Genomic DNA, 139,815 nt, shown 5'->3' on the forward strand with positions numbered 1-139,815 from the left:
TGTGCAGTCTTATATGCTTGCCAATACACCATATTACTGTCATACTGTCAACGTCAATAAAGGCTTTAAAAATAAACATTTGATTTTTCTTAAAAAAAATCACGACGAAAAAATGTGCCCATAATGGTTGTATAATGATATGCAATGAACCAACTCTTAATAAGGCTCGAACCGCTTTTTAATACAGTAGGGTTTCCGTCCTACACCCTTGCCACGGAATAATAAATTATGTACCGTCGCTATTCAGTCATGCCTTAGAATTTTCTGCGGGAATTGATTTCGTTCGTTCATTCGTTCAATGATTCCGATTAAATGTGCCTGGCATTACTCTGAAATTTCAATCACATTCAACGTTTATATAACGTATTTCAGACTTCAAATAAAACATTTTTAAGTCTGAGATTCAATTTATTCTGTTTAAGAAGAAGAAAAGATTTATTTTTGTTGGCAACTAAGTTCCCAAGTGTTTTTTAAGTTTTTGTTTTGCATATAAATTGACAAATAATTAAATCAATAATGTAAACTTTCCTATTGTTTTCCCGAAGTTTAACAAGATCTTCAATATTTCTTTGTTAGAACTTACCCGATTTCGGCTCGAATGAGACACCAGTGCCTTCCATGAAATCCAATTTGATTGTAGCCGTAGACATATTTTCAGCATCTTTTTACGCTGATGATGTTTTTGCTTGTTTGCCGGGGCTAGGGTATTAATTACTATTACATCGCACTCCAGTGTAGAGTACAAGGTACATCTGTAGGGCCAAAATAAGGTATATGTTCGAGGTCAATTTATATATGTTTGAAGTTGAGGTATGTACGGTAACCACGAGAGACTCTTTTATATATGCTATCCATTCCACGTCTCATCATCATCATCAGCTTCTACAGCCTCACGACCGGTCGGACCGGTTAATCGGTCAGGTCACAACCTGACCGATTAAATAAAGGAAATGTCAAATATGATCAATATCCCTATTTGAACAACCTAGTTTAAAGCTCTCGAAAGTAACAATAAAGGAATATATTGTTTTGGAACGACTTGCAGAATGGATGTTATGTCAACCATTTATATGGATAGAAATTTTACAATTAATAAAGATATCAATAATAATTTACTATGAAAGTAAAAAGCAATATCTAAATGTTCTGAAAATGTCCTACTGCAGTGCTAAGGCGTCCTCTGCTTTGAGGAGAGAGTTTGGACTTAATTGTACACCATTGAAATTAGGCACAAGATGCTTTCCTTCATTGCCAAACATAAGATGGATTGTATACACAAATTGCTCATATGCAAATTAGTGGTTCGTTGAACCCAGTTTAAAGCAGCAAACATCGGTTACTACATTGGGCCGTATTTACTACGATAAATATTTAATAAAAAAAAATAATTAACATTTCTTGCATAAACGTATCGGGATACGTTTATGTAAAAAACTACTCCAGTAATTACATATTTTTATAACTAGCAACACATTAAAACCAACTGAATTTTTGGCATTGGCAAAACTATATCATAATATATTGCGGTCTGGCATTTTGTTATTGGTAAAATTACTAGCAAAGCAATAGATTTCAATATAGAGATAGTGCTGCGATGAAATCACGTTGTTTCAATATGAAATCGAAATATTTGGTATAGCACGAGTGCTTTTATAAATGTGATGTTATGCAATCATTTTAATATATCTGTAATAAATAATAATAAATAAAAATAGGACAACATTACATACATTAATCTGATCCTAATGTAAGTAGCTGAACCACTTGTGTTATGGAAAACTAGTGAACTTTTTCTACATCGACTCGGCCGGGAATCGAACCCAGGACCTCGGTGACGTATCCATTAAAACCGATGGACACGCTACTCTACCACGGAGGTCGTCAAATATCTATACAAATAGACATGTTTTGACAGTGTAGGTTATATTTATTTGCAACAATACCATCACAAAATACTAACTTGCCCTTAACTACGAACATGCAGGTACAATAGGATAGAACTTTACCTTAACACCTAGATTGTGATATGAAAATTAATTTGCATATTCTCCAGTCGCCTAAGTGCGTTCAACATGAATTTACACGTGACCTACATAGAGTGAGGGTCTCTCGCTAAGCGAGGTGTGACAGGTGCGCTGGGACCTCGCGCAAACACCGCCTTTCTCTTACCAACCCCTGTTTTAAGTAATTGAATTCATATCGTGTTATATTATACGTAGATGTTAATAAATATTACTTTTATAAAAACATTGTTTGGTATTCACAGTTATGATATTAAAGAAAAGTTCTTTATTCAAATTTATTTTTTATCATTACATAGTATAAAACAAAATCGCTTACCGATGTCTGTCCCTATGTATGCTTAGATCTTGAAAATAATGCAGCGGATTTTGATGCGGTTTTATATATATTATATCCTTCGAGAGGAAGGTTTTTGTATAGATATACCTACAACATGAGCGATATAGAAAACAAACACTGATAATTTATGTAATAAAAGTGTGTAATGTAATGTCGTAAATAAACGAATTTAGTAGTACATGTAGTATCAGTGTTGAACCGCTAGTCCCTAGTTTCAATAATAGAAAAATGCCACCACTCCATTTAAGCATAAGGTTAGAGCTAATTCCTAGACGCCGTTTAGGTTATACAGTCCAAAACATAACACACATATCCCCTTACTATAGCAAAGCAGCAATGCTTTGTAGTATTGTGTTTCGATTTGAAGGATGATTGAGCCAGAACTACAAAGACCCTTATATACATAACATCTTAGTTCCCAAGATTGTCTTTATTGCTGATATAAGGAATGATTAATATACTGTGCCAATTGTTTTGGGTTGTTTGGTGACAACTAACCATCAAGGGGACTTGTTATCAGTATGCCTAATATAAGTAAAATGAAGGAAGTACTATTACAAACATACAAAACAAAGTCATTTTAATCTTGAAGAGACCTCTTTCTGTTTGTACTCGTGTATTGTGTTTCATTACATTATCTCGCGACGGAGAGTGATTGTAACTTGTCGAAACTCGACGTGGCGTCCACTTGTTTTTCTCAAGCTGTATGCTTATTGAACTTAATCCTTGATCTCTATTACAAGTGGCACAAGGATTAAAATACAGTTAATATTGTTTTCGTTTTCGAATACTGTGCACATGACCTTCTGAAGTTTCTCTAGTTTGAATACTAAAGGATGTTTTGGCTTTTGTAAGGATCGTATAACGTAGTGTTCAATCGTTAGTAAGACTTTGAAATTGATTTTCTATTGTTTTCAAGTACAATTTTACGACTCATCGCAAAATCGAACTGAGAATTTCGGCTAAGCTACATTCAGTTCTCAGACATATTCCTTAGCCAAAACATATTTGTCAATCAAAAGATACAAGAAAAAAAAGACCTATAATATTAATTTATGAAAATCTATATTTCTCAGTCTGTGGCGGTGAGTCCCAGGTGCCACTCGCAAAGTGCTCTTATCCAGGTCAACTAGGTATAGGTTCGAGTATGTAATGAAAATCTATACGTTTTATTTCTAATATAAATAACTGAGATATACAACTAAGAACATTTCCATAGAAATCAGATATCACAAACAGTGGATTTCGTTCAGCAAAACGACAAAGGAATGCTTACAAAGACGAAGTTTTTCATTTTCTAATATTTCTAACATAATGGCGTTCAAGTTTGAATTTTCTGTTGAAACGCGACGTGATAATTATGAAGAGCACTTAAATATCTTACGACAGTCCGGACAATACCGGTTTTACCCAACTGCGATGGCACCAAAGAGGGTTAACGTTTGAGGGTAATCCACTTAGAGCCGTTTCAATCGATTTTAATAAACGAGGTTATATTCAATTTGCAGGAACGTCCCCAGTGTTGCCTTTGTGACATCACTAAAACTATGTTATTCATAGTTTGCTATATTGGAATTTTTACTAAAAATGCGTTTCAATGAAACTTCTATTGTGCGATATAAAAAATATATTTTTTTATAACATAGGTGGCAAACGAGCAGGAGGCTCACCTGATGGAAAGTTGTAGTCCAAAAAGTGGTAGTCCACCGCCTATGGACATCTGCAACACCAAGGCTTGCAGGTGCGTTGCGGCCTTTAAGAAAGGAGTACGCTCTTTTCTTGAAGGTTCCCATGTCGTATCGGTTCGGAAAAACCGCCGGCGAAAGCTGGTTCCACAATATACCGTTTATGATATTATATAACAATATGATTTGTATGGTAAGTCCTAATACAATATTTTATTTAATTCCGTTGTATTATATTCGACAAGGATCAAATCAGTATGAGCAGTGGTAAAATAAAGTCTGTGGTGGTATGTGTATTGGTGATCGTACAGACGTAGCTACGATATTCACATAATAATAGGTTGGGGAAAAAGTTTCTTCGTATTTTATATGAAAATTCAAAAAGTTTTTTTTTTATAGTTTATTTACATTTGACTAAAGTATGTATGTGCCATTTTGTTCTATAACTTTTTGCCATCTTGTTGGTAGTGACATGATCCCATTGCTGTAAAAATTTTGGGGCTTCTGATCGAAAAACTGCGACAAGTGGTTTTGGCAGTCCTCTCGTGATGTTAACCTGACACTGCCTAAGGAATTCTGCAGAGACCGAAACAGATGAAAATCTGAAGGTGCAAGGTCAGAACTATACGGCGGATGCATTAATACCTCCCAGCCAAACTCTCGTAATTTTTGTTGAGTGGCTAAAGATGTGTGAGGTCTAGCGTTGTCATGGTGAAAAACCACACCCCTTCTGTTGATCAATTCTGGCCGCTTTCTCTCAATTTCTTGCTTCAATCTCATCAATTGTTCGCAATACAGTTCTGAATCGATGGTCCTGCCGGGCGGTAACAGCTCATAATGAATGATGCCCTTCCAATCCCACCATACACACAGCATTACCTTGTTGCGAGTTAATCCGGGTTTTGCCACAGTCTGTGAAGCTTGACCGGCCTTTGACCACGATCTTTTTCGCACGTTCTTGTCATATGTGATCCACTTTTCATCACCAGTTATCAGCTTCTTCAAAAATGGTTCGGTTTCATTACTTCGTAATAAAGAATCACAAATGAGTACACGGTTCATTAGGTTTATTTCAGTGAGTTCATGAGGCACCCATATATCGAGCTTTTTTGTGTACCCAGCTTTATTCAAATGAGTCAAAACCGTTTTGTGGTCAATTGCCAGTTCTTCAGCTACATCGTAACTACTAATATGCCGATCTTGCTCCACTTTTTCAAAAATAGCATCAATTTTGTCCGTAACAGGGCGACCAGAGCGAGATGCATCTTTGATATCAAAATTTCCGGCTTGAAAACGCTTAAACCAAACTTGCGCTACTCTCACAGATACTGCATTAGGTCCATAAACATCACAAATTTTTTTTCGCGGCTTGAGTTGCATTTTTACCTTTTTTGTAGTAAAATTTTAAAATGTATCGAATTTCTTCTTTAGATTCACTCATTTTAACAACAACAAAAACAAATGAAAATCACACAAATTCCTAATTTGAATTTGGAAGTGCCTTCTTTAAAATTAAAACTTTTTAATGATACCAAAACCAGCCAGATACAAATGGTATAGCCAAAGAGATTTTATTACAGTAAACATAAAAATACTTAGCAGATTCTTCTTACCTGCCTAGTGCCTCCAGACGACTTAAAAATTAAACCTTTTCCAGGCAGGAATTATTTATACCACTTTTACATTTGTAGACTTTGTTTGTATTAAAATCTTCTCGATTACAATTTATTTATGGATAAATTTCAATAATAAAAGTGTAACGATACATACTTACATTAAATTTATTTTATACAGGTATGTGAAATAAGGACTAAAAGAGTTAAAACGGTTACAGTTCTGAAAAGACCGTTTTGTTGACCTTAATATTAAAAAGATTAAGTTAAGCTTATTTTCCTCTGCACCATGAAAACAAAAAGACACACAAATCACTTCCGGAAAAATTTATCATACTTCATAATTATTTCTAAAAAAATTTATCAATTCTATATAAAATTATAATCGAATTATATATTAGGTTGGGGAAAAAGTCTTTTCGCATATAGTATGTATGAACTTGTTCATACATACTATATGCGAAATACTATAATTTTATATAGAATTGATAAATTTTTTTAGAAATTATTATGAAGTATGATAATTTTTTCCGGAAGTGATTTGTGTGTCTTTTTGTTTTAATGGTGCAGAGGAAAATAAGCTTAACTTAATCTTTTTAATATTAAGGTCAAGTCTACAAATGTAAAAGTGGTATAAATAATTCCTGCCTGGAAAAGGTTTAATTTTTAAGTCGTCTGGAGGCACTAGGCAGGTAAGAAGAATCTGCTAAGTATTTTTATGTTTACTATTATTTCAAATGCATACAAAACTTCCCTGTTAAAATAATAGACGGTGTATCCGTCATATAATTCAATTTTTATTTTAAATGTTGAAAAAGAGAAACTACTGAGCTTCTTGCCATTCTTCTCGGTAGAATCTACATTATGAAACGGTGGGAACTTCACTTAATATAGTTTGATTCAAAAGTGCCTTAAAATATATTTAGATTTTGATATTATAATATTAAAGGTTATGGGTTCGAATACTCGGTCAAGCGAATAAAATTTACTAGATATTTTTGTCCAGGAATTAATCTCAGTCTTTCCTACATCCGAACTTTTTTCCGATTGTGTCGACTTAGAATGGGTATGGAAGCCTGACTATCAGCCTAAAATTACTATTTATTCTTCTTTATTATTCGATACGCCAATTCGAGGTCCCGGGTTCGATTACTGGCCAAGTCTGTGTAGATTATCATTTAGTTTTCTATATTGTCTTGGGTCTGGGTGGTTGTATCGTCGTTACTTCTGATTTTCCATAACACAAGTGCTTTAGCTACTTACATTTGAATCAGAGTAATGTATGTGATGTTGTCTCATATTTATTTATTATTTATATATTATCATTATTTAAATTGTGAATCAAACATTCAGATTTACATCAGAAACGGTATTTGATGCTGAAAATCGCTACTTTATTGAGAACTTGTTCAGTGCAGTTTGAGATGCGCATTGTGGTGAAATTCAATTCTCCCCAAAGAAATTCAATTCTGTTTTCAAATTTCTCGACAATCTGGTCCGCATAAAATGTCAAACAAAATAGCTGTACTACACGATCATAAGAACCTGCAAAATCAACAAAATCTTTATTTAAATTGACGACCTTGATGGACGAGTGAGTGTATACTCCGATTTTCATGGTTTCACGCCACTCCAAGGTGAAAGATTCGATTCAGAAAAAGTTGGTGCTTCTGACTTTCCATAACACAAGTGCTTCAGCTACTTACATTGGGATCAGAGTAATGTGATCTTGTCCAATATTTATTTCAGTTCGGTCTTTCAATATCATATATGATGATCCTTATCTGATGTACTCATCTTATTAGGTATTTTTGTAAACTCATTAATATGACTTAGTAAAAAAGAATGTAAATAAATATATTTTTATGCTTACAGTTGTGTATTTTATTACAACCAGTAGCTTTCCAATGTGTTTTATTTAAAACTTGAGATGAGATGGCCCAGTGGTTAGAACGCGTGCATCGTAACCGATGATTGCGTTCAAATCCTGGCAAGCACCACTATATATATGTGCTTAATTTATAATTCATATCGTGCTCGGCGTTGAAGGAAAACATCGAAAGGAAACCTGCATGTGTCTAATTCCATCGAAATTCTGCCACATGTGAATTCCACCAGCCCGCATTGGAACAGCGTGGTGGAATACGTTCCAAACCCTCTCTTAATGGAAGAGGAGGCCTTATCTCAGCAGTGGGAAATGTACATGCTTTTACTTTTTTTTATTTAAAACTAGTTTCAATATATCAATATGAATTTCATCAAACTAACTAATAATATTTCCCTATCACGTTTAATACAATCAATCTCATGGTGTGCTTTAGTATTAGAACATATAGATATTCTCTCATAAAGGTATGTTATTATCTTGTATATTTGTATTAATGATTCTGTAAAGTATTTGTTATTAAATAAGCCATTTTGTCGTTTCTTCATATCTACATAATTCATTAGCGAGAGTGTTTACTTTTTGTTTAAGAATATCGAGGAAGTGAGTCCGTTCCGTATTGCCATTTATTATTATTATTATCAATAAAGACTAATGTGTAACTAACTAAAATATAAAATATTCCAATATCATTTTATTTTTATATTTTCAAATTTAAATAAAAATGATTTGTAGTCATCTTAAACCATTTTTAAGATATATTTTTTATTGGAAATATTGAATATTGAATTTGGTAAAATGTTCTATAATTCTCTGAAGTGAGGGACTGATTATAAAATTGAGCTTAATGAGAATTTACATTCGATTCTGTCACAACGAATTTTTCATTTTCACAAATAATTTGAATTTGAAAGAAATTGCTTATATTGCGCTAATGCTTTAATGGAACTCGAGTTATTTTTTTTAACCTTAAAACGTTATATTAATGACATAATTATATATATTAATACATCGTTACAAACAAAACAGATTGCATTTTTTTAATTTTAAGCACCAATTTGAACAATCTTATATTCTACCGTCCGAAAATATAATTACATATTTATATTTTTATATATAGAAAAAAAAATTACGTCATGTTCAATTAACACTAAACAACTAAATATTCGTGTATTATGTCTAATTACTTTTTTGTTCCATTTGCTGTCGAAACGCTTGGCCCTTGGAGTAGTGGTGCAAAAAGCTTCATCAAAAGTATAACACCTCGCCTCATTGCCTCCACTGGTTACAGGAGGGCTGGTTCGTTTTTTGCCCAGAGGATCGGAATTGCAATTCAACGGGGAAATGCTGCTAGCATTCTTGCCACCATTCCACGCGGTCAAGATTTATACAGTAACTAGTTTTACTTCATATTTTGTATATATTTAAGAATTTAATGTTATTAATTCTTATGTTGATAAATACTAATTAACACTTTAAGTTTTTTAATGTTTAAGAGTCGAGAATTGTAAAAGACATTTCAAATATTTATACCGAAAATATAAGGCTCTATTTTGGAAGTTCTAATTTTAAAATTTATACTCATGTAATTATGCAGACTATTTATTTGAACGCTCTAATCTCCGAAACTGACAATGGGATTTAATTTTTTCTATATATTCGGCCCAATGTTTGAAAAATTTAATTTGAATCAAGTAAATGATCAGTAAGGAAAGAGATTTTTTCAAAAATTACATTACATACGCTTACTACTTGAGATATTGAAGCTACACTTTAATAGAATCGTAGCTATATATTGATCTATGTGAGACATCCACTTTATTTAGAAGCGTAAGTTGTATTAATCAAATTAATAACTGTCGCCTCTTACAAAGCGTCATCGTCGCTCATACATCAATGCTAAGCCCCAGACAGGCTGACAATTGTGAGCGCCATGTTTATTGTAATTCATAAAGTGTTATTATATAAATTCAATACTATATTTACACGATTATATATAGAAAAAAAAAAGAAAAATGAAGGTATTTCAATTAATTTATGAAGATTGTTTATATAAGTTTTGTGATATAATACTATAAAGGTATATATAAATAACAGTTACGGAGTTTATTTCTTTATATTGTTTTGTTGAAATCATTAACTTTTTAATGGTTTCAACATTACAATCGAACGCCCTCAGTATCTACAGAATGACAGACAAAATCAAAATCAAAATAAACTTTATTCAAGCGGGCTTTTACAAGCACTTTTGAATCGTCAATTAACAATTAAGTGAAGCTACTACCGGTTCGGAAAGTATATTCTACCGAGAAGAACCGGCAAGAAACTCAGTAGTTACTCTTTTTCAACATTTAAAATATACAAAGTCATGTTAGTTAATACAATACGACGTTCATGTGAATTATATTATTAATAAAATTATTTAAAACTAGTAGTAGTAGTTGGTTGTTTATATTAGGCAAAAGGAGTAGCCAGTATTATTATTAGTTTCATGATTTGGTCGTGAAAGAGCGACATACAAACAAACAGAGTTACTTTCACATTTATATAGAACATAGATAAACGTCACTGGTTTGAATTTCGAATTAAGTCAATGTATTCAATTCTTCTGGAAAGTCATTTGCAATAGCAGTCCGGACACCGTATATGATATATGGTCTTGCGCCTGATTTCTGGACCGAATGTCCGGTATTTGGGATCCGTAACTTCCGTACCCTAAACCCTGTTTGAGTTATGCATGACCCAGTTACACTTACCAACTATTTAATAGACAACATCCAAAACGGACAACTAATGCTTATAGAATATTACTAAATTATTACATCGAACGGAAAGTTTTGATAGTTAACGTCTGTAAATAAGGGTCGATGTTTATTTATAGTGTGTTTTTAGTAAAGTCAGTAATTCTGAAGATAGAATAAATAACGTAAATAATCAAGTAAATAATATCTGTTGAAGACATAATCATTACAGATATTCTACGTTAATTGTACAGAAAATGACAGAATTTATTACTTTTAGTAAAAGGCGCAGGCAGTCTTGAGGCTAGTATGTCGCGTACATACTTATATTGTGGAAAAAATTTAAACTGAAACTTAAAGTTGAATGTTATATACAAAGACATATTTAAATATTTGTTGTAACTTGTCAAGATTTTAATTTGTGCTCATTGCCAAGTCACTATAATTATAATATAAAGAAAACTATTGATACAATTACTAAATGTTGATTTATAGCTACATAATATTTTGAATCGGACTTGGCTTCTATGAGATCTCAAAACTTTTTACGATGGAAAGACTGCAGCGAGAGGCTTGGCATTTTTTTTATATTTAATGTTTTTGGTGGGATAAAATATATTTGATTTGAATACATATACATACATATAGAGAACCAAGTGTTTTTACTCATCTTGGAAAATATGGACAGAATGTATGATAAAGGTAAAATAAATAACAATGAGAAACAAAATAGTTTTCCCCAGCTCACCCATTAAACACTTATCTTAAGATTAGTTTTAAGCCATATTTACTAAAATTCATCGTTCATAATGTTATTTCGGAGTTCTTTTATATTATTTTCCGTGGCTTTATTGTGCGGGTAGTGTGTACATTAGTTTTCATGGGTACGCCACTCCGATCCCGGGTTCGATTCCCGGCCGAGTCGATGCAGAAAAGTTCATTAGTTTTCTACATTGTCCTGGGTCTGGGTGTTTGTAGTACCGTCGTTACTTCTGATTTTCCATAACACAAGTACTTTAGTCACTTAAATTGGGACCAAAATAATGTACGTGATGTTGTCCTATATTTTTTTATTTATATTTATATGATTTCTGTCATTTACATCAACTAGAAATAAATTAATAGGCAATCATTTGAAACGTTAAATGGCCTATGACCCAATTCCGATTGAGTAAAGATTTGCAAAGGATTTCAGGGAAATGTAATTGACTGTTTTAACGAGCTGTTTACAATCAAACATTGCTCTTTATTTGCTTCATTTTGATCCGGAAATTGAAAATTATTTAAAGTAGCTACGATTTAAAATTGATCGTAATTATTCTCAATATGTAAAGTTATTCAGAAATTATGACCACATGGCGAGTGTATTTGAATAATATATATGTTATTTTCATTAAAAATATTTACATAAACAATCATGTTTTTAAATGCAAGAGGACATTTAAACATCATCATCATCATTATCATAAGCAACCCATGTTTGTCCACTGCTGGACATAGGCCTCCCCAAATGCACGCCCCTGTGGTTTTTTTCCTGAGGCAGATTTGTGATTGAGAGACGATTTACGCAAGACGACTCAGGCAAAGCCACAAAGACCACTGTGACATTTATATATAAAAGCTTATTATCGTATACAATTAGGGATGCCACTCATAGGTTTATATAGTACTACTTGATACTCGTGGCTTCGCTCGTGTTTTAAGGGTTGGGTTGTCATGTGTTAGGCAAGAACAGTACCCTATGTCCTTTCTTGGACCTCAAGTTTGCTTCATACCAAATTTCATCAAATTCAGTTCTGCGGTTGCTAGACAGATAGCGACAGATAAACAGAAAGACAAAGCTCATTTCACATTTATAATATTAGTATAGATTAAACTAATTTACATGTTTATTATTCACTAAACTTTAGATTTTTCGCGACCACAGAAGGTCTAGTTCCCTTGTGTTGTTTGAAAATAAAATACCTACTTAAAATTTAAATCCTTTGTTCATTTCGTAAAACCATTTCGTGGAACTCGATGAGGTAACTTTTTTCGTGAAAGAATTTTTAGAATTCCAAAGCAATTTGGAAGGAAATTCAAAACTTCGTATTGGATTATGATGAACTTTTTGAGGTAACGGAATATCCAGAATTTTCAAAGAACGAGTCTAAACTCTCATTAATTTCTCTTTGAAAAATGTTTGGCGAGTCCCAACAACGCAAACATATAATTTTAGTAAGAATACGATCTTTATTTATTTTTACAAAAAAATACATTTAGATTTTTATAATTTAAATACCAGTAAAAATAGAGTATAAGAGTCACATGGGTAAATAATTGACAGCTACTTACGACCAATATCGATTACAAAATTCCTTATTAAATATCATTGTTAAGTTATTTTTACAAACGGGGGTCCTTTTGACTGGGGTCTCTTGAACTCTTTTTAGAAAAAAAAAGTTAAAAAAAAGTTAAATTCTAATTTGAATTAGGCATTCCATCGTTCCATCGACTGTTATATGTTTTATTTTCTGTTTCTCAACACTAGCCCGTCAAAAAGTCCAAGCCAACTTGAACAGGGTATACTTATAGTATGAACTACCTTTGATTTAGATTTCAAGTAACAATAATTTCATATGACGTAATTGTAGCCTTATAATAATTAAAATTTCCCCCGCATAGCCCACGCCCACTTCGTCGACAAACGGAAGTTGTATTAGGAATTTCCGGCGAGTCAATTTCCATAACGCTAGTCTATATTTCGAAGAATTTTAATTTTTAATGACTTTTCAAGAACTCGAAAGTTTTAAACCAAATTAAAAAAAACATGTACTGTAAAAAAATCTCAATATAAAATGTCCGTTAGAAAAATATGACAAAAACCAATTTAAGAGACATTAGTAAATAGATTAATAGTATTCCCAGTCATACTTCAGGGGATCACTGGATGCTACAAATTCAATAAATCGTTTGAAAGCTTCAAAGGGTTTTATCAATACTGTAGAGATTTACATATTTTAACTTGTTCGAGGATAACTAATCCATTATTCGACTAAAAACAAATGATTGACGTTTTAAATAAATTCAAACAGTAAACCGAATTGACTTTCACAAAGAACGTGGAATAGTTCTGTCGCGACGACTTAAAATTAAGAAAAAATAAAACAAGTGAATGATATATTATTTATATTATTTTGAAATAAAACTAGTTTTAACGGATTTAAATCGCGTATATTATTATTTTTTTATCATCCCGACGTTACGAGCACTTTACAGCGTTCGTGTAATTTCTTAATTGGTATCTTGAAATCGTTGGCGGTAGTTGTAAATAATATTTCTTTTGTACTTAAAATAGACAAATGTCACCTCAGTCTACCCGTGACCACGAACGCTGTAAAGTGCTCGAAACGTCGGGATGATAAAAATAATGAATATACGCGATTTAAATCCTTGAAAACTAGTTTTATTTCAATGTGCAATAATCGCGAAAATGTAAGACAACATCATATTATTTTTTCGATTTATTTATCGCACCTAATAATCAGCTTTTAAAGTTTAAATAATGCAGTACAGCCGTAAAAAATATCGGTTTATCTGATGGATACATATAATACATACATAACACACACTTATATAACAGAGCTGAAAATTTTATCGAATGTAATATCTGCAGCTACTGATACGGTTCCAAAAGCACCACTGAATGCTGCTGTTGGATATTTGCTTAGTACCTACTTATCTCGTGCTCGGTAAAGGACATATTGTGAGGTAAAATGCTCGAATTAGATGAAAACATGTATATGCTTACAACACGAATTGGATCAACGTGGTAAAATCGGCTCTACAACCTTCAGAATAAAATGAGGTCCTAGTCCGGTCGCTCATTATCATTTATTGGGGAAGGTTTTATGGGTTTATGTTTGTGTGTGTGTTGCGCTTCTAATCTATGGCATTAAGCAAAACCGCAATCGGAATGTATTATTATTATTATTTTAAAAGAATAGTATTAATGCTCCAAGTTAATTAAGGAATTACTAATATTCCAATATATCCTTCTTTTCAAGCTTTTCACTTGTGTTTGGAGTCTGGACACTAATAAATGTGCCCGAGGGGTCAGGATCGATGCTGTGAGTTATTACATTGCTAGGCGGTCAGTAAATCATTGCGCTATTCACGCTTAGACCGTATATGTAAATAAGTATTACAAGTACGTATACATAATTTATACTAAGTATAATGATTGTTGCTTTTTCTCTTAAATAAAATTAATTCATCTTCTAAAAGATAGTGCAAAAAGCTTCATCAAATGTATACATATAAATGTACACCTCACCTTATTGCCTCCACTGGTGATTCGTTTTTTGCCCACAGGATCGGAATTGCGATTCAACGGGGTAATGCTACTAGCATTCTTGCCACCATTCCACGCGTTCAATATTTATACAGTAACTATTTTTAAATTAATGTTATCAATTCTTAAGTAAATTAATTTAACGCCTAAAATAAAAAATAATTGTAAAAACACTTTGTAAATTTCGCAAGCTAACCTATTATTATTTTCTTCATAGTTTCAATTACGAATATTATAATTTTCTATATACCATAAAAAAATATACATATTGCTGAAATGAATGCATGTATAAGATGGAGCATGTGTTCATTTATTCTACTAATAGGACGCCGGTATACGAATATGTACATACATAACAACCTTTTTTCCCTGATTTTTGGTTAATTTAAAAATACTATTTTTATTAAAATAAAATAATATGTATAATAATGATCCTAATGATGTTTAATCATGAAAATAAATGAACATATTCATAATTTAAAAAAAAGTATGTATATTGGTAATTCCTCCTATCTCCTCCAATTTGTAATTAATTTTTGTAATATGAAAACGTGAAAATTTCCTGTATTTAACAAAGAGAGAAGGGTCGAGGTTATGAAATATAAAACAACACAAATAAAACACAGTTAACGTTGTATTATTTATTTTCGTTCGTGTTCCAGCCGCCCGGTACATCGAGCGGCGTATACTCGTTACGTTAAGTATACGTAGTAACGCTACTTTACCAAATTTTTGGAAATACTGATATTATCTGAGGGTCAATGACCCGCAACGCAAACAAACCGCGGTCGCAACGTTGAGAGACGAACATACATGCCCACAGTACATACTCTATAACGAACATTTATTTACCATATAAACATTCATGACACAAATCATAAAAGAAACTATTTACACTATGCGATTAATTTTTACATATACATTGGTTATTGCTCTATTTCAGAAGAGATTTCGGTTGATGAAACTTCATTCGAAGTGACATTGATTTTTTTTTTTAATTTATCTAAATGAACACTGAAGGTAAAGGAAGGAATGCTTTGGCACCATCTGTCAATACTATTGTGTGATAAGAGATCTCATAGGAATCTAATAATAATTAGTTCATTCATTTTAGTGCTACCCTAAACAATATTATCTATATATTTGCTAGACCCCGATCACTTTAATGAGAGCTTGTATAATTAATTCAATTTTTAGTTTGTTAAAATACAATTGACCGCGTAACATTTGATAGCCTATTATTTTGACGAGAACAATATGCAGCCCGGTTAAATAATCAATAGACCTAAAGTAGCCATCGTAGATTAAGGACGGAACTCCTTGAATCGGATCTAAATTCCTTTGGTTGCTGGATAAGTTCAACGGACTGCATTATTAATTTAAAATTTAATTATGTATGCAAATACATTTTATATTTACAATAAAACGTTATTTGTGCGTAATAAATAAATTGAACACTAGTAACACAGTACAGTGAGAAAAATAAAAGACATTTATATCAGTGGCGCTTCAGCTTTTCTTCCCTTCGAATGACGATATGAATGTTTATCAGTCATTGGCTAACAATATATTTAATCGTATAATAATTTCAATTAAAAAAAAACAATACGTGATAACAAAAAGAATTAAATTATAATTTATTCGCATCTCATTAAAGCGACCGGGTATATTTACATAAATTCACAACATATATTTTTATCTACATAAATATGGCAGTGAGCCGTCTCTCAATGTGGCCGCCGCGTCGAAGCCAACTGAAGCCGTGCGCCGTAGTCACTACACACTACTGCCGCTACTGCGGCTGGCTACACACTGTCGAGCGACACTTCAAGTCATATTTACATCTATGCTGTATGTACGGATCGTACTATTGAATATAACATTAGTTACATTAAGTATAATTAAATTAGTTCACTTCATATCGTTAGTACTAGACGCGAGCGATACGCGATCTCTCCGAACACGTCGACTCGATAATAGTCACCGGGTCGCTGAAAGTCTTATAAAAGCCTTTTATATAGTATTTATATTTTCTCTTAAAGACAAAACTCTTTCGACGTCACTATCAATACGGATCGCACCTATTTAATAGGCTATACACGAAACAAAAGCTAATATGAATGTATGTAAAAGCGATGTAGATATGTTATGTAAATTTTAAACATTTTCCATAAATTATTATTATTCATTAATTACATATCATATAGAAAAGTTTAATATTAGTTCTCTTAAACGTTATGGCATATAAAGTTTAAAAATCGTTGTTGCAGCTATATATTAGTTGTTTAAAGTGTTTCCAATAATACGACCCGATATATTCGTCCATGACGTCACAAATGGAATTAATGTATGCATCTAATGATAATCTAAATTTAATTAATGTACGTATTGCAATATTTATACTGTTTCGTTTATGTTATATTTATAGGAGATTGGAAGATGAATGACTTAGCTGCGAATAGTAAGACACTAATTCCATTAGCGACATCCCTGTACATACGCGTAGGCTATACATCCATATAATGTGTTAGATTTTTATAAATTCACTTCTAAAATCATATTGTCATAGATTTTCAACCTTCAGAAAAGATTATTATTTAGAAATATCCGTGCATGAATTCTCTACCACGATCTACACGAGTCGCATACAAGTTGCAACGATCTAATAACTACGAATAAATTCTCTTTTTTCCATTTATTTAAGTTTAATCAATACATAAGCACATTAACAGGTCAATACAATAAAGTCCAACGTTTCTTATTTATTTTATTTAGAAATATATTACGTTAATATTAATTCAACATACAGCCTGGTGAGAGATCCTCCCCGTTGTAAATTAGTGAGAGTAGAATAAGAATTCATGAGCGAACATCCGGTTTATATAAAAGGCGAGGTCCAACACAAGTCCTAGTATTATCACAAACAAGAAACAGGTAAAACGGTAAAGTATCAAAAACGTTGTGTCCCATATCAGTCGTGTTCTTTGTGCAATGCTATTTTTATAATAAACATTTATAACAAAACTTCTCTTGAAGTGTTGCTCAAAAGCCATTTGTAACCAAACAGCCTCCGACAGACATATAAATTAGTGTTATTAATACAATATGCTCTCTATATAAAATGGACCAATCATGGCAGTGACAAATTCAATCAGTGCTGTCATTGGTCGATTTCTACCACCCTTATATGTCTAGCAGATGCTAGTTTTAAGAACTGAGATATTATCTTCGAATTTCAAAGTTAAGTGCTCTGCTGAACCAACTTAGCTTGCAAATCATTTTGTCACGGAATATTAAGATTTTCTTAAGTAAATGACATTTGAAATATACGTTTTAACATATATTTTTATAAAATTATAATTTAGCTTAACCTTTATTAGACAATAGTTATATTAAATCAATTTGAAATTCGTCAATAATAACTCCGATCTTGAGATTGCGACCGATCTCATATGATAAAAAAATCCATTCCTTCATAGAATTAGCGACTCGTAAAAATGCTTTACTAAATTCTATGTTAGTTTAATATACCGTTATACATATATTTAAGTTAATAATGAACAAGGATTATTTTGAATATTCGAAATTTTCATAACAGCAACGCTAGACCTTCTAACTTGTCACGTAATCGCTCGTTCTACGACGGATGTCCATCGAGTGGTACCAACTACGAGCTACTGATATGGTCTCAGTCTCAAGACGGTCCGCGTCTGATCTATGATACTCTCCCTACTCGACCTACTGACTTGTGTCTACTGTCGACACACACGAGTCACGGTGCCAATGAGTGAAATCTTTCGCATGATAGTGTTTCTCGTGAGCCGATGGCGTGTCGATTGTGTACGCAAGCCTCTGATATGTGGGACGATGTGTGTAGCGCTTCGGGCCGTCCGCCGAGGCCCGCCCGCATGGTACAAAATCGGAGCGTACCTACATATACGTATTCAATTATATACAATGTACAATATAATACGATAAACACTATTGCGTCTAGGGGCGGAGCACCGGCGGCCGGCGAGGCGTCGCCTCGCGCGTCAGAAGGTAAACATTCTCACAATAATATACATCGTAACTCGCTCTATATATAACAAACATTTCACGAGCGCGCAACACGCCCGTCGAACAACATAATATACAGCAGAATCGTAGCACTCTTTCGATTCAATAAAAAAATTGACTAGAAAATCTCAATTCGCTATGAGCACTATGTGTGCGTGGATGTCGAGGAGAAGATATCAGCGGCGCGCCACGCCTCCGCCTCCTCCTCCGCGTCGTACTGCTGCAGAAAAGGGTTGGTAGAGCTGTAGCGCGGGCTCGGCGCGCCCGAGTTCAGCGTCACCGCCAGCCCCGCCGACGTGCCCGGAATAGCAGAGCGTGGCGACTCGCGCGAGCTTCCCTCCCGGGGCGTGCCTTCGCGGGATGGTCCCTCGCGCGGTGTTCCCTCGCGCGACCCACCCTCGCGCATTTCCCTCGAAACGAACTCCCTCGGCGTTGTCGCCCTTGGAGTCGGGTCTCGTGGAGTACTGCGAGGCGACTCGCGAGGAGAGGCTCGAGGAGAGTGTCTCGGGGACGCACGAGGCGAGCTCGCCCGCTCCGGCTGCCGCAGTATCGACGAAACGGATCCGCCGTGCTTGATAGTGTCAGCTGGACTGTGACTCCCGGAACTGCTACTGGGCGAACCGGGGGACGATACTGTCACCTGACGGGAGCGAGGAGGAGCGGGCAGAGGGCCTCGAAGAGGCGACTGCGGACGATATTGGCCGGCCCTGACTGATGAGAGAACCTGAAAGCGGAATTAATAATAAAATGATGGTATCATTGATATAATGAAATAAATATTACGACATACATACATGTGCGGGCGGCGAGCGGTCGGCCACGGGCCGAGCCGAGAGAGCTGGCGGCGGAGATGCTGCTGATGCTCCCGCTTGATGCCGATATGGACTGACTGAGGGCGGAACTCGGCCTACCAGATATAACAAGACGAATTATGTTATGCACTCACTACATAAACACAACTAAAAGTAAACTCCACACATCAAAATAATAATCGAATGGATACAGTAAAGCGGAAATAATGACTTTAAGCGCAATAAGTAACTCATGAATTGATTGTGGCCAATAATAAAAATTATATATTTATATGTATGTATATATATATAATAATATATAAAACTGAGTGATGTTTAAAGCTATGTATAATAAACAGTTCGACACGGGTCATCATCGTAGCAAAGAGTCACAATACCTAAATCCTACACTAGCATACAAATACTACTAAATATTTGAACCTTGGGGGAGGGTGGCTGAGGCCACTGGCGACGCACTGACTCTGTTTCCACGCGGCCCGGTTGCTGGCTCGCCGCGCCGAACTGTCTACAAACATACATGCGTTAAGGTACCGCTTAGTTTAATCACAACAACGACAACAACATCGACATGCAACAAATAACACAATGCATAAGCATAGATAAACTATTATTATGAGTATAATTGTGTGGTTTTGATTTTAAATGCCTGGTATGTCAAATCTGCTTTGATAGTTATTGGTCATGTAATGTATTAGTGGGAATAAAAGAGTTAAAGTAGTCTTAATTGAACGTGAGAATTTTTGTTATGTTTATTTTGTCATTCTTAGGTTGAATGCAAAAATATATCGTCAATTGTAGAACTACAAAGAAGTGTTAGAAAAAAAGCAGCTGATTATGACATTTAGAATAGATAATAGAAAGAAAAACATTTATAGTGATATTTTTTTTATAGTTTAAAAAATATAAAATATCCAAGCTAATTTATAAAAAGATGAAAGAAGCAGTGACACGGACGACGACATTACCTGAACGTTTCGGAGGTGGCCAAATCTGCAAGAGGCATTGAAGGACGTGAATCGGGCGCTGATAGTCCATCTCCGCTGGTGGTTGTGACTGCAGCATTAGAGGTGGGGCCATCGCCACTGCCAAATGCTGAGGTGACATTTTATTGCGGTCTTGGGCAGCCACTACCAAGGCCAAATGGTCAAGAAGGAAGACCAAGGTAGCGCGGGCAGCACGAGGCAGACATTCAACTATAGATGCCATTAAACGAGCATTGCCTTCTTTGTCATCTGGGAGACAGACACCTGCGAAGAAACTATTTGGTCAGAATGGATTCTACTTCCACTACTAATCTCTAAATATACACATACAACATATTATGTGTTTTCAAACATTCATAATTATTAGTTACATTACAAAATGATGATCGAAGAAAAGGTCAAATCCACGATGAACTACAACGAGCTTATTAAAAAAGGTAGATAACGAACCTAAAGCATCCAAGGTCATTTGATATAAGCAACGGCTAAACAGTGGCTGCGGTAGCTCCGTTAAATAATCCTTCAATACGCCAGTGATAACATTGATATCAGGGACTGAGTCTGGAGTCAGTTCTACACCACGAGCGTTGCGCTCAAAAGCTTCTCTCAGTATACGTTTTTTGTTTGCGGAACCGCACAATCGATAGAGTCCTGTAAACAGAGTTATTACAATTTATATATAAACGATTTACATATATTTCTCAATTTAATTAATAATAAACTAGAAGTTTTATAACAAATATACTTATACAGTTTTGAAATGCAACGAGGCCAAAATCATACCTATAATATCCAAGCCACGTCTTTCTATCTCTTCCACACACCGTCTCACGACTAACGGCACCGGTGGTGCATGTGGTGGTCGTAGCTCCCGTGCCACCACAGTCTCCAGCTCCGCACCGAACAGTGGCGGTGGCGCTAGGCGTGGTGCTGCAGGCCGGCGCCGAAACAGCTCGTGTGGCTCTGTATGACGAACTCGCATATAGAGAGTACCCCGGGGCTCCATCTAGTAAAATAAAAAGATATCATTAATAGTTTTGATATAAAGACATACTTACTTGTTAAAATCGGTTTAGCACAATTAATAAGCGTTATCTTACTTTTATCGCAAGTTGGTGTGATGGTGAACGAGTTAGTAAATCAGGCAGTGTGACAGCTCCTCGGAAGCACAATTTATGCCTGTGTTGTGGATCCCAGGAGTACACCAACACATCAAGCTGACGGTTGTCGACAAGTTCCAACTCGAACGACTCGTCCCAATCAAATTGAAGCTCACCAGTTCGTACCTAACGAAATAAAAAAAGTATATAAATATATTTTCGTATTATCAAATTCAATTGTTTAATGTGTCATGATTTTAATTATTACTGTAAATAAATTATTTAATAACAATAACCTACCACTGTACGTGCTTTATGAACGCGGTCGCACTCTAATACACAATACAGATCACGGGGTGCCACTGGAGGTTGTGGTGGAGCTAGAGGTCCAGATGGCGGTGATCCAGGTGAAGATCCAGATGGTGCTGGACGCAACCCTCGACCGGCGAGCAGGTGAACCCACAACATTCCAGATACGCCTCCAGATATGCGTGATAATCCGGTCATCGATGTAGAAAGACCTCCTGCGCCTGGTTTGTCTACTTTATACTTTAGGAACTCTGTGAAAACAGTAATAATTATATCCATATATTTTTTACTTGATTAGACAATATTGTTATTATTTTCTATGAAAATATTAATAATTATTTTAATTCATATCATAAATTTATCACCATTAGGATTGATATCTAGATGACGCTGATGCCTTGAGCCTGGTGTCGGTACAGGGCTGGGATTAGGGCAGTTAAATTTAGATCCCAATTCAAGCAATTGTCTGACGCGTCGAGCTGATGGTGATCCACCGGCTGTAGGGCCGAGCTGCTGGGATGATAGTGAGCGCGCTGGTAAGTGACGAGGTCTTTCGATGCGACGTGCGGCCAGACCGAGCGATGAACCAAAGCGGCTGCCGCTTTCCATCTGGAATTCGGATTTGAAAAAGGTTCAAGCTTCAAACCTACTTGAACAAGCATTTAGATTATTGTTGCTTTGTATAGTAAAAGTAAATAAATTTGAAGTCCTGTCAGATTGTTTCCAAAATTTAATATACACAATATTTTAATATCCCTTACTGTATCAATAATAATACTTAATTCAAATTAAACTTCAATACTTGTAATATCTGTGTATTGGTGATTAAAATTATTTGATTGTGGCACGTTGAAATTCTTTGAATGCTATATTATAATATTCTTCCAACAAATTCTCAGTTAATCTTTAACATACGAAATACCAGTAGAGAGGGTGTAGTCCAAATGAATATTACTTTCATTTTAATATTTATACGATCTTACATTTTTAAGAGCATCATGTATGTTTTCAGCTGAGTAGTGTGTAGGCAGTCTTGGACGAAGCGTTTCATACAGCGCACTTGTAGATGGGGCCCGAGACAACCACGCGCGATATTCGTCAGAAGTGAACACTGAGGGAGAAGAAGGCAATCGACCTGCACATAATATTTGAAACATCGAAATTTTGAGAGAAAAAAAGAAAATAACTAAACATTCTACAAAAACAAAATACTTATTCTGTAATAACTCACGTTTCAAAATATGACAATAATTTTTTGGAATCACTAGAATTGCCAATAACGTATTTATTTTCACATGGAAAAAGAATTTAACTTTATAAACATAACTTTATCCATAATCAATTGAAAACAAAAACTTTTCAAAATCGAAAGTGATACATACATGATATGTATGAAGTACATACATTTATAAAACTGACAATAATATAAAAATAGTTCTATCATTAAATGTACCTCTGGAAGAGCGTAAGTCTAATCTCGAAGATAAAGGCTCAGGCTCATCTTGTAGAACACTTCCTGCGCGTCGTGACAGACCCAATCTATATAAAAATACAGATTATTATTTTTTTAAATTAATATGCATATAGTAATTGTCTTAATATTGAACCTCACCGTTGACCAGTTCCTCTAACGTCTCTCGGTAATGAGTTAAACTTCGATCCAATATCTCTTCCCAGAGTACTACTTCTGTATCCACTTAATCCAGAATAATACGGAGTTCTTGTTGGAGCAGTAGCTTCTGTATCAGACGAGTAATCCAAACTGCGATTCCTTCTAGTAGTTCCAAATTTACTGCCGTAAGATGGTAGTCCCAATCCTGTAGTTCCATAACCTGCTCCAAGAGTCGAGCTCAATCCAGTTCCCGATAATCCAGTCCCAAGTCCTGAACCTGTCAAGCCTGAACCTACCAAGCTAGAACCTGTTAAACCACTTAGGCCAGTGGATGATAATCCAGATGGTAGACCAGGTCCTCCTAAGCCAGTTCCTCCTAAACCAGTACCTGTAAGACTAGACGGTAGACCAGAACCAGTCATGCCAACTCCACCATAACGCTGTCCATATCTAGACAAGCTGGAAGCTGTAAAGATAAAATCAAATTTCGTTATATTATTCTCAACTTACATCAAAATATTGTATTATTTCAATAACATTACCAGGTCCCGCAGCAGATGCCTTCAAACTAGATCGAAGTAACGAATGACGTCCGAAATCAGAATGTGTTTCCGCCCTTGGCAACTGTTGTTCGGAACCCGATCGCGGCACTCTGCCTCCGAAACGAGTACTATAATATAAACATTTACATTATACAAAGTTAATAAACAATTCAAAGTAAAATGATAGTATATATAGTGATACATACCTTCCACTTTCGGGATAAAATGAGTGTACCTTTTCCGCTAGACTCTCTAATGTATTTGGATACGATCGTTCATAGGGAACAAAGTGTGTTGCAGATGATTTCGGCTGTTCCGTTATAACAGGTGGCGGTGGACGATAACTGTTGGCAATAAATATGCAATAATTTAACAAAGATATAACAAAATTTCTATAATTTGCAATCACATGCAAAACAGTTGATGAAAACTCTAAGAAAACTTTATGATAAGAAAATATGTTACCTCCACGTTGAATGATCAGATGGTGGTCGTGAATTATAATACAGGTCTAGCGGAGTTGAATCAGGTGACAATGCTCCGAGCTGCATACGACTTCGCTCTTCTCTGCCATCACCAACGGGTCGCACTGAACTTCCAGGTCCTCCCGTTGAACGCAGAGTACCGTGTCTAGAGAATGAGGCATTAAATTGAACTCATTGTAGTTAATTCTAATATTAACTTAAAACTGAAAAAATAATAGTTTATTACCCCCAAAGAGTCTTTAGTCTTGACTGTAATTGTAAGTTCATTTACTTTAAATAATTAATTAAAATATTTTCTTGCACAACATTTAATACACAACAATTATTGAGAACATTAGTGAAACGAAAAGTATATGTGTATATATAAATATATACTTTAGTAATTGATAATCATAATGTTGTATTTATAATTCAATAGAATCAGATCAAGATTATTATTCTATTTACTTTTAAAAGTAAAGTAAATACTATTTGTGAAATTTATCGAAATATAGGTACATTATCATAATCGAATTTTTCTACCTACTCATTTGATTGATAATCGAGTAAGTAATAATTCCAGTTGCATTTATAATTTAAAAAGGTAAATTACTGTGAATAAAGTCCGTCGACCCTATCTCGATCTCTGTCATCATCATCCCGGCAGTCACGTTTCAACACCACAACTGGTGGCGGTTTGTGCTCAGGGCGTGGTAACGATGGTGACCCAGGACCAGATTTCCCTGGGAATTAAGCATAAAATCGTTATTTTTCCGTGTAATTCGAAACTTCTCCCTTTACGTTGCAAGTTTAAAATGTAAAACTTCTCTCGTTGCATTGTAGGTTCAAAAATTAATTGTTTAAGATAAAACTCAATTTTAAATATATGATTTGTAATTAATGTACCCCATACCTTTTCTTTGTCTAGTACATAGTAACAGTCGCCGTGGTATCGACATAATAATCACTACATCGTCAAGTGACATTCGCCTGACATCAACTAAGTTGACGGCCAGGATCTCATCCCCAACCTTCAGGCACCCACTGTTGTATACTGCCGATTCCAAAGCTATTCTGGATATAAATACTCCATCCGTCCTTGCACCGCCATCTCCCTCTCTGATGTAAAGGCCCAAGGTTTGACCAGGGCGCTTGACGATCTCCACTAGTTGAACTATGTGGCGTGCGTCCTAAAAAAATGTCATGCTTACAAAAAATTAAGCATTTTTTTCAATTAAGCCTAGAATATAACACAGATAATCTTTAAATGTAGCATATATTCATATAATTTTAGAATTTTGCTATTTGGGCAAATTCTGAGAACGCCTATGTTGTGAATTTTTAAACCTTCTGTCATTACTCTTAAAAGTAAGAAATAATTTTAAAGTGATCCCATAGGCTAAAATATATTTATTAACACTATCTATTCAAAATTCTTTGTTAATCAAATTAATCCCATTAGCAGTCCTTAATATGTAGTTTCTAAGCAAAATAAACGTTAACAGCTATCCAATTGATCAGAATAATGTACACAAGTGACAAATATGTGAATTATCGCGGTCGAGTGTTTGACCGTTTGTCGTAAGCATTCTCCGCTAGGCAATGCAAAGTCACAAATAGACGCAATAGTCGAAACGACCGCAGAATGCGGCAGGACTCCCACAATGCATAGCAAGGGACAAGAACTGAGAGTGCACATCCCAACAATGCTAGTCTAGATTGCGTTCGCATTCCCACCGATCTAGGCCAGGAACAATAGGGCTGTCTGGAGTGAGCTCTTCAACGTTCTGCTCGGTTACGAGCTGAGTATTCAGGTCAATGGAGCAGGCAAAATTACCTGTTTTAAAACGAAATTAAATGGTAATCCAGAATATGTAAATATCGATGAATAATTTACCCTACAAAGGATATTGACTTGGCGTCACTATGATGTGAAGAGAAGGTTGGTTTCCCTTTGAAAATATCATCATACATCAGAATCTCATGAGCTATCACAATTTTCAATAAATAACATCAAGAGATACATCAAATATATAAATGTTGAGACACTTACTTGCAGAGAAAAGAACTTCTTAGCTGCTTCTATATTATTTCTGCCAACTTGTCTCAATTCAAGAATCCGTACTATCATCTCACCGCGTCGCTCCACTGCCTGTAAAATATTAAATAACATTACTACAAAACTCGTGCAAAATGAGATTTATAAAACAAATACTAGATACCAGTTTATTGAATAAATTTCATATAACTTGCTACGCGAGCAAAATACGTAACGGTGGAGGAAAAACGGGAGGAAAATCAATACGAAATAGAAATTCTAATCTTGAGAAGTCTGAGCCATCGTTTAAGGAGCAAATATACGTAATACGTATAATATATGCGTTATAAATACCTCGAGCGCCGCGGCCGTAGTGGCGTCGTGATCATTTTCAACCATTTCAATTTGCCTGAATATTTCATTGCTGACACCCGATACCTGAAATAGTTCATTGAATCTGATGATGGATACATAGATAGACACGTAGTTATCGAACTCATCGCATATAAAATTATACTGAAATGCTGAAATAATAATTTTTATTTTTAATATTAGCATTTCAAACTAAAAAAAACATTATGCTACGAATGAAACGATTTTATTAAAAATTATCTGATGGTACATCTATTATACAGGTATCATCATGTGATCTACCTCTACTCTCTTCTAGTCGATGTATATCGATTAGAATACTTTATACATCATAAATAAATTATTTTACATCAATACAATCAACTTCAATGACGATAGATGAGTGACCACTTACTATCAAATAACCGATTTAGAAACTACATAATGAAAAAAAAATAAAATTGGGGCACAAAGGTGTCCAAACCTTTCTGAAATCCGGCTGCAGCACGCAGGGCGGCGCATGATTGGCGCGCGAAGGCTGCGCCGGGCCGGGCGGCGCGCGGCCCGGCGAAGCGGTCAGGTCCGGCGCCGCGCGGCCATTCTCCTATAACAAAGCAAACTCAGTCGTTTTAGCCAAGATTTATTAGACGATATGTAAACATTTTTGCTTTTTGTATAATGTCAAAGCACTCAGCTAACAGGAAAATACTCGTACAATAACTAATGTGGAATAAAAAATATTTTTGCGTGATTAGAATAGTATTTTTTAATTTCACCTCATGTTGATGCAGAACATGAAATAAAATATAATACATAAAACCGAAACGGAATATAAAAGAGACAATTTAGACAAAACAAAGCTGGCCACTAAAAGCTACCGGCCAAACAAAAAAAATCAGAAGCGCTCACGACATGTGGAAAGCGTTTGTGATTTTTATTTTTTTCATATGCAAAAATTAAAATACCACGTGTAATAGTTATATTCAACAATTATAAGATCCTTCATTAATATTTTAATTGCTAACGGCGGAAACGCGCTCAGGTCGACAGCGCACTTCATTATTTTAGTTTCATTTATTTCTCTTTATTCTAGTTCACTATTCGTTGCGAGATGCATGTAAATGGAAAACACAATAAACGCATGAAAGGATCGTTTTCCAGAACCGTAACCCGAAACTGGGTTAAAGTTCATAGATTAATTTCATAACGTTTTCGTAACCTTTCCGATCAAAATTGTTATCACACTTATTTTATATATTTATACATTTACCAGGCTTTTAAAAAATGAGAAAAATTAATATAAATTGTTAGAATCGAGTCAAGAATCCTCAAAAAAAACATTAATTAAAATAATTAATAAAAAAATTATATACAAGTCAATGCTTAATAAACTAGACGTTTTAACGCAAAACAATTTTGTATATTCCCAACCCGTTAAGATCGTGTATCTGTGGAACATTATTCGGCGGTCGATCGAGGGAGGCGGGCGGTCCCTGACCTACTTCTCTCTCGTACGCACGAGGTCACTGTACTGCAGCTGCAAGATCCCGAATGCCGCAGAGGTGACTGGACGATCTCGAGCCACCGAGTGCTTTTATCTAGCGACGCTCTACTTTCGTTAACTTATTGTTAAAATGCTTAAAGACACAAAGATTAAAGACATTTAAAAACGCGAAATTCAAATAAATAATACAACCTTTTTAAACAAAAATATTTTTTCGTTTAATAAAGATATTTTCAAATCTTTCGTTTTTTTTCCTCATAATAAGCAATTTATATAGAACTAAATTCGATGAATAGAATAAAATCATATCATTAGAGGAATCATTTTTAAATAATATCAAAATCGAATTGAAATCAACATCGTCATTACGCTAACACGATCATGTAAAGTGGTATTAAGCATCATGAAGAAATATTCTTTATGCATAAATATAAGCAAACTTTGAGAATGACGCACTTTGAAATCCGTTCTAATTTCAAATTACATAACATATTTACTTATTTCAAAAATAGAATACATGCTAATCAAAGGCCTATTATTATGATTAGAATTTTTTTTTAAATATATCGATTCTACTTCTGGTATGTATTTCTTCGTTCTGATTGGTTTAAATCTTTTCAACCTAATTAATGTTTATGTTTCTTCTTTAAAAGTTGTATTAAGTATTTTATTTTAATTTGTACTCAATTATTGTTAAATTATCCGTTGTCTGTGTGTAACATAAAATACAATTAATAAACTTGATAATAAATAAATGCTAATATTAACTTGACATTTAACTAATTTGGTATCAGTAGTACTACTATTTATAAAGTTAGATCCAGTTAGTCAGACACTCTAAATAAAGCAAGTTTTAGGTCAACTTTGGACTAAATTATACAATCAGACCAAATCTATTATTGGATGGCTAAAAATATCTTCTGACAAGATCTATCGTTTCGTTTTAGTTTCTAGTCTCGTTCTAGAATTTCAATACTCTTTGAAAACCCATTTTTGGGCGAAACGATAAAAGTTAAAATTAAAGGATTCAAGGATCATTTAACAAATGTATATCTATCTCTTTTTCACTTCATTACTTTCATACATAACTCTAAATCTCTGATACTCTCTATCTCTCTTTCTCTCTCTTCCACGAAAGGTCGATTATACAGACAAATCAATTTATTCCAAATTTGATTTTACAATTATGTCCAAAATTAAGTTGTTTCATAAATCTTACTTAACGAATGAAAAATATGAATAATTACTCCAAAACAATATGAAGCAAACAAAGGATATCTACAACGCTATAATTTTCAAACAAAACAAAATAAAAGAAAATGCAATGTCATGATTCGTATCGGTATTGTTGATTCATTCCGTCCGAGAATAAAAAGAGGGTAACTGAAAAATGCGATTTCCGTACCATCAGACGTGACATTTCACCCACTTTCCCAACAATTACATACACGACAGAACCACTCTTTACCTGCGTCTAGGACATTCCTAAACGCTACGTTTGATTTCACTGTAAAATAATTTCTATCCCAACTGAATAAGATCTATATTAGATTGAGTAATAATAATTAATATCTAGATGGAATCCACGTAGTGAACATTACAATGGCTGGGGTGAAGAATAATAAGCTGTCAAGCACCAAATGATATTTCCATTTCATTAGCTTTGGCTCAATTTTTTTGATTCTGTATGCACATAAGATACGATTTATTAATAAATAAGTTAATTCTGACTTAACATAACATATGTACTTAAATGTTATTAAATGTGCATGTCTCCAATTATTTGCAAAAGCAGTAATTGTATCAAAATGACGCTGACTACTTGCCATTGTGATATTTAAAATATACAACATAAAGGTCATAATTCAAATATAAATTTACAAGCTATCATTTGTTAGTATGATTTATGTACAGTGAAATAAAGCAGTGTTATTTGCAGACCTTCAAAGAAATATATATCATTATACACTGCTATTGTAATTTCTGTTAACTGTAAGCGATTTAAAAGAAACTAGTATAATTTATTTTCATGATAAATTAAGAAACAAATATATTTATTTCGTTCATAATTCGAATTGGCTAAGCTTAGGATTATAAATGTTCTGCGAAAACAGTTATATCGGTGTATGAAATCGGTAAAAACTTAACAAGGCGTTTGAATTAAAAATACACGAGACAATCCAAGACAGGGCTGTTAAAAAGACGCTCCGAGCTCGAATCGATGAGCGGCGTACGCCTGATCGATACGCCGTACTACTTGCCTGAATGGATTGCGCGCGCCGCCCGCCTTACGTAATGCGCAGCTAGCACCTGTTGCATTACTACCCAGTTATAACCCTGCTATACTAAAAAACCCCGCCCATCCACTACGACGTTTATTTAACACTCGCTCCGAATTTAGGCGGGTAACCAGTGTCAATGCACCGCAGCAACCTTCGGCGCTGCACTCAAGGGTGCATAGTAGTGGCTAGTGGAGGCATGATAATGATCTTCGTTACTGGTATTGGAAGGCTATAATGATGCATTTTTATTGATTTGTAACATCACTTTAGTGTATTATTTTAGACATAATGATACTAGTTTTAATTTTGTACATACAATATTCAGATTTATTTTATTTTAGTAATAACTCGTCTTTTTTTTCTTATCTATTATATTTTAGAATCGAGATTATAAATAACAATTTTTATTTCATTACAATTAATTCATTCACGGATATTGTTTAAAGTTGTCTTTTATTTTTTGAGTGCTAAATATTATAAAATATGTATAACATAATAATTTTCATAACATGGACCTGATAGAAATTTTAACTGTTACTTACATCACCAATTCCTTAGGGAACTAAAATGATACACCTTGTGCCTGCGGTTATACTGGCTCATTTATGCTTTAAACCAGACTAAAACAATCCGCAGTACTGCTGCTTGTCAGAAGCATATATGACGATTGAGTGGTACCTATCCAGACGGGCTTGCACAAAGCCCGTACCATAAAGGGGAATGAAAAAATCATTATATTTAAATTATTTATATGTTCGCCTTAACAGGTAACAGAAAGGTTGGTTATTTTCATAGAATTAGAATTTCGACCCCAGAAATATCACCAGCGTTCTTGTCAACATTTCCCTCACCATTATAAATTATTTTTCATGAAATATAATCGAATGAAGGCTATTTTAGTGAAATTAAATGCAAACAGCAAATCGAGATACGTTGTAATTTTCAATGACATTAGACATATGATTATACAGTATCGTGAGTGTGTAATCACGCCGTCAGAATTCCCGTTCAAAAAGGAATATAGCATTTTAGTCTATGCTATGTATTCATTTTTGTTTATTTTTCACCATGATGAAAGGAATAAATGTACCTACTTCCAACGTCTCGAAATGGTTTCAATTACAATATAAACGCAGGGACTTATGTATGAGCATTGATTTGAAATATAATGTATGTGTGTTATTTTAATTTACAAAACCTAAATTAGAAATGACATAAAGCTCTCCGAATTTATTTTGCCGGTCCTCTGGTGCTGTAACCAAAGGGGTGGTAAATTTTGACATTTAATTAGACGGTTTAACACTTCTATTAAATAAAGATTTTGATTTTGAATTATCTTTAATGCCTCATTGCCCTTCATCATTCTCGTGCTCTCAACTCAATTTTATTTGGGGTCTACGCAGTATGTCTTCTCCTTCCATACTTCCAAGTAACATTCACCACATTACCATAAGTAACATTAGTTTTTACCTTTTTGCCTCAATTAGTTATATATCTTGAATACCTCAATGGGATATCTAAAGGTCCGTAGCTCCTCTCTCATAGTTTAATGGAATAGGAATCCGACACGATCGAAAAGAAATCATGCGCTAAGCTTTCGACATTTGGCTTTTTTAGGCACGAGATTGCAATACTGCCAAATTCCTAAATTCCGAATATTACTCATGAAAATTCGAACTTGATAATCGCTCATGATTGAAAGCCGAAATCACTGCCTACTAGAACCAAGGCAGTCAAATAAAGAAAAACGCTATTATACACACATGTAAGTTAAGTAATATAAAATTAATTCAACGGAAACTTAAAATAATATTAACCGTATTAAATAAAACCTCGTACTTTTCATTTTCTCTAAAAAGTGACGCAACGCAAGAAATTCTCTTAAGACGTCTCACGTCTTTCAATGGTCTTTACTCGGGTACTTGTGTATGTTGCACAGTTGTATAGCGTGTGTATGAAATTATACGGAGGGGAACGAAGCCTCGTCAAGGCTACACCGTCTAGACGTAGCTCTAAGTCATTATTACTACATCTGCTGCATACATTTTATATTGACGACGAAATTGAAAACGGTGAAAACAAATGGACAAGTGAACTATATTTGCCAACTCCTGCGGCTATCATTTCGATCCTCGCTTTGAGGATGTCTTGTGTACAATGATATCATACACAAAGCTCTTTTTGATTCAGAGTTTCAGATATTTTCGTGTAATAAAAATCGACATTATGCAACATCAAATTCTACCTAATATAATAAAGTGAACTTTTGAAACTGGTAACTTCAGATTATAAAACAAAAGGCATTAAGTGTGAGGAACAGTATATAAAAGATTACAAATTCTCGTTACTGAGAAACAACTCATCTTTTATATACGTTTATGATAAATAATTAATGATATTAATTTGAGAGCTCCTTTATCGTTTCGAACTACCGGTGATGTATTTAATCTGAGCTGGCAACTATTGTAAATAATAGACAAAAATTTTATATACTTAAGTACATGGATTACCAAAAAAAAGGATTCATATAACACAAAATACTCTTTGATATTAAAGATTAGATGTTTGGTTGTTCATACTTGTTACTTAAGATTTTTTGTTATTAATATTCATATAACTCACAACGTCGTACCAAAAGGTATGAATTTTCATTAAGTTCAATCAATAAGCAATACATCGGGTCACTTTAATATCAACGATAACATAGCTGTCGTGTTCCACTTTTGCTGAATAATTTGAAAAGATCATTTATTCAATGTAGGAGTGAAATGATGAAAAAGCAAAATGAATGGAGATTCCTTGACACAATAAACAAGGTTCCAGCCGTCTAGACAGGCGCCGGCACTAACCATTAGATGGCATCTGACACGCTGACGTACTGGATTGTCCTTCAATAAAGAACTTTTGAAGCGTATTCTGTTCTTTGGGTGACTTTGTACCCTATATTCATATATTATATTTATTGGTAGTGTAAAACAACCACTCTTCACCCCTACTGTCATCCCATAAAATATTTTTATTACATTGTTGTTTGTGACATAGATTCTACTATCGTAAATTCTACAAGACATCGCTCGTTAACTTTTTGGATAAAAACATCAACGATTTTTATTTAATTACATTTAACCTATTTCTATTACAAAAACATTTAATCGATTTCTCATTGCTTTGAGAACCTTTTATATGTTATCTATGTGTAACATAGTCGGATATAACATCATAATAACATGAATGAAATCAATGTCAGCAATTATTTCAATATGATGATGCGTTATGATCTGAATATTCTTATTTTTAACTTACAGAAAAATGAAAAAAATAATTTTTAAGTTTGTAAAATTTTCATTGAGAAGTAACGTTATTGTTACAATTTGTTAAATATAAGTATTTCTATAGAACGTTGTAATAAAATTTAATAAAGTTAAATAATATTATACACACGATTGCGTGAACACATCGAATTTCCGTAGTAACTTGGCATCTTATGGCATGTTATGCTTTTCAAAGTAATTCGAGTGTAAAGCTTTTAGGGAGGTATGTTAGTTTCGGTAACACTAACATTAATATTGGGTCAATGTCAAGGTAACACGTTACCTTTGGTAAACAGGAAAATGGAGACGCTTTTATAGACAATTCATGAAGATACAGTTTATATTATGGTGGCAAAATATCATACATTTTATAGAACTTATTATTGTTTGGTTAATCTTTATTTCTACATATCGTCGCGTAACACTTCTTCGATCTAGTTGCTTATTTCATTTTTATAGGCAATCAAAACCGTAATCCTATCACAACATTTTGAAACTGACGTCCTTATCAGTTCTGATACAAAAAAAGACATTTCAAAATTAGAATCATAATTTTTTAAGCATTTAATTATTTTACATAGTAACCAGTTTTCGATCGTGGTTTCGCCATCTTTAGAAGGTTGCCGATACTAGGTACCAAAATGCCCTCTTTGTCATGAGTCGGTATGCAAAATATAGCATAGAGGCATTTAAATTATTGGTAACGATTATAAAAATTATAACAAAACGAGCTTGCCAAGGTAGTTCGAAACTTACCTACCCCTTTAATAAATCCTCTGAAGTGCAAGTTGAAATTTTGTACGAAAACTCGGAGCAGGGTTGACCTGACCTGTAACTTTGTCTGAGCTTCATATAGGCTTCATATTACAGTTTTAGTTGTACATATATTTTTATTGCATATATGTAGGTAGAATAGCAAATGAGCCACTGGATAGATCGATCGATACCAACCTTGGTAACTAAGATGTTTCATCACTTGCACCGTATATTGACTTAGTCATACTTAACATCGAAACATAATAACACTTTGTGTTTGTGTGTTGCATTTGTTTTTCTTTGGTTGGTAGTATCTAACAAGAAAAGCTTGTAAATAGTCCAAGAAACTAGTGACTTTTTTATATTAATAAACTATAAAGTTGGATGAGGCCTTTGCCAACTGGCTCACAGATCTACAGATACCAAGGTACAGATATTACTTTGAATAGTTTATGTAGTTAGAGTCTTCATATTTTTTTAAGTTTTAATTTATTGTAACCTATTAAGAGACCTGAATAAAAGGCTATTATTATAACACAAGTGGCCCACCCCGGTTTCGCAGGGTTGCAATGCTGATACTAAATATACTACAGATTTTTTCTTGTTTTGTTTACTATATTGTCGACCTATGTATTATATATATTAAATTCTCCCTTTCGAAGCACTCTCTTTATGGAATAAAACGCATCAAAATTGCGTAATTTTAAAGATCTAAGCATACATAGGGACAGCCAGCGGTAAGTGACTTTGTTTTATACTATGTAATGATAATACATTTGTTGGCAATCGTAAATATCTCATACACAATGAATGTATGAGGGGGTAGCGATGCCTCCACTCTAGCACCCTGCTTTGCCAACCGAATATTCTATCATTCGGTAGGTTTCAAATGGGTGCAGTAAATGTGTGCGTAATTTTGGAAGATTTAAATAGAATAAGAGCCAATATATTCGATTACAGTAACTCCATTTTAACTCCATCTGTATTCTAAGATACTCAAGCCACTGACAGAAACTTAAAACGATTGTAAAATATTAGTAAGTTTTTCAATGTAAAATAAATGTCAATTGAAGGCAAAATCTGTTCATAAACAAAATATATATGTATATATAAATTTAAATTTACTGTTTTGAAGTCGTTTACTAGAAACACTATCGATCTATGAATAATAAACAATCAAATATGAAATTTATTTTATTTTTTTGTAGAAAATTTTGAAATACTGCTTTAACTACAATTTTATTGTCTAGCATGCAAAAGGAATGGAGCGTTTTGGTATTTATTATATAATTAACTTTAAAGCAGGTTATTACTTTAGAGCTGATATAAACTATTATAGCGGCATGAAACGGCTAGGTACAGAACTGGCTGCCGGTCTAGCCTAGGCTGTTTTCTAAAGTAGCAGAGGTAATGTAGGTTACATTAGAGTTGAGATAAGCATTCGCTTTACCTACTCATTAGAGAGAACGCTTTGCTGCGAGAACTTTTTGTTTTACATTTGAAAATAAAAATGAACGAGATTCTTCTATTTTATGTAAAACTAGCTAAGGGTGCAATGACTCTTTAATTTTGTAAGCATTTATCCAATACGAGTCGCCTGCCCATTGTACGTTGATGATGCAATGGTAAAAACTTCACGCGTCCATAACAACTGTATGAATTTTCAACTCATCTGGATTCGTGAACGCATAGAATATGAACAAAAATAATTAATTTTTATACATAAAACAAACGTGCCAATTTCGAATGTTAAAAAAAAAAACAGTTTTTACCGTGATATGTTTTTATTTATAATGTGTGGGCGATCTGGCAAAATTAGTGGCGGATATTATTTTAAGTAATGGAAGCTTAATATAATATATTTATAGGATATTTAATAACATGCGTAGCGCTCTATTGACCTACACTGGGCAGATAAAAGTGTGCAATTTCAATGTGTGTGAAATAATCTATTCTAGTACGTCTACTACTAGGTAAATCGCAAAGAGTAGTGAAAAGGTAATTTGTTAGCAGAAAACGCTTAAAATTGTTTTGATATTTGCTTTGATAAGGATTTATACTGAAATGAAATTAAATTCTATGTTAGAAGTAATTGTATTTTTCAGCGTAAAACAAACGTTAAAATAACCTCGCTATCTAATTAACAAAGAAAAAACCACGTTATATTATTTGTATAGTTAATCTACATACATAAATGTTCTAGATCTAGGTACATAAATGTGTGTATGACATAATATATGACATGTGAGTGTCTTTATTTATACTTCACATACTTTCAAGTCAATTAATAAGATTTTTTGCTGTTATTTTTTTTTTTAGTTTTAGTAGTTAGTAGCAACCTGAAAATTCTTGGTACTTGATTTTTGTTACCCCCTCATTTTCAGTTGGTGTTAATGTACGAAGTCTTCGTTTGATCTCTTGAATAACTCACTCGGGAAAAAATACTTCCGAAGTAATTAATTTGAATACTTAAAATTGTTTCCTCTTTAAAGTTGAAATACGAATCGAATATTTCGACCTCGAGTCTCGCGTTCAAGTTGCTCTGCCAAATAACGCTAGGCGTTCGAGAAACTGCCTCGACGAAGTTTCTAATACGATGCATGCACTCGATCAATATCTGATCTCTAACATACGGGAAGAGTACAGATACAAACCTATTTATGAAACTATTTTGGGATGTTCCCTAAATGTTTAGATATGTACTTTTAATGAATAAATAAATAAACCATCTCACTGTTATTCGTTTAGCTACAAAAGCATCTATTTTTCTAAATAAAACTTACAGTTCATATATATATGAAATAAAATGTTGGACTCGATCCATTTATTAGTAAAATAATTAACTTTGATCATACTCTCAAACAAACGTGTACCTAAATTTTTTATGTTTATAATTTGGTGGTTTGACTTTCCAAATACAAAGTCTTCTTAAATCTATACAATATGATTGTATTACTTAGGGTAGGAGGATGCTTTTGTTTACTTTTAATTATTATTAAGCTTTTTTTTTTGGCGGACGAGCATATGGGCCACCTGATGTTAAGTGGTCACCATCACCCATAGACAATGACGCTGTTAGAAATATTAACTATTCCTTACATCGTCAATGCGTCACTAACCTTGGGAACAAAGATGTGCTGTGCCTGCAGTTACACTGGCTCACTCACCCTTCAAACCGGAACATAACAATACTGAGTACTGTTGTTTGGCGGTTGAATAACTGGTGAGACAAATCAAATCAAAATAAACTTTATTAAAATAGGCTTTTACAAGCACTTTTGAATCGTCATTTTACAACCAAGTGAAGCTACCACCGGTAGTGGGTGGTATCTACCCAGACGGGCTTGCACAAAGCAGTACCACCAAGTAAGTTACTGTAAATGTTAGCAAATTATAATTTGAAATCTATTTAAAATACTACATCACTATTAAAAAAACATTAAAATATTATTGTAAACATTCCACGAACTTTATAATTTCAAACTAATAACTTTATTCTGGGAATACCACATTAGTTACACATCTAAAACCGTGTGAGTCAGCGAACAGCAATCGCAATTTCGCATTGTTTCTGGTTAAGAGATGAGTCAACCCTTGCAGGTTTAATTGAAAAATAATATCCAAGTATAATTAAAATTTATACAGTAAAGCAAAGCATCACTTTGTGACAGAGTTTATCTTTATAGCCTTCAATAACATACCAATATAACTTGTTTGTTGTGTATTGTTTTTAATTTTACGCAAAACCTATGCTTATGTAATTTACATTGATAAATATAACATTACATAAATGTATCTTTATTTAAGTTTACGTATTGTTTGTAAAATACATCGTTTTTATGGTATAGGTAGGCGAACGATCAAATAGAGCATCTAATAATATTTGGTTAACAACGCCCATAGACAATGGCGCTGTAAGAAATATTAACCATTTAGTATATCACATCATGTGCAGCCTTGAGAACTAAGATGTATGATTTTGTCCTTTGTGAATGTAAATGCACTGGCTCACTTCCCTTACCTTCAAACCGGAACACAACAACGCTATATACTGCTGTCTGATGGTAAATATATATTATACGTAATAGTATTTATTCGTATATAATTTCCATATATGTATAGAGGCAAATCATATCTACAACAACAGAACAAAACTCGCTATAGGCGTCATTCTTAAAATTGACTATTCATTAACCTATTTTTTAAATTCACTTCAACGATATTTTTAAATTAATAAGTAAAACGTTGCTTATCAATATCGACATTGTACCATTTCAACTTTAACATACTCCTGGAAATTAATAATAATAATTTATTTGTTATATAACGATACAAGAAAAACTATCTTGCATGATTCCTATTCCGTAATGTAAGTAATTATAAGTACAAGACTTTTATATAAAAGAGTCTGCAGTGCCACGTTACTGTCGTGTAAAGAAATATGTATAATTTTTTTTTTTAAAATATCACCGACTTCATAGTGATCACTAAAAAAGTAATAAAATAATTTGATCAGATTTGATATTTGTCGAATTGAGAACACTCCTTTTTTTGAAGTCGCTTAAAAAGATATTGAATCGTTTTCGACCGCTGTGACAACTGTAATTATGCCCAAGAGATTTCAGTCAACATCCTGCAACAAATAATATTAACAGATGAACTTGTTACGACGTAGGCCAAGATGTCCTAGTGGGTAGAACGCGTGCATCTTAACCGATGATTGCGAGTTCAAACCGAAGCAAGCACCATTGAATTTTCATGTGTTTAATTTGTGTTTATAATTCATCGTGAGGAAACCTGCGTGTGTCTAATTTCATGGAAATCTGCCACATGTGTAATCCACCAACCCACATTGGAACAGCGTGGTGGAATATCTTCCAAACTTTCTCTTCAAAGGGAGGGGGAGGCCTAAGCCCAGCAGTGGGACATTAACAGGCTATTGTTGTTGTTGTTGTTATGACTCGGGTTGAAGTTGAGTGACTGACTCAACTTCCATAAAATGGCATAAAAAGTCGTTTAAGAAGTACATAAGAAAGAATAGGTTCAATTGAGTTGATTATCTATATACAAAAACCACTCAGCGTAACTAGCATCGTACCTGTTATTTAAAAATATTCATATTTACTCTTGGTACTGAATGGTACGTTTACGTTTATTTTATTCTTTCTTTCGAGTCTAATGTAACGACAATCGTAGCTTGGGCGTTCTTTATCCAAAGTCAAATCTATTCGTCGAAAGTTTCAGGCAAAAATTAATCTTATGGCGATATGAATGGCTTTACGTTGCGTGTTTTTGATTATTGTATTACTACGTCTGGTTATTGTGAAATATCAGAAAAAAAGTAAAAAATTAGATTACTGGAGTACTACTGGTTAATTATTGTTGATTAATGAAACTTAATTCCTACCATAAAAATGTACAGAACACAATAAATGTACTTAAGACGATCATTCATAAAATCTTAAGATATATCTTAAGACCAAGGCACTGAATGTTCCAATATGCTGTTTTGAAACTACACATAATTAAGTATAATAACAATACGTAAAATAAATTGTCTTGTTTCCTTAACATAGCATTATTTAAAAAAAACTAATTTTGATAAATTACACATATAATCTTGATGAAGAACGTTACATGTCTTACAAGTTACAAACTAAAGTCATATCGCATTTAAGGCGGTCGCCAAAAAGCACTTTGGGTGCGTCACGTGACCGCCATTAAGAACTTCATGCATTAATATCAGACTTAAGGTATTTTCTACCGGAAATGAGAAGGCCGATGCCTTTAAAGAGTTTTTAAAAATATTGAAAATGCTTCCTTTAAATAATAAAAGAAAATATAAAATTAAAGATTTTTTTGGAAAGATTTATGTTAATATAAAATTATCAATAACATCTATTCCAATGCAGTTTTTTTAAATATGGTGTAAGTATTCAACTTGAAAATATATTTGTTTTAGTAGTTTATTGTAATATATTTGTAACAATTAATGTAAAACATGCAAATTGTACAAAATCTAAATTTAAAACTTCAGCGCACAAATAATAAAAAAAGGTGTTTTAAATTTGTATTTTTAAAAATAAATTCCCCTTTAAAAATGTTAATGTTCAATGCATTACGTTACTGTGGTTGGAACAACGAACCTACGCGTTTTGTTTCTGACACAAGCTCGAAATCGTTTTCAAATGGCTAAAATATAATAAAATCATTATTAAATAATGCATACTCTATGTGTATAGATTTAAGTGAATTTAATTATCTTACTCGTAAATATCTACATTCCGAATCCTTTGTAGATTTATATACAACAATACATTGAAAATGACGATACAAAAATGTGCATTTTTGTATCTGCTACATTCTAGAATATTTGAACAAAGTATAACATATTGAATAAAATTTGTTTTCACAGTTTCTACTCTCCCTGAATTAACAAGATCTATAACAATATAATTATACATTTAAGGTAAAAAATCCTGAGATGCCGTATATAAAACTCAGGTTGAGTAAATAAAAGTATTGTTTGAATTTTCTATCGTAAATGCTCAGTATCAGTCCGGAGGCTGGAAGTTACATTTTTGTGCAATTACTTGCTTCGGAAAACACGTAAAATCATTGTTTCTGCGCCTAAACTAGTACCATTCGTGTTGGATTTTCCCTCCTAACGAATTATGAGAGAGAGGAAATAATTACACTTGCATTTTCGCACACATTGGACATGAATATGTCCTGCGTAGTTAGATGATCCCCCTTGAGATCGGTCGCTATAGCTGAAACCGGACTACATCATGGATTAAATCTATAAGACGAAGATATTCTGTTTCATATAGAAGCGGCTTACCTGCTTAATATTTTAGGGAGTGACTTGTAAATCAATACTCTGTCTTTGTCTTTCGAATATTAAATCAATGAATAAGAGATTACTGTTTAACTATACGCAACAATAAACAACGTTCGCAAGGCCGCAAATGCTATACAAAGCATTTTGTAAGCAGCTCGTAGTGAAATCTTTATTTCTAACTGTGATGAAAATTTTCTAACTCCCCGATCTCCTAATAACTTCCTGTCAATCTCTGACATCCTCTCGGAAAATGGTTATTCAAATAGATTTGCGATGCAAAATCAACTTAATTGTGTAGTAAATAAAGTACTATTTGCGTTGTAGGCTGTCGTAGCTCATTAGGGCCGCCTACAGCGTCGGTTCGAGACGTCAGCCCCGCCTACTTAAAGTTTCCTTGCCTTAATGAAAATCGCTGGTCCACGTCCAAAACACTTTTAATCGATTTTAAATTGACAGTGAGGGAAATATTTAAGAATCACATGACTGTACAACTGTGACTACACAAAAAAAAAATTTAAAACCTGCGTTTTGTCAAGAGATGTCGATGGAAAAAAAATATTCAATATGCTTAAATTGTAAAGAAAGATTGATACAAAATATTATTATGTCACAATATATAAATGGTCATTTATTAGAATGGATGACAAACCCTCAAATACCATCAAATATACATATTAAAACAAAGGAAATTCAAGAATGATGCATATTCAAATTGTTTTTTCTATTTATTTGTGATAGAAAACATGAATGAGCCGATTGAATGTAAGCATATAAACATTTGTAATGTAAGAAATATTAAAAATTTCTACATCATTTTTCAATCAAATATAATAAGTCATTTTGCAAATATTTTTTTTGAAATATCAATAATCATTGTTAATTAATATACGTTTACAAGCCATATAAATAGAAAAAAAAAGTATATGTAAAGTTTATATTAAATTAGTGAGTTCCTTTCAGTATTCAATTTTTACTTTCAGTACTTAAACGACATATACGTGTTTTATTATTGTATGATTCGTTCTCTATAATTGGAATGATAAATCATGCTGGCGTAGGGCGCCATAACATTATTACGTAATTACAGGATAAGCGAAACGCTGACATTAAGCGCTGTCATCTTCCTTATAAACTCAGTATCCTTATAAAATTGACCTCGAGGCGTGCACTTAACAAGGTAACTTATATTAATATTATTTATATAATTTTATAAATAGTAACAAGTAATATAATGAACTTTAAATATGTGTGTTACACTTAAAGTTTTTACAAAATATTAATAAAGGACAGTAAGCTATACAAGTTCAAATTTATTTATTTCGTATAGAAGTCAAAATAACTGATAATTACGGTTTTAAAAAGACACTTAAAAATATCCGACAACAGAAACTCAAATATTTTCTATACAAGTGAATATGAAGTTAGAAATCTATCTGTTTTTTTACATCCTGCCCAATTTCCAACAACTTATTATATATTTGCAAATAAATTTTTTTTTCTAAAATAAACACTTTTTCACCATAAAACAACAACAACAACGGTTTTTATTTCTGTATTATTAAAGACTTCTAAAGTTATCGAGTCATATACTTTGTAATAACTTTCCATATTTTCCGCCCATATTAACATACCAACTTGTCAAAATCTTATACTGTGACAAAATAAATACGCATGCCATTGCTTTACCAAAAAAATATTCATTTTAATATATTTATTTATATATAATTGCAATTAAATGAAAAGAATGATACAGTCAACTATAATCTTTTGATAAACTTAAGAATAAAATTAAACAACATCTGGAAATGAGATGATCGCTTCCAACCTATTTCAAATAATAAAAATATATTTATTGTTATTGGTCATGTAATCCGTACCTAGTCCTAAAATGAAATTAAAAAGAAAATCCCGCTGAGATTCTTTCGCCGGTTGTTCTCAGACAGGTGTGAATTTCCGAACCGGTGATAGATTTTTGACTAAATAAGCAAGTGTAACACTTCTATTTTGAAAAACGATTTTTGTCTTTGAAAATACAAAAGCATCGCGAGTTTTATCTAAGCCCGAGTGACGACTGACCGCATGGACCACAGAAAAGTTAATTAGTTCTTGTATAAAATACCACACTTACATATCTATAAGAATATTCTTTATTTTTTTACATGAATACAAACTTTATAATTATATTTACTATTAAACTTAAATCAGAAAAGAGTCACGAAAAACGTTTCAACTTCGAAACGAGATATTAAAAGATATTTCCGACTTAAGTGTTTATCTTCCGTTATGAGGGTAGAAGGAAAACGATTGACGTCAGTTTGAATTTTTAAATACTCTTCAAAGCGATGTTTTGAGATTTTCCATTACCAGGATTGAGATGCAAATGCATTAATAATAATCTAAAGTTGAAACGATATTTTCAAGGATTTCATCTTGTTCTCTAAATATTTGTTCAGTTATTTTTACAACCTATGATTTTTTTAAGGTGATTATAAGCTTGATTTGTGGTTTTAATTTATTTCGAAGCGGTGGAATATCGTGAGTGTGCCTGTGTGTGGCTACCATAAATGTTTTCAGAGAACTGCAATAAAGCGGACGTGAGTAAGTTTATCAACAAAGAGAGGTTTTGCCCAGCCATGAGACATTTACAGGCTGGGAAAGATTATAAGCTTTTTGTACTGATTTTTTCAAATTATTTAAATTTCATTAGGGACCTTCAACGATTCTTTTTAAAGTTACGCACTGAATTTCCGTGCGTTTTATATTACATAACATGCTCGAATATTAATTTGCAGAAAAAAAAATCATTATTTCACAAATAAAAAAACACTAATATAATATTCAGTAAAATGTCTTTCGTTATTAAGGTAAATATTCAAATCAGTTACGGAATGTTAATATCACAAAGTGACACGCCCAAACGCTCGAACGCTTGATAAAAGCTGAACAGGTACAGACTACGTACACAGCGAGATAAAACAAAACGCTCATCTTAGTATAGACGCACCCCTCTCCCGATTGCCTCCTTTTGCCTTTCTCTGTGCAATGCCTAATGAGAAGCGTAGACCTAAAATTTGGCGCCAACTCGAACTCTAAAGAGCACTAGAGTGAAGAGCGAACGATTCAAAAGTGGAGCACCCGAACCTTCTAAGAATGAAACTCTATCATCAAAGCGATAAAGCGCTTAAAGCCATAAACATATAACATTTTAAAGCGGGGCTGAACAACGCCGTCGAATTTTCGAAGAACATTTAAAAAAATCGCTATTATTCTCTTACTTTGAAATAGTAATCCTTTGGATTTCATGTTAAATATAATTTGGTTATGGAAATATGATATTGCTACATCTAAATGTTATTACCCTACGTCTATTATGATACTAAAACCCATCAAGCCTTATCGATGAATCAAATCAGTGACCTTTGAAAATATAAGAACAAATACAATTACATGCAATTATCAGACCATTAGCATCGAACGACAAGCAATGTTCACAAAATTATTTACTATATTTAGTCAATTGTATTTCGATTTTATTTCATTATATTATTTTAATAAACATAATAAGTTTTATCTTTAAGTGCGGATGTACACAATATATTCAATATTTATTATTAATGTCCAGCAACTATGTTGTTTCTACCCCAGGTCATCTTCATATTAATAATTACAAAGCAACTAGATTTTTATCTAATGCATTAAAGTAATATTAATATACAAAACTTTATGCTTTGTTTAGAAATGAAATATGATTTTATATTGGGATCTATCGTATTCAGTTTAGATGGCTGGAGTTCACAGCATGATAGGCGCTTTATACAAAGGTTAAATGGCACAAAAGCTAGTGCCACCCTCAAATAGCTATTAACAGCGTGAACGTGTATTAATCTATTTTAAAAATTGCCAAAAAATATATAGATATTTAATATAATTATGCATTCAATAGCAAAGTGCACATTTGTTTTAAAATTACCAATCAAAGTTCGTAGCTCGCCGCTACGGTATTTACGTAGCTGTCTACGAAAATCGTAATACTTAAACGAAACCAGTTTACTATCGTACCATATTAAATTTTAATCCATTACTTGATTATTGTTTCGTCATTATATGATATGAAATATCGAAATAATAAAATTTATGTAGGTTTAGAGTAGTTATATGCTTTAATTTCATATATTATAAACTATATAACATACACAGTAATATTAACATTTTGGTAATTCATTATTTAACTTTTCGTGTTAATTAATAATAATGCATCAATACAAATTAAAACTGTAAGAGGTCTTGAAAAGATATATTTGTATACTTTCATGTTTATTGACCAGCAGACCTAGACTGTGTGGTGTCAGACATTGAAAAATATTTATTGCGTATATATTTGTATGTAAGACGTACACATATATATACTTTGTATGTTTGGGCGTTTATTACTAAATCTTTATCAAACAATTAGACGGTTTGTTATAATTAGACATAAACTCAACCAATATAATAAAAATTAACATACATAGGGTACGTTTTTAAATTAGTAGCGTTATGAAATTTCAAATGTTTCTTACACTTTCATTTAAATGGATTTTATATAAATACAAAAGTATATTAAAAAATAGAGACGATTTATATATTCGTTTAAAGGATAATTAACAATAAATTTAAATTTAGTTGCGTGCATACACTAGTATGTACAACAAACGGGCATGGAAACTTGTAATGAGAATGGAAGTAAGTGCTCCGCGGCTCTGCGGTTACTGTACATGTCTCAAAACTTAGACATGTAGTTTTCGTCAGCTTTAACTTAACCGCTAAACATTTAATATGCGTTTATTAAGACCTATATTATATACTTGTGTTTACACTGTTCGAAGCGAGTTAGCGCAGTGGATTGAACGTTTAGATTGAAAACGAAAGTCGCGAGTTCAAAACACTTTACATATTTACGATTACTTATATTTTTAAGCTTGATTGTCAGTATGTACTTCTAAACAAGATAAGTAGGGATGGAAAAAATTGAAATTAGATATTTTCTTAATACTCAGTTAAGTTATTGCTTATATACAACAACAACCACAACAACAACAGCCTGTAAAAATCTCACTGCTGGGCTAAAGGCCTCTTCTCCCTTTGAGGAGAAGGTTTGGAACATATTCCACCACGCTGTTCCAATGCGGGTTGGTGGAATACACATGTGGCAGAATTTCTATGAAATTTGTCACATGCAGGTTTCCTCACGATGTTTTCCTTCACCGCAGAGCACGAGATGAATTATAAAGACAAATTAAGCACATGAAACAGCGGTGCTTGCCTGGGTTTGAACCCGCAATCATCGGTTAAGATGCACGCGTTCGAACCACTGGGCCATCTCGACTCATTGCTTATATATATATATTGCTTATATAGCTTGATTTTATTAAGTATAAAATTTTAATCAATAAAATACGTTTAGTCTGATAGACTATACTTAAAAAGTATACAGTTATAGTTCCTCTGGGGCGTCGATAGCGAATTATGCGAATCAATGTTTAAACTTCTGTACAGGACAGATGTTACACCATTTATGAAAATTAATCACCCAAGAGGGTGAAATCGGGGATGAAAGTTTGTTACATTGTTAGAAATATTTAAATTTATCTTTTGTCGTCTGTGTTATAGGTAAAAGTCAATCATTACAGAGTTTTTGGAAATCAAGCCCATAAGGGTGAAACAATAAATAAGTGATTTTTAAGTCTAGATATCCATATAATATTATATATTATAGTATAAGACAGACTAAAATTCAACATTCAAATAGTCAGAAATTATGAAGATTAAATGAAATATTTTAAACGTGCGTACATATATTTATAATTTAATTGACATCATTGGAAAAACATATTTTGCTATCAATAATAATATGTAAGCTTTATTTTGACTTGACATTTTAGTATTTATGGCAGTTTCCATAAATTAATGAACTTCCAATGATTGACTTTCCAATATGGACACGAAATGAGATGTTCCATGTAATCTTATAGTTGCAGACATTTTAGTTTTTTTTAGGAGGCCTTCGGTCTTAGGTAATGGAATAATATAAAAATCTTTAAAACTTCAAAAATTGGGAGAGTTTCTCAACTTCTGAGTATCGTATCCGTATCCAATAAAGATTTTGACATGTTAAAAAAAAACAGTATATGCGATGACGTGAGTCTATTTGGCTTCTTTTACCCGTTGTGTAATGTTTCGTATAACAATATAAACCGGCTAGACACAAAAGTCATTGTTTAATAATACTGAATAGCAATGGTAGAAATCTAAGCAGTAGTTACAGCCCTCGATTTTATCGCTAAACGGCATACAAAGCTATGTTCCTGACATAAAGAGTGAGAAAGCAAGAACTCACTATGCGCTAGTAACACCTTAGACCACACTATAACGGCGAAGCATAGACTTCATATGAAATTGTTAAACGACATTAAAACAAGAGCTGAGATGACCCAGTGGTTAGAACGCGTGCATCTTAATCGATAATTTCGGGTTCAAACTCAGGCAAGCACCACTATGTATATGTGCTTAATTTGTCTTTATAATTCATGTCGGGCTCAGCGGTAAAGGAAAACATCGTGAGGAAACCTGCATGTGTCTAATTTCAATGAAATTCTGCCACATGTGCATTCCACCAATCCGCATTGGAACAGCGTGGTGAAATATGTTCCAAGCCCTCTCCTTAATGAAAGAGGAGGCCTTAGCCCGGCAGTGGGAAATTTACAGGCTGTTACTTTACTTTTTACATTAAAACAATATTCAAAGAATACCTTGAAATTTAAATCAGACTTACCTTAAATGAATATCTATACAACGATAACTTTTTCTTTAAAAAAAAATATTATACGAATTTTACGAAGAAACAAGACCTTCTGATAATTTTTGTTGTAGAAGACCCTTTCATCTTTTGTATGGAACAAACAAGTTTAACCTTCTTTGTTGTTTTTAGTACCATGGAATAAAAAAACAAGTATTACGAATATATTTCGAATAATTCCATTGTAATTCGTTCTAAGCAAATTTATTTAAATAAGAATCTTTTGTGCTGTTGATAAAAAAACATCTATTTTTAATGTATTCGACATTTTCAATCTTGTTTTGATTTTCTTTAAAATAATGTAAATAGCGGTAAATATACAAGTCAATGTGTTCAGTTTTACGAAGTCAGCGAGACGTCGCCACTCACCATCTTGAACTTCTTACTAGCCTTAGGAACATGTAAATTGTCACTTAAAGCACAATTTACGGCAAACTAGGTCGGCTGTAATATATAACCTTTTAGAATCGAGCTATAAATTTAAATTTGTTCTAATATAAGCATATTATACATGCAAATTCTTATTATAATTTTGATATTTGATCAATTATGTCTATTCTTAATTTAAATTCCTCACCATGACCAAATGCTTTATCAGATTTATAAGTTAAATATAATGCACATTAGTGCCTTCGCGTATCGACATGTATAGATATTATAACGATAATAGCAGTACTTCACTAGACCAAAGTATTTCTGTGACCATTAAACACCGACTAAGACCTTTCAGTGCACTTTATTACATTTCAAAGTGTCTATCCGAACAAAATCTTTTATATGATGTTGTCATAGAGTACATTGAATGACGTCAGACGTGGGCGAAAGCTTAATTTAATGCGCGGCGTGCGAGCTATCTGTGATGTAGAAAATCCATGGGTTCATGTTTAATAAAGAGATTAACATGTTTTATGAATGATACTCTTTTCAACTTTTATTCAGTGGCATGTTATGTTTGAGTTAATATGCCTTTATGTCGCGTTAGTTTTGTGGTCACTTGTACGGTTACAATCAAAAAAATTATCTTTTTGGAATATTGACTTTGATTGGTAAGAACGGACGAGTTTTGAGGTTAGTTATTACACAACCCTCCCTTGATCTTTCTACGGTCACGTAAGACTGCCTTTATAAGAGACTATGGAAGTAAGGGATTACAGCATGTATATCTTTATGCGAATGCAATTTATTACTACTTGTATGTTATAGTCGATAAAAATCTCCGTATCTGAGCTTAAATCAGAAATATATTATAACTATACTTAAAATTAGAATTCTGTTATGACCTTTGACCTTGTGATCTAGTTGTATCACTACATAGAATAAAACAAAGTCCCCGGCCACGTCTATCTGTGTATGTTCGAAATATACTCCAAAACTACTGAATGGATTTTCACTAATAGATAGAGGCATTTGTAGGGAATGTTTAGGTTTAATTTATTAAGATTTTTGTGTGAATAAGTTGAAATAGAACGACAATTGTTAAACATGTCGGAAAAAAGCAACAAAAAATATAAAAAAGGGGTAAAAATATTTAAAAAAAAATATTGTAAATATTGTAAATATCCCGTGCGAAGCCAGGACGGGCCGCTAGTTAATTATATATTAAATAATATATAAAGCTCTATAATGTAATATGTATCAATCGAAGGCGTATGTGTGGGTTCAAGACTTGAAAATATTCACTCAAACATAAAATATTATAAGTAACTCACAACAAAGAAAACACTTATTTACATAAGAATTAATTACACTGTAGTTTTAATTATCATTGTAAACAAACGAAATTAAAAATAACTACTATATTAATCAATATAGTAGTTATTTTAATAATAAAAATAAAATTAGTAGGTACTATAATTAAAATTAAACAGTTATATTTATACAGCATGCTTCACTCACGGTGAATAGGTCCTGTATAGTGGAGCCCTGTGTAGGGGAGGCCGTTTCCCCTCGATTAAATCCATATGGATTGCAAGCGGTATGTTCCGTGATTATTCTAACGTTTTTTAAATATATTTTCGGTAATGTTTCAACATTTATTTTTTGTATGATGCTTTAACAACTCAAGAGTGAGAGTGAAATCTGATAAATAATCAAATTAAAAATATTACAGACATTTCAAATTCTTATTTTTATACGAATTATTTGTTTGTAAATATGAAAACATTTTAAGATTTTATTTTAAGAGCTGAGATGGCCCAGTGGTTAGTACGCGTGCATCTTAACCGACGATTTCGGGTTCAAATCCAGGCAAGCACCACTATATATATGTGCTTCATTGTATTTATAATTCATCTCGTGCTGGGCGGTGAAGCAAAACATCGTGAGGAAACCTGCATGTGTCTAATTTCATCTAAATTCTGCCACATGTGCATTCCACCATCCCGCATTGGAACAGCGTGGTGGAATGTGTTCCAAACTCTCTCCTCAATAGGAGAGGAGGCCTTAGCCCAGCAGTGGGAAATTTACGGGCTGTTACTTTACTTTAAGATTTTATTGGGACATGACATTGCACTTTGCAGAATAGTTAAATCTTATTTGGCGACTCGAGTAAGCGTATTACACAATTTCTGTAATAAGTCCTTTCTTCCACTAAACAGTGAAGCCTTAGTTCATAATCGACAGTTAATCTACTTAGATACTCAAGTGTTGGTTTTATTCAACTCTTTCATGTATTGCTTTAACTTATATACGATTTGGATAAATATAAGAAGCGTTCGGTAGGCAAAATTTAGCGACATAAGTGGTCACTGATGCTCAGATACATTGCAAGAAGGAAAAACGATCACATCGTCAATGCGTCACTTACCACAATGTATCTTCAATAAGCAAAAGAATTGTAAATTCTATTCATTACCGGCATACTACCTAGTAACTCATTCATCATTCACATATGTCCAGTATGAAAATGAGCTCCAAGGTTTTTAATATCTATTTAATTTTAGAAAAATAGGAAGTAAATTTAATTTTTGTATTCAGTCGATTGAAATACAATTTTCATGTAAGTCACATTGATTATTTTGTAAATAAGGGCTTCTAATGTACTTGTAAGATCAACATAGCCGAAGACAATATCTTCATAATTTTATATAAATTTCAAGATCTTTTAAAATCTACACCAAATTTGTAAGACACTAATAACACTTATTAAAAAATTAAAATTATTATAAGTAATCGATCTATGTATAACACTGTTTAAGATTTTTTTAAAAACGATTATTAGCGTTTCCCTATAAAAAAATTGACTAGTAAATTGCATAACCCATTCGTATTAACCACTGGCTTCATGGTGCATTTATGATAATTCTAGAAAGACAACCTATTTCCTCGAAAAGACTCAATATTTTATACACATACATAAATATTTTCTTTATAATATACTATACTACCTCATTCTAAATAAAGAACATAATTGTAAATTTAAATTATACATGAAAATGAATCGTCAATGTCGCGAAATAACCTCAAAAAAGTCTATTTGTCTAAGATTTATAAATAAAAACAAACAAAACCATACACTTTATGAATAAGACGATAGAAAAAATGGAAAAGTTCAAATCATGGGTCAATCATACGTTACTAATTCAACAAGCGGGCCGTGATTACACTACGATTTCCCAGTCTCGAACCACCCCCCTTTTCGTAACTAAGGCACTTTGTTCCGACACGAATGAATTATTACAGTTCATGGTGTCACTTTTTAAGGTTCTTTACTCGAAAAGGCTTTTATTTTAAGATTATCCTTATTTGTTAAATCGTATGTGATAGATTACACTTTACATCTACCTATATATCTATCTATCTATATATACATATGTAACAGTCAGAGTCGGATTTAAAGGTCTGGAGGCCCCCGGGCCACAAAGCAGCGACCCTAAACAAAAAGAAGCGTGAACAACCTAATAATTATATTATCATGAATTAATTACTTTTTCATTTCAATCACTAAGCTATGATTAATTTACTTGTATCGTTAACTTTTAAAATATTAAATAATAACATTATTATAATTTGACTATATCTCGGTATTTGTTTACTTGCTGAAAAATGTGGCCCCCACTAATGTGGAGGCCCCAGGGCAGTTGCCCCGGTTGCCCTCCCCTAAATGCGGCCCTGGTAACAGTGAGGATTAAAAGAGATAGATATAGATATTTTCGAAGCTATAGGTCTAATTGACTTGATTTTTAGCATTCCTATCGTGACGTAGACACTTACTAATAAAAGGACTTTCGGAAATTACAACTTCAAGGGCCTTTGTTTGAATTTTACCCTCACGAACTCGGGACCGACCGCAAGTATATAGTTACAAGCTTTGAAAAAGATGAAAGCCGAATATGGGAATTATCAATATATAAAAACAACTGCAGGCTGGATAACTTAACTCCTATATCTTTTAGACATATACCTAAAATTGAGAATATAATCTAATACGTAAGCAATAATTTCCACTTGACAGCAAAAGCTACGTAAGTGCAACGGTCAAAGACTAAATGCAGGATATAAATTGATTTTTAAATTTATATTATTTAATCAAATGAATTGCCCTTTATGTATTGTACACGACATTTAAAAAAAGTTTATATTTTGGAGTACACTTATGTCGCTTACTTCATATAACCAATGACAATGAGTGCAAAGAAGGTCAATCTTCTTCTATAACATAAACTTACATATTTGAGGCATGCTGGGCTACTGACCAAAGTACTATCAATTCTTGAGGATTGAGCAAACACCGAAAAGTATATATAACATAATTGTAGTATCATATGTAATAGTGCAACGTTTGATAAGCGCTGGTTTTTTGTTTCATTAATCAACGAACATCTGGCTAAAATAATAAATAATAAAAGTAAAAGTAGTAGTAAAGTAACAACAGCCTGTAAATTTCCCACTGCCGGGCTAAGGTCTCCTCTCCCATTAAGGAAAGGGGTTTGGAACATATTCTACCACGCTGTTCCAATGCGGGTTGGTGGAATGCACATGTTGCAGAATTTCAATGAAATTAGACACATGCAAGTTTCCTCACGATGTTTTCCTTCACCGCCGAGCATGAGATGAAAATATATAAACATAATTTAAATACATATATATGGTGGTGCTTGACTGGGTTTGAGCCCGAAATCATCGGTTAAGATGCACGCGTTCTAACCACTGGGCCATCTCAGCTCAAATAATAAAAATATACCTATATTCTGAAATGTTAAAATGAATAATTATTTTTATAACTTTAGCTACCACACAAATGATGTAACGAAAAACAAATAATTATGTAATTCCCTAAAGCTATTTAAGATTAACTTTAGATTATGAAATAATTTTACAAACAATGTACAAATATAAACATGTTTCGTCGTCGAACGTCGGTCTTGTATAATTAATTATATTTTCAAAGACTTATAAAATGATGTTGTTGTATTTTAGAAAACAATAGTATTCTTACCATATTTTAAATTATAAATGACTCTAACATTCCTCTACTATACAAATAGTAAAAGAATTTTTCATTCTTTTGAAACGAGTTGAATCGATTCAGTTTTTTCATCTTTTGTTGATATAAAAGAAATGAGGGCATATAACAGTCATTTAACCGTGACCTACTTTTGTAATAATAAAAAATCAGAATAAGTATACATTATTGTATATTTAATCATAACTTTAACATATAAAGAAAGTATTTAAAACACCGCGACGGCATGGCAATCATAAAAAAATGCACATAATATTTATAGATTTTTTTTATCTATTAGCTTTATCTACTTTTTCCATGGTCAAGACATTTATTCAAATTACTTTAAAAAAAAAAACATTTCTTTCATGTTTGACATGTTTTATAACAAAGTATTATGTAAATATCAGTAATGTTACATGTTACATAAAAATGTATAAAATGAAGTACGTTTTCGTCTTTGCGTTGCATATAGCAATACTTTGTTGTATAATATTCTAAAAAACGTAACATTTAAGTTTTATTCTAAAGCCTGTAATTATCAACAAAGCATATGAATGTTTCATACATTCATTATTTACTTTTAAATGAATAAAAATGATAAATCTCTGAATGTATTAAAATTATGGTTCATACGACAAAAACATTATTTAAATATAAATGGTTCATAAGTAGGTGAAAGGCCGAATGCGTTCAAAAATAGGTAGGTAAGTATTTCGATTGCTATTCCCCTAATGCGATCCAATGACCTACATTATTGCCTATTATTAATAAAAACAATAATAAAACGCTTCAAAATACAGTGTTAATACATAATACAGAGTTGTTTATTTTAAAAATCTATAAAAATAGTTTCATTGCTAATTATATAACGGTAAATCTATGTTGACATGTGATCGCCGTAATAATACTGTGTGTATTTCATGTATAAATACAGTACTGGGCTCTGCACCCCCATATTACAATAGATAAAGTAAATTATGCTGTGTGCTATTATGTTATAAAATTATATTATCATGGCAACACATACATACATTATTGTAACTGTAAGAGATGGCAATACAAAGTTGGGCGAATATCAACCGTATTGTCACATTAATAGATCTCTAATGTTGTTTAACTCTATACATTGTAGCTGAAATCAAATTTTCTTCATTTTAAGAGCCGTTTCCTTGGCGCATGTTAATATATCGACAAGATGGCGAAAGATAAGTTCTTTTGATATCGACAACCGCCCTTTCTCGATTAAGACTAATGAAATTACTTTTACTATTATATTTAATTATTACTATTTTTATAACATTTTAGAACGTATAGGTCAAATTAGTGTGACTAACCGTCGGAAATTTGTTATATACCGTATGCTGTGCATTCACTCGAAGTGTTAATCTGTTAGGGAAATACGAACCGCCTTATAAGTTTATACCAAGTCGATAGCAACTCGTAGGTTTTCAGATAATAAACATGATACTACAATAAACATTTAAAGCGACTCAACAATGGTGTATGATTACATGGGGAATAAAATTTGCGCTCTGCTTATCGTACTTAGAACTACCGCGGTAGTTTGATAAGATAAATATAACCTATGTAGCTATGGGAAATGTACATATATATTCGTATATACAACGACAAGAAAATCTATCACCAGAATTTAAACAACTTTATATTTCAGAATGAAATGCCGTTATCACATAGATTTATGTTATACTATAGCAAATGGACATTATGGTGATAGGGAAAGGTCCAGGATAATTCACAGACTCTAGGAGTTAGTGAGGCCTTAGCAAGCGGGGTCGTCGAACGGCGTCGGCGTCCGGGCCGGGAGGGGCGACGGTTTCGGCGCGCGTTATCGATCGAATCGCATACCTTCCTGCGGCCGCAGCAGAGCATCCTCCGAGCGCGCGACTGTCCGCCCGGCGAAGATTTCAACCTGGTTAGTTTTCGCCACTGCATCGGTACAGGTTAGCGCGGCGCTTGCGGGAGCGGCCGCGGTGACGGCAGCTCGCGCATCGCGGTCGCGGTCGCGCCTCGTACGCGGCCGGAGCGCGCGAGCCTTCCTCGCGGAGTGCCCGCCGCACGTCCGCGCCTGCGCCTTCCTACACCACCCGACACCCCCACACTTACTCCTCACGATTAATAATTCCGGCTACGCTGCCAGTGCGTATGTGGGTTAGTTTTTTGGCGATCGATGCGATTATTTGGTGCGAGCCGTTTCCGCTAGACCGCGATGCAACCAGACGACCTATTAATCGTTTTTAGACGTCCATTGATAAGAAACAAATTAAATTTATAAATATCTATTTGACCGTGCATGTTTCAATGCACATAAACAGGTGGTCAATTTGGTACGATTAATGACGTTGGCAATAAAGTAGCAATTGAATACGCAAGCTACTACGAACTACTACGAAAGCTAATTACTACGTACCTACGTAACGTCAAGTAAACGTGTAATGCTTTGAATAAGAATCCAAATATTTTATTAAAATTTCACAAATATCACATTTCCCATCGATTTAGACATTGAGAGTTATAAGTATAGTTGTATAAGACTATTTTTATTAAGTATAAGTATATTATTTACTTTAAATTATTATAATTTCAAAAACTTCAGAGGATTCGAGTAATAAAGATTTTTTTGTAAAATGTAGTTGTAGGTACATAATTAAAAGGGCCAGAAGTTAATACATTGTTAGGATGATAATAAGCCACAGCCGGGAAGGTATAACTTCCGGCAACCACACAAAAGAGCCGACAAAACCGCACAGGGAGGATCGCAAAGTCCTGGAACGCTCCTGCGTCCACTTTCCCGTTTTGGTAATTTAATGGAAATTCAACGACCCTTTTGGACGTACTTGCACGCGTCAAAATTGACACATCAGGCAATTGAGCCAATTAAAGGGGGAATACATAATGCATGTCAAGTTGCGTAGCCAATTATCGTAATTAACCTAACGGAATATTAATTTGAAAAACCCGCCTACGTCATTAAATTTTGTCAAACTGAATATGAAGTTTAATTTAACTTATAAAAAATTAATTGGAAACTTGCAAAGATGTAGTATTGATGTTTCAGCACTTTCAAATATTCAAATATGCAGGACCTCTGAAAGTAGTTCTTAATTTCGAAATCGCGTGGAGTTCCCCGCAAGAATTGATTAGGGCAATTTAGTAAATTGTTTTTATTTTCGTTTCTTCAGAAGCGATGACTTGCTGAAAACGATTTGTGATAGCATAAAAGTCACAACAAACATACCTTGTAGGTACTAAATCTTTTTTAAAGTATTTCATTCAATTGGCAAATTTTAATTTGTGTCAAGGAAGCACTTTCCTCATTTTCTATACATATATATAGATATAAGATGGCAAATTTATAATATAATACGCTTGCATATCTAAAGATTTAGATTGAAATGTTATTAGATGTCCCATTGCCGAGCACATGATTTACTGCTCACAGTATTTCCAACCCGCGAATACATTTTTCATTATTTTCTTTATTTTTATTATAAGACAGAAGATGGTTATGTAAATGAGTAATTTTAAATTAAATACTGTTGCACATTCAGTGCTTTTTTTAACAATATTCAATTATATGTAAATTATTGACGGTAACACAAAATATTGATGTAGGTTTGTATAATACCCCTATTAAGAAATATCAGCTATCTATGAACTTTACGTGATACCAGTCAAAATAAATAACTAAATAACATAACATAAAATTATTATAATTCTTATTAAATTATAGCAAATGTATATAACTTACCTTCCTTTATGCTTAAATAAGCCTTACATTAAACTGCCCTATATATTTTAGTCCTCACAAATTCGGTCACTGGAAACTATCCAAGTCTTTATCGGGTTCAAAAGAATCCTAAGGCTTTCTTTACAGATATTAGTGTCAAAAGATCCATATATATCAGACGGGTAAGACCTAAACGAATATTGTAAATTTAAAAATTATTGATCTCAAAAATAAACTTTCGAATTGAAAATATCTGTATATTAAATTATTTGAAGTTTATTTATAATTGAGTAATTTTCATTATAAGTGACTATACTTACTCGTATACAATGCATAAGTATAGCGTAGCATACAAACGTAGAGTTGAGATATGACCGATATCTTCACTTCATTTAAATTTATTTTGTTTTATTATAGTCAAGATCCGAGATTAGGTACTTCTTAGCCTTGATGGGTAGATTTAGCAACGAATTTAAGGAAATGAAATATTGTTTAGTATAGTAGTAGTAGTAGTTTAGTATACAATTATAGTATAGTGTAGTAGTAGTAGTTTAGTATATAATTATACATATAAGTGTAGCTATAGACAGTGGCATAGCTAGGTGAGGAAGGGCATGAAAAAGAATACCCTCACCCCCTCTTTTACATCCCTCTTTAACTCATAGAGACTAAATAAGAAATCTTGTGCGCAGGGTCATGATTTTCTAGCTTCATAAGCTTAAGGTTTATTTTAGAGGGCCTCCTGAACTCCGGAGCCTTAATGCACTGAACCATCTGGCCCTACGCTACGCCACTGGGTATAGGTATATCTAAAGAGTGTTTTGCATATAGGTAAGGTTTATATATTTTCACTTTGGATCGAAAGATCTTTACGAAAAAAAGACACAAGTTATGTAAACTGTAAACAAAGGATTTTTAATAAATGGTACTTAAATAATAAGTACATACATACTACGTACTTCTATATTGAATATTTCCAAAGTAAAGAACTCAAATGTAGAAAAGTCAGAGTAGGAAACTACAAAATATTCAGATATTTTCAGTATACACTCTTATAAGGTAAGTGTGGCAGTTTTAAACAAAAAAATACGAAAATCATCAGCCTTTCATAATACCTACACATTCTAAGTTACAAGAATAAGTTATCTAGTTTTCAGATAAGATATTAGTATACAAACATTGGCAATTTAAAATGTATAAAAATTGTAAATGTTGCTTCAATGTTATTGAAAAGATTAACATTATAAAACTTTTTTAAAGAAGTATTTGTTTCATACAAATATCATTTTATACATATGTATATCTCTTAAAGTTCATTAGAATTAGATGAAAATATAAAATTGAAGAGACATTCATGAAAATGTGTAACAAACACAGTTAAATAGAATCCCTAATATTGACCAATCCCCACTTTGTAGATAATTGCAATTCCAATAAAGTTGCCATAAAAAGGATTAAAAAATAGGATTTCTTCACATAAGAAAAAAAGTTATAACCATCCTATCAAGTTTATTACAACACTCTATTCTTCTTTGAAATGCAACTTAGTAAAATGTAACATTTTTTAAATTTTTAATTGGTTTCTTTTTTTAAAGATACCTTATTTAAGGTACCTTTTGCAAAATAATTATTTATGAATATAAGAACCTAATCGTACTGACCACAAACCCATTTGTATCAGATTTTAAATAGAACCTTTTTTTCTTTGCTAGTATTAGTTACAACTTCTTTTTTATCAAAAAATCACATAATGCATCATACCAAATATTAAATAATAAGTGAAATAATTTAAAAAACTCTTTTATTAAGATGTATATGAACAAATTAATTTTCTTTAAATGAGCCTACTTAGTGACTACTATTAAGGTATCCATATTTATTGTATAAAAATAAATGCTTAGAATGGGTTTATAGTATAATTAAATGGGAAATAATTAAAAGGTTTTTTGTAGATGTCAAAAATTATCGTAACATTTTGACTAAATTTTATTTAACAACAATAATTACAATATCAATTACACTTAAATCAATCACTTGATGATTGATATTATGTTGGAGAATAACATAACATTATCATTCTTCCTGTCACTGCATCCTCTGTCTTAAGTGTGCCCAAGGATCTTTCAACATAGAAGGATGTAAATAGGCGTCAATACCAGTTTTGTTTTCTCTACCATAGCTACTGTTGCAGTCACTCTACAAAAACAAAAACAAAAAATAAAATATTAGTGATTATAACTTAACATACCTATATTGTAATTATTAATAATTTTTATGTAATGTAAGTTACTGCAAGATGTTTCAGTATATATCACTGACACAAAGTTTATAAGAACACATTAACTGGTAAAAAAATAACATTTAGCTAACACTGTTAATAAGCATTGTGATAAAATTAAGGATACTATTGTTCTTATTCTTGGACTAAAGAAACCTATTCGAAGAAACATCTTGAAATATGAAAATTTCAATACATGGCAAGTAATTTAAAAAATATCATTATAACTTACCCCAAAACTACTACTGTGTTGAGAATTATGTGACCATTGTTTTTGATTGTGACCACGACGTCTATGATTCTTTTGTTGCCAATTATTTTGATAGCCACTATGCTGTTGATTCCTCTCCTGCCATTTGTTTTGAACTGGAGTGCTTTGATTTAAAGGAATGAAATCGTCCGACATATTAGATATTATTTTTCTATTTACACTTTTTGTAACATTGAGTTCAGATATTTTTGTAAAATAACAATATATCAAGCAGGTAATGAAACTTTTTACTTGTTCGATATAAAATGTTCAGGTTTAAGTAAGTTATTAAATATAAACATGAAACATGAACATCAACAACATTATGACGGAAAGTGACAAATTTTACGTCAAATTTAAATTTTGTGTCATTTAATGGGGCTGCCATACACAATTAATAAACAAATGATAATTTTATATTACTCATATATTACTCTTTATACAATTTAGATCCACGTCTAAAATTAAATCAGATATACATTGCAATTAGGAATAATGGACAACTTCCTGAAGTGATTCCGGTACCTAATTATTGAAAATAGCTCTGAATATTTTGAAATTCACAGATGGTTGAAGATAAACTGTATAATTTAATGAAAGTCATTAATTTTGCATTTTTTTATTTCATTTCTTATTTTTATGTACATGAATAATATCATTGACTACAACAAAGCTTGTCACGCGGAGGAAAAAGTGCTACTATCTTGAAAAAAACACCATAAAGAATAGAATCACGTGAAACGAAAAGAAACTAAGATTTGTTTTTATCTTATAAAATGAAATTGAAAACAAGGAAAGCATTTTAATGCCATCAAAATCAGGAAATAAAAATTTCTACAGATCACAATATTCTAAAATTCTCAATAGTATTTACTTTATATTATTTTTCCAGAATAAAGAAGACATTTTTATTTTTTCAACCCAAATAAAAATGATTTCATTTTTAAGAAAATCAAAAATGAGTTGATATTGTTTTTCAAATCACGCTAAATATTTATATTGACCATTAAATTTGTTCTAAAGTTATATAATGTGTTATCGTACAGCAACATTGCAAGTAAACCTAAAACCTATGATTCCAAGCCAGTTTAAATCTTTACGCAGGCTAAAAACAAAAGTTATTTGGTCGCAGATTCATAATGAAAATTGTGGTTTATTTTTATTCAAGATAATATAATGGTTTAGTGATAATTTTACAACCGATTTCGTATATTCGGTTAGAAAACATTGTAAAATGTGGATTCCTACGAAATCTCCGAAATTGGCTGTCGGTAAGTTTGACGTTTAGATTCAATTCAATCATCAATACATCCTGCACAATTACAGGAAACGTAAATACATGTTATGAATTTATAATAAATTATTTCCGATGCTAATATTCTCAAAAAATAAATCTATATCCATATAATGTTTCCTATATATATCCTAATATGTCTTTTCTTATAAAAAAAATTAAATAAACCTGCATGTATACTGTATACTTCCTTACATTATTATGTATACATATAAACAAATACATAATATATCGAATATGTAATTATTATGAATATGCACTTAACTATAAGTAGACAAGATTTTTTCTTTGTTTCATTTAATTAATAAGTGTTAGAAATAGATATTTTATTGAATTTAGTTAATAATTGATGAAACACATTTACATTATTTGAAAACTAATAATGAAATACTTATAAATTTAATGTATTCAATATTAAACATTGACGGTGTATATATGTAAAATTAAATATTTGAATTATTAAATAAAAAAAAAAACAAATACAATTTTGCTCAATAAAAATTTCCTTGTTTGTTAATTTGTAATTATAGTCATAGTTAATTTTTTATTATACAAAGATAACATTAAATTGAATAAAAACATGTAATGGAATTATAATTATATTTTTTACTCAATTCAACTGTCTATGTTATGTTTGGTGTAAATTGTTAGTACACACTAATCAAAACAAAAGTTTTTTCACATAATATTTTTAAAGTTAATAAAATACCATATAATTAGTTTCTGAACTAAATAATTCAATCCTTTAGTTATCTTTACCTCTCTCTCTCACTTAATGTTATATTATATTTTAAGATATAGATAATAATTTAATAAATAAATTATTCATAAGTGCATGTATTCTATGTAGTTAAGCATCAGTGCATTCTGAATCACAAGTTCTTATATAATTATAGTCTTTGGATATTTTAAATGACTCATGTGTTCTCTAAATAAATGTAACACACTGTTTATTTTTATTGGTTACTTTGTTTTAGCTGTTTACAACTGGAAGGGAGATGTTCGTTCGGGGTTGCCACTTGAGATCGGAGAAACAGTTCAAATATTGGAAGAGCATGGAGGTAAAATAGAACATAGATTTCTTATAAAAAATGTATAAATACAATTGAATAATAAATTGTCTGGTTTTAGAACTGTAACTATCCAATAAAATTAAAAATAAGAACTTATAGATATTTATATGTTTTTTTTATAATGTGATAGCTTATCATATTAGCCTATAATTTATAGATGAGATCTAATCTCCAAACAAGTGTGGGGGATTATACAACCATAATTTTAGAATTACTGGCCAGTTGGCCAGACTATTTATATATTTTTTCTTGTTTCATAAGAGACTGTGAAAGATACTTATAGGAAAGAGACTAGATTAATTCAATGTCAAGTTGTTTATTAATCTTTACTCATCATTCTTGGTAGTAGGGCTTTGTGCAAGCCCGTCTGGGTTAATGCCACCCACTCATCAGTTAATTTACCACCAAACAATAATACTCAGTATTGTTGTGTTTCGGTTTGAAGGGTGAGTGAGCCAGTGTAACTACAGGCACAAGGGACATAATATCTTAGTTCTCAAGGTTAGTGGAGCATTGACAATTTAAGAAATAGTTAATATTTCTTCAGCATCATTGTCTATGGGTAATGGTGACCACTTACCATCAGGTGGCCTATATGCTCATCCGCCAACCTATACCATAAAAAAAAAATAGTTGAAGAAATAAATCCTTAATGTTACTCTTGAATATCTCAATTCATCTATCTGTATGCTTAATAATATTTTTAATGTGGGCGTAGACTGTATAGGGATCTAGGTCATTTTGAAATTAAATGAATAAAACACAACTTATTTTAATAATATTTCAATTTTATAACAGCTACTAGCTGTGCCCGTGACCTTCTGCACATTTGAATTTAACAATAAAAAAATTATTGTAACCCCCTTATTCCTTATTATATCAGTTATCTGCCAGTATATGCAGAGATTAGCCAGAACAAATAGACAGACAGACAGACAGACAGCCAAAAACAAATGATATTTTGGTATATATAAAAATTAAGTTTATTTATTAAATAAATTCTTATTTCAATTGCAAAAACTGTGAGAGCTCAAGTTCACATTTCTTGACTGTGTCCAAATATTGATAACAAATTTATCAATTTAGATGGGCCTGTTGCAATCCTTCTTGGAGTTATCTTAGCTGTCATTTTATAACTAAATTGCTTACTTCCGCTGTAACCGCCGCCGAGTCGTTCCCTAAAAGTAATATTAAAGAATCTGCTATTTGATTTTAATTAAATTTTAAAATACAAGAATATATTGTAATTATTTTTTATTTATTTAAATTATGAGTGTGGAATATATGATTGAGAGGAGAACCAATCTGTAACAGCTTATTAAGTGTTTCAATTAACTTTTTAGCATTAACTTATTGTTATAAAATGAAATTTAACAATGTCTAAATTAGAATGTAAGAAATCATTGATTTGGTAATTTGATTCGCCAATAAGTCAAATTGAATAAGGTCAATGGACTTAAAAATAAGTCAGTATAATTATAACTTGTCTTGTTTTTGATTGCGTGTAACGGGAAATATTGATTATTCAATTCCGCCATTAAAACGGTAACGACTACCCCTAACATTTGATTTCGTACAGAAGCAACGAAGTCATCTGATTTCTCACTCGTCAATAAATATTCATATTAGAGCTTCTTAAAAGATTGTCGTTAGCATGATGATTGAACAAAGTCACTCTGCGGTATCTCCGGTGTGGCTGTTGAGTATTTGTAACAGCTTACCTAGTATATTTCAATACGTCGTATTAATTAGCGACATGCATATACATTACATACACCTATACCTTCGCGATAGATTACTCCATACTTTGGTAAAAACCGTTTGAGAAAAACGTTTGTGGTAGTTTGCGTACAGACAGCTGTATATCTGTCCTATAGGGATTTTGTTGTACGTAAACGATGAGTTTCTTTAGCAGATTTTGTTCAATTATAAATGATTTTGTTGGAACTATGATGAAAACGGTCTAATTACAGTCTTTAACTCAGTACTTTACAAAGAAAACTACATTGTTTTCCTGACATTCATTAGACTGAATTTATTGTAACTTGTCTGTATGTGCGGATTTATTCTGTAAATGTAATGATGTAAATGATAATCAAGGTCGAAATGGAACAGGTCTGGGTGGCCGTATAATAATAATTAATATATAACAATAATATAATAATATAATACATATAATGGTTGTTTGTTTTACATATTTGCAGCTTGGTTTCGAGGCTTCAGTACAAAAAATAGATCAGCTTGGGGTATATTTCCGGCATGCGTTGTTTCCATCCGACCATGCACCGAAAAAGGGACCGGTGCTTCAGCGATCGCAGAATTCAAAGATGATCCTCTAGTCCGTGAAATCGCCTGCGTATTGAGAGAATGGGCTCGTCTTTGGAAGAAGCTGTATGTGGTAAGTATCGATCAGTAATTGTATATTATACTAGATTTGCCCGCGATCTTGTACGCCTTTGAGAAACAAAAGAATATTATTGTAGCCTAAGTTACATCCCTATTATATCAGTTATCTGCCATTGAAAGTCCCGTCAAAATCGGTCCAGCCGTAGTAGTAGTTCACTTGGTGGTAGGGCTTTGTGCAAGCCCGTTTTGGTAGGTACCACCCACTCACCAGTTATTGTACCGCCAAATAACAGTACTCAGTATTGTTGTGTTCCGGTTTGAAGGGTGAGTAAGCCAGTGTAACTACTTAGTTCCCAAGATTGTTGCACATTGACGGTGTAAGGAATAGTTAATATTTCTTACAGCGTCATTGTCTATGGGTGATGGTGACCACTTACCATCAGGTGGCCCATAAGCTCGTTCGCCAACCTATACCATAAAAACATAGACAGACAGATTTAAAAAATTATAAAAATGTTATTTTGGTATACGTACCGTGTATAAATACATATGTATTGAGTAAAAAATGGCTATTTTAATGTTACAAACAGACACTCCAATTTTATTATATGTATAGATAAGTGTTTTAAATTGTATCTGTTAGCGTTAAATCTCTTCTACTTATTACACTCAGTATAGCTACGTAATTTCTTTGTTCATTAGCGTCTGAATCATACTATGACGTTTAAATAATGCAGGTTGAAATAACTGTCTTGTTTTAAGTCTGTCAGTCACATTGATCTCAATCATACAGAACATTATTCTTCCGAGGATAAGGAAGTAACTATTGCGTTGTTTTTATGCTCAGTAGAAGGTCGTGAACAATTTAAAAGTAATTATTTTGTATGAAAAAGATAATGTATATTGATAAAATGCAGTACATCAGCAACAACAGCCTGTAAATTCCCACTGCTTGGCAAAAGGCCTCCTCTCCCTTTGAGGAGAAGGTTATGAACATATTCCACCACGCTGCTCCAATGCGGGCTGGTGGAATACACATGTGGCAGAATTTCTATGAAATTTGTCACATGCAGGTTTCCTCACGATGTTTTCCTTCACCGCTGAACACGAGATGAATTATAAAGTAAATTAAGCACATAAATCAGCGGTGCTTACCTGGGTTTGAACACGCAATCATCGGTTAAGATGCACGCGTTCTAACCACTGGGCCATCTCGACTCACAGTACATCGTAAATCATAATACTGAAAGGGGATGTTATTGTTCAGTTAATATGAAGTCTAGACACGAGATTCCAATGAAACTATTTTAACATATATCGTATCTGTTTCGCGTAAATCAATGAACCATGTATAAACATGTCTAACAAAAGATTAGTGTAACAGACGATATGCTTAATAAAAAGTCGGGATTAGTTGAACGTAAGCGCCTTTGCTGACAATGTTGCTAAACATTTATGTCGAGGATTGCATGTCATGATATTCGGTACTTATTTCCTTACAATTCTAATGTATATTTTCATTGAAGTTTTTCTTTGTTTTTATAGATAATACATATTAAGTATAGCGTCCTCTCCTTATGAAGAGATTTGTAAGCAAGTTAGGTCACTTTGCTTTGGTCATCTCTGAACACAAGATGAATTGTTATAAATACAAATATAATTTTTTTCGTATGTTATTAAAGTCAAAGACGAATTAAATAAGAATCTGATACTATTCAAATATTTTGTAATTTGACGACGTCCGTCGTCGAGTAGCGTGTACATCGGTTTTTATGGGTGCGCCACTCCGAGTCCCGGGTTCGATTCCCGACCGAGTCGTAGAAAATGTTCTTTAGTTTTGTATGTTGTCTTGAGTCTGAGTGTTTATGATAATTACATTGGGATAAAAACATGTGATGCATGAACATGCATGTGATTGTATATGCACTAGAAGTAAGGATAAGCTTATAACGTCAAGTTTCCGACTCCGCAAAGTCAATAAATCTTTCTTGGGTTCATGGTATCCATTTCTATAATAAAATTCCGCAGACATTTTTAACTTTGCCGTCTCGTAAATTCAAATCGTTTATAAAAAATTCATTGGTAAATAATTGTATTAACTAAGATGACTATATTTTGATTTTGATTTTTGATGTTTTCAAATAAATATATATGATTTATTTTTCGATGTTTTTGGGTATTTTTAAGCGTTTAACATTAATGGTTGTTTAAACCTACTTCCTCTCAAATCAATTTTACTTAAAAAAACGAATAATATATTTCTGCGAAACTTTTAGGAAAGGGAAACATACAGATTCAGTGCGGTGGCGAAGGTGATGCGTGAACTCCTCAGTGGTCGACGGGCTCTCCTCGCCGGCACCTTGACCCAGGATCAGACGAGAGCCTTGCGACTGAAACTGGTCACTAAGCTAGACTGGGGTAACAGGTCAGTGCGGATTTCATTAAGACAATATATTCATATACATATTATTACAAACTTCTCATATATGGTCTTGATACTCGCTGTAGATAAAGGTATTATTAGCAAATGAGCTATCTAATTGTAAGTTGTCATATTACTTGGTGGTAGGGCTGTTATATTATTAGGGCCAAACAGCAATACTTGATATAATAGTATTGGTGTGTTCCGGTTTGAGCGCTTATCTATGGATGTTGGTAACCACCTACCATGAGGTGGCCCAAATTGTCGTCCTTTTAAATATTTATATTAAAAAACAATTTTTGGCTATTATTTGCTTAAAAATGGCAAATAAAGTGCTTTTGTAAAACACCAATTCTACTTTAATTTGAAATAAAAGATATATCTTATCGTATTTTAGAATTATAGGATCATGGCAAGAACACCGACACAGTCTCATTCAGTTTCTATAGCCGCTTCTGTTCTAGTCTAGATGTTATCTTTTCCGAACCCGTGGTAGCTTTTACTTGTACTATAAGTACGTTTTATAAATCTATGTTAATGAATATACTTTAATAATTTGTTTGTAGGAAAGTGCTTATCTCATAATATTCTGTTAAAAATAAAAAACAATTAACAATGAAGTTCATTAAAGATAGATTAATTTAGCATAACACCTGTAGTGGTGAAGCGGTAATGTTTATCGCGGTGGAACCGAGCGTTACAGCTAGTATTAAAATTGATTTAAATAAATTTGAGAAATAACAGCCTTATAATGGCTGCTAAAACTTAATATATAAAAGTCTAGAAACTTCTAAAGCTAACCAGAGATTTATTTAAATGACAGAATACTAATAAGAAATATTGGGGTTAATGTAATGTAATGTATGCATGGGGCATATCTTAAAAATACCTACTGAGTTTTTATTTTAGCTTTAGATTTTATTTCGTTACCAGTAACAGCTGCATTGCTTTGGATGTTTTTTTTTTAATTGTGTTATGTTTAAGGAATTATATACATGTTTTCTATTCTATAGTTTGTTGATACTTTGAAAATGAAATAACGTAATACAGGTGTATTGATTACATAGTCTATTTTTGTTTTGATATCCTGTGGTTATGATTATATTGCGGTGGCTTTTGTATGTATATTTGTGTTGTTTGTTTATGCCTCGATGGTTCAGTGGTTTACTCTTGAGGTTGTAGATAGAGGTACTGGAATTTTTATTCCGGTCAAATAAAAATATTTCTTTCTCAAGAAATTTCAGAAACAGCTCGAAGTTGAGAAGTTGGTATCTTTTGAATATTTTTTATTTAAACTTATTATTAAAAACAAGCAGTTCAATGGCAAGTTCATTTACATTTACACTTTCCCCAATAAAAAACTGGGCTTGTTGCTTTTACTTTATGCAAATAATTTCTTTTTTAAATAATTTGCTATCTCCAGTAATTCCATTCAATCTATGATATTTATTTTATTTTTTTATTATTTTTATTTAATAATCTAATTATAGTTTTATCAGTTTCTATACCAAAATGCAAACAGGTAGACACACGACTAACTTATACAAAGATTCTTTATCTTAAGATATGGCACATTGAAGTAAAAACCATTTAGTACTAGGGCTTGCTATAAGCCCACCTCTTAAATTGTATTACTTTAAGACCATCTTCAACCTTACCTTATCTCTTGTCACGTTAATAAAGCAAACACTTATTTAGTTATATAACTTTATTACATTAAAAATAGATGATTTCAAAACCACAGATAAATAAAAAAAGAACGGAAATGTTTTGCGATTTGTTTAATTCAAATGTAATAACCAAAAATACAATTAAAATATTCGGGCAAGTTCTTACAAGTCTTGATATCGGAATGATGTATGTGTCAGCGTTTCTTAACCGTTTAAAACTTGTGCATTAACGAGGATCGTATTGAAACAACGTCACGAAGTTTCCTTAAAACTAATAATAATTTCAATGGGCTAAAGAAAATCGGTTATGTAACGCTATTAAACACAAATGCGCAGAAAATAAAGCTGTTTTATATGTACTATTAATTACTTGCAGACATAAGAAACGTACGAAGACAATAAATGGTTTATTTCTAATTATAATCGTAATACTTAGTATAGAACATTATAATATCAATATATCGGGAACTTATTATGCTATTTGATGTACGATATACGAGATTCATGGAAGTCCAGTATAATAAGATCATAATATCTTAACGTATATGGCTTAATTGACTGCGATAACCACTTAAACCTAACCTAAATAATTATATAAAAAGGAATACAATGCATACGGAATGATAATCTGTAGTTTTAAAGATATTTATTCAAAATGCATATACGACGAATGAAAAACGAAAAGTATCAGTTAAATGGCACTAATGTTTGAGTGATACATTTGAGTATAATCCTCTATAGAATAAACACCTTTTCTTTTGCACCAAATATCTTTAACCTACTAGTAATAATATAAAAGAAAAATATCAAAAGCCATGTCAAATGTCAAAACTTATCTTTATCAAAGGAACCGTTTGTACTTTACTTTATTTGCCTTTTATATATGTTGTCTTTTCATTAAAAGGAATATCTATCAAAAGATCATTTTAATATACATTATAATCAAAATAAAATGTATTCGTTTGTCATTATTTATTTGATATGACAAACAGAACGTTGAGCTGGTGATATGTATGCCATTCTTTTCTTTAATAACTTCATTTTTAAACTTATCACAAATAATTATTATATACCTATTATAATAAAATGTTTGACACACTCTGTATACAGTCAATATTTCGTATACGTACCGTATAACTATACATATTTCCAAATACCCCAGAAATGTTTAACCAATTAAAACTACGCAAACAGTCTTTAGCGTTTTGAAATTAGTACAATAAATTCATTTTTAAAAACAAACATTCAACTAATGTCGGTCAAAACACGTCTTAAAATTTATTGAGACCTCAAGCTTATGCTTAACTAAGGCAAATACGGCTGCTCGCAAAAAGTATTATTGCCTACGTTAAAACAGGAATGTCATGAACGTTAATAATTTGCATAGTCAATGTACACAGCTCACTACTGAAATAGCATCCGTTTAATACAAATTCGTTTTTAAGCAATATATCCTCGATATATCGACCAATATAGTTCGAACACAAGATTTGAGAAACAGATATCAGATTGAAATAATATCAGAATTAGCAGATATTTCTCAAACGATGTGTTGGAACAGTATTTTTTCATTTGTTTTAATTTCGTTGAGAGGAATATATTGCTAGTTAGCATCGTAACCTTACGTCTCGGTTTCCTTTGAGAATTTGTCGATGTCGGGATAGATCGGTGCCATTTCGAGCGTAGAAGGCGCCGACGGTGGATTAGAGCCGAGGTGTAGTCGGCGAGCTAGCTCGTCCAACACCTCGCCGAAAACACGTAGTGAAATGTTCTGTCCAAGAAGATGCAGAAGAAGGAAGTCCCCAACCTATAATTTGAATTACCGTTTCAGTCCATATTTTACATAAGGAATTATTTTGGTTTCCACTTCATTTACTTTAAACTCATTAATAAAATATAGCGAGGCAACTGACCTGTGTCTTTCTAACAAGAGCCTCAACTCCATTGGGAGATCCAAATCGGAATCGTCGTTTAAGAATAGTCTCGCGGGTACTCGGCAAAAGAATAACAGCCGCTGAGTAAACGAGAGCCAAGCCGGAAACAACGGAGAGTATGATAAACCTGGAAATAATAAAAGAACATACATTATTAATGGCGTAATTGGATTTTTTTTTTGTTACATAAGATAAAACTAAATACAAAGCAAGCCTTGAATCACAATAAAACGATAATTTAGTCCGCGTTAGGTTCGTTCACCGAATCAAGGTTGTTTATAATTAAGATTAGGTGATATGAACGTTTGAGGCTCTCTTATATTTAAGTGCATGCAGTTAAGTTCAAATGTTTTAAATTTACTCACCAGAACCAAAGGAAAATGAATATCTTCTCGTTAAGGATGTTCAAAGCGAGAACGCACAGGGCGTCGTGTTTCTGGATCGTTCCAGAGGCTCCGTATTTGTGGAAAGTACATTTCGTGATCCTGGGAAATACTTCGATCTGCAAAGACACAATAATTCAATATATTAAGGCACTGAAAGTGATTGTACTTGTGGGTTCATTTGTGTTTAATTTATAAGAGCTGACATGGTCCAGTGATTAGAACAAGTTAATCTTACCCGACGCTTTGTGTGTTCGAACACTGGCAAGCAACATATTTTTTATGTGGTCATCCCGTGCTTGGCGGTAAAGGAAAAAAATCAAGAGGATTTATGTATGTATTGGATAAAAATCTGCCATATCGAAATTAGACCATGGCAAGAAGTGGTGGAATAAATACCAAATAGGCAGTTACTATATTTTTGTTTATGATTAACTTACCATAGGGTCAGTTCGCTGTTCCTGGTTCATGTTGGAGAATTTAACCACGTCAGTTCCGTAAGCTAAAAATGCGCCACCAAGGAATGTGTCCAAAAAGAAGATGTTGCCAACCTAAGAATATTATTTTTTATTAGTAATTTACCTTATAATGCAACACATGACATAGCTTATAGTGTCATACTTACAACGTTGACGAAGTTTAGAACCTCACAGAAGAAATAACCAAAGGAGTAAGTGTTATGCATATGAAGTGTATCAAGTAGGTATTGTACCAGGCGATTCTGAAACGAGACATTAAATGAATACCCTTTACAAATAAGAAGGTCATGAACATATAAATACCTAATAAATCGTTTACTAAAATTGTAAAGGCATTCTTCGATCACATTATGAAACAAAGATCGGGGGTCAATTATTAGGAACATCGAGTTTTATTAGTACGTCTTATCTTAATTGTACCAATTGATGGAGCTGGTCACTATGCTCATGATGAAATATACGACAATACATTAAAACAGAATTCGTGCGTAAAGATACTGCTTATTTACTTATAAGTGTCCATAAATGATATAGGAAATAAGTACGAAACAATATCCCTGTCTCGTGACATTATGAATTACATTTAAATAAACTTGAACCGTATACATATTTTAATAAGGTTTGATTTGAATTAGTGACGAAATGATTATGCATATTAATTATTTTGTTTACCTGACTCTTGGTTTTGTCGTCGGCAATTGTACCTAAAGTTCCGCGCATTCCATCAGATATCATGCGGACTTTGCCTTCTTCCCAGTTCTTCCAGATCCAGTGAGGGATATAGAACAGGAGACCCTTAAAATAAAAATGATTTATTGCTTACATGGCGATGTCTTATCTTTCCTACGAGTTAAAAGTAGGCCTTGTTCAACAGTATTTACGATCTCTTACTTTAATATGTTTAATTACACTGTAAATTAAAAACTACGTAATTCTCGTATATGAAAATGTATTTTTTTTTATTCTAATATAAAAACAAATGCTAATGTACATCCGTTCTTAACAAAATCCTTTGTTAGGTGTTAATGTAAGGAAATCAGGTAAGTTAACTGTATTTTTTTTCTTTTATTATATTTACCTGGAAGAACAGCATAAATGGCACCCATTGATAGTATGAATGGATACGTTTCTCTTCTTCATAATCGTTACCAAGACCTGGGTGGGCAATCCCCTTAGCTCCGCTGTAGGGCAGGGTGAACGTGTAAGTGATCCAGCAGTAAGTGTTAAGTATGTGTGTTGGAACAGCTCCATCACTGATGCAAGAAATCGGGTCACCTAGAAAAAAAAAAGATTGGTCTATGACTTATTTATTCAACCTTATTAAAAACCTTAAACAACCTTATTATTCCTTATTTAAGAAAAATAACTGCAGATACTATAATTATGCAAAAATTGTTTTCGAAATTTGAATTTATTATAACAAGAACATTCACGCTAAAAATTAATGGTATGCTCTGGATATGTTCCCATGTTCAACAATTTTTCTTACACGTTACTTCATATGCGGAACGCGAATGCTATCTACGAAGTATGAAGTAGGATGTATTACAGATTTCTCACGCGTCCTCGACATTGTATCGCATATTGCGGATGACACTAATGTTGGGTTTAATAGTGCAGCTGTCCCCACCTGCCGTAATTGTCGGTCGTGACTTGATCACCTTGTCCGTATTGAGGGTTATACTATCCATGATTTAAATAATTGGAAATAGTATAAGCACATTTAGGATTTAAAAACTTTAACTTTTCAGGTCATTTGTATTATTAGAAATTCGTTTTGTATCTACTTTTCCTCGTATTTTGCGATATAAACATACAGTTCCGCGAAGTTTGACAATGAAATCGTGTTTGCAAATTTCCAGTAACTTGAATATTACTCCATTATAACTGCCTGTAGTGTACTTTATACTAATATTTTTAAATTAACTGCCTTAATGAAGAAGGTAATAAAAATAATTAAACATTAAGTAAGGTTATATAATATATAACTCTTTTTATCAAAAGTTGATTTGAAAAATTCCGTATAAACGGCCCATTTATTCTTATTTGTTACATGACATTGAACTAGATGTGATTTGTCAGTGTGTATATCTAAACTAAACGCTCTTTATAACGTACAATGCGTGTTGTTAAACATGGACTCACAGAAACCGTATCTCAAAACTATGATAGTTTAACTTTAAAATCAATTAGATACTCGCCAGACAAAGTATTTATCCCATTGTGCCTAAAAAAAATACTGACCTATTGTCTATGGAATTCAGTAAGATGTAAATAATATTAAGCTTAAGTTGAACTGAATAAATAGTTAGAAGATTAGTGCCAATTGAACCAGTCGCGTGGTTGCTAATTGCCCTATAACGAGCACTTAGCATAGTTAGAACGTTTATCATCAAATTGCCTCAAAGTATACCATCGTAGATATCTCAATTCGACTCAAGAAAGTCGTTACGGTATTGGTTTATAGTTTTAGATATTTAAATTTTAGTAACGTTTAATTTAAATTACTTTTTTTGACCAATCTTAGGATATGATAAATGTAAATTGAAAAGATGATGTTATAAAGTATATGTATTTAACATTAAAACTATTTGGAACAAGAACTTATTTCGTAATTTAAAAAAATATCAATTATGTCGTGTCATGCTGATTCCTAAAGCAGTGTTTCTATGAAACGCACGCCACACGCTACTCGTTATAACAAAGATAAATATTAAGCAATAAAGATGCAAATGACATAAATAAACTGCAAATTGCACATATGCGATGGCAGTAAATTAAATTAGGTCATCTTCGTCTGTAATTGATGAGAATACAGGTACCAACTAATACGGGCGACTCGTGATAAGGTTAATTGCTAACATTGATTGCTGTTGCTCAATGTAACGACTATAGATCAACCATCCGATGTTGTATAATGTCAAATGTCAATGGTATGGCTTTGTGCGAACAGCAATACTTCGTATTGTTGTGTTCCAGTCTGAAGGGTCATGAGCCGTCTACTACACTTCTTATCCCTAATGTCTAAGGTAAAATACAAAACGGTCCTATTCTCGATATTGGCATTTTCCATTATAAAAATTCCAACATATGTTGCATTATTTCAAGCGATCTAGGCTTCTAGTCCTATTCTAGGTCACGGTAAACTTCAGGTCTAGTAAAGACTTGTGACACCTATTTGACTTTATTATTAAAGACAGAACATTCGAGATTTTCAGTGAGGTATCATAAAACAGATTCCATGATCACTACAGTTATAATAATATTTATATAGTATAAGATATAAATTTGAATTATCAACTCGGTTGTATAATATATGGATAATTAATATCGATATTATTCATGGGTTAAACTTTGTTATTATAAAGACGAGCAAGTTTATTGCTAATCGACAATTGGAACATATCGATATATATGTATTATTACTACCATTCATTTTACAGTAATTAAAGGAAACGAATCATCAACGAAATTTAATCACATTATTAATTTTAAGTGCTCGTAGAATTAATTATTAATATTTTGAGGAATACTTTAGATAAATATTATGTTGCAATAATCGAATCGTCTATTCGTTTGTATATTTATATAGTTTGCTTAGCAACCGCCTTGAATAGGCTTTATCGCAAACGTGTGCGGTTTTGATAACCTACACCTGGTCTGCAGATGTGGTCTCATAATACTAAACATCACAGCTTGCAACGTTGCAGTGATTGTAAAATGCAGACTGCTAATATTAACCCTTTTACACACTTGGATTAATCTTAATATATCGAAGATTTATTTGCGAAATCTTTACCATTTACAATGATTCACTTTTTTTAATAAATTGCGATAAGTTAGTAGACATCGTCAAGCCTTTTAAATGACGCAAAGGTAATGATGAAATCCTAAATAACCAATTTTATCAGCGACTATTTTAATTACGCAATAACCGTACCCAGTTCCGGTTTTTAAATAAATTGTATAAGTGAATAGTTTCAAATAGGACTTTACTAGGTGATACTTGTTTTAAGAAGATTTGAAATGGTAAAGAATACCTTAAATGTGTGCCTATCTTTATACCTCACAATAAATGTTTATGATTTGAAACGTGACCTAGTGCAATATACGGTTTGTAAATGTTAGCTCTGTTGATAAGATGAATTATATTAGAGGTTCTAGCATGGAATCTTCATCTAGAAACTATAAAACTAATTATAAAAAAATGTAGGAAACTATTATCACACAGTTATTATATCACATAATTGAATTTTATCACACAGTTCAAACACGCTATTTATAATGAGGGTACGATTTTGTTTCTTTTCAAATGTCCAACTTATATTTTTTATATCTGCCTTTACGTACTTAGAAAATTAAATGTTTCATTACGAAGCGGAACTAACTTATCTGACTCATAATAAATACGATGAAAGGTTTTATGAGGAAAATTATTCAAAATCTCATTACTATTCAAGGATAGATATGAAAGAATAGTAATTCCTAATAAAATTTTATCGACATATCCAATATTCAATTTGGTTAGGAAGTTCAAAACTAAAGCGGGAATTACAGTTGTTTAACTCTTCACTACGTGATTAAGCGGCTGCTTATATTGGTTGTATTATAAACAAGGGGCACATGATAACGCAGTCGTAAACAATATGCGATATTCGTTGTTACAGTTTTGTTGCCGCTCGAAGTCTCATCATCTCGGTAGCATAATTTGTAATTGAATACTGTTTGAAAACTCAAATCGACTAAAACAGGAAAAGTATAATGTTGGCCGTTTTATATTAACGTATAGCATCTTTTGTAGCGGAATTACTTTGTGGTTACTTATGAAACAATTATTCCATTTAATAACGCGATTAATAAAATGATTTCGAGTTACGTAAGCTTTCATTATAATTGATAGTTCATTATATATTTATATGAAAATTATTTTAATGTTGTTCAAAGTATAATAGTTTATATTATATACGTAATAGTCCAGTGCCCCAATTTGTTCAATGACTTCAATCTTATCACCTTCCCAGACGCCTCAGTATTTGTGTGTACAATCAATTTACACACGACGTCTTAATTTGGGTAACTGTTACATTACTTCCAGATGGCTTATTCAACAATGGACAAATGTGAGTCATTTTCCCCGTTCTGAGATGACTGACCAGACGGACGTTTATTTTCACCTATGCTCAGGTTAATAGTCCACTATTTCCGGGTCAAGATTTTGGTGTTAATTAACATGGATAATATTTCATGAATAATTAGTAACTTAATAGTGTTCTCGATTAACTACTTACTTTCTCTTTGTTTATTAAAAAACTTTCACAATGGTTTAAGCAAAATGATATTTAAATGCCGGCGTATTTGTTATTATTCATGATCTATTGTCAGGATGATAATTTATGCTAAAATATTTAAATTTTAAATGGCAGGCAGTTTGATATTGAAAATATAATGATAAAGGAGCCTCACCGATTAGATTATTAGCAGTAACAAGGATGCAAGACAGGAACATAATAGCCGAAGTGATTCTGTAATGCATCCTGAAGACCATGTTGTCGATGACCGCCTTGTCGATGAGATAGCGGACTTTGACAAAGCCCGCTACCGCGGATGCCAATCCGAACACAGCCATCTTTAATCAGCCTCCTCTGTCTGTAACAAAAGAGATATTGTGTTTTATATCCTCACCAAGCTCAATATTGAAATTTCTATAATTAAACACAATAGTCAACATAAGGAGTCACTATAAACAAATATAATCCAAACAGTGTCTGTTATTCATACGACATTAACTTAAACGGCAACTTTATTGCCCTCATTTTAAATTCTATAAATACTTTTAAATAAACCGAAGGAAGGCGAATACAGCTATCAACAATGTATTAATTTGTCACACTTATTTCGATATGAGAATTTAATTAGTGTTTGGGATATTCCACATTACGTTTGTTTGAAGTTTGTCAGAAGTTCAGAGTCCCGTTAAGCGACAATTATAGCTACCATATTTGGTTACGTATCATTATTCGAGTTGTTTCTTTAAATCAATGACCTCTCATGATTTGAATACCTGTCCGCTCACACGCATCATTTTACGTAATTTTTAGAAAGATATATTTTTTGTCGAGTTCTTAACATTTAGAGCCCAATTGATGGCAAACTTAGTTTTCAATATTAAATTGACTTGAATGAGCGTTAGGAATATAGCACATAAATGGGTACCAACTATCATAAGTGGCAATTCATCACAAATGGATCCAACCTTGAAGACTTCTTGATCCCGTTCCTACGCGGTGTCGTGTGTCTAAGATAAATTTTACTAAAGTCGTAAGGGGAACAAAAATTAATAACTTTGTCAGTGTCATCTTCAATTGTCTCAAGAATGTAGGCGTCGTATCTATTTTACTATACAATGTTGTTTTACTTTTATAATCGTATGGCTGATATATTTATAATTTCAACTTTTAAATTGGGTGTATATTGTATACATATTTGTCAATTGTGCACTCATATTGCTCAACATTCCATCATAATCTCATTATTTTCTTGGCTTGAATCGGCCCTGGTTGCGGTAAGGCGAATGGTGCGCAAGCGCAGGGCCTGAGGCGGGTCGTCGACCGCTGTTCGCCTCCTGCGTTTTAAACCTCCCCTCCTCTTCTCCCATTGCCTTACCGCCCTCGGTCCAGAGTGATGCATTGCGTGGCAAAGCGAATTTTACGCGCAAACCAGTTTACCCGTCCGGGTAGCGACAACCTTTGCCCGTTCGGTATGTTGAAGTCTACGATTGACTTAATTTCATGTATACCATTATAAGTAACCAACTAAAATAGGCTAAGCCTTGTATAATTTTGCTTGCTTATAAGAAACATCATTGACAAATTGAAATATTCTTTATTCGAGCAGGCCCAGCCCATTAAAGCATTTTTGTGTCATGTTACTGTGTTGAATTATATGTAAAGCTACAATTGGTTTGGAATTGGTTCAGATTGGTTTCTTTTTCTGTTATATTCATTGTCTATTTATGGCACCTGTTAACTGATAAAATAAGTTAGGCGTAGGGAGTTAAGTAGCTGAATGACCGTACCAACATACAGTCCACGATTTATGACATGTAAGGGCGTATGATTGGGCATGTTCGAGTAAGTTTCGTGTTACGTATTAAAGTTTGTTACATCTGAATAGAGAACAAAAACTGATGTCAATTGTTTCGAAAAAAAAAGTTCGCTAAATATAAATACTTAGATGGTCAATAAAACTATCACGGAGTTCTTTTTTTGTTCTTTCAGTTCAATAACCATTTAATTTTCGAACTTGCTTAGTTTTTTGTCGGCTTGACTGACTTAAGGATAGCGTAATGTTATCGGCTATAACGATTTCGGCTTGTTAACAGCTGCCGGCACGCGTCGGTCCTCTAATACTAAATATGGCAGACGGACGCGAGCGTACAACTTCCATAATGCAAGCAATACGATCGTGGGAAAGAATCTATGATCATATTAGTCTTGGTAATTTACGCACATGTATGAAGATTAATGCATCGTTAAACTCGAAAGTTATCAATAACAAGTCTCAAACTATTTGTCTTTTCTTGGACGCAGGCAATAATTTCTATTTTTAACGTTGAGAATTGTGATATGTACTAGAATTCGAGTGAATGGTGAATTGTCGTCTGGCGTTATCTACGTGATCTAGCTATGCCGCGGTGTTCGCCGGACGATGACGTCTAGTCCGATATAATTAACTCCATTGACTATTGCATCGTTCCACGTTGTTTACCTCGTAGATATTATGGGAAAACACATGATTGGAAAACATTGAGCTTACTTTTTTTTTAATAAAAAATAATCGTGTTATTATAACTTGTGTGTTTTTTTAAACAAATTATATGGGAGTGAAGTATTAAGATGATTTTTTTTATATTACAAATGAAATACTTATTAATATTCTATATCTATGAATGGGCGTGAGTAAGATAAGCCTTTAGGTAATATCGGTCATCGCATCCGCCGTCCTTTACCAGTCACCAATATAATATCATAATACGGAAATGCGCTCCAAACCTACATTGTGGTTGCAATAGAGGTTTCATATAACATGACTTGAGGTGATAGATTATTATATGTTTATGAATTTATGATATATTTCAATATAAGCTCTCAACAGCGACCGTTCTCATATTAGGTAATATAATTTTGCGATGTAATTATGTTTGTTTTTGATACTAAAAGTAATCATCATAAACTTTTATTTCAACATCGTAAAACGTCAAACTGTTTTCATAAGATTCTTTAAAACACTTTTTGATGGTTATAATAAAACAAAAGAAGTTTCGAGCAATGTTTTTAAATAAAATACGAAGTAATAATTGTATGCCCTCATTATACAAGTGGAGTGACATCGGTCCGCCTTAGCAATATTATGATCCGCCAGATGTACTGTTATCACAAAGGTCAAAGTTGCGAGTTAATCAAGATACAAGTCGCGTATAGAAAAACTTGTCAGACTAATTGTTATCGCGTGTTTGCAATAACAATGAACTGTTTTAAACTACATAATGCATCAATGATTCACGATAGTTGACAAAGAGCTGACTCGATAGAAGCAAAGAAATGATACGAAGCGTAAGACATGACACAATTTGGCAACTTTCTTGCGAAAAATGTAATAACTGACTCTGCTTTTACTTGCGCGTTAGTCATTTTATAGTCAAGTCAGTCATGTTCTTGTAAGATATTACTGTTTTTTTTGTACGTTCCGAAGCGTTGGAATCCTATTTGTTCGGTCGTCGTTTTGTTTAAATCACACGTGCACAGCAACGTATGCCTCAATATGGATTTTTAAACTCGTTTCTCGGTGTGACTTTGCTTATTGAGCTGGACATAAATAACAAAAAATATATTGAACTAGCTAGTATATCATTATCAAATTTCTTTTGGGATGAGGAAATAATGAGACAGAATGAATTTCGTATTTACAATATTGGTCTGTTTTGCGGTAATTAATTTTGTACATCTTTAATTAATCCTTCTTTTTTTGAATTTTAATCTTGATGACATTGAGCTTTACTACGTCTCATTTTATTTGAGTATTATTACATGAACTAACTATCTTCATAATACATGTAACTAAAATTCATAAATCGTGATTTAAGAAAATATTGGTCTCACAAAGATCTTTAAATTCAAATAGAAGCATATAAACGGGGATAGAGGTTATCATGTGTTCAGGATCACTATGCAGGTGGCGGGCATAGTCCGTGACAAGAATTCCTTGTTTGTGACCTGTTAAAGATATGCTCATTGCCCGTGCAATGAACTACATGCTGTATGTATTACACTTTGTATTCATTTCGACTACGAAATTTAAACGTTTGGCTTAACGATCCGTTTTGGTAACTAATTTATTTGATGTATTCCGTATCTCCATCAAAGATAAGGTTAAATTCTTATCATTAGTTTCTCATATTCAAAGCAAATAGAAGATACCGTAACGTTAAATCACACGATTCGAGGAATCGATGAACTATAACCGTTTTTTTTTTGCTCTTTCAAGTGTATCGAGGTATTTTTTCTTATATTTTACACTTCAAACCCTAATACGTACTATAATTATGATCATGGGAAAGGTTCTTCAAACCATCGCATCATTTTCTAGTCGCGTCGGGCGCATTGTAATTTGTTATTCAAATAAGTTTCGAGAATTCGTGTTTTTTACTTGGCTGGAATTAAGAGTCTTTTTGAAATATTTTAAAAATTAGAATTCGAAGAGTATAGCGGTATATATTTTTAGCTATATTAGTACAATCAAAGGTTAAGGTTTTATATATTATGTAAATATAAACGTTTAAATGTAATTATAATAACACATTATGTAAATTGTTTATCAAGAACAGAAAAAAATATAATAATTACAAATCGTAAATGGTATATAATATATCCCTAGGTGTACTTACTTGTCTATATTTGTGCTGGACGTAATTGCAAAAAGTTTGTTAACATAAATAGAAACAAAATAGTTTGAACTTGACGATGTCAAATTAATTCACACTGACACAGTCTAAATATTTTGTAGTTGATAATGCTCTGGTTGATAACACTAAACTAAATCGAAACAGTATTCTTTGTTAGTAGGTAATTACAATCTGTCCTCGGTAGAACATTTTAAACGAAATTCATTAAGGATTTAAAGAATTCAATAATCGGCGAATGAAATAATTATGTAATTACCGATTTAATAATTGAACGATTGTCGTTATAGTACTATTAATGAGTAATGCAATGATGACAATAATTTACTTCATAATTGTTATTCAAGTGACTGTTAAAATTTAAATGTACGTGGCAATATTAGGTCAGATTTACAAACAAACAATTAATAATAATAAATCGTAACTCGTATCTTTTGTTCTATTCATAAAATTCCCAGTAACCGGCACAGCGTCCCTTCCCCTTTTTTCAGGTAAATAAGAGCATAGTCGCTACCTGTGGAAGACTTTACACCTCGTAACTGGTTTGATTCATAACCTGCACATTTTACGTCACCTTCATCTGTCATGTTTAACGAACCGCCCTTACAAGAAAGCGGAGCAAATAAAAAAAGATTCGATGGCTATGCAAGAGGCTTTTGTTCCTGCACATGCTCATATGTATGCCGTCAAACTGCATTCCACCGTCGTCGATAGCCGCTAAGCGTGTCTCAATACATTCTGAGCTTTTGTAACATAGCTTACCTTTTCAAAAGTAACTGTTATTTTACCCGCCGAGATTTTGTAAAACGCGCACGTCTCTTCGTATCACAACACAACAAACACAGCGCGTTCGATTGCACGTAGTCACGTCAGTTTTACGTCATATTATTTGGGATACGTAGGTTAGTGAAGCAAAATTATTGGAGTAAAACGAGTGGCATTAACGCCGCCACGCCGCACACCAGCTGCTCATGGGTTGGGAACGCGAACTGGAAAGCGCACTCGACTCGATCGGCTCGAGCGTCGACTCGCGCGTGTATCACTACCGAACAGCAGCGTATGCGCATCGATGCCTGTCTCTTTCTCGCGCACGTCATTGGTGCTACTAACTTTAACCGTCTCGCTTCCCCCAAATCTGAGTAAATGCACAGTAGTCAAGTCTCGAGAATCCATCGGGGAACGAGTTCTGTCTATCTCGACTTCTTGCGTTTTCTCCGTGGCGGATGCTTCAAAGTTTTGTACGCCAATTTAAAGCGGTTATGAACATGATTACTGATTGTAACGGGTGAAAATTGCTCGCGGCTTTTAATTAAATACATTGGTCACTCCTGTTATTATGTAAGCTTTAAATATTAGTTCTACTCATTGTTTGTTTGTACCCGCTTTATATTTGAAATTCCGTATAAAAATATTCAACTTGAAAAGTACACAAATACACATTTTGATATACATATCTTAAACAACTAGATAGTTTTTACAATATAGGTAGGAACATTTGTAGTTTAATTAACGGGATGAATTTAACTATATTGTTTATTTATTATGGCCTTAACTTTGTAAACGGGTCTATATGTATTTACATATATTTTTACGTAAAGTAATTATGCATTTTTTGCTTTAAATAGCTACATGGCAAGCAATTATTCTTTATTAACGCACGTGTAATATGAGTATCACTATAATTTATCATTCTTAATCATTGAAGTAGAATTCATTAAACTTTATGAATACTACATGTCTGCGTTCTCGCCTCTCGCCAATGTGAACGGGCCATCACAATTAATAATAATCTATCCAAAGAGGTCTGGTCTGGAGCTGAGGTCAGCTGCTCTGTCATTGGCTAGGCATTTTGACCGTTCTACCTGTGCTCCGATCGTTTCTTTTATTTTTTATACATGAAGCAAATTGCATGGCTCATGCTCCTCGAGAATTCACTATATCATGACATTAAAGAGAATACTAACATTTTCCTTCTTTTATAGATTCACTTAATTCAATCATTCTTTACGAGTATTATTTTAATGCAATTAGTCTATCATTATCATTACTAAACTCGTGACTAGTTGACGTCCCGATGCCTAACTAAAAGTATTTGAATTTACGATTATTCGATGAAATATTAAGTAACATATTTTTTATGTTAAATATTTGCTTTCTTAAATACATATTTTAAAAAAATCTCAATAATAAATCACCCATACTTATTTTAACATCATTATTATATTATTATTATTAATACAAGAGAATCAAGCATGGTAGTCATAAATATTAAAATATTTATAATTTCTGCTGAAGGATTAAGTATATATTGAAATGCTATTTTTGTTAAATCGTAGAGAAAATCGTCGATCTGACGTTTTTTGCAATTGATTGAAGAACTGTGTATGTGATATGTACATATAAGTATATATTGTTTGTTTCAAATATATTAATAGCAAGCAATAGCGCGCAAAAAATATTCGTGACAGTATCTATAAGTATATAATGAGTCACTGATTTAAAATCACTTACAAAAAATTTAAAGGCAAAAAATTGTGGTTCATTTTATCAGATATTTCAACAGCACAGTATGTTCTTAATCATAATTAATTATATCCTCATTATACGAAATTATGTATTTAACCGTGTGCCGTTTTGCTTGACACTAATGAGAGTAGCTTTTGAGTTATTACAAGATTACAATTGAAGTTTAAGAGAACACTTGAGGAAAAAGAAATGGCCAGAGGCCTTACATATTATGAATCAGCATAGGGTAGGCCGGATGAGTACGCAGATTGAGATTGCTTGGCGCGATATTGAAACTTATTATGTTATTTGCTATGTTATTATTTATAAATAGCTAACTTAGGATAATAATTTTATGTTCGGTAGCTACTAATTCGTCTTTATTATATTTATACGAAATTAAGAAAACCCGTCAAACATTGCTAGCGATCATTTAAAGGATAAAGAAATATGTTGCGGTCCTCTAGCGTGTGACAATAAAGTAATAGTATAAAAACTCTTCTTTGATAAAATGCATCAAAATATGCCAAACTTCATGGTGTTCGGGAAAACGGCATTAAATCTTTTAATTTCAAACAAACTTACCAATATTTTATGAGTGTGATATTAATCACACTCATAAAATATTGGAAAAATCTGTCAATTATGACAGATTATCTCAACTTACTTACAGAGAATAAGTTATTTTTAATTCAATATCCTTATCTTTGTTTTGTAACTCAGATGTGCAATAAGAACAGATTTTTCGGAATTTATCATTAACTTTTATCATTTATTATCCTACTCTGAATGAAATTATTACACTGAAAATATATTTATATAATTGAGCTGATAAAACTTCATCGCGGTAGTCCTAGTTATTGTTATAATCACTGTAACAAACAATGTGAGCGCCATTAAATCGTAGAAATTCAACTGTTACAAATTTATTATTCGATAAAAAAAGACTATTAAAATAGTTTTGCAAAATGTTTTATGTGTGTGAAGCTACTTCATATCGGAACGTATAGTATCGAATATCACCATATAACTAACTCCGATTAATAATTTGCCACGATATGTAATATGTCTATAGAACTGATAGGAATAAACGTCTAAAGTTCAATGCGCTAAAAACGCTACCAAAACTTGATATACCAGTTCGACGACTGTCATGCGAGATCTAGACGTCTAACTAATTTCGTATCTGATGTAAGATTATAGATATATCCGCAACCTCGATTCATTATTCACGTAACGTTATGGAGTTTGATGGTAAGTAGATTGTAATATGCAATAAAGTATGGTAACTACGTTTTGATAGTCTAGTCTCAGATCTAATCAGTTAAATGTTTTTGTTATACATTTATTTATTACAGTAATAAAGTGTCTTTAAAAATGTTTGCTTCAGTTGAATTTTATACTATTAACTACAAATTTTAAAGTCAAGTCATTTTTTACCATAAAGCTTGATTATGTTTAAAAGAAGATATGTGTGATAAAAATATTCTTAATTATAATTTATATAACAATTCAGCGTTGATCTATCCCGAGGTGTTAGGTTCAAATTCTAGGTCGGATAGATATAACTTATTGGTTATTTCTGTCTGTCTTAGTGATAGCCCGGAATGTGGAAGTTGGAAGTATGTACACTCTGATGCCTCGGAAAGCATTTCAGTCTTTGGTCCTGCTCATGAACTCTTTTCGGTCGCATCGAATTTTTCGTCCCATCATATAATAAGAGAATTTTCCATCCCATCATATATAACACACTCGTATGCACTAGCGCTTTACCAGCTAGTCCTTTAAGATTTTACAAATCAAGCAATAAATGCGAAATTGGCAACGAGACAAATGTTCGCATTATTTATGCATTAATTAAACTTGTCTGGATCACTTACGTATTACGTCATTGTTAGTAAGCGCTGTCATACCGGACATACAACTTTTACAAAAAAAAATATTCTACTAATACCAAAACGTAAATTGTCGGTTTGAAAATAAAGAACTAAATCGTTGATCTCGTTCTATACTTACTGAAAATATCTTCATGACTACTGCGTCTTGAAATAGTTTTCTTCGACAAACTTGAAAAATTAGCTTTGGTAATGGAAACAAGTATCATTAGTCCTAGTCTTTCCACTAAGCTCATACATAAATCTCTTTTCGTCGTATAATATTATAATTTCAGTCGTCAGAGTTCGTCAAAATTTACAATCACACAGAGTTACTCTTACATTTGTAAGTATTATATTTTCTATATCAACATTATTCTGAATGACCGATTGTGTAATGAATATCCTTAGAAATTGTAAGCGCAATACAAATAATTACAATCGAATGACCACGTGGCCTGTTAACTTGCAAATTCTTATTTCTTTGTTTATATAATAAAATTTGAAACATGTCGTGCATCGGGATTCTGGAGACGGTTGGTATCGACGTCAGTGAGTGTCGCTCGTTTAACTGGTTTAGCAACCTTCTTGCACCACGCCGAAAGAAATATGTGTGTGTGTGTGTGTGTTTTTGTTTGATATTCGAACTTATTATACAATTTATCACATTATTGTTTTATTTTTATATAGCAACCGTATATAGTTACAAATGTGTGACAAAATATAACTACAACATTTCATGTGATATTTACTTAAGCTATCCTTATTAGTATAATTGCTGTTTTTCCATTGATGTCACTAGTTTAATTTTTAATTCGACTATAAGTTGAAGAAGTATATAATTATCGAATAATTGGTTCATGCCTACTGAAGAACTTAGCTCGTTTCGAAACGTCGACCAATTCAAGTTTTTACTTTATGTAACTTTTTTTAATTTATTTCGTCGGAAATAAAATATAATGTCAGGGCATATTCGAATTTGTTAAAGAATTCTCGGTACGGCTTACATTAAACTTGTTTTGGTTACATCATTTTTGAAATCTTGACATGCAGAGATATTGTACCTTGCTACGTGAGTTGATTGGATAGGTACTTTATGCAAAATGTCATCTTGGAACATATGATTCTTAGACAGGAGTTGATATATAGATATATATGTCGTCTAGTTCAGATATTGTCTTATCCATTTCTTGTTGTAAGTTTTGCTTCGTAATTGAAAATGATTAAAATTTTAAGCATGAAATATACTAATAATTCTAATTTCATGATGAGTACGTGATCAACAATGTCTTTTCATTTACTTGTTCAAATTCAGTTCTCATATAAACATAACTAGTGCCATAACTTAGCACGGGTGCTATTAACAAAGAAAATGAGAAGTAAGCATTGAGAAGCAATCTTAGCCATTCAACATTAAATAGATGTATTTATTAATGTTATTGTTTGAAATACAATTTATACATTAAACTTAGACTGAGCGAGCTATATCATTTAAATCAAAACGTTTAAAATAGGCGGTAAATATTGGTTGTAAAAATGCAAGGCTGTTTCTATATGTAAACGTTTTTAATGCTCAGCGGTAAGTAATTTGGAAACACAATTTTCATGAGTAAATAGAACAAACTTTAGCAATGAATACTGTAGTATTTTTAATTTAAAGGCTTAAAATAAAATACCTTAAAATACCTATTGATAGTCAATATTGCTTGCTCGGTACAAGTTCTCGGTAACAGTTTGGTGATTCACAATAAAATATTCACGGCGTGTATGTTTTAGTAGGTAGGTATACATTTGCATGTTTTTTTTACTCGGAATTATGTCTTGCACGAGCCTTCGAAAAACGTGTTACTAGTCAGCTTTTTTAAACTTATAAGGATAATAGGTTTTATAACGAAACTTTCATGTCATCGTACCTAATTGCGGTTTTCCTGAGATTTAGAAATGGGACTTCGTAATTCGTAATGTTAAGTATTATTAATTAATAAGTAATTATATTATAGTAATATATAAATGTATAATCATTAAGCTAAATGTTCAATTATATAATGCCTCTTTAATAATAATAATTATATAGTTAACTATGAACGCTGAAATTTAGTAATTACTGCGATGACGAATTAAGATTCCTATCTGCATATTTTGCAATCGACACTGTCGTGCATTGTTTGGACGTTGACAATTTTACAATTACTATTAATATCTTAATTATGAAGATATATCTTTTTGATTGAATGTTTATGGTTTAAATTAGGATATATATTTCAATATATATTAACATTAATAAATAGATGTAACTAAACCAATAAAAGTAGCCGCACTAGCTTTCAAACAGCATCTTCATAATTAGTATGATCGTAGTTACGTATTCAAATTGAGTGTATATGAATGATTTTAACGGTTTTTTATATCATGTTGCAGAAAGCTCGGACTCGAGCTGGTGCCTCGTCGCGGCGCTGAAGCCGTTGACCCGGAGGATATAAGCTTAGTCGAGCTTTATAGAGTACACGCCGAGAGTGCCGAACGAGCTGCAGCAGTAAGCAACTCATTATTGCTATATTCATGATAACCATATTAGGTACTATATAAATACAAAATAATTTGTCTCCTTCTTTCGAATGTCAAATGAGTGATAGCAGAAAGAGACGGCAAGATTCATAACTATTCACTCCAATACCATGTGATTTGTTTAACGAAAGATTGATTAAAAATGTATACGAAGTTGTCACGTGACAACGTTGACTTGTCTTGTTTATATAGTGTTCGAGACTAACGGTTTCAAAACTTGATTTGTCACGATTGGTATTTCTTGAAATTTGTTGGAAAATTATTGATTTATAATTATAGGTATACGACTGTTCTAACTATACGTAACAATAGTATCTTAAAGGATATGTTATCCTGAGAATACTTCTAATATTTGCTTGAGATGTTTTAGGGTTTGAAACATTTTTAATAATATGAAATATTTATTTAAAAAAATCAAGTATGCTATACACTATAGACAGTTTAAGTTTTCTTTATTAGTCATATTAATTTTTATTTGTGATCTCATAATCGAACCATATTTTATGCTCATCAAGCGAATCCCCGCGGGCGATGCCACTTATATGCGTATGACGAAATCTTTATTTGATTTTTGTTGCCCATTTGCATACATATAAAGCACCGCTCTGCATTTTTAGTTAGAAAAAAATACATTTTATATAGCATTGGTCAAACTGATGATATTATTAATTTTAGAATGAAAGATTAGATGAGAATACTTCATTGTGATTTATTTAACATTAATAAAGTGCCTGTTTAAAACGTCGTCTCCAATTCGTAAAATCGATCACATCCGAATTGAATAAGATTTTCCAAATTATCAATAAATATTTCTTATGTGAATATGATCTTTACACAAACGTAATAACTTGTAATATCATATATTCTTCAATTTGACAAGTCACTGACGCGAGAATCTATAGCGTCGAATAGCGTCGAATGGCGCGATAGGTAGCTCTTTCTATTGTTTGTATAAATCGGCAGTAATCGGTTTTATTGAATTTGCTGATGTTACATTTAAGTTGTGTCGTATTATACCAATTCTTTTTTCTTTCCGTCGAAGTTTCTTTCAAGAGAAGTCAAAAATTTTATTCGTCAAAATCGTTTCGGTCATGAATTGTTACCCTCCCAACGTCCACATAAAGTTTACAGTATATTTTATGTATCTGAAAATTTCACATATTTCTTGCATTAAAACTGTCGACTTCGTTTTCGAGCCATTGACTCACTTAGTGATAAATCAGTCGTTTTAAATAAATCATATCTTAACCGTGTGTCTTTGTATGCGTAATTGACAATATCCTTTTACATTGCCGCGGCAAATCTTGCGCATACACAGCATTAAGCCTTTTGTAGATCTCTGTCGGTACAAACAGAGATATAATCGCTCATATTTCTTAATAGTGAAGTATAACACTCGCTTGTATAACCATAATGCATCAACATTATATGTCCATTATGATGACAACGCAATTTTTGAATTTCATTGAAAATTGAAAAAAAAATTACTCAAAAAATATTATTTTTATGAGGAGGTCTTTTTTTCAAGTCCGGTTAGCACCGCTACTTTACTTTATCGAACTTATTAAAACTGTGTCGTAATGTGCTCGACATGTGCTTTCATGTGCAGATGTAAATAAATAATATATTTTTTTAAATTGAACATCAACATTAAACGTAGATGTTTTAAATGTTTAAAGATAGGTATCGATGCGAAGCTGAGAGGAGATAATGTAAGCTATGGAGAAGGGAAGATTAAAATAAATACAGAAATATTTTATTAGGTTGATTGATGCTGTAAAAATCTCACAAGTGTAATACTGACAACCAACTTATTGTGATACATGTCATTTCGATATGTATACGCGTATTTAATAATAATTATCGTAAATGGCGTATATCTCATTCTGAAATTTCAATTGTTTTGCGGTGAGTTTCGAGTTTCTTGTTAAATAATAACCTAACAGATTATTACTAGTTTTGAATAACATTGGTAGAATTATCTATTTTTGGTATTATATATTATAAATATATGTTATGAATATCATTATTATATTATGATATACAAATGATGCATAATGATTTATGATATACAAATAAGAATTAAAATAGTTTATGTATAAATCATGACCGCGTGTAATCGCGGCAAGAATGCTAACAGAATTTCGTCAATTCCGATCGTCTGGGCAAAAATGAACCAGCCCTGTCACTAGTGCATTTAAGAGGTGTTATAATGAAGGTTTTTGTACTTCTGCTCATATTGTTATGTTGTTACGATTATTTTAAATTTTAATCAATGTTGTTGACAATTCAATTATATCAGTTGTACTTATTTATAAGGCCATAAAACCATCATAACCAAACATAATATGATTTTACTTATAATTTATATTTACGTGTTTTCAGTGGCGTGGAACCCTACGTCGTGCTGGTGGTTCTGGGAGCAGTTTCAATTCCGGCACGCTCACCAACAATTCGAACATAACAGCCACCCCAGTCCAGTCACACTATCTAATATGCAGTATGCGCGACTTCGGTCACACAGCTGGCGGTGACGAGGCTGAACTGTTGTTGTGGCTCCACGACGCGAGGAGAGCTCAGCCCCTGTCGGAAAGATTTCGAGTTCGGATAGCGAGAGATGGCTTTTCCAATTATGTGGACAGACTTCACGCAAATAGTACACTTTTTGCAGTAAGTATTTATTAATTTTATTGAGTGTTATTTTTTATGGGCCACCTGATGGTAAGTGGTCACCATCACCCATAGACAAGGACGCTGTCAGAAATATTAACTTTTCCTTACATCGTCAATGTGCCACCAACCTTGGGAACTAAGATGTTATATCCCTTGTGCCTGTAGTTACACTGGCTCACTCACCCTTCAAACCGGAACACAACAATATTGAGTACTGTTATTTGGTGGTAAAATAACTGATGAGTGGGTGGTACCTACCCAGACGGGCTTGCACAAAGCCCTACCACCAAGTGTCCATACCCTACCATCAAGGTATCTTTCGTTTTTGCTCGGGGAGTATTTTATATTTATCAACTCTCAAGTATTTGTTTTATTTATACAGTGGTTATTAGCAATTGGTATAAGGTTCATACTGTCGTAACTGATTTTTCTAATACAATATTTAGAAATACATACGACTAGCTTACTAGCTAAATTTATACGATCAAATCAATTTTTTATATTTCTTTCGAATTTTTTTAATTTAATACTATTATTAAAACATGCAAGTAATAATATCTCGAGATTCATGTTTTTATTAAAGGTTGCAATATAATATGCAATTTGCAGAATAGCTGTAATACCTTGCAACATAATTGCTTAGATTCTCGGCCTGTCATATTATTATGTTTGTGATTGTGTTGGAATAATATTGGTAACTATGAATAAAGTTTGGTATGAGTATTGAAATTATCATTATATATAGAAATACATTTGATGTTATTATTACTTGATGGCAGAGTTTTAAGCAAGTCTGTCTGGCTAGAAACCGCACTCAAAATATATTCTACCGCCTTCAACACATATACTGAACACAACAATACTAGTTGTATTGCAGTGATCCGCGTTGAAATTGAGTGAGCCAGTGCCACCTATGGGACAAGGACGAAATCATAGTTCTCGATGTGGTGCATTGGTGTCGTAAGAAATAAATAATGTATTGGAATGGTGCATTTGCACAACCACTATTTTACATTAAATAAGAAATGAAAAAAAATAATGGTTAATAATAAAGAAGATATTTCGACTTGATTATTTTTTGTTTCGACATAAACAATGGAAGATAATTTAAAATTTAATTTGTATATGCACGGTGAAACATTACCGCGACTATTTAATATGACTTTTAAACTTAAATATAACCAATTTTAAATTAGTATCGCATTGAATGCTTTTAAAAACAATTGGTTTCTCTTTCTTGTTAAACAATATTTGTCATTAAACGCATATATTATGTATTTATATAATAACATATATTAACCTTCAATCTTTTAAAATTATAGTAACCAAATAAAATTATTCTGGCGATTTGGTATACTGACCGTTATTTGTATGTTATTGTTTCCGTGCATAAATTAATTTAATCGCTTTTTAATTATCTCAACTATAGGATTCGAACGAAATGCATCTTTGACGCCATTCTCTTAGATATGCCATCCGTTTCATACACAATATAAATATTGCGAGCATCTTCTACGTTAGCACTTTGATTAAGAGAAAAAAAAGGTTTTGAAAATAGTCATTTTAGCTGGTAAATTAAATAATTAAAATAATGTTTATATGTTCTGTAAGGCGAAAGGAAATATGGCTGCTTGGTTAAAATATATGATGAGGGGATGGTACTTACCAAGACGTGCTAACACAAAACCACTCAGTAAACATATGTTACATAAAAAAATTGTTACAGGACCTTTCCAGTACTGACCTATCTCGTGAGTTATGGCTCGTGGCGTGGGTTATCCGCGTGGGCCGATGGGCGGGGGCAGGCGGTAGTGGTACGGGTGAAAGACGAGGCCCCGTGGCCAGAAGACCCCTCGGGGCTGGGGTGTTACCGCTATCTGAATTCCTCAGGCAGCCTGAACCGCAAACTATTGAAAAGGAGTACACCTTCAAGGTAATCAGATTTTAGTTGTTTCAATAGATGTTTTTACTGTATTCCAACCATAAGATGACAAAAGTCAAATAAACAACAATTGACAGCAAATTAACGCGATATTATTCAAATCAAATCAAATCAAATCTAAATAAACTTTATTCAAGTAGGCTTTTACAAACACTTTTGAATCGTCATTTTACAATTAAATGAAGCTACCGAGAAGAACCGGCAAGAAACTCAGTAGTTACTCTTTTTTAACATTTTATTGAGCGAAAGGTTGATTAATCTGTGATATTTACACTATGGATTTGCGAAAAAATGGTGGACGTAACTGCCATCGAAATTTTGCACAATATAGCTAACTTATTAGCAAATCTCGTGAAATACTTAAAAATAAGGTTTGTTTACCTTTATTCCTAATTCCATTGGAATAAGGCTATACATTAATCTATGGTACCTTATCTATGTATATTATTCATATCGACAATCAAGTAGTCAATATCCCATTAAATCTTAAAGAGAGAATCTGTTTAGGACACTGGAATTATTATATTTTCTTACATTAATCAATTATTGTGTTTAATCAAACATCATATACTTCTGTGTGATTTCATAAAATATATGTTTATATTCTTCAGGTGTATCAATGTGAAGAAAAGGATTTCCACCAGTTACATGATATGCTCATTAGGAAGCAGACAAACAAGTGCAATATTTTACCTGGTCAACCAAATTATGGTAAATTTTCAACATACTAATATTTAAAAGTTAGTTATACCTTGAAACTCTTATTAATGTCTTAATATTCTTTCAGGTATAGTGGTAGCTCTTAGACTAATAACAAACAATGGCAATATCTCGGAGGCGGTTGCATCCGGCGCTACGGTGACAGCCAAACGGGGATTCCCCGACGTCATAATGCCGGGCGACGTCCGCAACGACCTCTACCTCACACTGGAGAGGGCGGAGTTTGAAAGAGGTGGTAAGAGTACGGCGAAGAATGTCTTGGCCACTGTCAGCGTTCACGACAGCACTGGACAAGTTATCAATGTAAGTTTTGATGTATTCTGTATTTGTGTTAATTTATATAAATAAAACAAGCGATCCGCCCCGGTTTCGCACGTTTGTAATACTGATACTAAATATACTACAGAATTTGTTTATCGACATTATATTAGATATTTCTAAAGTTATCAGTGTTTGTTACCTATATTGTTTGTGTATTATACTAAACTCTCGAAACACTGTCTATAAAAAATACGCATCAAAATCCGTTGCGTAATTATAAGCATACATAAGGACAGACAGCAGTAAGCAACTTTGTTTTATTATAATATTATTTTTAATGAATGAAATATGTAAGTTAAACAACACATAGTCTACTTCGTATGGTGAATAACCATACAAAGTATACGTCACACGAGTCTATATTTCGAAATTGATGTCCTCAATTCAGCTCTTTTGTCTCTAATTATCGTCGATAATTATAAATATATTTTGATGACTTATTTTTATTGAATATGCTTCTACGTCTAAAGTAGTTTCTTTTAAATGTGAAGAAAAGTTCGACCTATAAATTTGAAAAAATATAAGAATAATCAGAAAGCGTTTTTTTTTTCAAATACCCTTGATTAACTGCCTGGCCACGGGAAATTCGCCGACGCGAAATTTCGCATAGAGAGAGAGAGAGAGAGAGAGAATTTCCCGTGGCCAGGCGATTAGGTTAATAAATAAATATAGCAAAATATATATTGGATTATAGGACTGCGTGTGGGGTGCCAGCGGCGTGGGCGCGACGTCGTACGAGTCGCTGGTGCTGTACCACAACAACGGGCCGGCGTGGGGCGAGCAGTTGCGCCTCACGGTGCCGCTCGAGACCTTCACGCACGCGCACGTGCGCATCGAGTACCGGCACTGCTCCAGTGAGTCGCACCACTAATAACTAATGTGACCAGACGTCCGTTTTTGAACGAGACAGTCCCTTTTTAAGATTACGAGTTCCGGTGTTCATGAGATGAACTCTGGGACACGAAATTGTCAGCAGCTCAGTCGAATGCGAGCGGTGTGCGAGTGTGGTATACCGTATACCTCTAATAATTTGTAACTTTCGTCCTAACTGATATATTCTTAATGAATGACTTTAAAAAAAGGATTTTTTTTTCTTGGCTACCTTTAAATTGACTGAAATAAATCAGTGTCCCGTTTTAAGTCAACAAATAAATGGTCACGTTACTAATAAGTATATCAAAATAAATAAATATTACATTTGAATGTTGAGAATAGAGCAAATAATTTTACGTTTTCATATAAATAATTGGAGATGAGATTGTTGATGAAAATCTAATGAAATAAAAAGTAGCGAAAGCTGCAAAATTTAATTAGATTGTCAAGGATAATTTTAAAATTAGTAAATTCATGGATGTTAGCATACCTTGAGTACGACTATTTACATATTGTAAAAATTGTTTCTCAATTTCAAGTTGGTATAAACATCTTCAAATAACTTACTAAGTTTATTTCGCTATGTATTAACAGAGTAGAGGATTTTTCGTTTCGAAACCGTTGGTAGTTTTAACGTTGACTACTTTTTGATAACCCAGTATAGTAATGGCTCTGCATTAAATAAACGTTTCGGTACTGTTTATCAAGTATGTAGCTCAGTAATGTGTGTGTGCATATTTCGGTACTGTTCGTGTAATGTGCAGTAATGTGTGCGTGTGCGTTGCAGCGCGCGACAAGAACGAGCGCAAACTGTTCGGGTTCTCGTTCGCGCGGCTGATGGAGGCGAGCGGCGCCACGCTGCGGGACGGCGCGCACGACCTCTACGTCTACAAGTGCGACGACCCCTCCAAGTGAGAGCCGCCTCTTACTACCGCTACCGCCTCTTACTACCGCTACCGCTGCGCACCGACCTCCAGTGATCACCGTGATGTTGTTATTGACTGTTCCGGTATCATTGACGTTATTATGGAGGAGTACTCCCCGTGATTTGACACGACTACGGTCGAAATCACGTCGTCTACGTTGATGAAATCGGAATCGGTTAATAATAATATCCCATACACCGACATTGCTCCGCTATGGCGCCGTGGGATTAATTGTTTCATTTTCCTTGTGTCTGTAATTACACTTGCTCACACATACTTCGAACTTTACACAACAGTAGAAAGTATTATTTACGAAAGAATGATTAGCAAATGGTACCTACATAGACGGGCTTAAAAAAAGCCATATAACTGAAAGATCATCTCGAATTAGAGAAGTAGTAGAAGTAGAGTATATTTGAATTTGTTTCCGTGTTTTAACCGATGATTGCGGGTTCAAACCCAAGCAAGCAACACTGAATATTCATGTGCTTAGTTTGTGTTTATAATTCATCTCGTGCTAGGCGGTAAAGGAAAACAATGTAAGAAAAGCATGTGTCTAATTTCATAGAAATTCTGTTGAAATAGCGAGGTGGAATATGGTCCAAACTTTTTCCTCAAAGAAAGAGGAGGCCATAGCGCTACTGTGGGAAATTTACAGGATATTGTTGACGTTGTTGTTGTTGTGTTATGGAAAGTAAGTAACGTTGAGATTTTCTTCAACATTTTCCAGTTATTATGTAGTAGCAATAATCGTTATGTATTTAACCGAGATGTTCTTTAACAGGTTACTTTCAGGCAGTTATCTATCCCTCCCCTCGTGCGCCAGTGACACCGCTCGCGCTCCGGCCACGAACGGTGTGCTCGCAACGTTCCAACGGAGCACTAAAGAAAACTGTATTATTAGCACTTTACTTTGTTCTACGAAGTTGACGCAAAATGGTAAATAAAAACTGTTGACATTTTAAAATATCTTCTACGATCAAGACTAATTTGTTGATATTTAAACTGTTTTAGTAAACATCTAACGACCTCCATGGTCGAGTGGTGTGTACACCGGTTTTCATGGGTACGCCACTCTGAGGTCCCGGGTTCGATTCCCGGCCGAGTCGATATAGATTACCATTTTCTATGTTGTCTTGGGTCTGGGTGTTTGTGGTACCGTCGTTACTTCTGATTTCCATAACACAAGTGCTTCAGCTACTTACATTGGGATCAGAGTAATGTATGTGATGTTGTCTCATATATATTTATTTATTTATTTACATATAACTAAAACCAATTTTATAAATAATATCCACAGAGGACCTACTAGCGCTGTTACAATGGCGTGCGAGACCAGAGAAAGTACAAGAGACATTACTTCGTGTCTTGCGATTGGGAGATGGCTTGAGCTGTGAAGAACTGATCAAGTTCCTAAGGGACGTGCTCGATGCTTTATTTGCTTTGTTCTCCACTGAGGATGGCAATAGGTAAGACATTATGTGGTATGAAGTTTTTAATGTATCAAATATTTATTAGTTTTAAGCTTAAACTTGTAGTTGTAATTAACTTAAATGACTGTATTTTAAAATTTTGAAAAATATTAACTACTAAGTTTCTTGCCTGTTTTTCTTGGTAGTATGAACCGGTGGTAGCTTCACTTAATATATTATGTAGTTGTCAAAAAGTGTTTATATAAGCCTACATCAATAAAGTATATTTTGTTTGATTGATTGATTGATGACATGTAATTTTTTTAGCACACCACATTCGGGCACAGTTTTCCTTGTGCTGGTGTCAATCTGTAGTCTGCTTGACGAAACTCGATTTCAACACTTCCGACCAGTTCTGGATGTCTATATAGAGGAGCATTTTTCGGCTGCACTCGTCTACAAGTAAGTACACATATATTTCTTTTACAATATAAATACTGAGTTGGGGTTCTAAAGTTTTTTATCATTTGTATTATCATCACATATTTTCCATCAATAAATTCTCGAGTAGAATTTAGAACTTCACAGTGTTAAGTCTTATTTACGTTGGAAAACACGTAATGACATTTTTCAGCGTCGCGTGTCACAGTATCGTCACTCCGGACTATGTGAGTGCGATTTAAAAATGCCCCTTGTTTGCTCACTCACTTGTACAACTTTAACATCTTATGTACAGTTAGCGAATCTATTGTGAGTGAGCTAACATCATCGTGAAAGGCAGCAAATTTTTATGTTACTCAATAGATTGTAGACGCCGAAAATCTTTTAAGATGAATTCAAGCAAATCGCTACAGCTAGGCAGTCTGTTGTGATTTAGCAATCATCATCTTGAAAGGCAGCAAATTTTTATGTTACTCAATCGATTGTAGACGCCGAAAATCTTTGAAGACGAATGCAACCAATTCGTTTTCGATCGCAATAAAGCCGCACGTCATTTCCCGGTGTCCGCAGGGGTCTGCTGTCGTCGGTGCAGCACTGCGCCGAGTGGGCGGCGGGCGCGGAGGGCCAGGAGCCAATCCGCAAGTGCCTGCGCTCGCTGGGCGCCGTGTTCCGGCTGGCGGTGCGCTCGCGCTGCCTGTTCGCGCGCGCTACGGGCGGCCAGTACGAGGACAGCTTCCGGCGCGACGTGCGCGCCGCGCTCCACGCGCTAAAGGCGCTCGCGCAGCACCCGCACCGCGAACACCTCGCGCCCGCGCAGGTGACGATATGCGTTCTAAGCTTCTTAGCAATTCACACTCTACCGCCAGATAACAATACTCAGTATTGTTGTGTTCCGGTCGAGTCGAGATGGCCCAGTGGTTAGAACGCGTGCAACTTAACCGATGGTTGCGGGTTCAAACCCGGGCAAGCACCGCTGATTCATGTGCTTAATTTGTCTTAATAATTCATCTCGTGCTCAGCGGTGAAGGAAAACATCGTGAGGAAACCTGCATGTGACATATTTCATAGAAATTCTGCCACATGTGTATTCCACCAACCCGCATTGGAACAGCGTGGTGGAATATGTTCCAAACCTTCTCCTCCAAGGGAGAGGAGGCCTTTAGCCCAGCAGTGGGAATTTACAGGCTGTTGTTGTTTGTTTTTGTTGTGTTCCGGTCTGAAGGGTGAGTGAGCCAGTGTAACTACAGGCACAAGGGACATAACATCTTAGTTCCCATGGTTAGGAAAAGTTAATATTCCGTACAGCGTCATTGTCTATGGGTACACTTAATTGATCTCATTCGAATTGTTAGAGCATACATATAATTAATAAGCTATTTGACTGGTTTTTAAAATCAATTTTATATTATTTAGTAGAAGTTAAGGAACCCAGTAAAATTTGTGTTTTTTATTTCTAGTACATATTTGCCGAAAAATATCATATTGAAAATTCCATATTTAAATAACGCGCAAAAACGCTACTTGGACAATATGGCGCTGCAATGGAATCGGTGACGTCACTTTCTTGTATTTTAATCTGTGGTACATATAGTAGAAAAGCAAAGTTTACAAGAAAGTGACTTCATCATAAGCCCGGCCAATCAGGAGCGTTTTGTGTCACGTGACAAACGTTTGAAAAAAATGCATTTTTATTTATGGATTTTTGAATAAATTAAGTATTATTTTCAACTTTCGTTAGTAAATAACCACTTTGAAACTCATAATATTCACTGATTACAATAATTCACAATTTATTTTTTGCACTGTCAAATAGCTTATTATTTTATTACATTTACAATATCATACTTAATTGAATCAGAGTGAACATTATATTCTGACGTGAGATATAATTATTTTTTCAGATCGCTCTCATGACGTCATGGGCGAGCGTAGCGAAGGAAGTGGCGTCGGCTTTAGGACCCGTCGAGGCCGGACGCATCACGGCGGCCATGCTGGACGCGCCCGCAGCCAACGCGCCGCCGGCTCTGGCCAAAGCGCGACTATCAGCCGCCCAGGACATACTGAAGGGGCCACTTGGACAAGATCCTGGTATGTATTAAACTGCTTCAAGTCCTTAGTGAAACACTTCTATTTCGTTTCATCAATTATTCATTATTTATGACACTGACACTAAAATATCATGAATTATATTCGATTTTAACATTAATTTATTATAGAAACTATTATAGAAAATATAGAAATATTGTTGAGTAAAATAAATCTTTTACTCAACAATATTAATTTGTTATTTATACATTTGAGTCCGATACAGAACTCTTAAAACAATAAATTGCTTCAAAAAACTAGTTTATATTAACTTTCTTGCAATCTTATTTATACATTATTTCGTTGGCATTAGGGGCTAGTAAGTAAAGTAAAAAAAAAAAAAACAAAAGAAGATCACAGAACATTCACTTTGTAATATTATTTTCTCTTTTTAAATTTTGTAAAAGAAGGTTTAATATATGGCAAAATAATGCTAATTAAAATTAAATTAATTTAGATGTATATACAATACAGATATCATTAAATTAAAAAACGTAGGCGCGAACAGGTACTTCGAAAAATTAACAATTTAACAACAATTTCAGAGGCACGGAACATCGTTTTAACAACTGCGTGTCATCACTTACGCGTGCATCTCGCAAGGCGTGACGAATTATCTCAATGTGCTAATATGCTCGGGGAGTTAGTCACTTTGCTGTGGAAGAAGGAAGACCCCGACCAACCCGTGGACGAGGACGAGTTAGACCCGGACGTAGATGTGTTATGCTTGAACACTTTGGACGTATTGGTTGAAACTGTGCTACACTTGATTGGGGGCAATTCTCCTGTATTGGTAAGTCTTTATTTAGTTACTTGGCTTATCTAACCCAATTCAATCAAACCAAAACATAATCAAAATAAACTTAATTCAAGTAGGCTTTTACAAGCACTTTTGAATCGTCATTTTACAATTAAGTGAAGCTACCACCGGTTGGGAAAGTAGATTCCACCGAGAAGAACCGGCAAGAGACTCAGTAGTTACTCTTTTTCAACATTTAAAATATGTACTTTACTTGATTTTTGGGGAAGTATTATATATTATATAACTAGTTGTCTCCCGCGGCTTCGCTCGCGATTAAGGGGTTTGGGTGTCATGTGTCAGGTAAAAAAGTAGACCATGTTCTTCCTTGGAGTTCAAATTTGCTTCATACGTAATTTCATCAAATTCGGTTCAGCGGTTTGGTAGTGAAAGAGCGACAGATACACAGAAAGACAAGAGTTTCTTTCACATTTATAATATTAGCAAAGATAAGTTGGTTTTTGTATAAATCTGTTTCATAACTTTAGTTTAGATAAGCTATTTAAATATTTAATATATATTCTTGGTGGTAGGGCTTTGTGCAAGCCCGTCTGGGTAGGTATCACCCACTCATCAGTTATTCTACCGCCAAATAACAGTACTCAGTATTGTTGTGTTCCGGTTTGAAGGGTGAGTGAGCCAGTGTAACTACAGGCACAAGGGACAGAACATCTTAGTTCCCAAGGTTGGTGGCACATTGACGATGTAAGGAATAGTTAATATTTCTTACAGCGTCATTGTCTATGGGTGATGGTGACCACTTACCATCAGGTGGCCCATATTCTCGTCCGCCAAACTATAACGTAAAAAAAAATTGTTTTTCTATTTCAGGGTCCGATGGTCGCCGGTCTGCTGGGCGTGATGGAGTTACTAAAGCCAGCGCACTACCAACGTCTTTGGAGTCACCTAGCGCCTCACCCGCACGACCGGAAACCGCTTAAAGACTTTCTTATGCGGGCTTTTCTGGTCTTCAGGCATCTAATCGAGCAAGATGTTCGTATAAAATTTTACATTATTACTTTTCTCAATCTATAGGCGACTTTCAGATAATTTTGTAAATAAATAGTCAACATCGAACTAAGATAATTTGGTTTTAAGATATATTTTTTGTTATTTGTATAAATTAAAAAGAATATTCCATATACAGTCTACACCTAACGCAATGTCAATCTTGAAATTTTGCTAAGAATTTTCTACTGAAATGTTGCTGTTTTTTACTTAATAAAATAAATGCAAACAACTATACAAATTTATTGAAGACGCGTTGACCGAATTATATATATATTTTTATCTTTAAATTTATGTACCCATCTAAAAATAAGAATTGATAAGTAGTAGCCGTGACACTATTAAATACGATAATAATTATTTTGTGTTTATTATAACATTTGACTGTTTTTTAATACTTCGCATTTTAGGTTTTTCCATCAGACTGGATGGTATTACGGGTCCAGAGCTGCAAGGTGTTGTTGTCCGCATTACAAGATTTGGCGAAGCCGCTCCTCGAAAGATTCTTAGGAGACGAACCGCCGCAGTTTGATTCTCAGGTGCAAAATCTTTTTTTTAAATAAATTTTTGAAGTTGCATTTTTGTCAAATTTTGAAAAATACTAAAAAACGTGATAACTGAAAAATGGTTCACTTTTGGATTATGCATATGAGGGTTAGAATTATTGCAAATAGTCATCCCTATCACCTCCTAACGGATATACGTCGAGTTACCAATAACCTTGTATATCGATATTGTGTTTCCGTATAATTGGATGTATATACTAAGTATGAATTTACGCAAGGATCGTCAGTGTCATGATTGTGTTTGGACAGCTGTGGTCGGGCTACCTGGAGTTGGGCGTGTCTCTAGTGACGGCGAGCGCGCTGCAGGCCGAGCAATGGGCGCGAGGCCCGCAGCGCGCCGCCATGCGCGCAGCCGCCGCGCTGCATCTACTCGCCGTATGGACCCGCCTCGGTTAGTGCGCCACCCGCCACACCGACACTATAGTAGTGCTGGGCGTTTTTTGTAGAAACGGTTTTTAAAACTAGTTCTTTCAAGAGAAACGAACGAACTGTTTCTCGATTATAGAAAAAACGGTTTTTTAATCGAACGAGAAGGCGCCCGCACTCGATTTCATTGACATTTGACGTTGACGATTATAGTTTGTTCGCGTTATGAATGCAGTGGGTTGTCATTGTTTACCGGCTTTACTCCGCCCCCTGACCAATCAAATCTTTTTTAAGAGCAGGTTGAAGGTGTATGCATATTTGAGTTAAAATTCCAACAAATTATATTTGTTTTAAAGACTAAGTATACATAATGAATTTAAAAAATACACATTAAAATAAAATATCGAATCGGGGTGAATAATCGACAAAATTCTTAACACTATATACAATCGTTTGCGAATCTTGCCATCGCGATGTAGAAATTTACATATTTTGACATAATGTCATCTAGTAGCTATAGGTTACATTTATTATTACGTGTACAGCTTGAATAAATTAAATATAAATATATAAATAAAAAAAATTTAAATTATAAAAATAAAAACATCAGTTAATAATTAATTAAATGTGAACTTGACTTTGTAATTTGAAAATATTTGATCGGTCAAAGGGGGCGGAGTCAGGCCGGTAAAGAATGACAACTCACTGCATTCTATACGCGAACAGACTATAGTACGACACAAATTAGATGTAGCATCGGAAAATGCAATGGAATGAAAATAAAACCGATTACTGCCGATTTACTCAACCAATAGAAATAGCTCCCTTTCGCGCCATTCGACGCTATTCGTCGCTATTGATTCACGCGTCAGAGAAAGCAAGTGCATGTAAATCGACGCGTCAAATTGACGAATATATAAGGTCATATGATATTACAAGTTATTACGTTTGTACAAAGATCATATTCACATGAGAAAAAAAATTTTGGTAATTGGAGATAGCGTACTCAATTCGGATGTGATCGGTTTTACGAATTTTGCCGATGCGACATCTAAGTTGTGTCGTACTATATATATTCATCCCATACGTACACTGGATTGACCCCACCGATTTCGTTCTGAGCCGAGGTGCGATCTCATAGGAGACACCCTCAGGACGAACTTTAGTTTTAATTTAGAGCCCCGCGCTCAACCTCAGGGCGGGGTACATTAGTTCTCGCCCGAAAGTCAGGTGACGCTGTGAAGGCCAGTAGGGCCAACAGCAATACACAACACAAAAAAAAAAAAAAAAAAAAAACACTGGATAGTAACGAGTGGGTTCCGCAGGGTCGGCGCAGCTGCAGCTGATCGGGCCGGCGGTGGGCGCTCTTCTGGAGGTGACGTTGGTGGGGTCGCTGCGGCGCGCGGCGCTGGGCGCGCTGGTGGCGCTGATGGCGGCCGAGCGCGCCGCCACGGGTTCAGCGCGACGCACCGAGGCCGCGCTAGTTGACAAGCTCGACTCGCTCGTCGCCGACAACAAGGCCGACGACCACTATCGCCGACTCTTCGACACCGTGTTAGTTGGATTCCGTCTCGGATAACATTTTCATACTAATTCGATTCAAAGTAATATCAACTAACTTACTGCTTCAGAAATGTGTCAATCATTGATAAGTAATTACAATAGTTGTAGAAGGTTATTTTTTTTTGCTGTAAAAATGGTTCATTTACCTACCGTTTTAGTTTTATTAACTACAGGCACAAGGGACATAACATCTTAGTTCCCAAGGTTGGTGGCACATTGACGATTTAAGGAATAGTTAATATTTCTTACAGCGTCATTGTCTATGGGCGATAGTGACCACTTACCATCAGGTGGCCCATATGCTCGTCCGCCAAACTATACCATAAAAATAAAAAATAAATAAATAAAATAAATTTTATGAATTTAAAATAATTAAAAAATATATCTTATTTTGATGTTCATGCAAACGACAGGGAGCACTTGAGTTCTGTGTAAGTAAATTAGTTTAATAAGCAATCGTTATATGTATCATGAAAACATTTTTTTACATCGTCTGATAAAATTTATAAAATTTGAAATATTAGTGTTAATGCAAAGATTTTAAAATAGATACAGTATAAACTAAAATCATTATTAGACGACGTGATTTAAATAGATCTTCGATATAAGTCACGTCGTTCTAAGCTAACTGGTTTTTACTACTGGTACTCATATGGCCCCGGCGTGACGCAGGCTGATGGAGCGCGTGTCGACGGAGGGCGTAGTGTTAATGCAAAGATTTTAAATGGATAGAGTATAAAACTAAAATAATTATTAGATCGAGGTGATTTAAATGGAAGCTTTTAGTTTACTGGTTTTAACTACTGGTATATGGCCCTGGCGTGACGCAGGCTGATGGAGCGCGTGTCGACGGAGGGGTGGCGCGAGGCGGGCGCGGCGTTCGTGGGCTGCGTGACGCGCCTGCTGGAGCGCCTGCTCGACTACCGCGCCGTCATGCAGGGCGCCGAGCACCGCGACAAGCGCATGGCCGCCACCGTCAACCTGCTCGTGAGTGCCACCGCCCATAACATCATCATATATTATCATCTTTACTTTATATTAGTAGTATAACTCAAGATTGTATGTGTTTGAACGAGTTAATTAATATTAGGATTTTATTTAATGTGTAATTGTATCAATGTCATTTTTGATGATGAAAAACTTGACTTACAATGGGCTATTTGACAATGCGAAAAATAAATTGTGAATTATTGTAATCTGTGTATATAATGAGTTTAAAAATGGTTATTTACCAACGAAACTTGAAAATAATGCTTTATTTATTCAAAAATCAATAAATAAAAACTCATTTTTTCAAACGTTTGTCACGTGACACAAAACGCTCCTGATTAGCCACTTTCTTGTAAACCTTGCTTTTCTACTATATGTACCACAGATTAAAATACAGCAAAGTGACGTCACCGGCCCCATTGCAGCGCCATAGCGTCCAAAGTGTCCAAGTAGCGTTTTTGCGCGTTATTTAAATATGGAATTTTTAATATGATATTTTGTTTAGTTTTTAATATGATATTTATGAAATAAAAAAATCAACTTTTACTGGTGGCAACCTCTAATGAATAATATAAAATGGATTTTAAAAACCAGTCAAATAGCCTATTGTAATGTCTGAAGTATTTACTGAAGTATACCTTTTAATTTCCATATTAATGTAACTAATTGTAATATTTCCAGAATTTCTACAAAAACGAAATTGACCGCAAAGAAATGTATTTGCGTTACGTTTACAAACTTCACGATCTTCACATAGCGTCTGACAACTGGGTCGAAGCTGGTTGTACGCTTTTGGTAAGACATAAGTAACTAATTCTTATTATTGTTTTATAATTTATATTTAATTCAAAATTCTGATTAATATATGTTTCAAATATTTACAGCTTTATGCGGAAACGTTGAATTGGGATAGCGATCAGATTGGTGTGGATCCAGAACATCCTGAAACACCCGAGTGGAAACGTAAGGAGGCGTTGTATAACCAAGTGCTGCAATATTTCGACCGAGGAAAGGTAACAACCATACCATTCTATATAATTGACTTACTGGTCAGACACAAATATTCCTTAGCTTTAACTCTTCGCTCTAAGAAGTACGCTTTACTTTGTAAATGCGTCAACAACTTGAGAAAATAAAATACTGATGCTGTAGATTTGTATCTTCTTACAAGCACATTGTTAGAAGAGCTAGTGACACAGTGTTGTCTCACTCGCGCTTCTAACATTACTTTGTTGTTTTTTGGCGGTTGAACATCTAGGCTATCGTATTGGTTATTAATACAATATAGGCTATATGACAGTGCGAAAACTTACTAACGAACGTTAAAAATAATACTTAATTTATTTAAAAATCCATAAATAAAAATGTTTTTTTTTTTCAAACGTTTGTCACGTGACACAAAACGCTCCTGATTGGCCGGGCTTATGATGAAGTCAATTTCTTGTAAACTTTGCTTTTCTACGATATGTACCACAGATTAAAATACAGGAAAGTGACGTCACCGATCCGATTGCAGCGAGATATTGTCCAAGTAGCGTTTTTGCGCACTATTTAAATATGAAAATTTTAATATGATATTTTTCGGCAAATATGTACTAGAAATAAAAAAAAACACAACTTTTACTGGGTTCCTTAACTTCTACTAAATAATATAAAATGAATTTTAAAAACCAGTGAAATAGCCTATTTAAATAAAACTATTTATTACGGATTTTAATCGCGTATATTAATTATTTTGTACATCCCGACGTTTCGAGCACTTTACAGCGTTCGTGGTCACGGTTAGACTTTTTATAATTAATATACGCGATTAAAATCCGTTATAACTAGTTTTATTTAAATGTGTAATAATCGCGAAAATTTAAGACATTTAAGACAACATTAAATAGCCTATTCATTGCAATGTGACCCCAGTGCTGGGAGAAGGGCCTGCCGCTGTTGCGCGAGCTGGCCACGCTGTACGAGACGCGTCTGTGCGACTACGCGCGTCTGGCGCACTGCCTGCGCACGCACGCCACCTTCCTCGACTGCGTGCTCGAGCAACTGCGCCCCGAGCCCGAGTACTTCCGAGTCGGCTTCTACGGGAAGGGCTGCCCCTTGTTCGTTAGGGTAAGAATATTTTCCTATATTAGATTGTTTTAGGTCTTTGTAGTCGAGATGGCCCAGCGGTTGGAACGCGTGCATCTTAACCGATGGGTTAAGACCCAGGCAAGCACCGCTGTTTAATTTGCCTAATTTGTCTTTATAATTCATCTCGTACTCAGCGGTGAAGGAAAACATCGTGAGGAAACCTGCATGTGACAAATTTCATAGAAATTCTGCCACATGTGAATTCCACCAACCCGCATTGGAACAGCGTGGTGGAATATGTTCCAAACCTTCTCCTCAAAGGGAGAGGAGGCCTTTAGCCCAGCAGTGGGAATTTACAGGCTGTTGTTGTTGTTGTTGTTGTTGTAGGTCTTTGGTTTAAAAATGTGTACTGAATTAGGGAATATTTTTAATATTATTTACTTGGTGGTAGGGCTTTGTGCAATCCCGTCTGGGTAGGTACCACCCATTCATCAGTTATTCTACCGCCAAATAACAGTACTCAGTATTGTTTTGTTCCGGTTTGAAGGATGAGCGAGCCAGTGTAACTACAGGGACAAGGGACATAACATCTTAGTTCCCAAGGTTGGTGGCACATTGAAGATGTAAGGTATAGTTAATATTTCTTACAGCGTCATTGTCTATGGGTGATGGTGACCACTTACCATCAGGTGGCTCATATGCTCGACGCCAATCTATAAAAAAAAATCTTTGTTTTTACCAGAATAAGCAGTTCGTTTATCGTGGGCTGGACTACGAGCGTATCGGTGCGTTCACTCAACGGCTACAATCTGAATACGTTTCTGCGCACATCCTCATGAGGAACACGCCTCCGGATGACTCCGTCATCGCATCTGACGGTCAATGTAAGCTATAATGCATTCATTTATTTTTAAGAAAATGGACGAATAAGTAGAATATATCCTCTCACCATAAAAAAGTGCATGTTTAATGGGAGGTGCACGAGACATAAACTTCTGATGAATTTTTTCCATGCAATTTGGCAGCGCAGACAAAAGTCGGTATATTGGAAAAGTCTGAACTCTGTGTGAACAAGTCAAAGTTATATTTATATTCATGAAAGTTGAAAGACTGTATATTATGTTATCTGCTTAGAAAATTGTTTATCAACTCTGCATCTTTAAAGCTAAAAGTTGGAGGTAATGAAAAGTCCGTAGTAACGGTCGACTTTTTTACTCTGAGTTGTAATGCCGTACAGATGTTTGTAGGACTAAAGGCTGTGCCTAGTCTCTGTCGTGAGAATTTACCATAAGTTAATTGTCCATTTATTGTACCTCAAACTTAAGTAAGGAGACCATAAATATATCTTCCATTTTATTCGTCTCTGAAAAACAAACAGAAATTGATATATATTCTCTATATATTTTATATTTAAATTTGTCTTTCCAAGATTCACTGGGGGCAGTGATGAAAGTGAATAAAATGGAAGATTTACTGTTAGATATGATTTTAATTTAAAGCGTAACACATTAATTATATGACCAAACATTGTATCGCGTGGTGTGCGCAGACATCCAGATCTGCAACGTGAAGCCGGTGTCGTCGCTATCTTGAGTAACGTTCCGGTTGCACGCAGAAGGCACTGACTGTAACAGTAACACCTTCTGCGTGCAACCGGATGTCCAAAATAATTAATGTACGCGATTAAAATCCGTTATAACTAGTTTTATTTAAATGTGTAATAATCGCGAAAATTTAAGACAACATTGTAAGACCCAACAACGTATCGCGTGGTGTGCGCAGACATCCAGATCTGCAACGTGAAGCCGGTGTCGTCGCGGCGCTCGTGGCCGGGCGGCGCGCCCGAGCCCGCCAAGCGCTTCTACGCCTGCAACGACGTCGACACGTTCCTGTGCGACCGACCGCTGCACAAGCCGCCCATCGACAAGGACAACGAGTTCAAGGTGCGCCCCCTCATGCCCTCTTCAGACTCTTAAGCTGAAACCGCACTTTAGCGGCGCGGAGCGGAGAGGCGCGGCGCGGAGCGGCGTCGATTAATATTATATCTAAATAATAATATGACTCAAACCGCACCACAGCGGCGCGGCGCGGCGTGAGGCGACGCAGCGCGGCTTGTTTGGCCACCAAAGAATATTTTGCCGCGCCTCTGCCGCTAGTGCGGTACAGCTAGCGGCGCGGCGCGGCCGAATGTTATATACTCAGTTCGAGTTCAACTAGCAGCCAAACAAGACGACGCACGATGGACGAGGAGAAATTGATATCGATATGAATTTTTCTTTCGACATTCTCAAATTAGTATGAAAACGAACGGTGTCTTTCAGGAGCCGTGGAAAAAGTTTGTGGTATTCTCCCTCTTTGTAACGAGAACGTGGGATGTCATGTATCCATGTAGATTTCATACATTTCCTTTTCTCTAATTTTTCTGCCTCTTCACATAGTAAAGACACCGCGATCACTTTTTCAAAAGTTTCGTCCATCTTAAATGTCGTCTAGCTACGCACTGACTAGTGAAAAGGCCGCAACGCGACGCTCCGCTGCAGTCTAGTGCGGTTAGGCGAGGCCGCGCCGCGCCGCGCCTCTCCGCTCCGCGCCTCTAAAGTGCGGTTTCAGCTTTATTCTATTGTTATGTCTAAACGAAAAACATAGAATCATTGTAAATAGGTAGCCTATCAATACCTGTTGACTTCCAGGCAGGATATATTAATTTAATAATTGTATTAACTAACATGACTGTATTTTTTTTTAAATGTTGAAAAAGAGTAACTACTGAGTTTCTTGCCGGTTCTTCTCGGTAGAATCTACTTTCCGAACCGGTGGTAGCTTCACTTAATTGTTAAATGACGATTCAAAAGTACTTGTAAAAGCCCACTTGAATAAAGTATAGTTTGATTTTGATTTTGATTAAGTTTACTGTATTTGACAAGTTTGAAAAAAATATATAAATAAATTATCTTTATTGACTCAGTTTGCTTTTGAATATATTCAAAGTTAAGAATGGTGAACATTCTCGCAAATCATCGGGTTAAACTTGATAAATTTGTATAGAGAACTCGAAGTAATCTTATCACTCGAGATCTGCAGTTAGCTAATAATTGGCTTGTCACTCGACTAACAATATTGATGGATAGATTAATAATATCACTGATGATGTTGTTTATTTTGCTCTGTAGAGTCTGTGGATCGAACGTACAACACTCGTGACGGAAAACACGCTTCCTGGAATACTGAGGTGGTCTGAAGTTATATCTCGTTCTGTCGAAGAAATTCCTCCAGTTGAAGTGAGCTCTCTACTATTATATAACATTTTCATACAGCTGTATAATAGATTTATTCAAATATAAAATGTATTTTTTTCATGCTATAGGTTTGCAGACTAGCATTTGAGCCACCTGATGGTAAGTGGTCTCCACCGCTCATAGACAATGGCGCTGTAAGAAACATTAACCATTCTTTTCATCGCCAATGCGCCACCAACCTTGGGAATTAAGATGTTATGTTCATTGCACCTGTAGTTATACTGGCTCACTCACACTTCAAACCGGAACACAACTATCCCAAGTACTGTTGTTTGGCGGTAGAATATCAGATGAGTGGGTGGTACCTACCCAGAGGCGCTTGCACGAAGTGTGTCCCTACCATCAAGTGTGTGTGTTTTAATATATTCAAACATGATTTCAGTTCGCCTGTGAAACAATGGAGGCAACGGAACGAGAATTGCGTAGCCTTATATCCCAGTACACGGCAGATCCCACACAGAACATCAATCCGTTCTCGATGCGGCTACAAGGCACCATCGACGCGAACGTACAAGGCGGTATCACGAAGTACGAGCAAGCCTTCCTCACCGCGGACTTCAGTCGAAACGCCTCCACGAGGGAAGCGGCCGCTGCGGCTAAGTTGAGGAGGCTCATTTCCTCGCAGCTCGCTGTAGTGGAAGCGGGGCTCACTTTACATGGTCGGTTAGCACCCGAGGAAGTCAAGCCTTTGCATAGGTAAGTAGGTTTCTTTAGATTTTTAAGGGGGCCGTCCTTACGGAACGCTAAAATAGCACTTACTAGTTTTTAAATATCTGAAAACTGGAGCAACGAATATGGATAAAAAATTTTATGTAGTATCTTAATAGATATGTCTCAAGTTTCACATCATAATATATCTAAAATATACATCAATAACCTAGCATATTCATCGCCAACATGACTCCAAACACTGAAATCGACCTTTTTTATTTAGCTTTACTGAGCTATTTAGCTGCTAGTTTATTCATGTATTTTTGCTTAAAAAGGGTCTCAAAAGTGTAAATAACAAGTGTACCACATTAAATTTTTATTATATTACACAATATTTTAGTTTTTTTAATTTAAATATTGCTTAATTTTTTGCATTCGTCGTCCATACATTTTAGTGTGGAGAAAATCATTTGACGGTTTTGATTTTTTATTCGACATCGCTGTCAATAAATCTTCAGTCCCTCCCCAGAGCTCAAGGTGAGAGCACGTCAATTTTATTTCGAGCCGGACATTATAATTACGCGAAACGTCTACGCACACATAGACAAGCGAACATAAGGGTGGGGCCCGAGTGTCGTGGGACGCAATTGTTAATTTTTACTTTTCAAGGAATCAGATGAACTGAGCAAGTATGATTGCTAATCGGTTAATGTTTTAATTATCGTTGCTTATTAGTGCAGTCATTTCGTCGAAAAAAAGGCAAATAAATGACAATGAAAGGCCATGAATTCCGGGGCGCTAAGGCCGCCATCTTGAAAAAATGGTAAAATTTGTTCCCGGCATTAACTCGGCAATCAGATTCGAAAATTTTTACGAGAACCTTTTTTGTACCTTTTTTTGTGCTCTACAAAGATATCTTAATCATTTTCGAGTTCGTCGTCGTTATAAAAATGTCGATCAAAAAAGTCAAAACTCAGCAACAATTTTTGTTTTAATTTTTATTTTTGGTCATAAATATCGAAAAATTTGTAAGATGCAACGCGTAGCTCGATCGCCCGTTCGCTGGAATGGATATTCGAGTTGTGGAGATCATGTTGCACAAGTCTCGTGATTTTGTAGTTTGTCTGAGCCCTATCTGATGAAGTAGATGGTTACCTCGTCGCTCCTGCATGAGCTGCAGAGTCTCTGCTGATGGAATTTCTTGACTTCATCTCGCAGAATTCCTACCACTCGTTCAAGTTTCTGGTTAACGTCGTTTGTGGCTTCCAAGGCAGCGAATCGGTTGCTATCTCCGGCTTGAAGCATGTTAGGTCTAAACGTAGACTTCATCAAATAGGCACATTCGAGCTTGAAACGAATATCCAGAGTGCCTCGTACGAGTTGGTGATCACTTCAGGTATTAAACCCGGTGACCAAAGAGACATCTCTTAGTATCCGTCGCTTGTCCATTATGATGAAATCTATCTAATTTTTGGTCATTGCATCGGGGCTTTGCCCTGTCCACTTCCGTTGGGCTGTTTCTTAAAGAATGAATTCAGATTGCTCCTCTTTTTCTAGGAAGTTCCACTCCTGATATGCCTTGGTACATATTTTCCTCTTCATCATCTGAAGGTGTCTTGTTGGGTGCGTAACCTGTACAACTTTGAAGAAGTACGCAACCCCTGTCAACTCACTGGAGATTTCGACAACGTTATTAATGAGATTTAAAATTAACATGGCTAATTTTATCATGAGACTCATGCACACAAGATATTCGTAGATAATGTCCAAATATTCTTCGTTCCTTAACAATTTTTTTAAATTTGGCAACAGAAGCATTTTGAACGCTTTCTGGGATCCTGTTGTAGAAGCGTATACATTGCCCCACAAAAGAGTTACTGACTCTATGCAGTCGAGTAACAGGAGTAACAAGATTGTGTTTGTTCCTTGTACCAATGTTATGAGAATCACATTTTCTCATAAAAACATTAATATTTTTCCGTACATACAAAACATTACAAAATATGTATTGAGAAGCAACAGTCAATATCTTAATTTCTTTAAATCTATACCTTAATGATTCCTTGGCTCCTAGGTTATAGATTGCGCGAATAGCCCTCTTCTGCAGCACAAATATAGTTTGGATAGCGGCTGCGTTACCCCAAAGTATAATACCGTAGGACATTATACTGTGAAAGTAACTAAAATATACTAGTCGAGCCGTATCAACATCAGTAAGTAATCTAATTTTTTTGACCGCAAATGCCGCAGAACTCAGTCTACCCTCCAATCCGTTTATGTGGGGGAGCCACTGTAACTTGGCATCAAGAGTAAGGCCAAGAAATTCAGTTGTTTCAACTGGATCCATCGATTCCCCATTGATAAGTACATCGGGTTTTACATTTTGCACATTTGGTGTGCTAAATTTTACAATTTTATCTTAATACCTGTGATCACAGTAGTAACTGATGCATGCTGGTCTAACAGATCATATAGAAAAAACTACGCGGCTCTATCATTTAATCAAAGTCACTCTATCGTCATATATTTTTAAAATTATGTTTCAAAGTATTATTATATTTCTCGGTTGACTTAACTGGAGAGTTTTACTGCTTTGGAGCTGCTGTTTTGTGGAGGATTTGCAGCCTCACAGTTGCCTAATTTTTTTTTTCTAAATTTAAAACGAACTCATATCGTAACTCATACCATTGCTCATGATGTTGATGACGTTAGTCTGCTTAATTCTTAAATATTTAACTGCTTTATTAATACATTAGTTAGTACATAGTGCTAAACAAAAATGTTGATATACATTCCTCCGTGTATTGATGCTTAGTACCTTTTATGACCAGATCCCGTCAACGGCCCAACCCCTTTATTTTTACATACCTAATATAAAATAATTTTAATTGAATTATTTCATAAAAAACATTTTCTTGTGTCATTGACTTGTTTAACCAAGACAAAGATTTTTTATCCCCCATAACACCAAACAATTTTTTTTATTTTTTTTGTAAATGTATGATTAGTTTTTTCTGCTTCTGATTATAATTTATATAAAAAAAAATGTGTTAGATATTTTTTTCATATCGCTGTTATCGTAATAATTGTCAAATTGTAATATTTTTTTGTGTTTATTTAATAGATTTAAGTGAAATGAAAAAAAAAACAATATAATTAATATATGCTTCTGTTATTTTTATTTATTAAACATTAGTAAGTGATTATTTAATGTGTCTAAAATATTCTCAAAATAATAATAATTTATTTAGAAGCGTAAAAAGCAGTTGAAAATCTAAAAATCATTAGGTATATTAGGCATCTTATTGCACTCGGACCGCACCCTTTGCTAAAAAACAATTTAAGATTGATTTTGCGAGTGACAACCTCATAGCTAATTACATTGCTCGTATTTAAATGTATTTTTATAAATCCTACGTTGTGAATGCGCAATGAAAATATAATTTATTCGTTGCATCGACAAAAAGCAACTAAGTATTTCAGGGGATGCGTACGATACACCGAAAAATGTAAATGTATTATTGTAAAATACCTATGTGTGTGTTCGAAAATAAATTCCCACGCTTACAGACTGCGCTCTTAATGATAACTAAAATTGGAATACGATTGACTGTGTTACTTCTATTTCTAATAGCAATGCAGTAATTAATTTCAATTTATATGTTTCCCTTAACCGGATAAAAGTTTTCTTTTTAAAGAAAATATTTCAGAGTTAACTCACAATACTGAGCCATTGCCAATTTTGTAATATAGAAATAAATAAAAGAAGCTTGTAACCCCGCAATCTAGAGTCAAAATATGCGTGTCATCGTCCCATTTAATTGTTATTATCCAATAAGAGTAATTTACATAAGAAGTATTTCTCTCTATACAGGCGGTTGGTGGAGCGGTTTACACAGTTGAGGCAGAACTTAGGACCGGGATTAGCACGTGCTAGAAGACAACTATCCGAAAGTATAGTAAAGTAAGTACAATTAAGAAAGATTTCATATTTTGTTATAGTTATCGAGTCTATCCTCATTGCTATGTTTTTTTTTTTCTAGCACGCCATTGCCACCAGTGCCAGCGTTGGACAAAAGGTCGCACAGTATTCAACAGAATGACAGTTATTATGAGGATGGACACCTTTATAACAAACCGATTGTAAGTATAACACTGATGATCTCGTTTAATGCTCACAAGTTAAGTTCTAACGTGACTGCAAATGCAAAGCAATTGTTGTATTATACTTTCTAGCAAAAGAAATTCCATGGATTATCGTTTACCATGCAACAACAGACGGTAGTCGGAAAAAAATGTATTTTAATGTCAAAAAGTATTTATTTAATATAAAAATACAATAGTAATTTTTCAAAGGCAATACTTAATATGATTGCGTTCCATATGACCATATAATATACGACGTGAATAATAAATACATACCTATACATCAAAAATTAATATATTAATTTGCTCTTAACTTACAATGCAACAAGAGAATTATATAATTCGTGTTGTTTTTACTTTGTTAAACCAGTGTCATTGGGCCATTTTTCATTTCCAGTATTCGCTTGAAGATTCAATGGATCAGCAGAGTGGTATAATGTCGAACAGTCTTCCGGTGTCTGATAACAGAGATAATAGGGATTGTAACGACGATAATTCCATGATCAAGTCAGCACCTCCTTTGCCGTCTAGACCTAAATCTGGAGACCCGAGAAGCCCGACAAGACCACCCTTAGAAAAATATAGGTAAGTAGACAAACATCAAAATAAATATTTGTATGATTAATTATTTTTAGAAGATTTTCTAATTTGATCAGATACTGAACGCTCATTGGTCGCCTATGTATGTACTTCCATAACCCACATAAATTACAATTTTATACATATAATTACAGAGATGTCGTAGACGAAGAGGTAGAAACTCGTCGTCACAGCCGCACGTCTTGGAGCGAGCCCGGGGACGCTCCGCCCTTGCCTCCAAGGGTATCTGGTAAGTATTTTATTTCAAATATTTTATAACACTTAAAATGTAAAAAGGTACGTCTTAGGTAGCCTATTATTTCACTCCTCGTAGCTACAACGGCAGTCGTAAGGATAATCGAAACGGTTGTTCCAAAAATTTTTGGGTTGCGACAAAACGCTAACGTTCTGATCTTAAATTTACTTGAAAAAAAAAATTAAATCGAAGTCAATCAATAGGCATTGAAGAAGTTCATAGAATGATTTCACTAGCCATTGAAGCATGTGGGAAATTTCGTCGATAGTTCCACATCTGTTTCAGTCAGTGTATTCTCATTCCACGGAATGCTTATTCCCTAATTCAAAGTGGTTTGGACATAAAAATCAAAATGAAAAGTAAAACGATGCAATTGAGAACTTTTCCAGGTTCTTGAATAGTTTTGTTATACTAGATTTATATATAAACTTTTGTATTATGTAATAATATCGATAACAACTTGCTATTTATTAAATTTTATAAATTATTATATTATTTATTAGTAGAGCACCACCCACCTTATATTCTATGACCTATCCTACACCTGTTGGTTGCCTGGAAGAGATCGCTATGTAGCGATAAGGTCGCCAAAATTGTACGCCTGTTATATCTAGGCCATATCTTTGTCATTTGTATTTTTTTTATTTCACTGTGTGGTGTACAATAAAGAATAAACTAAAATACAACGCATGTGATTCTTCAGGCGACAAGCGTTCGTGGGGCGAAGCGCCCGCCGTGCCGCGGCGCGCGCGCTGCTCGGAGGAGCGCGACTCGGGCGTCAGCGTCGACGCGCACCTCTACACCAACGCGCCCGAGCGACACGAGCGACACGACCACGGTAACCTGTACACCTGTACACACCAGCCCACTACACTGACCTGACCCTGACTCTTTGGGTCAAAAAACAAGGACACGGTAGCCACAGGCTACCGTAGAGGATACGCCCGGGTAAGGAGGTTCGCCTCGAGGCCCGTACCCAACCCTGGCCTAGGCCAAGAACCCTAGGTGGAAGAACCCGGATTGATTGACTACACTGACCTTATTATAGTGTACAATAGGGAACATGCGAATATAATATTTATTAAAATTTTCCTATTACACTGTTAAAAAAATTTAAAAGAAGGGTTGCAAGGTTTATATTTGATATAATGTGGTTTTCTGACAATAATTATGAATTAAAGTACCTTGAAACGGAACGTATTTCAAAACACCAATTAGCGTTCAGTGACGTCACTCCTGTTATGACTACTTATTTGAGGTTATAGTTGTAAAAAAGTGAATAATGAAATAAAAATTAATTGCGTATTTGAAATAAAAATGGAAGTTTTTTTCTCAATTTTGTGTCAGAAGTTCCACTCACTCAAAACCATTTATTTGAAAAAAATGTTGAAGTAGTATGAACACGGCACAAAACATACGTCAATACGGCTTTTTTCGGAGTATTGTTTTACTGTATTTTAATCTGTGGTACATATAGTAGAAAAGCAAAATTTACAAGAAAGTGACTTCATTATAAGCTCGGCCAATCAGGAGCGTTTTGTGTCACGTGACAAACGATTGAAAATTTGCATTTTTATTTATGGATTTTTGAAAAAAATTAAGTATTATTTTCAACTTTCGTTAGTATATAACTATTGTCAAAGTCATAATATACACTGATTACAATAATTCGCAATTTATTTTTCGCATTGTCAAATAGCCTACCCGACCGGGAAGAGGTCGGGTGCAGGACCAACGATTGACTTTCAGACCTTAAGATCTGTGGGCTTTTATCAGAACAAGATATTTGACAAAGAATTGTGGTCAAATGATGGAAGTAGTCTTCTTTGCACGTAACCAAAGCGTCACAATAAAAGCGAACATTTAAATTAGATAGCAAAAGGATCGTTGATATAAAAACATACGCCTATTTTTCCTTCAAACTCATTCATAATCTTTGACTATAGTCTGTTCGCGTTAAGAATGCAGTGAGTTGTCATTGTTTACCGGCCTGACTCCGCCCCCTTTGACCAATCAAATCTTTTCAAATTACAAAGTCAAGTTCACATTTAATTAATTATTAACCGATATTTTTATAATTTAAATTTTGTTTATTTATATATTTATATTTAATTTATTTAAGCTGTACACGTAATAATAAATGTAACCTATAGCTACTAGATGACGTTATGTCAAAATATGTAAATTTCTACATCGCGATGGCAAGATTCGCAAACGATTGTATACAGTGTTAAGAATTTTGTCGATTATTCACAAAAGCAGGATCGAGTGATATAAGTTGTTCACAAGTAATTTGTTTGTTTAAATTGTTCATTTATTTAAATTTTTATTATTATTAACTGATATTTAAAAATATGAATACTTATATTAAAATAAAAAAAAAAACAAATATAATTTATTGGAATTTTAACACAAATATGCATACACCTTCACCCTGCTGTTAAAAAAGATTTGATTGGTCAGGGGGCGGAGTAAAGCCGGTAAACAATGACAACTCACTGCATTCTTAACGCGAACAAACTATAGTGTGTATTCAGCGATTTCATAAAAACATTTAAACATGATACAGCTTGGCTTATTTTAAGGTAGATAAAAACAAAATTAACGTTAAATAATTTCCTTTAGATATCGACATCGTTGAATCGCTTCGTTATGAAGAAATAATCTCAATGATGTCTGAGCCTCTGCACGTCGACGAGGGCGAGACTCCGCCCCCAATTCCACCGAAGGGCCTCGGACACCTCAGCAGCTTCGATTCGGGCCACCACGAGAACGGCGAGTCGCATTGCTAACAATTACCACCGACGCGTTATTTCAGAGACGATTGGATTAAGGGCACACTGACACAATACTTTGTATTGGACTTTTGAGTTTGATTTGCGATTTTTTTTTTAATATCATAATGCGATCTTGTTTTAATATATAAAAAAAGATCAAGGCGAATCTATTCGCCTTTATACGAATCTAATTACACGTATGGATACATGACATACGTACAGCGTTTTACCAAATATACGGTCAGAATTTAGAGAAAAATTAAACATTAAACACCTTATATAAGGCTCTTTATACTGCGATACCAATAAGCCAATTTCATTTTTTTTGAAGATTAAATTTGTGTCGCACCTTATTCAGGATGATCTGAAGTAATGGATTTAATATATATCCAGTAAAAGATAATATTTTAAATGACATGATTGATTCAATAAATGACAGTTGTACATTTGACAGCAGTTCTTTAAAGGGGTTAAAAAGTATGTATATTTAATAATAATAAATAATGATAATTCTTATAGTGACAAATCAAGTAGATTCTTATCTGACAAATATTTTAATTTTAAATACCAATGACATTTCAGATGAATTAAATGTGTTATAATATAATTTAACTAACATAAACTTTCTGCGTCTCCATATGTTCATAGACCCCAGTTTGAACTATGACCAAAATCATTAAAAAACAATATCTAAAAATCTACATTTTTTTTTCTTTTGACTTTTTTTTTAAATATTGTATAGCAATTTGCTAAAGGGTTGTTTCAGTGTGCCATATATCGAAAATATTTTTATTTACAAAACAACACTTATGTATTTTACTATTAGTTTCAATTTTTTAAACGAATAATTTATTATTATTAAGTACACGAAAGTACGAAAATAGGATCTATATTTTTATAGCGGTAAATATTTTATGTTAGAAAGTGCATGTGTAATCATACAAACATAATATTTTTACATATAAAAAAATACATATATGTATAAAGACGCGCTTAAAATACGGTAAACTATAATGCATTTAATTGCTACAAATTGCATGATGAAAAAATAGGTACAATAAAGTAGCGCCTGTGAAATGCTTATAGCAATATTAGATTCTGAGTAAATGCTGCTAATAATTATAAGGCGTCTCAATAGTTTCAGTTTTAAGTGTCTTAAGCTTTTTTCATATTGATGTGCATATCATTTCTAGGTAGTAGTTTATCATTAGCTTAATGTTATCGAATGGACGTTGAAATAGTTATTCAATCATTTAGTTTTTCATCGGGGCCATATGACAGGTGATAAATAATTTATTCTTGTAGTAAGCAGGTCGCGTTATCTCGTAATAGCTAAAGGTGCGCTGTCGAGCTTTTCATTGTTCACGTTTGCATGTGAATTTGGTGTTTTTTAATTACATTTCTATTGTTGTAGAAGCTATTGTTGAGCTTCGTAATAATTTCATTTTTTTTAACCAAATATATTGATATTTTAGTTTAATAGTATTTAAATAAGTACATGTTAACGGTGATAATTGTGTGTCAAATAAAATGGGATATTTATTTATTTTCTTAAAAACTCATTAGTATTTCCTTTTTTTTTCATTTTATTTCGTGCCTCTACGTCGGTTAGTAGTTTTTTATTATTAATCAATTTTATTCTATCCAAAGTATACATGAAATCGTCCTTATTATTAAGGTTTTTTAATAGTATTAAATTTTTCTAATTCATTTATACAATTATTTTGAATTCAATATTTTATCAATTTAGGTAAAAATGTATTAAGTATATTTTTTTATCAACACAAGCTTTTTTGGCAAGTGATTTTTTTCGACGAATTTCCTATTTCATTGCTCAAAATATCAATTTTTATAAACTCGATACATTAAAAACTTATTTTATCAATTTCAATACAATAAAAAAGTAATGTTCTTGTATCGGTTATATTTATATAGTCTCTGTTTCTGTTCGCATTATCCAATAGAACAATGATATTTTTTTTTTATATATAATGCAATTTACTCTTTTAATGTTGTAATACTTTTTCATAAAACAATTGAAAACTATAGTAATATTATATAAATATGAAACCTTTTTTGACGACTGCATCATTATTCTGTTGGATAAACGAGATGTTTATTGTTTATTAAAACTTTTTACTACTTGATATTTTTAAGAGAAATGTTTGTAATATAATTGTCTTTTATACGGATTCCCCCAAATTTAGAACTGGTTTAAACTGGATGCATTGTATGTCCAATAACTCCTTATTACTATTGACAGTGGAATTTAAGAGATTTTTATTAATTTATTATCTTTCATACATATTTTAAAGGTTTTATTCCTAATGATAGTACTGTGAACATTCTATATTTTATTTGGCTTTAAATCTATGATCTCTTAGATTAACGAAATTTTTCATAAAACTTTTTAAAAATAACACGATTTTGAATTGAATTTTTATATAACTATTAAAATTAAATAAGGAATTTTTTCGTATAAACTACACTATAATTATTGATCAATTACTCCGGAAACTGTCTTTCATACAAGTCTTTCCAATAAACAAGTGATATTTTAAAATTATATACATGATCTTTTTTAAATATAGCTCTTAAGTCGTTGACCCTAAAGTCACATTTCCAACGAACAATATCTATAGCGTTATGACTATTATACTAATGTGTTTAATCGTATTTATCTTCTATAGTTGTCATTAGGACTTGTTTATATTTGTATTTTAATCCTATAGTTACGTATTCGCATAGTTGTTATTTAAGTCACTATTTTAAATAGTTAAACAAGAATATGATTTATTTTAACTCTTGAAGATTTCGTATCAGTTTTTAAATATATTTTTTATTTTTTAACATTCAGTGTTGCTATTTCAAAACTTTCAAAATATTGAGGTGAAACCTGGGAATATAAATAAATAAAATATCGTCTTAGGAAAATGAACAATGTAATTATATCCCTTCATTCTTTATTTAATCACTCTTTTTCAATAAATGTCAGGCCTCTATAAATATTAATAAAACCTTATTAAATCTGAGACTATATAAAAATTATAATTATCTAACAAAAGCAAAAAAAAAACCAACTAGCGTTCTACAATTAAAATACACGTATTCCTAATAATATTATAGTTGCGTTCTAAATAGTGACTGAAATAACAAAAGAATTGAGTTACCTAAGTATCTATGATTTTGACTGATATTATTCTATAGTTAATTAGTGAATTTATTATCATTATATCTTCGTTTGTTACATAAATATTTCTCAGTAGTTGTAGTCGTAATAAATTTTAATACAATTTCTGTAATTTGTAATCTTACCAAAAACGTCGGCTATTTTTATATCGTATTATCTCAAATGGATTTGTATCATCGTTTATTTCGTAATTTTATTGAGGTAATTGCAATCACTTTGTACTTTGCTATTATTGAAATTTTTAAAAATGTTGTCAGTGGACAAAATTATTAAAAAAATAATAATTATACAGATAATCAATTCATGTCGTCATTATTGAAATTGTTTTTATGTGATCATGAATTAGAATGTAATATTGGATACTAAAAAGAGTATAATATAATAAAATAGACGTATGGAAGTATTTATTTAAAAAAAATCGGAATATAAAACTCTTTATAAAATAAGTTATACGAGACGTCGGTATTTAACATCAATACTATATTCATATGACTATTATTTGCTGCATTTATGCTATTTTGGATTTTTTAATTTGTCCACTGGCAATACTTGGATGAATGAACATCGCCAAAAAGTCGTCAAGTACAAATGATAATGTTTAATGTTATGAAGAATTTGCTGATTATAAAACGTAACCGTATGCAGTTTAAATCGAAATGTTTATGCAAATGGGCGAAATAAATATTTAGATGGAAATTTGTTGTTTTTTTTTGATTTCCTTCGACCTACAATTTATGTGCACTTTACATTAAATGGTTGACTCTAGTTAATAGTTGTTCTATACATAACATACATACTTTACTTCAATATGTTTTTATGAAAGCAATTTAAATAACCCTTATTCCAATATTGTTCATTAGGAAGTTTAATATTATTATTAAAAGACTAAGTCTTAGACAAGTGGTCTTTTGAAATATTTTGTTTTCGGCATCGGATGCAATTAATGAAGTAAAGTTTTTTTAATTTAGTTATTTTAATTTTAACCTCATTTAACCCAGTATAGTACTCATACAATAAAGTAATATTGTAGATGTTATACATTAAAACAAATTATTTAAATATAGAAATTAAATTTGATAATTTGCCCATTTTATTTGACAAAATTCTAATAAACCAACCATGGTGAGTTAATGTACGAAAAGGAAAGTGTTTTTAAACTCCACCTACTTGCGCACGCGCATTGCCGACGGCGCGTTGTCATGGCGAGGCGATTATTGTATTTATCGACTGCATTTCGAAATAATAACTGCTCTTACACTGTAATTGAGCGCAGCCAGCGTATTGGACACACCTATTGGTCTAAAATCTCTCTCATCTCGAGATCTATCCGAAGATATATGTATGTTTTTGAGTTATAGATTTTTATGTGTTTAATACACTATTACTATACAGATAATATTATAGTATAGAATTAGTTTACGATTCTTATCACAAAATGAAAAATAAAAATGCTAATGGATTTTATTAATTTGAAGTCCATAGAAAATATTAAAGTAATGGGTGTAAGTCGGCATTTTTGTTTTCGTGTGTTTAGCTGATATTTTATGTTTGGATTTTTATTTATATAGCACTAAAAATAGTCTTAAGACCATCATCTCTTGTGTATCATTGAACTTATAAGAAGTTTCCAAAGGCCCCGCCTACCCGCTGTTCTTAATGGAAGCGAAGAATGTTTGACAAAATTTGACACCTTAATGAGAGGGGAACGTCTCGGGATTCATTATACGTTACAATATATGCGATATGACTGTAATTACAGAATTATTGACAATATTGAGAACATTTTTCATTGAGTAGATTATAAATTCAACAGAATAGGTTATACATCATCTCTTCTTAAAACTTCGTTCCAAACTTGCAAATTTTATATATAACATTTAAATTAATACATATTTTAACGCTAAAATAAAATATATTATATAATAATATGCAATGTTGTTCCACTATTATTGTCCAAACTCGTTTACTTCCCTAATTCTTCAAATAAAAATATTGTTTTATTTCATAAAATAAGGCATTCGAGAAGTTTAAAAAAATACCAATTATAATCTAAAAACTTAACTATTAAATTGAGTCATTAAATAAACATATCTGTGGAAACGACGAAAGAATGTCAGATGTGATTTCTTTTTATTTGAAAATTTGTGATTCGAACTAATGATGAACTTCTTAAATATTTTTAAGTCTCATTTATGGCTATCAGTTGGATTTGACTTCTAACGTTATTTAGAAAAATATTTGTGACATTCTTAGATTTGACAGTACTAAGACCTTTCAATTATTGTAGTCTTTTACAATTATTGTAGTTTCCAAATAAGTTTGTTCGAATTTCATCTTCATAATGGCTGCAGCTTTACCAATGGAGTCCAATCCGGAGACAATGAATAAGTATCTACAGAAATTGGGAGTACCTAAAGAATGGCAGATGGTGGATGTTATTGGACTGGAAGGGGATGCTTTAAACTGGGTACCTCGTCCCGTTCTGGCTGTTATTCTCCTATTTCCTCTATCCGATAACTATGAGCGACACCGGGCGCAGCAGGAGAACGAACTACTAAGCAAGGGTCAGCAACCGCCAAAAGATGTTTTCCATTTAAAGCAGGTCCTCAGTAACATATGCGGTACTATTGCATTAGTACATGGCGTCGCAAACAATATACATCAAATTAATCTAGAAGATGGTCTGCTTAAAAACTATTTAAATGATTCGAAGGGATTAGATGCAGCCGCTAAAGGCGCGCTTTTAGAGAACTCTACCAATATTTTGGAAGCGTACAAGGATGTTATCGATGCGGGAACAGGTACCGAGAATAATGAAACTGTAAATAATCATTTCATAACGTTTATCCACAAGAACGGTTGTCTGTATGAGTTAGATGGACGTAAAACTTTGCCTATAAACCACGGGCCGACGACTGCAGAGAATTTCCTAGAGGATGCTGCGAAAATCTGTCGTCAATTCATTGAACGCGAACCAGATCACATCGGATTCAATGTTGTCGCTCTTGTCCCCGCTCAGTAATAATTGTTCAAACGCATACATATTTGATTCAATGTTCCTTTCTTTTATTAAAATAAAACTTAGTATTATTTAAATAATCTTTAATTTATTTGCTTTTAAACAAAGAATTGAACGTTTTTTTTTACCTATTAAAGTTTATAAGACAATTTATATGTATATTACCGTCTTCCGTCTTTTCGCACATTCTCACAATTTACAAATCGAATTCGCTGAAGAACTGCGTCGACGTCTCAATTTAAAAATCTGCACACTCGTAACACGGCTCCTGCATTCCTCCTTAAAATTCTCTATCTTCGGAAACTAATTAAAAATTCGCCTCGCCTCCGTAGCCCTGTGTTCAATTCAACGATATAACTTCATTTATAAACGAGCAATCTTGTCCAAGATAAGGGCTGGCGAGAAAACAACGATGAGCGCAACTTGCCACACGCGTATGCGACGCGACCGGACAAAAAGTAAATTCAGACAAACAACCTCAAAGTTTTAAATGGAACGCGAGTGAATTCACCGCGTTAACTATGGCGATACTGGGAAGGACGCGACATCGGTAAGTCACGTCACCTAATAAATGACGCCGGCCCTGAAATAAATATATAATATTGTATTTGTGTAAATAAACAAAATAATGCGACGGGAACCCGAAATGCTTTAAATATTCAAATGAAGCGAGCCGAGGTGAAATACGAAGGTGCGCTCGCTCGAGTTGAGGCCAATTAAATCGGTGCCACTGAGGTAGAAATTAAAAACAAAAGGATGACGGGGGTCCAGCGCGCATTTTTCTCATGAGTATTATTAGCGCGATGTCAACCCACAAAAAATGGACTTAGAGACTTGTCGTGCCCGTGATCATTATCGATAACATCCCGCATTTTGTATTGTTTTGATAAGTGTGATGCTGTTTCATTTGGACGTTTTGTTGACGTTTTACATTCACTACACAGATGATCGATACGAGGGTAAATAAGTTAGAATGCATTTTAAATTAAATCGCTTTTTAACGCAGGCATTTTATTTGAATTCATTATATAGTCATGTAATGCACTGTCAATCACAGGCAACGATTGGTTACAAAACCTCGAACACTCAAACAGCATTGGCCACGGTCATTACTCACAGCGGGGCCTGGTGAGAACAGATTTAATATTTGCCTATAAATCAATTACGAACGTGTGGCGAGTCCGTTTAACGCTCTATTAATGGGCCTTTCTTTAAACTTATGATAAATTATCTACAAAGATTCACACTGTGTTAATACAATGCGTACTTACATTCACTACATGTACCTACAAATAGTTCGTAAACGATATTCCTGCTCAGCGTTTGCTTCCTAAACGGTTTCGAGGGCTTTTGATTTAGCTAAATCTAACGCGAGTACAGCTCTGTAACGATTGAGAAAGTCTAAGGTTATTAAATGTTTATGCTAATTTGTAAAAACATTGCCTGTCACTGTTTGGTAAGTATTACTGTTAGCTATGAGTCACCTTTATATACAATAGATACCTAACTGTTCATTTAAGTATAGAAACAATGCGTTGACCAAACGGTATGACGTAATGAACTTCATTAAAAAATATATTATGTAAGCTGAGGTTTTTTTTAAAGTGGTTATACAGATATATATATATATATATATATATATATATATATATATATATATATATATATAACTGATAGAATACGCCAATCTTAAACAATTGCGAGATCAAACCCGAGCTTCTGATATCCCCTATTAATTTCATTTTATATTTTTCATACATTGGTGTATGACAGATTTTAATCCGGCACTTGGCAGTTTCTTTACTATTAATATTAATACTACAATAGTCGTGGAATACAAGATACATTTCTATGAAAAATGAAATTAAAAGGGGATATTACAAGCTCGGGTTAAGAAGCTGCTTTGATATAGTTTGGTTAATACTATATTAACCGAACTATAACAGAGCAGCGATGTAAGCCTTCTAAAATGGAATGAAATTCCATTACAGTTGTAATATAAGTATTTAATACATTCAGTTTTTTTTTTACACGCATACATGCGTATGTATTTTTACATACATGTATGTATGCACACACACAATTTAGCGTTGTATATACATACACTAAATTAAAAATAATATTTTACGTTCCATTACCATAGTATTCATTCATTAACACCCAACACGACCTCTCTCCAACCGCTCGATATATTCAAATAAAATACATTTATTTTAGACGATGAGGATCTAAGTGCTTATTGGAAGATTGCCTCTTACCACTGACAACAAAATATTTGTTATATGAAAGTAAGTCTACATTGCTCGTTATGTTTGCTATATTATTGAAGACCGGTTGAGGTGCAGTAATGGATGTTGTCAATTGAATAAGCTTTCAGACTTTACATCGTGTGTACGCTGGTCGGTTGTGAGGATCGCGACGGGGGTTCCGCGGCGGCCTACCGACGCTCATCACTATTCAATAAGTTCCATTTATTGAAATTACATAATTTGTGTGTGAATAATGACGATTGTGATGGATCTTCGTGGGCGATGCGAGCGACTTAAACCCGATTAACTTTTGACCGCCGGACGATATTAATAATCTGTCTATTCAACACTGTATTGCTTGCACTCACGTTACATATTTTCCACTTGTATCTAAGAAATATTTATAAATAATAAAACTTAAGTATAAGTATTTATAGAATTTTATAATTTATTTAAACTTCATATAAGATGAGCAAACACAGGAGATATAGACCGATATTATAACAATCTGACTCGCCCGGAGAGATCAGGCGCAGCACAAACGTCTTTACGAGGCAGGGAATTGTAGGCACTGTCAATTTCCTTCGAACTGCTACTGAGAATTGAATGAGTGCAAAAACCTAATAACTTTAATTACTTCAATAAACGGGCCTACCAATATAAAGGCACGGATTGATCGCTTTTGGCGTCTCACATAACTCCTAAATAAAGCTCTCAGGAAATTATTCGTAATCATTTTTTTAACAAATAGCATCGTATCGCAAACCTGATATGTAACAGATTCCAATTCTATAATAATATTATAAATGTGAAAGTAATTTTGTCTGTCTGTCTGACGCTCTTTTGCGACCAAACTGCTGAACCGAATTTAATGAAATTTGGTATGAAGCAAACTTGAACTCCAAGAAAAAACATAGGCTACTTTTTTGCCTGACACATGACCATCACCCTAAAACATGAGCGAAGCCGCGACTACTAGTAAGTAATATTTTCGAAACAAAATTTGAATATAAAATAAGTAGAACTTGTTAGATCCGATTGAGGCATTTAAAAATGTATCACTATGTTGAGTCATTTGAATAGTGATTTTGTATATAAAATTTTATTAGGGCGACTCTGTATCTTGAAATTACTAGTAAGCGTGTGGGAAACAGTATTTACTCCGTGTAACTAATTAAAAAGAGAGCGGATCCAATTAGAATGTACTTATTTAATGAGATGGAAATGGACTTACGTTGAAACGCAGTCGTAGCACAAGCTTTGTTGATTCATATCTTTGCATGGGTACTTCGTATTTTTCTTGAAACCTTAACTAAAACTCTCGTTAGTTGACGCTTGACTTTTAATCATTAGTCTTTGTTTTGAATATCAAGATGAATTATTAACATTCGTACATTTTCTCAGCTATGAGACTATTTGTGTTTATTTGTATTCAATTTCTTGCCATTTAATAATTATATAATACGTTAATTCTATATAAGTTTAAGCCTATAGTACACATAGACTTGGTAAAAACAGGTATTATTTTTTTAATTACACGCACAAGACAAGAGACACAAATTCAATTTTGAATACTTGAGCTGCATTAAGCGACATCAGTATTACTAATTGTTTATTTTTATTTAAATCGTAATAGCATGCAATTCATTTTTGAACTTTTGTAGGTACTTACGTCTTGCATAGAATGCCTGTTTGTGTATATACTAACATTCTATCAGCAATTCTATCGCTGAACATCAATACTTTGTATTGTCGTGTTCCGGCTTGAAGGGTGAATGAGCGAGTGTAATTACAGGTACAAGGACAGCCTTAGATCCCAAGTCTGGCGGCGCATTTACAAAATAAGGAATGATTTACACTTTTGACAGAGCGTGGCTAATACTATCAATGTGCATGCCTTTATCACCGAATGTTTTCCATTTATCATTAAAAAGTAAATCATATTATAACCCATACATAAATAACAAAGAAAACGTACTAAATTACATTATTTTTACTTTGTAAACGGTTGATGTAGTGACCCCAAAAAATCTAGTGATAAAAATCCACTTCTAAAACATTGAATAACGACGATCTACCAGATATTCTGTTAAAAGTATTGATTAATATACCTCGAGAAAGGTTCGATGGCAATAAATTCGTCATATTTAAGATTTATTACAATTGTAAGATGAAACTAACATTTGCGAACAGTTGACGTACATTACTTGGTTATGAATAATACATAATCCATGTTTCGGTAACCGCCTGTATCGATGTTAGGCGGTTTGTTCACTATGGGTGAGCGAGGCATTTATATGTAGGTATGCTTTACAAGTTAACAGAACTAAACAGTACTATAACCAATGTAATATGTATGTACGATATTTTATTTTAGTTCTTTTCATTTTGAACGTTATATTTCTAATTATGAGAAGATACATACTTATTCGTATCAAATGAAATAAAGACAAACACATACTTATCTGTACATACATATGCTTAACATATGCTTCATATATCAAATTTATTAAAAAAAGATTGTCTGTCGGTCTGTCTATTTGTTTCTGCTAATTTCGGTAATGGCTGGACCGATTTTGATCTGGGATCCTGTACTGGGATATAGCCGATGTAATAAGGAGTAACTTAGGCTACTATTCTTTTAGAATTATTGTTAAATTCGAATGCGCACAAAGAGACGGGCATAGCTAGTATTAGTTAATTATTTCACATGACCTAGCTAAATTGTAGCCTATGTGTTATTCTGATCTATAACCTATATTACTACTGTAAAATTTCATCCATTTTCGTTTGAAAGTTTTTTCGTGAAAAATTAACAAACATAAACACATCTATCCTCACAACTTTCAATTTATAATATTATAGTAGGATTAAATGATATAAAACAATAATTTAAAATCCGACCTTGAAACTCATCGCTCAGAGAAGTTTAAATTGAGTAAATAAACACATCTAATACATACATATTTATTTAAGCTTAAATGAGTAGGCGTCTTTATGTAGAAAGTAGGATGATATAAACAGCCGTCCACCACGGAGCTTTTACGAGTTCCGAGAACATCTCGCATGAGACACGAGCTCTGAAACGGTAAATTGTCTAAATTAAATTAGGTGGGCCACGGAGGCTGGACCGCTCGTGACCTGACTCAGAAATTGATGTTGTCTGAAGGAAATATTTCTTGTCGTAGGAAGTCGTAAAACCGACCAGATGGACATTCCACGCTGATTTATCACAAAAACGTGATCTATTCTATTTTTTTCCGTATTTAAATTTTACGTTTAATGTAAATATATATTTTTTAAAATAAACACTGTTTTGTTTTTTCAAATTAAGTAATATCGTTCAAATAGGCTTTAGTTCTATATTTTATATTCTCTTAATGATGACCTCTATTGTCATAGTTAGTATTTTATATTTGGTATGTATAACAAAGTGTTTAAATAAATAAAGAAAATATATATTTTACCGTCTTTAGTAATTACTTAACAGACCTACATCATAAAATTAATTAAAAAAACCTTTTTCAGCTGTAGCTGGTTTATCAATAGAAACATTCCAAGTAAACGACATGTGACTTTAAATTTGTACATTTCAAAATTGTTTTTAAGAACATACTTTGATCCCAATTTAATATTATCAAAGCAATGTGATTTATTTTGTTAAGCTTCAACTCTGAACTACTCATACGATCATCATTATGTTTTGCATACAAAATGTCGGGGATACAGAAAAATATTGGATACATACTTAATACTCTCCCACTCGCATAGTGGCAAAGACCCTCACGGATACTAGTTTAATATGTAGTCATGATAGATCCAAAATCATTCGATTTGACAGAGTTCTTACGATGATTATTGCTTCATATAAGACTAGATGAAGTCGCGGTTTTAATTGTGTAAAATTTTAAGAACTTTCACACAAACCTTCGCCCCAAGCTTACTACTAGGTGAATTAAACAAAGTAGCCCGTGTCTTTCCTTTTTCTTTTGTAACCTATTCAGTTAAAAGTTTTATCAAAATATGTTCAGAGGCTCAGTCGCGATGGCGTAACAGACATATAGAATTACTTTTTAGTCTCAATATTAATAATCACTACAAATAAACATTCAATGTAAATTAAGAATAGACTGGAAATACGATAAACAAATAAAAGATTATCCATGGCCAACTTTTAGTTAACCTAATGCGTTAAAAACACAAATATTTAAGCTTCAGAAAAGTTCGATTATTATAAGATTTATATTGCTTATTTTAGAAATTATTGCTTCCTCATACAAACTTTCATCCTCTTTTCATACCTTTATGGAATGATTTATTGAGAAAGTTATTTAATCATCCCATGGAACATAGCCTAAATCCTTTTCAGGGACTCAAGATATCTGCATGATAAATTATTCAAATCAGTTCAGCAATTTAAGCGTGGAGAGGAAACAGACAAGTTACTTTCGATTTCGTAATATATCTGGAGATTCATGAAGAACTATCATTAAAATATCCTAAAAAATTAGGTTACTTATTGTCACCATACGATGTCAAATAAAAATCAAAATAATAATAAAAAGATAAATGACCACAAACCGCGATATTGAAATAAAAATCAAACGACTATTAAGGGTTGAATACGGCAGCGGCCGCCCGTGGCGCGCTAACTCCCTCAATTAGGAAAGCCTCACTCGATTCCTTTAGAATCGACTTTATCGCTCGCATTAGCCACAAGACAATCGTTAAAATAAAACATTTCTATCGACGCATATCATAAATTAAGATAAATTCACAAAACATATGTTTTATGATTGCTTCTTAAATCGCATCTTTTTGGCATTTGACTTCGTAATGTAGGCCGCTTAATTCTGCAGATTCTTTTCGATGCGAATATTATGTCGCCGCAGCACTGAAACCTGTTTTCGAATGCCAAGTTTATATGATAGTTTAAAATAAAATATTTCGTTATTATCAATAGCGGGGCGTTTTATTGTGTAATTCAGTCATTTGTTAACATAACGCACCGTTAATGCTGGCTTTGTTCGAACTCGTTCAGATAAAACTTTCATCCGATCGGATTGTATGACAACTAGTATCTATTACTTCATAGAAATTCGAATACGTGGTACCGGTCCAGATTCGTAGAAACCGAATGTATGTATGTCCAGTTAATTATTGAAGTGGTGTTTGGTGGGGAGTGGGCAGATTAATGAGCGGCTACCGCTGGCTTATCGCAACATCTGGGCCATGACTGATCATCTGTCGTGCGCCTGCGCCTGCAACACTAGTGACGTGCTGGCAACTGGATGTTGATTACAATTATTATTTACATATAATTTGTGTTAATCGGTTCGAAGTTGTAAGTCCTACTTGTTTACAATAATGAACTGCTCTTTGCGTTATAACGACTTAACATTTTAAGGAAAGTGAAAAAATATTTTTTTATTAATGAAGTAATTTAACTAAATGGCAACACTTTCTTCGAAAGGCTTTTTATTTAATTAAATAAATATTATATTAACAAATATCAAATAATGATATTGACCAGTATGTATAAGTAGCTATGTGTAAATACATAACAAGTATTACTCAATGAACATTTAAATATATTACAAAGAGAAGTCATATATATCGATACCCGCTCCACGTCTCGTCCAACACTACCTGTCGTGATATGACATTGGACGGCATTGCTTCCCAGAAGTCATACTCATCGAATACCTTACGAGCGCCGTGTACCATTCCACGGCTTTTTTTTCTCCGGTTCATAGTTTTATTGGATGCATTGAAATATTTTTGTTTAGATTAAACGACGTTTAGCCAGTAGATCGTTACATTAGGATTAATGTCCGACATCAGTTATCCGCATGTCCCCTTATATTGTTCGATACTGACGGCGAACTGTCATGGGAATTGAATATTTAATGGTATATTCAAAATATTGAATGGCTCGGATGCTGCCGATACAATCTTAGTGCTACTGATTAATTATTCAACCTTTTTGTAGGTAGCCAGTGATTTTGCATGAAATCAATGTTCATCTATATTAGGTATAAATATAAATGTTTTAAAATACGTTGTTGTGTTTGCTTTTTATGATTTAAAAAAAGTACAACTTATATTAAATAAAAACGTACTTATGTTGTTTTTATTATAGTTCGTAAATTTGACACAGAGTATATGATTAGAAATAAAATATAAATATTTGACTTTATCTTGAAATATAAAATAGCAAATTATTTTCGTAATATTTTCGACTGTGACATATCGAGGTCATCATTAAACTTTACCTTAAAAGCATCGAGACCAATGGCTAATTGATCTTAAATCACAAAAGCTAACCTACGGTAAATAACCGTCCAATAAATAAAACCAAGAGTTGCGATAGTCGCGTCGTCCATCATACCGCTCATTACTGTACATTATCGGAACGCCGACACAATCGCTCGATTCCCCTTCGAAGATCGATTGATTCGTATCGAAGCTTGATGTACGATGCTGATTGAGTACAGCCTACTCTACATACGTCAGTATAGCTTCTCTTGCACTGAAATTAAAGATTATAATGCAATGTAACCGTGGCTTACCGTTCTCATTTCTGGTATCGATGCTACCGATGTGTTTTATCAATATTATAATGAGTACGAATTATATCGATATTCAATATTCTATTTACAAATTTATATATGATTTATAGTTTGCTGGTAGAGAATGGTTGTTTTGAAATTCGAAATATTTGAACTCTCGAATTTTATGTTGTTTTACACGAAGATAATTTTTCTTAAGACGTAATTACATTACGTAAGATATGTAGTTGTATGAGAATTTAAATTGCAATAATAATGACTAATAAATCATTGACGTTGAATTTTAAAGCAAAAAATATTAATTTCATAATATATAACATTCAGCTTTCATGCTGTATGCAAATGGGATGATATAAGAACACCTCCCAGCATAGCGATCGCCAGCCCAAGTAGTCCTACATAATTACAATTGTTCATTTAAATACAAAGGCTAATTTAATAAGTGACCCGACTTCTAAATGTCAAAGCCGTTCAAATAAAAAAAAAAAACACAAAAGATATAAAGAAGGATGGCGCTCGGACGAACGAACGCCCAAGCCGGTGTCATGGGAAATGAGACTCTTTATACTTCAAATAAATTGGAAGTCATTTTTTAAGAGGCATTTTTTATATTGTTTGGGTATTGAGCAGTACAATGGGTGGACAAGAACGGCTGTTAGGTAACATTTTTAACATCATTATAAGTGAAAAGCAGTGAGTGATGGTGCACCGTATAGCTCGTTACTTCGGAAGGCTTAAGGTTACTTCCAAGAAAAACGTTCACGTAGGTGGCTATGTGCTTACACGGGCTAGTCTTTTTATAATAGTGCAATATTTATAATGGATGCTCGGGACGGAATACTAAGTGGGCCCCGTACGTTATGACGTGTCTAGACAAAGTTAAATTTCTTATAAATAAATAAGTTTCTAAATTAATAGATACATTAATTCATACAGCTAATAAAAGTCTCTTAATCCATTTAAGTATTAAAGAAAATATGTGGTGACAAAAAAGTTTTATTGAAATAAGAATAAAAGTTACGAGTTTCCTAGAAAAATCATGTAATTTATTGTTTATCGTTCAGAGAGTCATATATAGAAATACTCGTATATTTTACCGATTAATGTGACAAAAACGGGTAAAAAAATCTCACGTAATTATAGCAATATGACCACTATAGCGTACGCCATAAGACGCGTGGGTTTACGATGTTTACAAGACCTGCCAGGGGGTCGGAAACCAGCGCCAGTAGCCAGCTTCGACCCCCGCTGTTATGCTGTCATTTGCCCATTAATATCTATTATAAATATTTATAATTACCAACACAAGCCTGTTTGAAAATATAATCATAATCTATTTCGTTTATGTGCATCCAGTTAATGAAGTAATGTATTGACTGCATATCTGTCCGCTTCTAACCCGAGCCGAATGAACTCATATGTGTATTACCGTCGAAACGAATATTTTTAAAGTAGAATAGTACCAGACCTCATTTATGTTAATCGTACGACTTTACTCAGATCTTTCTCTAGATTTTATTTTTTATATTAAAATAAATTAATTACGATAGAACACGAACTTCAAAGACGATCGTCCGAGTCAGGAAATACTTAATAAAATACTCCGATCTACACTAAATGAACATACTTATCTATAATATTAATCATTTTCTATCAGAACACTCATAATACCAATGAAAGCATCCGAAGCATTTCAAACGATCGGTTTTTATAGAATCTCCGAATTCTGAACTCTAGTTACGACCACAGATAAAACATTTAAAGATATAGATAACTTTTTTTGAATGGTATAAAAAGTCAAACTGGCCAGTATATTTGAGCATCGACAGATACATGAGAGTTTCGGGTCGAGGAGATACGAGATAAGTAATGGGTGAGATAGTGATAAGCTACCGAATATCGTATGCTACGGTAGCTCAGGTTAAGTACGCGTTATTCATTGCATACCTACCGCTGATTATCGTCAAGATGTTATTAATAATATTATTCACTATTAATTTTGTAGGATATTTAAAATATTAATGTTCATATACAAAACAAGAAGTTACTCGATTAAATTAAGTCCTATAAATAAATAAATAAATAAATAAATAAATATTGGACAACATCACATAAATTATTCTGATCCCAATGTAATTAGCTAAAGCACTTGTGTTATGGAAAATCAGAAGTAACGAAGGTACCACAAACACCCAGACCCAAGACAACATAGAAAAGTAATGAATTTTCTACATCGACTCGGCCGGGAATCGAACCCTGGACCTCGGAGTAGCGTACCCATGAAAACCGGTGTACACACCACTCGACCACGGAGGTCGTCAACTCAATTAACATCTGCGATCAAAAAACGTCACAAAACCTGACTATACTACGATGCAAATATATGTTATATCAATTTAATATTTTAATTATTTCATAATAAATCATCGAAAAGAGTCGTGAATTAAAGCATTTATTTAATACATTTGTACAATAAAATGAACTGGTGGAAATCGTCACGTTAAAAGCTCCTCCAGGCGACTTTTCTTTCTCCGTCTCAATCCACATATGTCATATAAACTTAATTTTTGTTTTAAATCAAAGACAATTTAAAAGAAAATCATTTAATTAGTGGTTGTAAATTTTTTTACCTATGTAATATTAATTATAATAGTAGGTCTCATCATTTATGAAGTTACTCACAGCATAACAACGAAATTTACACAAAGATTTAAACTATATTACCACTCACGGCGCAAACTATTTCTTATTACTTCTTATAAAGAATATTAATGAAAGAACCATAAAAGTATCTTACAAAATATTTAAACCGAAAACCGTTACATATTAAAATGAGCACGATCTGCGCCGTGCTAATTTTATGAAACATCGGACGCGTTAGCTTGATCGCCTGCTAGCCTAATCTAAAAGCCGTCAATACCGTTATCTAGAACGACCCCAGTAAAGCAAGTATACGACCCATAAATGAGTCGACAAAACGCCGCCGCTGAAGCCTTAATCGTCGCGGAGATATTCACGGGGAAGAAACTGACAATATTTACAACGCTTAACATAAAATACCACAATAAAACTTAATGGTACGTCCAGCAAGAGTTTATGCTAATCGTTAATAAAAATATAATAAAACTATGACCTTGCAGAGCATCCCGCTGCTCGCTATTACTACATTCGCATGAGGACTCGGGAATAGAATTATCATTAAAACCAGACCTCTCTTCATAAAGCTATTTTTGTATCAAATATACCTATCGGTGTTGGTTACCCAGTAATGTTTGCTAAAATAGAATAGCACTACGGAAACATATCACGCACAGTGTATGGAACGGAGTATTTATTCATTTATTTAAAATATTATCGATACATTTCGTCAAGTATCCAAATTCAATTCCAAATCCATATCATTATCCAAATTTTCCTTTAAATATTTTAATTTCTTAAAGATCTTCGCGTGAATATGCCAAGCATTTTGTTTTGTTTAATATAACAGTTTATTACTCGTATTCTGCAATTTAAAAATGGAATAGGTATTCTATTATTTTTCCGTAAGACAACGACCGGTCCGAGCGTCCACGGCGCAGCGCTCGCGGGCTAATCACGAACACAGGTAGCATATCGCAACATCTCGCTCGCGACACACTATCCATTCCGGTTATTAATGAATACGAACCATTTTCGAATTTCGCCGCCGCTCGGACAGCCCACTGACAGCTGTTTATTTATCAATGTCCATTGCGATCGCGTCCAGGCATCATCAGCAAATATTCGAATTTACATAAGAAAGTCGTAAGCTCGGGTCTCCATCACAGCCCCGCATTCCCGGGTTATTGTTTCCAGAACTGTTTAAAAGAAAATCAAACAAAAACGCGCTAGCTATTTGCCGTACTGGACGCGGGTTTTTTTAACAGGAATCGATCGTGTGTAATAAATTTCTCTCAGACGAATATGCCCGCGATAAAAACGTAATAGAATTTAATAATTTCTAAACGTCAGACTTATCATCGTCAAAAAACATTTCATCGGAAAACCTATTGAAGTGCATCGAAGGGTCCTTTGCGCCGCCGTATTACGATTAATTGATGCTAATTAATAAATTAATTAACCATGTTCATACGACGCATGAACGATTCCAGTTTTTCTAAGGTCTTATGCGTTTTTATTTGAACTACATTTTTATTGCCGACCACAGCATTCCCTTTTTTGCAGCTGAACTGCAAATGGCATCATGACGACGGCATAAGTTTCATATTTTGTAATTAATTTATTATAATTATAATGAGTATCGCGATGAACCCCTAATTGGGAGCTTGTTATGATGTTCATTCATATTTTAATAATTAAAGCGATGGCGCGTTTTGTCATAATTTATGTCATATTTTCTTACGTGTATTCGTTGTTTTATTAATGCCGAACGAATGCTTACGGAGGGCTTATTCGGTCTGTAGATACTTTGTCGGTACAATAACCGAATGAATGAAACAACAATAACTTTTTATTTATTTATGTCACGACGATTTAAACCTCGATTAATTAATACGTGCGTCGTTGAATTAATAAACAATAGCGTTTAGTACGAAAACTGGTTTAAATTAAGAAAATAGTATTCTGAAATATGAATAAAAACATATTTCATTGATAATTTAACTTTTTTCATATTGATAGTAAATGAAATAATTTCTAAGTTCTAGTATTCATTTGAAACAAGAAAGTAATAAAACAATTAATCCAAAAACATGGTATTAATATTAAAAACTTTCAAGGATAATATTTGAATCCAACAGACATGTACATATGTCTGATAAATAATTTGTTTTGAATTTTTGTCAATATAGCCAAAACCCAAGAACAACTGAATCGAAAATCGCAAATGAATTGTGCTGTTGTCCTGAGTTCAGTCACCGCAGTCATTTGAAATTGATACTCAACAATTGTGCAGTACGTATGTAATAATGCACAAGGGTTTGCACAAATAGAAAGGTACACTATGCCTCCCATTTTTTACCAGAAGCAACCAAAAAGTGACCTTTTTGTCTATATTCTGACAAGCTTAGTAGTGTGTTCACCGGTTTTTATGGGTACACCGAGAATCAAACTTGGGAAAGTTTGATTCCCGAGCAAGTCGATATAGAAAATTTTTATTAGTTTTCTATTTTGTCTTGGGTCTGGATGTCTGTGGTACCATCGTTACTTCTGATTTTCCATAACATAATTGCTTTAGCTACTTACATCAGGGTCAGAGTAATGTATGTGATGTCCATTATTTACTTATTCTTAATTCAAACCCCCAACTTATCGGGATCTACGACTATATAAGCAAGCTACTAGACCAATGAGGTATTTAGTCACTGTAAAGTATATAGAGTTATAAAGTATTTTCGAGATGCAATCGCTGAGAGCAGTATGGTCCACGTGACGATTGAAGTTCGCCGACAGACGCGGCGTTGTCACGTATTTACCTCCGAGTGTATTCTTGAAACAAAGCCCACTTTTAAGAAGGCTGCCCATTCATTTTTCAATCTAGATATAGAAATCCGGTACGTGTTACTACGTTTTGTTTCAATACACGACATATGTACGTACATATTCGCTCATGTGTTTATTCCAAATTAATGTTGAACGAAAATGTTTAAATATGACTACAGTATAATTTAACGTTGTGGATTAATACATACATACAATAACA

General features: G+C 33.5%; 4 protein-coding genes and 1 long non-coding RNA gene across 7 annotated transcripts; 2 read left to right on the top strand and 3 right to left on the bottom strand.

Moving 5' to 3' along the window:
- Positions 1 to 15,255: 15,255 nt before the first annotated feature.
- LOC124530594 (rho GTPase-activating protein 100F) lies at positions 15,256 to 55,916 on the bottom strand. Of its 3 annotated transcripts, none has more exons than XM_047104824.1 (21): positions 55,733 to 55,916; positions 27,373 to 27,492; positions 26,892 to 26,975; positions 26,553 to 26,651; positions 25,413 to 25,689; positions 25,113 to 25,242; positions 24,501 to 24,665; positions 24,242 to 24,379; positions 24,036 to 24,163; positions 23,494 to 23,959; positions 23,335 to 23,420; positions 22,865 to 22,992; positions 22,247 to 22,490; positions 21,873 to 22,132; positions 21,573 to 21,758; positions 21,256 to 21,478; positions 20,923 to 21,123; positions 20,455 to 20,736; positions 19,910 to 19,990; positions 19,472 to 19,584; positions 15,256 to 19,401 (listed from the first exon to the last, which is right to left on the bottom strand). In XM_047104824.1, the coding sequence occupies exons 1-21, from the start codon at positions 55,817 to 55,819 to the stop codon at positions 18,823 to 18,825; spliced, it is 4,077 nt and encodes a 1,358-aa protein (XP_046960780.1). In that variant the 5' UTR covers positions 55,820 to 55,916; the 3' UTR covers positions 15,256 to 18,822. The 3 variants fall into 3 exon arrangements, with proteins under 3 accessions (XP_046960780.1, XP_046960779.1, XP_046960781.1); XM_047104823.1 differs by having other exon boundaries at positions 22,865 to 23,016; XM_047104825.1 differs by having other exon boundaries at positions 19,162 to 19,401; positions 19,910 to 19,994; positions 22,865 to 23,016.
- A 3,647-nt stretch (positions 55,917 to 59,563) lies between these two features.
- On the bottom strand, positions 59,564 to 60,472 carry LOC124530379. The gene is made up of 2 exons (XR_006966467.1): positions 60,125 to 60,472; positions 59,564 to 59,810 (listed from the first exon to the last, which is right to left on the bottom strand). It is a non-coding gene; the product is annotated as an uncharacterized LOC124530379 (long non-coding RNA).
- A 738-nt stretch (positions 60,473 to 61,210) lies between these two features.
- LOC124530726 (dedicator of cytokinesis protein 3) lies at positions 61,211 to 119,363 on the top strand. Its single transcript, XM_047104985.1, has 35 exons — positions 61,211 to 61,413; positions 62,414 to 62,497; positions 64,714 to 64,907; positions 67,132 to 67,280; positions 88,499 to 88,613; positions 91,031 to 91,315; positions 93,045 to 93,251; positions 93,872 to 93,971; positions 94,048 to 94,283; positions 94,996 to 95,155; positions 95,962 to 96,085; positions 96,885 to 97,039; positions 97,401 to 97,569; positions 97,840 to 97,974; positions 98,524 to 98,770; positions 99,855 to 100,041; positions 100,584 to 100,831; positions 101,669 to 101,830; positions 102,256 to 102,384; positions 102,661 to 102,802; positions 104,103 to 104,331; positions 105,171 to 105,327; positions 106,012 to 106,125; positions 106,215 to 106,343; positions 107,245 to 107,439; positions 108,143 to 108,284; positions 109,183 to 109,343; positions 110,571 to 110,678; positions 111,079 to 111,392; positions 115,222 to 115,311; positions 115,391 to 115,490; positions 115,891 to 116,078; positions 116,228 to 116,322; positions 117,032 to 117,166; positions 118,954 to 119,363. The coding sequence occupies exons 1-35, from the start codon at positions 61,377 to 61,379 to the stop codon at positions 119,118 to 119,120; spliced, it is 5,589 nt and encodes a 1,862-aa protein (XP_046960941.1). The 5' UTR covers positions 61,211 to 61,376; the 3' UTR covers positions 119,121 to 119,363.
- Positions 69,044 to 82,745, bottom strand: LOC124530725 (innexin inx3). The gene is made up of 9 exons (XM_047104984.1): positions 82,464 to 82,745; positions 77,207 to 77,389; positions 72,822 to 73,018; positions 72,416 to 72,538; positions 71,890 to 71,985; positions 71,705 to 71,815; positions 71,247 to 71,383; positions 70,861 to 71,008; positions 69,044 to 70,754 (listed from the first exon to the last, which is right to left on the bottom strand). The coding sequence occupies exons 2-9, from the start codon at positions 77,367 to 77,369 to the stop codon at positions 70,569 to 70,571; spliced, it is 1,161 nt and encodes a 386-aa protein (XP_046960940.1). The 5' UTR covers positions 77,370 to 77,389; positions 82,464 to 82,745; the 3' UTR covers positions 69,044 to 70,568.
- Positions 119,364 to 124,562: 5,199 nt separating the features above from the next.
- Positions 124,563 to 125,339, top strand: LOC124530703 (ubiquitin carboxyl-terminal hydrolase-like). The gene has a single exon (XM_047104958.1). It carries the CDS (start codon positions 124,637 to 124,639, stop codon positions 125,315 to 125,317), a length of 681 nt encoding a protein of 226 aa, XP_046960914.1. The 5' UTR covers positions 124,563 to 124,636; the 3' UTR covers positions 125,318 to 125,339.
- The last annotated feature ends 14,476 nt before the right edge of the window (positions 125,340 to 139,815 follow it).

This window comes from Vanessa cardui, chromosome 6 (genome assembly GCF_905220365.1).
Source record: "Vanessa cardui chromosome 6, ilVanCard2.1, whole genome shotgun sequence".
NCBI classification, from domain to species: Eukaryota; Metazoa; Arthropoda; class Insecta; order Lepidoptera; family Nymphalidae; genus Vanessa; species Vanessa cardui.

Coding starts and splice junctions, on each gene's coding strand:
- LOC124530594 (XM_047104823.1), bottom strand. CDS start 55,819: ATGCAGTGGCGAAAACTAACCAGGTTGAAATCTTCGCCGGGCGGACAG. Junction 27,493..55,732: donor TCTGCTGCGGCCGCAGGAAG/GTATGCGATTCG, acceptor GCTTTGTTATAG/GAGAATGGCCGCGCGGCGCC. Junction 24,164..24,241: donor TTTTATCCCGAAAGTGGAAG/GTATGTATCACT, acceptor TTTATATTATAG/TACTCGTTTCGGAGGCAGAG.
- LOC124530726 (XM_047104985.1), top strand. CDS start 61,377: ATGTGGATTCCTACGAAATCTCCGAAATTGGCTGTCG. Junction 95,156..95,961: donor CGAGTACCGGCACTGCTCCA/GTGAGTCGCACC, acceptor TGTGCGTTGCAG/CGCGCGACAAGAACGAGCGC. Junction 116,323..117,031: donor CTTGCCTCCAAGGGTATCTG/GTAAGTATTTTA, acceptor GTGATTCTTCAG/GCGACAAGCGTTCGTGGGGC.
- LOC124530703 (XM_047104958.1), top strand. CDS start 124,637: ATGGCTGCAGCTTTACCAATGGAGTCCAATCCGGAGACAATGAATAAG.
- LOC124530725 (XM_047104984.1), bottom strand. CDS start 77,369: ATGGCTGTGTTCGGATTGGCATCCGCGGTAGCGGGCTTTGTCAAAGTC. Junction 71,384..71,704: donor AACAGCGAACTGACCCTATG/GTAAGTTAATCA, acceptor GTGTCTTTGCAG/ATCGAAGTATTTCCCAGGAT. Junction 70,755..70,860: donor CTCTTGTTAGAAAGACACAG/GTCAGTTGCCTC, acceptor TTCAAATTATAG/GTTGGGGACTTCCTTCTTCT.